Source organism: Amblyomma mixtum, chromosome 10 (genome assembly GCF_055824585.1).
Source record: "Amblyomma mixtum isolate Tamu chromosome 10, ASM5582458v1, whole genome shotgun sequence".
Lineage (NCBI taxonomy): Eukaryota > Metazoa > Arthropoda > Arachnida > Ixodida > Ixodidae > Amblyomma > Amblyomma mixtum.
The window spans coordinates 74,907,381-75,051,559 of NC_143021.1; the positions used below are offsets into that span (position 1 = coordinate 74,907,381).

General features: G+C 47.5%; 2 protein-coding genes and 1 pseudogene across 3 annotated transcripts; 1 reads left to right on the forward strand and 2 right to left on the reverse strand.

Moving 5' to 3' along the window:
- Positions 1-22,207: 22,207 nt before the first annotated feature.
- LOC149326153 (uncharacterized) lies at positions 22,208-23,770 on the forward strand (annotated as a pseudogene).
- Positions 23,771-48,762: 24,992 nt separating this feature from the next.
- LOC149326154 (uncharacterized) lies at positions 48,763-105,828 on the reverse strand. Of its 2 annotated transcripts, XM_089563779.1 has the most exons (4): positions 105,142-105,828; positions 96,230-96,341; positions 78,667-78,821; positions 48,763-48,849 (listed from the first exon to the last, which is right to left on the reverse strand). In XM_089563779.1, exons 2-4 carry the CDS (start codon positions 96,325-96,327, stop codon positions 48,815-48,817), a joined length of 288 nt encoding a protein of 95 aa, XP_089419905.1. In that variant the 5' UTR covers positions 96,328-96,341; positions 105,142-105,828; the 3' UTR covers positions 48,763-48,814. The 2 variants fall into 2 exon arrangements, with proteins under 2 accessions (XP_089419905.1, XP_089419904.1); XM_089563778.1 differs by lacking the exon at positions 105,142-105,828 and having other exon boundaries at positions 96,230-96,726.
- A 789-nt stretch (positions 105,829-106,617) lies between these two features.
- Positions 106,618-110,784, reverse strand: LOC149326155 (uncharacterized). The gene is made up of 4 exons (XM_089563577.1): positions 110,633-110,784; positions 107,775-108,042; positions 107,153-107,325; positions 106,618-106,879 (listed from the first exon to the last, which is right to left on the reverse strand). Exons 1-3 carry the CDS (start codon positions 110,667-110,669, stop codon positions 107,274-107,276), a joined length of 357 nt encoding a protein of 118 aa, XP_089419703.1. The 5' UTR covers positions 110,670-110,784; the 3' UTR covers positions 106,618-106,879; positions 107,153-107,273.
- Positions 110,785-144,179: the final 33,395 nt, after the last annotated feature.

A 144,179-nucleotide genomic window follows, 5' to 3' on the forward strand; every position in this document is an offset into this window, starting at 1 on the left:
GAATGATCTGCATAGTTGACATTGGTACCCCAGCCGTAGTGAAGCATCAGGGGGCAGTTTCGTTTCAGACCAGCTTGATATTTTAGTCCTGTTATGTATTGTTAGCTACAATTGTTATGTGCCCATCTGTAAAACTCATTAGGCTCAGGGTGGCATACAGTGCACCTTCGCTTTAAAAAAAATGCCGACGATTACGTTACTTCCTAATGAGATATTTGAGTGCAGCTCATCAGCTGTTCCAGCTTTTCGATTGAGGCAAAGAATTCGAGCAAGACATGTTTGTACTATCGGGGACAAAAGTTGTATACTCCACGGGGCGGGAGCCGGAGCAAGCTATAAACCACGAAACATTGAAACGAGCCAAGCGACATGCCAGCTGATAATAAAGGTCACGCATTGGCTGTCTCGATCCCAGATGCCGCCTGTAGATGGCGTTGCAACGCAGCTAGGTCAGGGTGTCTTAGAACGCGCAGCTACAAAAAGAAATTTAACGAAGAAGATGACACATGTGCAGTGTGTGGTAGATCTGTGGAAACAATTGAACACCTCATAATCAAATGTGACGGTATCCATCCGGATGTCGATGCAGGCGCAGTCACTCTTCCTGAGGCCCTAGGGTTTAAAGATAACAATGGTGATGTGGTCATTTTAACAATGGTCATTTTAAACTCAGAACTTCAGAGAGTCAATAAATGGTTTTTAACAAATAGACTCACTTTGAACATAGGCAAGACTAAATATGTTATATTTGCATCCCCTTATAAAAATACCAGAATACCTGCTCCGCAATATCGATAGGAGATAAAGAAATTGAAGAAGTTAAAACTATTCAGTACTTGGGTGTAACCTTAGACGCTGCATTAAACTGGAAACCGCATATCGAAAAATTGCGCAGCAATCTATCTTATGCATGTTTCGTTCTGGCCAAAGCACGGCGACATTTCGAAATACACACACTAAAAACAATATACTTTAGCTTTTTCCAATCCCAATTAACTTCCTGTATAGAATCATGGGGGTTCACTTACATCACTTACATTGAACCTGTTTTACGCCTGCAGAAGCGGGCACTGAGAATAATGACTTGCACAACACCGTATACGCCTTCTCGCCCTTTGTTTTTTAGACTCAAATAATGCCGGCATTGCAGCTTCGAGATTTTCGCATTGCACTACTCGTACTAAGAGTCCTCTCCGGCACCTCCCCCTTTCCTTTGAACACATTCCATAGAGCCCCAACTAACAGCCGTTCAGCAGCACAGGGAAGATTTCTGGTTCCTACATCTCGCAATGACTATGGCCAGCGCCGCTTCGAGTATCAAGGGGTAAAAACTTGGAATAAAATCCCCTGTGCAGTCTTTGCAACGTCTAATCCTTATATTTCACTGAAGACCTTTTTTCTGTCGCAAATAATTACCTGATTTACAATGCAAATCGCTTTGTGATTGTTTCTTATTATTCTCTGTAGTGTCTATGTTGGGTTTGCCATTTATATGTCATTGAATAATCACTTCTAAGGCAACTGCGTTTATTTTGTATAAAGAATGCTGTTCCTGCCTTCATATTTTTTTGCACACTCTTCTATTTTTTTTGTAGTGAGCCCTCTTGTATTTCTGTAATTTGAACCCTCTTGCTTGTACGCTTTGCATTTTTCCACCATTCTTATGTGTATTATTTTGGCATGCATGTAGAAAGCATTTGTCCTCACTAATATCTTTGCTTTTATTGCATGGATCCATAACTAGCCTTTGGCTAAGGATCCAGACAGTGATGTTATGTACTGTGCTGAAGAAATGATAATAAAAAGAATTGAATTGAATTGAATTGAAATCTGCAGTGAAAGTCAGCAAAAAGCGATTGGAGGATTGGTGGCTGAAAAGCAGAGATGTGGCATAGGGTTAGAATTGTAGGAAACCGTAGGTAAAGATGGTGGCCATTCTTAATGAGAATTGCCAACACAGTAAACAAAAAAAAGTTGGAGGCTTATCAAAGTTAAGCCCCGTGGATGCGAAGCAGCCTTCGTTTTGCATTCTTATTATTAACGTCCTTAGCGTTTGGAGGCATCTTGACCGCATACACGCCCGGCGCAAAGACGCGGGCGCGGTTGCGGGCACAGAGACTGACGCCGTCGCGCGCCGCTTCATCCCTGGCGTGACGTCACATATCACGTGATGCAGCGATGGTGGCGCCGCCGCCGCGTCGCGTGCGACGGCGCGAACCGAAGCTACAGTGCACTAGAAGGGGGCAGTGGGCTCACTCGCCGGCACATGCTATGTGGAGCGGTGGCTCCGCGAACGTCGACGATATGTGCTTCTCCGAGAGGCCGAGCGGCGGCGCTGGTGTCGGCCTCAATGTAGCAGATGGCAACAGCAGCGGCCCGCGCGCTCATTTCCCTCAGTTACCTCAGCTCCGCGCAGCTGCGTTTGTTTGCGGTGGACGTCGTCGCGTGGGTTTTTTCGTGCAGTGTTTTTGGCGAGCACAGCATGACGTTATAAGTGTGCTTTTGCAGGGACTGGGCTGTGCCGCGACATCGGCAAAAACACTGTTACGCGCCTGGGTGCCAAACGGGCTACGTTTATGTCAAGGGTGAACCGAAATTTTCTTTGTTTGGCGTCTTGAAGGATGAAAACAGGCGGCAAGAGTGGGAGAAGAACCTCCACAGAGCCCCTGGACGACACGAGCGCAGTATGCGAGCTCCATTTCGAGCCGCGTTATAAGGGATTATGTACACGTAATCCAAGGCAAAGAGGTGAGGATAGCACGCGTGGAGCCGATTCTGCGCGCCGATGCCGTGCCATCCAGTCTTCCTAATTTGCCGACATACGTTACTAAGAAGCCGACACTGCCCGTGTGATAATGCTGCGGCTGTGCAGTCTTCTCGCACCGAGGACTCAGTTGATACGCAAGAAAACAGCTTCGATCACCAAGTCCTTTCGCGAACAAGCCGTCAAAAATACCCACCAGCGTGTACGTCTTCCGCTTGCGATGTTTTAAATCAGTTTTATTTCAATTTAGAAATGCCATCAGTATACTGGAGCAAACATAGTTTTCCCGGCCACGCCGATGTCGTGTACTGCACGGCCGTGTTGACCTCCAATGCAGAAGTGCTCTCCGAGAAGGTCGGTTACAGTTCCCATGCTCCTTCCCTCACAGCAAAAATTACTAGTTTTTATGTTGTCACACGTCTGCATTTTTATGTGAAAGGAATTAAGAGCGACAAGGCAGGAGAGCGGCCGAGGGCCAAACAGCTCGAGTTGAGCCGTTGCACAAGATGCTGCGTGACTCATTGGCCGGCTGTTGAACTTCACTTATTTGAAATAAAAGCTTCGTGTAAGCAACAAACAGCCCTGTTATCTTTATTTTATTTACTCTTATATTGCTGTAGACAAGCATGTCACGATTGTAACTGCATGGTTGTTAACAAATGCAGAAGTATACTGTCACACGTGAAACAACGTAAGTTAAACAGTGAAATATTTAAGCTATATATGCAATTTAATTTTGGCAAACCAACCTCATAGCATGCCTGCTTTTCTTTTTGAGCTTGACTAGGAGGTATGACTACCAGACATAATCTTCATACAAAATTATATTGGGTTAGTGCAACACGATATGAAACGGTATATTTCATCTCCCACACTATAATTCAAGATTTCTACTATATATTTTTTAATGGTTGCTTGATAATTTGGAACATTTTAAGGCCCTTTCTGCACAAGCAAAATCCGTCGGCGACGCCTTATTTGGTTAAAATGCCTCGCGGTTAGGATAAGCAGCAAGCCGATCGAGTTGCCCTCGTCCTTTTACGCAAGTTACTAAGGTGGGAAATATCATGTGGCCTAAAAAAATGCTCTGATTGCTAAGGAAATGTAAAGACTCTCAAGTGTTTTAAAATTAAAGTCAACAAGTCTGTCGACGGCTTGAATTGAAATAAACAGAACCGCCAGGAAATGAGAGCTCCAGGCAAAGTTCCCATTGAAGTTGCCTGTGGCGCCACCTCTCGGATGCGACGCTGACTGCGTCAGAGGAGCGGGTGAGTAAGCCCACTGCCCCCTTCTAGTGCACTGTACCGAAGCGTGGAGGCATGGAGGAAGGAAAAAGAGAGGAGAGGCCGTCACGTGACATTTTGTGAAGCCGGAAACCAGCTCTGCGCCATCTTGTCCGGGCTGACGTCATCGCATAAGTCCCGCCCTCGACTACTGCGCGCGCGTTTCAAAGCCAACGAAGGAGCATGCTACCGCAGGGGCACAGATCCCCGCGCTGGTGGCGCTTGGCTGCTTACCGGCCGGTTTAGGGCACCCTATGCCAGTGTTCGTCAGCGGAGAAGTTAATAAAGCGGAAATACCCGTGTGAGACAGGCGGCTACTTTCAGTTACTGCTTCGTACTGCGTCGTCTCCGCGCCGTCTCCAACTGCTCGGCCCTGGTCACAATTAGTAGCAGCCGAGAAAAATACTTATCTCAGCTCTTGCAAGCGCGGGAAGTGACCTTCGCTTTCAATTACTGCGGTGGCCCATCTTGCGGTGGTTATCTGCGGTGGCCCCCCTCTGGCAACGCCCGTCCCTGGGACTCTGAAGTTGAAGGCTGCATTCGATGAAACTAGTATACTTGCTTGTTTAGCTCAGCGCTCGAAATTAGCCTTCACCGGGTGAGGTGAAGGACACGCGAGAAACGTGGGCCCCTCGTCGCGCGAAACCACACGACGGCCACCGATGCCCGGGAAGGGCATTCGTCCGGTATCGAAAATCTCCTCCCTGTTCCTCAACTCTTGTAAGCACGGGAAGTGACCGTCGCTTTCAATTACTGCGGTGGGCGAAGGACAACTAAGCACACGCGAGAAACGCGGGCCCCTAGCCGCGCGAATTCCACACGAGCAGTGGTGTAGCCAGAAATTTTTTTCGAGGGGGGCACATGTTTTATTTATTTATTGGAAACGAAAATAATGGAAACGAAAATAAATGTGGAAACGAAATGTGGAAACGAAAATAAGAGTGCCCATTTATTCTTCACCGTCGCACGGCGTATGGCACTCCTTTTAATTCTAGGCACAGTTCACCCCATTATTAACAGACCTTTTTACGTCAGTTTACTTTTTAATCCTTTGCATTCTCCTCAAATGAAGGTATCGCGAAAATAAAAAGTACTTTTTTTTTAAAGGACCTGCAGCCGAGCGCAGGTTTGCGTAGTTTTGACAAATGTCGTTTGTTTGCAGTTGATGACTTTGTTATAGAGCAGAAGCTTTTGTGTTGTTGTATATGATGTGAAGATATTGTAAATAGCCACGCTTTTTCGTGCGAGTTGTTTGTTTGTGAGAAAATAAATGTTTTTTACAAATGAAGTTCTCGGCATCCTGTGTGCATTCGTATCTTTATGTAGATATTGCAGTGAACAAAACTAACCCTTCGCCTTTATTGAAGAAAAAAAATCTCTAAGGTATTGTTTAAGCGCAGGGTCTCTATCTTTTCATTTTTACCGGCGGCGTATAACAGGGGCGTGCAAGCATGCAAAGCGAGCGCAGCGGCTTCCTTTAAAATATCGCCCTCCACCGATGTCATGGCCCCCGCTGCTCACACAAGCGCAATCGCTAAAAACGAAAATAGTTACACTAACACCAGTGACGATCACTAGAGCGTTGCAAGAGCACGCCTAATAGCAACGAGGTTTCACTGCCGATGGAAACGGGAGCGCGAATGGCACACGCACACTGCACGCACAGGACGCGAAACGTCCGCGCAATACGCCGACGACCTCTCTAGCGCACGGCGTATTGAATCACTGGTAAACGAACAGCGCGAGTGCTCCTCAGTAAGCAGCGGCGGTCTCCCGACGGCTCCGAGCAGTTACGCAGTTGACGAAATGCCCGTGCGATCGTGGTCGAGCACGTTGAAATCAATGCACGCAACAACGAGTTTTGCAGCGAATTCCGCCTGAAATATGAGTGAACGGCGCCAACGTCAGCTTGTGAGCACGATCAAAAACAAACTCGAGCAGTTGAGAAAAGTACGCCGCACCGCAACTGCTACGCCGCGGTCGTCTGCTACCGCCCGGCTTGCAAGCAGCAACTACGACGCCGTTGCTAAGCTGCCCGGACTAGGTGGCCTCCCGATCGCGAAAAAAACCACGTGATTTCCTCCACATTTTTCTCCCATGGTGTTGTGTGGAAAGGGCCTCTCCTCTCTTTTTCCTTCCTCCGTGCGTGGAGGACTCCGCCGGGCGACGTCCGACGGCGCGATATGAGGCCCCATCTGCAGCCGGTGTGACGTCATCACGTGACGTCACATCATGTGATCTCACTTCAGGGTCAGTGGTGGCCCCCGCCGGGCGTCGCGCGAAGGCCCGAAACCTACGTTAATATGCTTCGCATAAAAGAAGAAAAGCTGAGCATGGTGGCAATTGCCACCACCCCGTTTCAAAGGGGGCGCTCCTATCCATCCATCCATCCGTTGCTCCGTCTCCTGCCGCGTGGAGTATACCACTTCTGTCCCCGATAGTACAATTACAGACAACTTGTTATTTTTCACATAATTTCCTTCCCCATGAAACACTCCACTAACAGTTCTTGATTGTCATGAAGGAAGCGTTGTGGTCGGAGAAATGGATATATGCTCGACTTGCTGCACCAATGCCTGGTTCTCAAAGACGAGGTCAATGCATTTATTTCGCGAGGTTGTCACAGCCGTGGGAGGTGTTACGAGCGAGAGGAACGGAATGCTCTCACGCATAAGTGGTAAGAAATTCCTGTTTGTCTTTATATGTACATTAAAGTCCCCACCCACGCTGGCAGTTAATGGTTGATCGCGAGAGTTCCCTCAGCGTTGTCAGCGCTAACGCATGCAGCCCATCTCTCTCATCAACCCCCCCGATTCAGGCGTCCACTAACCCAGGGAGCCATGCAGTTATGCGCACTTCCTTTCCTTAAAATGGCACAACGTTGTCAATTCCAACGTATGCAGCGGACAACTGTCGATCACTATCGCCACGTGGCTTAAAGCACGACTGAGGTGTCCACTGTTGCAAGAGGGCAGTTATGCGCCTTTCCTTTGCTCTCCAAGCTACCGCTCCACTGGTTTCGCAGCGCTTCTAAGGTGTCCACTTCTGGTTACAACTGAAAACGGCACGGCGACGGCGACGCCGCGAAACGCAGAAACGGGCGCCGAAGAGCTGCGCTCAAAAACTGCAATTTTATGTAAGTCAGATGTTTAGGCGAATTCCGCAACCTGGACTTGATTTGTAATAAGGAAGTAATTACTCATTATCATCCACCAAAGCGCAGCCATACACAGCTACAAAGGAAAGTTACACAGAAACTCTGTAGTTGAAGAGAAATTCGGCGTTGTTCAACAACTTCAAGTGGGGAGTATATGTTGTTCCAGTGTTACCGAGGGGAAAGTTACCACAACGCATAAAACAGAAGATGCAAAAGCTCGGGCGGCAGCAACTTTTCTAGTCTACTACCTGATCTGCGTCTTTCAAGAGACGACAAAAGAGCGCTGCAGCAGAATCAAGTCGTCACTGTGTGCTGCCAGCACTTAAACAAACAGAGCACTTGCAACTCTGCAGTAATGGTTGCCCGTGAAGACCTTAGCTTTTCGTTTATCGCGGCTCGCGCTAAGATAGGCACATGGCAGCACTAGTCCCAAGGGTGCGTTTCGCCAATCTTTTAATCTGTGGAAATTTAGGGGACACAAACACCTACTTACGGCAGCGCATCGCACACATGGATCATGCAAGCGGGTGACCGAACGCAGAGGAAGCCGTGCGTCAGCACTTAAAGGGCCACGGACCAGTGGTCTGGACATTTTAGGAAAACAAGCTCACTGCATAGATGAGACACCGAAGATAACCTCGGCAAAATGCTAGAGCCATGCGCGCCCCGAAGAGCTGTAAAAATTCAAATCAAAGCCCGTTCGTTCTTTCCTTCGAGAAGCACACATCCTCATTCTCTAGTCTGGCTACCGAGCCTTCAACCTGACGTCATTTCGAAAGCTTTCGCTAAATGCATTCCATTGGTGCGTCGTTCAGACTGGCGGGCGAAGGGTGAGCGTAGCCAGTTTGTCGCGTCGTCTGCTCGTTGCGCGCATGCTTTCCGCAGCGCCGTCCGTTTTCGCACTCGCATACAAGCCCGCATGGAGGAAAAGAAAACTGAGGTGGGAGCGCCCGGCGGCAGCCTTGAAGCCTAGTCATAAAAAGTAAAAATGTAGTAAAACGGAGAGAGTCCTCGTCCCCCCGCCATGATCACGCCACGTGATAGCGTGCTGTGATATCTAGCCTCGCTGTGTGCGCGCTCCCTCCTTTTTTTTCCTGCATGCAAGCCCCCCAAAACAAGGTTTTTAGTTACTTGTGCCAGAAGGACCGCTAGGGGGCCAGACGAAGAGAACGCCGTTCGCAAGTGCTCCTGCCTCGACGCCTCCTTACAACCGAAAAACATCAACGCAGTAGAAAATGGAGCACTCCATCGCTTTCTACTGATCAAGCGAAATCCGTGGATACCCGCTTTACATCCGTGAGTCCCGATTTCGCCATTTTCTGCCCGTCGGAAAATCCAAGGCAGAGAACGCCGCGCTAGGCCTAGGCGGCGTCGGGCCGTCGGCCCGAAGGAACGCTGCTACATCTCACGACGCACCCGTGAGGGTGGCTGACGCTGATGCGGCGGCGTCGGCCGGAGCCACGACACCGCTCGAAGAGAATCTTCAAAGCGACGCCAACGCTACCGACAACGCTACCGACAACGCTACCGACAACGCTACCGACCACGCTAACGACAACGCCACGGACCTCTCGCAGAAGAGAACAATCGACAATGGGGGATGGTTCACTGCCAAATACCAGAACTCGAGACTGATTGCCGTTCCGGAGGCCGGGACAGACGCGGCGGACAATTCAGCGCTGAGCCAACCCAAACTCAAGTGGAATCCCGTTCGGCGAGAGAAGCTACCTCCTTTGCCAAAAAACGACTTCAAAGTCATACTTAGACCGAAGAATGGACTCAACATCAGCCAACTGAGCACGCATCAGATGGCCCGGGCTATAACTAAAGCATGCGGAAAACCGGACATCTGCAACGAAGGCCGCTTCCTTATACGGCTGCGCAACGGATCCAACATCGCTATACTCAGCACGCCAAGCATGGAGACTGCCAGTGCTGTGCAATGTATTTCGAGTCTGCGCTTTGATGCAAAGAACTATGCAGTGACAGCTTACGTGGCCGCGCCGGACAATTCATGCAAGGGTGTCATTCACGGATTGGACGCCGGGACCACGCCAACTGAACTACTCTCACATCTTCGGGTACGTACCCAAGGAGTCAAAATACTTTATGCAAGAATGCTTGGCAAATCCCAAAGCGCGGTCATTACCTTCGAGGGAAAGATCGTTCCGCGCTACGTCTATTATTACGACGGCGAGATACGTTGCTACCTCTATCGATCATCGCGGCAAGTTTGTTATATATGCTTAAAGGCCGGACATAGGGCGGACGTATGCCCGACACCTGACGTCGTCGTCTGCTCTAAATGCACCGAGCCAGTGATCGAGGACGGACACTCCTGCGAGCCCAGGTGTGTGCTATGCACGGAAGCGCATCCTACAGGGGCAAAGGAGTGCAAGGAGCGCCTCAGGAAACCGAGACCACGGACGAGAAAAAAAGAGGAACCAGGCGGCGGAGACAACGGCGGACGCGGCCGGGCCCGGAAGCGCTGGTTCAGCGAGGACTCCAGTTCGAGATCCACGTCCAAATCGGCATCGAGATCAGGTTCAAAGTCGAGATCGGCGTCCAGGACCCGGGAGGATCCAGAAACCAAAAAGAAGCAGCAGCAGAAGACCACACCAAAAAAAGGAGGAAGCAACCAGGGTGAGCTGGAAAGAGCATCTTTTCCCTACCTCTCCCACTGCTCCAAAAAACACAAACACACAAAAAACAGTGATAGGCAACAACGCTAATGGGGAAGTTAACGCGGAAGTTCAAGAGCTAAGACAAATAATTCAGACGCTCAGGGCAGAAAACGCCGAGCTGAGGCAGAAACTAAACGATCTGATAGACGAACTAAAGGCCCAAAGAACAGGGCAGAACAACACTAACCCGCAAACAGATGAAGATCACGCGACAACTATAGGGCGCCAGGAATTTACAACTGCCATGGTTGCTGTTAACAATGCACTGGCAAATCTTAGCAACCTCATCTCCAACATCCAAGACGAGACGCGCAAGGATAGAGAGCGTCTAGTACAATTCACAGCCATGAAATCCAGAGGAAAACCCTATAACAGGCCATCTCAGTATGGCGAGCAACCGTAAACGCTCGGTCAAGTTGGAAACCCTCGAAATATGGCAGTGGAACTGCCGTGGGATCCGCCGAAAGCAGGGTCTTCTTAAACAACACATCACAAATTGCACCTCTCCGCCAGACATAATCGCCCTACAGGAAACCGGCTGCTCACTCACTCTCGCGGGGTACTCCGTCTACGAGGGGCAGGGGCAAAGCAAGGTCGCCACGCTGGTTGCGAAAGCAGTCACCGCAATCAGACACGACATCGACGGAACGGACATTGGCCACGTCCTTATAGAAATCATTACCCAAAAGAGAAGCCAAGAAAGCACCTTCCTACTTAACGTGTACAGCCCGCCAAGCCAGAGGAAAGCCAATTTCAGCTACCTGCTAGGCAAAGCAGAAGAAGCAGCAGGCAAGAATGGTATCGTTATTCTGGAGGACTTTAATGCCTGGCATAGAAGCTGGGGCTACGTTCGGGAAACCCAGAAAGGCAGGGATCTAGCCAGAGAAGCTGATCGTAGAAGGCTCACCCTCATCACTGACCACACCCAACCCACGCGAGTGGGGAACAGCATCAACCGAGATTCGTGCCCAGACTTATCATTTGTCAGAGGGGTAAGGCACGCAAGATGGGAAAACGACGGCGAAACTCTAGGCAGTGACCACTGCATCCTGCGCATCCATATAGAAACCCTCCCGATCAGGAGACAACATGGCCAGGCTAGACTGACAAACTGGGAAGCCTATAGGAAATCGAGGGCACAGTCTGAAGACGCTGAGATCACCGACATAAAAGGCTGGGTCGCAAGAATCAAGACAGACTGGCAAAAACTAACCCGAAAGGTCGCCCTCACTACCAACACGCCCGAGGTGGACAAACATCTCTTACACCTTTGGGACGCCAGACGGGGCCTACTAAAAAGGTGTAAAAGGCAAAAGCATAATAGGCGGCTCAAGCGTAAGATCGCTGAGGTCACCAGACAAGCCGAAGAATATGCGACGGAGCTCTCGAGGCGCGACTGGAACCAAAAGTGCAACGAACTTCAGGGGACTCTAGGTTGGGCCAAGACATGGGCTTTGCTAAGGGCTCTCATAGACTCAACCACGACAAAATCCGAAACTCGTAAGACGACCCAAAGGATCGCGCACCAGTTCCAAGGCACTGACGAGGAACTACTACAGAACATCAAGCAGCGTTATATCGGCAATGCAACACACGCCGACAGCAGCTTGGCATACACGGGCAAAGCGAATCCCGCTCTGGACGAACCTCTTACCGTACAAGAAGTCAGACACGCTGTGATGTCCGCCACAAAGAACACAACACCAGGGAGGGATGGCATCACTAATGCCATGATAAGAAATTTGGATGACAATTCAATCAAAAGATTCACAGAATTCGTCAATAAACACTGGGAACAGGGGACCCTCCCGGACGACTGGCGACATGCGGAAATAGTAATGATTCCGAAGTCCGGAAAGACTCCAAACCTGGAAAATCTTAGACCAATTTCCTTAACATCATGCTTGGGAAAAGTGTACGAGAGAGTTGTGCATCACAGGTTGCAGACCCACCTTGAGGACAACGAACTCATACTATGTTTGGATTTCGAAAATACCTATCGACACAAGACGTTCTCCTGCAGATCAAGGAGGAGGTGCTTACTACCGTTCCAAAATATGGAGAAAACATCTTGCTCGCTCTCGATCTTAAAGCGGCCTTCGACAACGTCAGTCATAGGGCTGTGCTGGAGGGGCTTAGCAAACTGGGTTGTGGGCAGAAAATATTCAACTATGTGAAAGCCTTTCTGACTAACCGAACCGCTACCATTGGAATAGGAGGCATCAGGACTGACACCTTCAACACCCCCGAAAAAGGAACACCGCAAGGCTCTGTGTTATCACCTATGCTTTTTAATATTGCAATGATCGGTTTAGCAAGGGCGCTTGAAGAAATTGAAGGAATCAGGCATGCCATCTACGCAGATGATGTCACAATCTGGGTGACAAGGGGATCCTTAGGAGAAAAACAAGAGCTTCTTCAGCGAGCAGCAGACACGGTCAACGCATACGCCCGACACTGTGGACTCGCATGCTCCCCTAAAAAATCCGAGGTGCTCAGAGTCTACAGACAAGGGTATGATCTGCAAAACTCCATAGATATCTACATAGGGGAAACGAAGGTTCCGGAAGTATCGAAAGTTAAGATCCTCGGCATGTGGATCCAAAGCAACCGTCGTATTGATCACACGGTCAGACAGCTAGCAAATACCACAGCACAGATCACCAGGATGATTGCAAGAATTTCCAACAGAAGAAGAGGTATGAAGGAGGAAGACACATGTAGGCTAGTACAGGCCCTCGTGGTCAGTAGGATCTTATACGGCGTCCCCTACCAAACACCGCTCGAGCAAGAAAAGGAGCAGTTAAAGGCAATTCTTAGAAAAGCATACAAATGCGCTCTCGGACTGCTGGTCAACACTTCGACGGAGAAATTCCTTAAACTGGGCATAAACACTTGTTGTTGGGCTAGTTGGTAATACATACTTCTGAAGGAACCAGCGCACAAAACACAACGGACAAGAAAAAGGTGGTACACGACGGACAGGAGCGCTGAACTTACAACTTTATTTCGGAAGTAAAGATGCAACGTATATATACAGCCATGTCAGGGAGGCGTGTCACACAGGGAAAGCAAGAACAAGTGAAATCTACAAGGTCATGATGAGACAAGCGGCACAAGCAAACCAAAAACCTTAACTAATATAACATGTGAAGGTGACCAGTTTCAATGGAGGCAAGAAAAACAACAGGGAAAAAACAAGGGAAGAACGCCAGACCTCGTGAAGATGAAAATTGATACTGATAACAAAAACCGATAAAAACAAAAAGGCAAAAGCCAAAAAAAAGCGATAAAAGCAATAAAGTTAACAGGGCAATGGAAATGAAAAAAATATAAGATAAGATGCCAACAAGTAACACGGCAAAAAATACTAACAGCTAAAATTAAGAAAACATCGCGGAAAAAACTAACAGCTAAAAGGTAAAACCCACAGAAACATAAGGTTAAGTCTTGTGTAAACAAATAGCGGAATAAAGTTGGCGGGAAAAAGACGGTTGCATAAGGTGGGAAGTTAAAATGCTAGTGCCTCGAATTTTGTGCCAGATAGGCGAGTTCTTTCTCAGATAGCGACACTGAAGGCTGGCTAATGCACTTTTCTTTTAACGACGCTATCGTGATTGCCTCAACTATTTCACGGGGCCTCGTGTTTCTGATTGTGGCTATTACCCGAGTTTTTTCGAAGTGTGGCAAACATCCTGTTTCTACATCTTTGCAATCCCGACAATGAATACCAATGTGACGGCACTTTTGAACACTTGCGTTGTAATCATGTTCTTTTAGTCTTTCATTTAAACAACGCCCTGTCTGTCCAATATACTGCTTCCCACAGGACAGGGGGATGGAATAGACAACTGAATCGGTACACTGCACAAAATTCTTCTGGTGCCTGATATTGCATGTACTCTCTTTTTTACGAGTTTCATTGACCTTTCTGCAAAGCTGGGAAAGTCGCTTTGGGGCACTAAAGACGACTTCAACTCCAACACGTTTCCCAATTTTCTTAATGTTGTGCGAAATGCGATGCAAGTAGGGCATAACAGAGACTTTCTTTCTATTGGTGTTGTCAGTCGGGGCAGTCGAATCGGGTCGTTTTGATTTTTTAAGCATTGCTTCAGCGACTGAGGCTAAAAGCTTAGTGGGGTAGCCAGCATTTTCTAATCTAATTGTTTGCGCTAAAAAACTACTATCAATTTGGTGTTCACACGATTTTACCAGCGCATTTCTAAAGATTCCTTGAACTACATTCCTTTTAACCAACTTAGAGTGGGCTGAGTCAAAAGGAAGTACCGGCTTCTGGCCCCTTGGCTCATAAGACTAGCATAGGTGATCACACTTGAAATGAAGGCCCAATTCTAAAAATCTCAAGGACCCATTATTTGGAAGTTCATGTGTAAGGGTTAAAGGAGATAAGCATTCTAAGAAAATGGCCAATGTTTTCGAGACATCAACTTGGAAGGTATCCTGATTGCAATCGAGAAAAACGAGAAAGTCGTCTACAAAACGAAAAATCTTTGTTACTTTTGTACCCTCCAACCGACTGCTGACGTTTTTATCAAGTTTAGCTAAATACAGGTCGCTCAATAAAGGGGCAATGACGGAACCAATACAGATTCCTTTCTTCTGAAGAAAAATTTGCTTGCCGATTTGCTTGCCGCCGTCAGGAGTGTTTCTCGGCTTGCGCCAGGAGCGGACGCCCAGCGGTGCATTTCTGAAGGCGTTGACATGCTGGCAAGGTGTGAAGGTAAAGGCACTACGCTTCCTCTGCAAAGAACTATAGCTGTTTTGAAAGAAAAGCGCCTAGTGTTACTGGCTGCTGACAAGGAGGGCGGTTTCTGTGTTCTACCTAGACAGCTCTACCATTGCAAAGCCTCTGAAGCAATCCAAGCCTCTTTCGATCGACATCGTGCAACCACAATTTCTAAAGCAAAGAAAGAAGTGAAGAAACTATGCAAAAGCTTAAATTTGCTAAAGCTTACAAATGCTATTAACGGCAGCAAAAATCTTTCCTTAAATATGTTCTTTACGGCCAAGACGCACAAGCCTGGCTGTCCCTTAAGAGTCATTGTTTCTGATACGGGCATCTGGCAAAAACGTGTTGGCAGCTTTCTGCAGCTTCATCTCAAAAAATTGACTCTTGATGATCCTTTCGTTGTTAAGCACGCAGGAGAAGTGGTTGAATTTTTAAAGACCCAGCACAACAAACCACTTTTAGGGTTTTCTGTTGATGGAAAGGATTTATTTTATTCTATCCCACATGACGACCTGCTGGAATGCGTTAACGACTGTATTGACAAGTTTGGTCCGGTTTCCTTTCAAAATGAATGTGGTATTGCAGTAAGCGGTTTCCTGGAACTTCTAGCAGCCTATCTGAAATCGACATTTGCAGAATGGGATGACAAGATTTTTCTTCAGAAGAAAGGAATCTGTATTGGTTCCGTCATTGCCCCTTTATTGAGCGACCTGTATTTAGCTAAACTTGATAAAAACGTCAGCAGTCGGTTGGAGGGTACAAAAGTAACAAAGATTTTTCGTTTTGTAGACGACTTTCTCGTTTTTCTCGATTGCAATCAGGATACCTTCCAAGTTGATGTCTCGAAAACATTGGCCATTTTCTTAGAATGCTTATCTCCTTTAACCCTTACACATGAACTTCCAAATAATGGGTCCTTGAGATTTTTAGAATTGGGCCTTCATTTCAAGTGTGATCACCTATGCTGGTCTTATGAGCCAAGGGGCCAGAAGCCGGTACTTCCTTTTGACTCAGCCCACTCTAAGTTGGTTAAAAGGAACGTAGTTCAAGGAATCTTTAGAAATGCGCTGGTAAAATCGTGTGAACACCAAATTGAGAGTAGTTTTTTAGCGCAAACAATTAGATTAGAAAATGCTGGCTACCCCACTAAGCTTATCAAAACGACCCGATTCGACTGCCCCGACTGACAACACCAATAGAAAGAAAGTCTCTGTTATGGCCTACTTGCATCGCATTTCGCACAACATTAAGAAAATTGGGAAACGTGTTGGAGTTGAAGTCGTCTTTAGTGCCCCAAAGCGACTTTCCCAGCTTTGCAGAAAGGTCAATGAAACTCGTAAAAAAGAGAGTACATGCAATATCAGGCACCAGAAGAATTTTGTGCAGTGTACCGATTCAGTTGTCTATTCCATCCCCCTGTCCTGTGGGAAGCAGTATATTGGACAGACAGGGCGTTGTTTAAATGAAAGACTAAAAGAACATGATTACAACGCAAATGTTCAAAAGTGCCGTCACATTGGTATTCATTGTCGGGATTGCAAAGATGTAGAAACAGGATGTTTGCCACACTTCGAAAAAACTCGGGTAATAGCCACAATCAGAAACACGAGGCCCCGTGAAATAGTTGAGGCAATCACGATAGCGTCGTTAAAAGAAAAGTGCATTAGCCAGCCTTCAGTGTCGCTATCTGAGAAAGAACTCGCCTATCTGGCACAAAATTCGAGGCACTAGCATTTTAACTTCCCACCTTATGCAACCGTCTTTTTCCCGCCAACTTTATTCCGCTATTTGTTTACACAAGACTTAACCTTATGTTTCTGTGGGTTTTACCTTTTAGCTGTTAGTTTTTTCCGCGATGTTTTCTTAATTTTAGCTGTTAGTATTTTTTGCCGTGTTACTTGTTGGCATCTTATCTTATATTTTTTTCATTTCCATTGCCCTGCTAACTTTATTGCTTTTATCGCTTTTTTTGGCTTTTGCCTTTTTGTTTTTATCAGTTTTTGTTATCAGTATCAATTTTCATCTTCACGAGGTCTGGCGTTCTTCCCTTGTTTTTTCCCTGTTGTTTTTCTTGCCTCCATTGAAACTGGTCACCTTCACATGTTATATTAGTTAAGGTTTTTGGTTTGCTTGTGCCGCTTGTCTCATCATGACCTTGTAGATTTCACTTGTTCTTGCTTTCCCTGTGTGACACGCCTCCCTGACATGGCTGTATATATACGTTGCATCTTTACTTCCGAAATAAAGTTGTAAGTTCAGCGCTCCTGTCCGTCGTGTACCACCTTTTTCTTGTCCGTTGTGTTTTGTGCGCTGGTTCCTTCAGAAGTGGGCATAAACGACACAGTACAAGAACATATCGAGGCCCACCTTCTCGCGCAGAAAACAAGACTGGTACTGTCCGCAACAGGCCGAAACACGCTGCGGTTGCTCGGCATGAGGGACGCTTTGAAAGAAATCAATAGCACAGAGAGCGTTCCAAATGAAATCAGGAGGATCATTGAGATCAGCCCGATTCCTAAAAACATGCATCCCGATATACATAAGGCGAGAAGAAAGGCAAGATCTGAATTCCACGAAAGAAGCTTCGCCGGGGCAAAAAACGTATTATACGTTGACGCAACAACATACAGACACCGATACGGCTCGGTAGCCAGCGTGGTGGATCACCAGCTCAGGGAAATCAACTGCGCTTCGATGAAAACCAACAACATCCTCGAGGCTGAGGAAGCAGCAATTGCACTCGCCATCACCCAGCAGAGTGACGAGCCCCATGCACACATCATTACAGACTCGCAAGAGGCGTGCAGAAGATACAGCAGTGGACGCATATCCACTGCAGCCATTCACATACTCAAGGCGAGGACGATCACTTTTACGAGTTGCTTCATCACGTGGACACCAGGCCATGAGGCTGTCAAAGGGAACCAATGTGCGGACGCCAATGCCCGAGGATACGCCAACCGGGAGGCGCGCACCGAAGGGGAACTGGACGCAGTCACTAGACGGTATGGAGCCATCTTAGAACACCAACGAGCCCTCCGTAGGGCCTACCCTCCTCCCCACAAAGACCTTAGTAGAGAGCAGTCGGTTGCCTGGAGACAACTGCAGACTAATACATACCCCAATCTGAGTTTACTCAGCAAAATTTATCCTTCCACATATGCCAACAAATGCCCGCTATGCGGTGAACACCCAACGCTTTACCACGTTACATGGGCCTGTCAGAAAATGCAGGCAGTGCCGATAAACAACACACCAACACCGGAGCAGTGGGAGGCTGCGCTGTCCAGCTCGAAGCCTGAAGAGCAGCTCAAGCTGATCGACAGGGCTTGCAAGACTGCAAAGGCCGCTGGGGCCCTGGACTGAGGGCTCCACCTACTCTTCGGTAAAGAACACTTGTTGTACAATAAAGTTTTTCATTCATTCATACTTGTGCCAGTTCATGTATGCTTCAGCGTGTTCGGTGCGTATGCCGTGTCGTGTGTCCTAGAGCCTTTCCCTCTCTCGCACACTCGACCGCCCCGCACCCACACTACTTATCACTCGCTCATCTTGTCCACACTGTCCCGGTTTGTCTTGGCTCCCTTGAACGACAGGAGCTTAGGAGCAGAGAAGACACAACGAACAGAACACAAAAACACACACGGAAAATCGCAAGAGGGTGGTGGTGAATAAATTTTTACAGAGAGGTGATTCGGGTAGGCCCTATTGGCCCTTTCCCCTAACAATACTAGGTGGAGCCCCTATTCCGGGGCCCCATTGGCAAGCAACGCCGCCCGCGTCCCATGAACGAAGGCCTTTTGGGTCTTTAGGTCCTGACAGCCGCGCAGGGCCGCCTCCCAGTCCTCTCTGGTGGGGTTGGGTGGGGGGATGGATGAGTTTGATTGACACGCCCAAGAGGGCGTGTCAATCAAAGGGTCTGCGCTACACCGTGAGTTTCGCACAAAATCGACTCCCGCCCGTCCGGTCGTAAAACGGGGGGAGGAAGCTCGAAAAGGAAGCTCGCTAACTGGCGTTGCCACTGACAAAAACAAACAAATATGTGAAAGGATGCGCTCGCTAACACGTTTAGATGGTCGAACCGATCGAGTCTCTCGATTGTTCAGTGTGCGGAGGTCGACGCTGTTTCGACGCTGAGGAGAAGCAGCCTCAGACAGCGCGGAGTGCACAAAAACATCTGTGAGCACAGCGGAGTGAGGCCGCAAAGGCACGCGCGCCAAGCAATGGGCAGTGACGATGGGGAAGCGGGCCACGAACACTGCCGGTAAGAGAGAGGGGTCAAGCAGTTTTGTTGCACACCCAACCAGGAAGGGCAGGGAAGGGAGTGGAGAAGGTGAAAAAAGCTTCAAACCAACAAACAAAAAAAACTTAGGAGAGCAAGGACAAAGAAAAAAACCGCGTCGAAACACCGCGAGGAGACCCAAAGAGCAAAATAGCGAGGGTGTTTGGAGACCGGCCGCTCCCTCCCGCCTCCCCCCACTAAATAGACCGGGTAGCAAAAAGCAAGAAAAGAATTCTTTTCAATTCGGGGCCATGAGGTAGACATGTGACGCACTCCACCAGACACCGCGCCTCCTGCTAACATCAGAGGAGGAAGGGCGATTTTGTTGGGGAAGCTACGCTACGCTAGGTGTGAACGATTTCGCGGAGCCCTGGAGAGGCCCAACTGCGCTTGCGCGAGGAGCGAGTGTGAGACAGTTACTGCTTAATTTCCTTTCCTCAAATACAATTTTCATTTTCTTCATTACTGCCCCTCTTTCTCTTTCTTCTTTCCCTCCGACTTACTCCCTTCCTGTACCCTTTGTAGCCACATAGTGCTATTTCCATTTTGGCTTTAATAATGGCCTGAAAAACATGACAAAAGTAAATCGCTATTGCTGCATTTTCACTGTTCTGTGAAATGCAGAAGTGTTTTAATTACAACTGATTTTACCTGTTCCAATTAACTGGAAACATAATTTCTCATGTCCATTAGCATTAGTGTTTGACAGCAGTGTTCTGCTAAATTGTGAATGTTAAATGCATGCACAATTCAGACACACACACACACACCTTATATATCGAATAGGAAAGCATGTCTTAGCCAAGGAGAAGGCCGTTTACATATTACAGTGACTGTGCAAAATGCTTGGGAAAGGCTGGAAGTCCAATTATTTTTTTTCTCGGTCAGCAATGCAAAAACACTGCAGTATGCTATTTTGAATAACTGACTAAAACATTTTATGTATGTAATCTTAACTACGTAGAAAAATGTGATTATACTGACTGTAATTACGGACGGTTGTTAGCAGCTTATGCTGCAGCCTGGTCCGATCGAGAATTCGCTGTAAGAATCGCGTCGTCGTTATGAAATCGTCGGGGCAGTGTAACTATCAGAGCAGGCAGCATTTTGTTATTTTGGGGCACAAATCACGGGCCGTTGTGAGAACGTATCGTTGAACGGGGACGCGATGTGACGCGTTTTTCAGTCTCGGGTAGAAATGATTCAAAGACGTATTGTTTCCGACGGCATCGCTTCAGATGATCAGACTCGCCTTCGATCTTGCAAAGTTTTGTCGCGAATTGTTTCGCGGCCGTCGGGGTCGTCTGAACCGAGATTCGTGCCGTCCCAGCCCGAATCACAGCCGACCACGAGCATACCTTCGACGAAGATCCCGCAGCAAAAGAAAGTTGACGCAACGGATATTGTCTTGAATACGCCGCAATTAATATGGGTAATTTCTACCGCAAGATATCTGCGTGTTTCGCTACAAACGCATGTCTGTACCGCCGCACGCGATTAGACGGGCGGCACTGACGGGAGCACCAATCGGAACGTTCGAACCATCCGTCTCGTCCGCCAGCAGCAAAGTGATCGTAGAACACCATTCCGCCCCACGCCCGGGCGGAGGATGAAAGCGAGCGGTCCGCTGGCTGGCGGATCCGCCCAAAAAACGATCGTACAACAGCCGCCGCTCGCCACCATGCTACATCAAAAGACACATCGAAATACAAAAGCGAGTGAGCAGATTCCGTAAGTACTTAGGAAATCAAGCGTGAATGCAGCGCGGGAGCACCTAATCACCAGTATTTACAAAGCTTAGGTCGAGCTAGCGGCCGCCAGCACCAGCGCACGCCGCCATATTGGATTTCTGAATTGACTTGGCTCGTGGAGTTTCGAGCAAATCGTGCGGTTTACACCGCTCCCAGGTGCCGCCACCATCGCCATCAGGAAAAAAAAAAAAACGTTTCGCTTGGCTTTGTGAGTGTGCTACTGCCTTGATTGCGGCTCTGAAGGCAGAGCGCTTATCGTAGAAACAAAGAAGGCACACGACCTTCGACATCTGATAGAATACTATTACAACACCATCATCATAAAGCGAAGGATTGTCGAGAACAACTGCTGACTAAGACAACTGGCAGGATGGCAGCTCCCAACTCTGCATATTCTCAAACACTCTGTGTTGCGCAGCTTTGCTGGTAAATTTTGTGCAAGAGCATGGTGCAATTGCGCGACAAAATTCGTGCTAAAGCGAAATTCTCATAAAATGGGTTTTTATGAGCAGACCTTTTAGTAAAGTTGTAAACGCGCGTGCATAAATTTCTCCTTTAAGGAGCCTTCGCGCGCTGGAGGTATTCACTGACGCGTTGAGCGCGGTGCATTGTGGGGCATGTCCAGCCTAGCGGGAGAGCACTGCCCAGCCAGCAACCCTGAGCTCTCAAGGTGCCTTGCGCATTCTCGACTCGTCGGCGTGCGTCATAAACAGCCCTCTTTGTTCAGCACTAGAGCCGAGTGAGCGAAGCTGTCGATCGTTGTCGTGCATTTCACCGCCAAGTATGGTTCATTGCGCTGTCGTCGGTTGCAATAGCCAGTCAGACAAAGCAGCAGGAGCTGAAAAGCAACAATTAGGACCTCGGTTTCTACAAAATACCGAAGACCCAACTTAATGAGTGCTACCGACAAAACTGCATTCGCAGAAGCGGCGCCGCGAATGGCTGGCTCGTATCAACAGAAAAAACATCAGCGCAGCTCCCGACAAGTACCGGATCTGTTCACGGCACTTTTTGTCAGGTAAGCGTAAGAGTTCAATCTGTGCTGTTGAACGAATGCGAGCAGCATAGAAGTTACAGAAGACGCGAAAATTCGTGCGTCAACGCACAAAGGCGAACGTTCAGGCACTGTCACATCGGTGATCGTTTTGTCCTCGCGTGCGAAGCACGCGAAATGTAATCGTTGATTGTTTGCGCGTCCTAGCTTTAGGCTAATCGCCGATTCAGGCAGCCGAACAGTCTGGGCGGTTACTTTCGAGCTCAAAAGTTTCTTTGGTCGTACGACGCAGGCACGCCTTCTACTCTGTTCGATGAATGCAACCCAGATTGGGCTCCCTCGCTGCACTTGGGATATGCAGCCAAGGCTGTTTGCGACGACGCCGGTTCAAGCGTCTCAAGGCACGGCGGGTGAAACGCAAGCCAGCGGTGACTACAGGTGAAATGAATTGTTTTGTTTTAGGTAGCAATATTTCTGGAACTAAGGTGAAACACTCAGCTTCCATTTTTTGGTGGCTTACGAAGGCAGCTGAAGCCGAGGAAATGCCAGCTGAGGAACTTGCGGACGTTCCATCTCTGGCAGATGCTGAGGTCAGCAGTGAGCAGGCAGCCCCGGAAAATGGTAGTTAGCATTTCATAACCAGTGCAAGTAGTGACAGGATTGCATTTGGACCTGATGTTAGGAAGTGGTTCTCTGAGATAGGCAAGAATGAGCTGTATACCACTCCATTACAACATGGCCTTCAGTGACAAATGTATCGACAGTGCACCATTTAATGTGCTGCTAATGACCTGCATTTTCAGAGCTCATGTTGAGGATGTTACTTTTACTTGGCCAGGATTTTTGTACATATGTTACAGCCCTGCTAAAACAGGCCCGCTAAAACCAGAAAGGAATAGTTTGTGTGTAACGAGCGTATCACTGATTTTAAGAGACTAGTTTTAGACTAGTGGCAGTGTGTAGATGACGTAGTTTGGGCACGTTCAAAAAGTGATGAGAAAATGGTATGTTGACACCAGTCTGTGCTGTGTACTTCCCCCTGTGCGAACGCAGTTTGTTGTAATACTTGCAACAGCAAACTCTTGTCTAATTTCCATCAGGATTAAATGTGGCTTCTTTTCCATCCTTCATTGAAGGCACACACTGCCAGACTGACTCAGCAGCTGGAAGAAGAAGTCGCAAATCTCCGTGGGGAGCCTCGGGCAGCCGAAGAGAGCCTGGCGGCAACAAAGTTCACTGAAGGGGCTCTTCGTGGTGATGACGAAAGAGTCGCCTTCTACACAGGACTGGTATCATTTATGGCACTTTTTTTTCTATTTGATCTGTTGAAACACCTCGCATCTCACTCTTAAAGAAACATGCTGACAAAGTTTGAGAAGATGGTAATGTTTCTGATGAGGATGAGGCTTGGAACCCAAATGCAGGATTTAGCATACCGCTGTGGTGTTTCTCAACCCACTGTATCTAGAGTTTGTGATAAGTGGTTGGACGTACGGTGGGCTGAGAGAAGAAATAATGAATACAGTGCCAGCTACCTCTGTAGAAAACTTTGGATTGAATGTCAGAGTCATTGTGGACTGCTTTGAGGTATTTATTCACAGGCCCAGCTCACTGTTGCCACATGCACAAACATGGTCTCAGTACAAACACCACAATACTGTAAAATTTCTGTTCGGGATCTCCCCGCAAGGAATGGTTACATATATTTCCCAAGCATTTAGTGGGCGTGCCAGTGACAAGCTGATCACCAAGGACAGTGGTATACTTAATCTGTTAGACAGAGGAGACGTTGTCCTCGCAGACAGGGGGTTCTTTATTGCTGAAAGTGTTGGCTTGTGTTGTGCAAAGTTGGCAGTTCCTGCATTCAGAAAAGGAAAGAAGCAGCTGTCTAGTCCTGTAGTTGAGCGAACACAAGAAATCGCTAATGTTCGCATTCATGTTGAGCGCTTTATTGGAATGGTGTAGAAAAAATACACAATATTTAAGGGAAGTTTTCCAGTAGAAGTTCTAAAAGGAATACCAGCAATGAATGTGTAATTGACAAGATTGCTAGGGTCTGCTGTGCACTAGCTAACTTATGTAACTCAGTAGTGCCATTCAACTAATTTTCTATTGCATGACTGTGTCAAAAAATTGGTACTGGTTGATAGCGCTTACTAGGTTTAGGTTTATGGGGGTATAACGCCCCAAAGCAACTCAGGCTATGAGGGATGCTGTAGTGAAGGGCTCCGGAAATTTTGACCACCTGGGATTTTTTAACGTGCACTGCACAGTACACGATGTCAGTGCACGTTAGCTCTTACTGCTGTGTGGCAGCGGTAGTTGTGGTGGTAGGAAAGTTGGAGCAACTGCTTCACCATGCCCACTTAAAGCATGCCATGAGCAAAGGGGTGAAAGCGGGTAAAATAAGGCGATTGACACTAAACTTAAACTAGTCTCCGAGGGGCAAACATTAAACCGTGTTAGCGCTCAGAAATTTCTGGGTGTACATTTCCACGAAAACTTGAACTGGACACACCACATAAACTATTTGACTATGGACCTCGCGAAAACTATTGGAATGCTAAATAGATTTAAGTTTATGCTCCCAGCGTGGTTCAAACGCCAGCTTTATTATACCATGATTAATTCAAGATTGCAATACAGCATACCAGTTTGGGGCACCACTACCACTGGTAATTTGGAACGTCTTCATATTCTTCAAAAGGAATGCAGCCGATTCATAGAAAATGCAGCGTTGCGAGAACACACAGCTCCACTGTTCGTAAAAAATGAAATACTTGCAATTACAAGTATATTTTGACAGCACTTGGCACTGAACATATTCACTCATATAAAAAGTAACCTAAATTCATTTCTTGGGAAGTACCGACGCCAAGAATGCGGCTATAACTTTAGGGCAAATTCATTTGCTAAGAAAAAAGTCAGAACTTCCTATGGTACACAATCGTTAGACTACCAGATTCCTGTCCTTTTAAATTTGTTTCCAGAGCTTATTGACATCGCAGTGAATGTACAGTCACCGTATACTTATAAAGCACGGATAAAAAAAATACTCCTGGTAGAAAAAAAATGACCTGTCTCTTTGTTATCTCATTTAGGTTTGTGTTTCGTTTGTATTGCTGTGTTCCTTGTTAGATTATTGAAATATGTCGATACAAATGTTGCTTTTTCATGCTTTTGACACTAATAATTTTCTGGTTAGGAGCTAATCTTTTGTTGAGATAAATATTTATGCAACTGTGGTTCTTACCTTTTGACACAATAATAACTAACAGGTTGTGATGTAAGCTTTTTTTTTTAGGAAAAATTCTCTTGTTTTCTGTAGTACTTACGGTTTTAGTTTCATATAATGCTTGTCCACAATGCTTCTGTTTTCTGCACGTAATGAATGGTGCAATATATTTTTTTTTTCAACGGCTTTTGTAGCATAGAGAGTGCAATGTATCTCGCCAGGAGGCGAGGCCTTGTCAGGCGTAGATGAAACGCCTTTTGCCTCGTCTTCCTTGGTAGAATAATCCCCTTTTAAACTCTCTTGCTCATGATGTATACTTGCTTTCTACCAGAAATAAAGTGAATTTGAATTTGAATAGCTCGAATCACCACAGTGAAGGGCTACATATTATGCCAGCATTCACAGTTCTTATACATTGCATAGCACACTGGCACTTCTGCATTCTACCTTCATAAAAAGGCAACCGTGGTAGCCAGCATTCATTGCTGCAACCTCCAGCTCTGCAGCCAAAGGCTGCACTCACTGGGCTGTCGTGGCAGTGACTGCCATTGTGTAGGTGCAGCTACAGATTTAGGTCGGAGCATACTGCAGCTAGAGTACAACCCTAATGCAGTAAAAGCACGATGAGTAATGAAACAGGTAGAGCATAAAAGGGTTTCTTGATATCACAAATAAATAAAGCTGTAACCTGTTTGATACTTTTCGCAGATGATCACAACTGGTCTGCATCTCTTATATTTCAGCACTGTCTTGTAAAGAACAAGCCTGGCAAAACCACTTCTCACATTTTGGTGCTCTCCTCAGCCCTACGCACCCAAAATGGAACCATTTTATGTCACAGTTTTCGTTGTCACAGGCAATCGTTTTGCCGTTTTCAGGTCCCCTACAGAGACAGTAGCTGTAGTCAGATGCAAAGTCACTGTCTTGTAAAGAACAAGCCTGGCAAAACCACTTCTCACATTTTGGTGCTCTCCTCAGTCCTACGCACCCAAAATGGAACCATTTTATGTCACAGTTTTCGTTGCCACAGGCAATCATTTTGCCGTTTTCAGGTCCCTTACAGAGACAGTAGGTTTAGTCAGATGCAAAGTCACTTTGTCGATTCTGATGTGACAGTGTGTAGACTCAGAGGCTCCTCTACGGGTCATTAGTCCCGAGTCATTATTACGGACTCCAGGGGCGCCTGCCGCAATATTGAGCAAGGGTATATTCCAGACCGTGCTTTCAAAATTCTCCACGCATGCGAATACACAGGGTTTCCGACCCATCGTACCATCGTGTGGGCTCCGGCTCATGCGGGTCTTGAGGGGAACGAGGCAGCAGACGCTGCCGCCCGCGCGCTTACTCACCGGGCGTCGCCTCATCCGCAGCCTGATCCGGAATTCAATTTCAATCCGGCCATCACCTTTAAAGAGATCACCTCTCTTTATCAAAATTTTCATGGTCTCTATCCCCCTCCCTGTAAAGGCCTCACCAGGGTGGAGGAGCGCTGGCTTCTCCGCCTCTATACCAATACTGTACTGTGCCCGGCAGTACTTAAGCACTTCAATTCTTCTTTCTCGGGCGCGTGCCCACACTGTGAGGAGGAGTTTTCGGACACCTACCACATGGTGTGGGCATGCCCTTCCAATCCTGCCTACCCACCCCTCCTCCACCCCACTCGAGAGGACTGGGAAGCTGCCCTGCGCGGCTGCTCCGAACTCCATGCCCAACAGGCATTGGTAGCTAGAGCCCGGGCCGCTGCGGAAGCTACAGGGATCCCGGACTAGGGATCCCTCCTAGTGTTTGTAAGGGGCGGGCCCTTCCGGCTCGCCCCATCGACCTCTCACTGTAAATAGAAATAAAAGTTTTCCTCCTCCTCCTCCTCCTCCTCTACGGGAAGGGCGCTCCTGAGAAGGTTGGGTCGGAACACGTGCGGACTGGTAGACAGATACGCGGAAGTACCGGACGACCTTAGAAAGACCTTTAATGTAGGACCCCTGCCTAAAAACATGGATCCTAACCTACACGAGGACAGACGAAAAGCAAGGGCCGAGCAGATAGAAAGGAGGCTAGGCCGATCAGAGAACACAGTCTATACGGACGCCTCCATGTACGTACATGCAGGGAAGCGCTTAGCCGCTACGGTGGTAGTTAATAGCACAGGAGACATGGCCACATGCGCCTCAGTGCAGGTCGTGGGCATAACGGAGGCCGAGGAAATTGCCGTCGCGCTGGCGGTAGCAGAAGGCTATAGGAAAGGCCGATCCCTAAACATCTTAACAGACTCGAAAGACACGTGTAAAAACTATACGAAGGGCAGAATTAGCGGCATGGCCCTCAGGATAATCAGTGGGGCAGCAGCCTCTGCTGAGAAGACACCCATACAACACATAATCTGGGTCCCAGGCCACGCAGGCGTAGCGGGGAACGAAAGAGCAGACAGCCTAGCTCGAGGGCTTACATACCGAGCAGGCATGTCAGATGTTCTGGAGCTTCAGCTACTAGCATGCGAGGGGGGATACACAGAGACACTACAACTATACAGGGGGACTAGATTCAAGTACCCACCACCACACAAAGCCCTCACGAGGGAGGAAGCAGTCGGCTGGCGTAGGCTACAAACAAACTCCTTCCCCAACTTGTACATCTATAACAAGATGTCACCAACACAATACAGAGCAAACTGCCCCTGGTGCGGCGACACACCCACACTATACCACATCACATGGGAGTGCGAACGAAATAAAGCATTCCACCAACACGAATTCCCGAGTGCGGAGCAATGGGAGAGCCGGCTCACCAGCAGCGAGCTCGCGGCCCAAAGGGCCTTAGTGCGGCACGCTACTGATGCAGCGCGACTCAGTGGAGCCCTGGACTAGGGGCCCAACCTTGCTGAAGAGAAGCCTCCAGTCGCCGGCGCCACGAAAGACGACGGAGGCTTCGAATCCGCGAATCTCTTAAAAGATCTCAATAAAAGTTTTCTACTACTTAACGAAACAGATGTTAAAACAGCTGCAGGTTGAACTTCTGATGCGCTATTGCTGGTGCTACTTGTCGTCTGGACCCCACCAGTGGTTTTGTTCGAAAACAAGTCTGCTACCAACTCTTTTGAAGAACTTCTCTGCCTTGTCAACCTGTGTGACAATAAATCTGTGATCTCTTGAAACCTTCTGAATATTTATGCCATTTTTGTTCCAAAGAACGAAGTCGGCATAGTCTAGCTTACATGCAAAAAACTGCGTTTGCACTTGGTAGTAGTAACGCTGAGTTTTTTTTAACATGAACTCACTGTCACACTCTGAGGTGGCCATCTCTCACTTTCCATGGACACTTTACTTCCACAACACGTGCACTGCAGCAGGTGCAGTTCACCATCAAGTCAGGGGGGGCCGCCAAAAGTAAACATTCTGGGCAGATGAAAATCCCAGCATCTCGAAATTCAGTGCCATCATGATCATGCATCACATTTTGATATTTTGCAAGAATCTGCGGTTCTCTCAGGCGGCTGCACCGAACAGCCGGAACTGACAGTTTCTGTCTCTCTGGGGCACAAATCCGTTTGACGAGTGTTAGGGATGGTGCTTCCAGCTTTGTATGGCATACATCATACAACGTGGATGCTGTCTCGCGGCCGGTTCTGAATGCAAACCATTTGCACTCTGTGCCTGGCTCCTGGTTCTTTTTCTATGCTTTGAATGGCTTCCTTGTTGATGGTCAGGCTGCGGACTATCTCATCGCACTTCTGAAGCATGGCGTCGTAATGTAAGCTTTCAGCACTCCAATCATAGAGCAGCTAAAGATCACCACCGCTCCATGTTTGCACAGCAGGCTTATACAGGTGACTGTACCTTAGATCGTGATCAGCATAACAGGCCGGAGCCCTGACTCGACCATGCCGTCGAAGAAAGTTTTTTGTTCTTCTTTGGTTGGAGGTGGAGCCGGCGTTCTCGGTGGATTGCTCGCTGCACGCCTGGCGGAAGCATTGCCGTCTAATCGCCGCTTCTTCATTGGCGATGAAGCAAAGTCCATTACTGCAATGGGTCGCGCTTCAGGTCACTTTTCCTCTTTCTTCCGGCTGTTGTGTTGTGCTGCAACCTTTTATTTTTCTCCGTGTCAGGTTTTAGAAAACATGTTACTAAAACAGCTGAGATGGTTACTAAAAATCGCAATAAAATTTTCAAAATGATAGAGGAGAAATGTTCCAACCACTGCTGACAAGGGGAATGAAAAAAATGGTTCCCTGCTTCGGATTCTTGCAGTCTACACATTCCAGCGCGGGGGGTCTCAGATCCCTTGTCAATGCTGGTGGGGATCCGAGACCCCCCCTGGAGACCCCCCTGACTTTAAGCGCTGCTTATTAGTGACTGTCTATTATTCCAGTTAACCAGGGGCAACAAAGAAACCAGTGTGCAGTGAAAATGGCAGTGGGAACTTCAGGCATGGGTTTGTAAATGCTAGATTTGGACACTGCTTGAGTCAAGCCTGAATTGAATCCTTTCAGGTGTAGTGCAGTGTTGGTCCATTTGGGGACGCGTTTGAAAGTGTGTTTTATACTTGAGTTTAGACAATGCACGAATTTCTCTGAACATTAGGGTTTTTCATGCTGCGTGTGATGTACGAAAATTTCTTGCTTGAGCTCTTGGAATGCATCTAGTGTAGTTACTCTGAACTGACCTTTCACAGACATGATTCTCAGTCACGTAGAAAGTATGCTGTAAGTGGGGAACACGGTGGTTTCATTCTTGTACTTTGTTAGACTGTACACATAGGTGGAAGATGTAGGGCTGCTACTCATGGGCTGATGGAGTCAGCCTTTATTAAGAAGGTATTGTGGTACATCAATGTGGCCCTTTTTAATTTAGCATGTAGTAAATTTGTTTGGAAACATTCGAGAGCTGTTTCATTTTTTGTTATTCTTCTTTTTTGCTTAGAGACATGGTTAATTACAAATGAGGCATACAGGATGAGCAACTTGGCTTGAAAGCGCAAAGGGTTGCAGTAAACTCTCACTTGAGTCAACTCCATGGGGCATAAAAAGAAAGTTTACTTAACTGCAAGTTCAATGAACTGAATATTCATCATTTTAACCCGCACAGAGCATTGCATGTACAAAATATCAAACTTGTCAAAATTAGTCAGTTGACTGATGTACAGAGATGTGCTAAAAGTGCATAACAAGCTGACTGGCTGATTTACATAGGTGCCTAGCTAAGTGTGTACATACTGTCCAGCCTGTGTAAAGAAAGCCACTAATTTTTTTTTGAAGTATCCCATGGATATTCTGTTTGCTGGTGTGATTGAGCAAAGTTTCTTCTTCTGTTTACCATTTCTGTTCAACTGTTGGTGATAACTTTGACGTGGCAGTGCCACATTGCTGTTAAACATCTGCTTTGCTCTGGCCTTTGGAGTTTAAGCTTTTGCAATATGGACAGGACCTTCGGTCTCCCACTCGCGCCAATTTTCAACAGTGGAGTCGCTGTCATCCCGTGTCACCAGATATAAAATGGCTGCCAGCAAATGTATGAGGAAGGGAAAAAATGCATGAAATTCGCCTTTTATTCCGCCCCTCCTCCTTGGTGCCGGAAACGTTAGCAGTGTTGTGCTGCTGCTGCAGCCGCTCGATATCAGCTTGAAGGACTACAACAGTGCAAAGCTTCGCTAAACCAGTTATAAAATCTTGATTTGGTTCAGATCAGCTGCTCATCCAACTGAAACGAATAATATTTTGTGTTATACGTTAAATTCCAATATTCTTACATGGGACGTGTATTAAAACTGCCAGAGGTTGTTGCAGTGTTGGTTAAACTGAGGAGGTTCACTGAAACGAGAGTTCACTGTAGCCATATGCATGGAGAGAACATCCTACTGAGGATGAGCTAGCTGGATTGAGAAATTGAGTATTGAGAATTTTGTGCCAGAGGAAAGGGGCATTGACTGTGTTGCATGGTAGAAACAACTGCTGCAGGGCATTCTCAGCCACCACATCTTGTAACAAGCAACACAAAAATGCAGGATAGCAGAGAAAAGGGCACACAGTAGAGCCTTCCAACAGCATCGGTTTGGAGCACACACATCCACTGTTTACACCATGGCAGTCATATTGAGTGTAGCTGACATGTGGAGACAGAAATTACCAGCGTGCAAATGTTATGTACTTTAACTCTTTCTCTTGAAACAACATAGATGGTGTGCTCACAAAATAATCATTGGTGCAGGCGGTTTTGTTTGCCTCTGTTGTTGCATTAGGTTGTCTCTGTTTGCTCAGTGTGCATTGCAGCCATTTAACAAAGCTTCTGTGCGTATAGAGGGATGGCTTTCAGTGCACTGAAAGCCATCCCTCATTCCTTCATCCCTCAGTGTGATTGTGCTACTGCAGTCGATCACTGATGTAGCGCTGCATTTGTCCAGTATCGGGGTAGTCATGTAATGTCACCAACTTTACATGAGCACCATGTTTCAATGCAGGAGACAGCGTCACTAGTGTCATCACTTGTTGAGTCAAGGTTACTGCATCTGGCGCAAAACAGGGATACGTAGAGAGAATTGGGGAGAGGTCTTTGCCCAATTAGTGGGTGTAATCCAGCTGACGGTGATGAAGTGCATCATCATCATCATTCATGGCTTGGTCTGACAATGAAGCATCATAAGCCGTACACAGACCGCTCTTTTTACGACCCCAGTCTGGCTGTGGCCGCAGCTTCAAGCCTGAACTCGGCCCAGGCACAAGCTCTAGAAGCCTGGGCCTAACCCCTGCCTGGCAGAACACTGCAGTTTTCTGGCTCGACCCAACCCTCCACCTGGTGTGGCCACCATGGTAGCTCAGTGGTGCTCGGCTGCCGACTCAAAAGATGCGGGTTTGATCCCGGCTGCGGCAGTCGCATTTCGGTGGAGGCTAAATGCTACAGGCCCGTGCGCTGTGCAATTTCAGTGCACGTTAAAGAACCCCAGGTGGTCGAAATTATTTAAAGCCCTCCACTACGGCATCCCTCGTAGCCGAGTCGCCTTGGGATGTTAAGCTCCACAAAACCAAAAAAACCAAACCCTCGAGCTGGCGTGAGCCTATGCAGTGCTTGAATAGTGCTTGACACAGTATGGAACATTTTCTGCACTCTTTACAAATATGCTCCTGAACTAACTGGGCAAACTATGCCAGATGACCTAGCCTGAACCTGCTGAGCAGGAAGTCTGCAGGAACAGATTTGGAAAGTGTGCAGAAATTTTTGTGAACCATGTTCTTCATAATTTTGGTCCATGACAATGTTGTTTCATGATTACATTGTGCCATGAGGACATGAGGGATGCATTTGGGTTCACTGCAGCGCATGCAGTTGTCCACCTTTGCTCAGTGACTGTGTCATTTCGAACAAACATTTGAACCGTCTTAGCACTGGAAGTAATAGAGACCAGAGCATTGCATTGCCTCAGGCAGTGGCCCGAGCCTGCCCACCAGTTTCGGAAGTGGCAGATTGCTGACTGTGCATGCGTGCTACACAAGTAACAATATGGTGAAGATGATCAGATACGCTTCAAGCCAAAAGTTTGTGAGGGGACATCGAGATGGTTTCTTTCATGGAGGGCTGCAGTGTAGAACGTTGATACGAAACAACAGCAAATAAAATCCGGGTTAGTTATCTCTTCCTGCAAAAGCCATAGAAGTTAGACCAAAGGGCAAAATTCCTTCCTGGCATGTAAAGATATACCTGTCCTCTCCTTATCTTCATGAAGTCACTGCAGACCAAAGGTGAAAGGGGTCCGACGCCTTTAACGCTGCATTTTTGTTGGAGGGTGCATCGTAAGGAGAGTAGACGTGCACTATGCTGCTTCGCTTTGCCATAAAGGAGGCATTCAACGGGTCGCATGTGCGTGATCTTTAGCAGTTGTTCCAAGCGAAGACAAATGACTTGGGCGAATCAGGTTTAGTGGCGTGAATTCTCATTGTCAACCGCTAAGCCGCAGGTCCAGGAGGTTTGTTGTGCATTGTCGGCCGTTTCTTCTAGGCAGTGCCATTGAATTGCGACTTTCAATACAAACGAACCTGATGGACAAGGACAGAACAAAAATCATGGATGTGCAAGGGAAATCGGGGAAAAAAGTCGCTTTTGATGACAAAAGCCTCAGCAGTTCTATGAAGCAGTGGTCGACAAAAGCGACATTTTAAAAATAAAAGACCGTTCAGTGAAACTTTGAGGAGCGCGGTTTTATGTTCTGAGCAGAGAAGACCAGTAAATTTTCGCTCAAAGTGTAATATTGTGCCATGGTGCGCCATTTGCCGACGGCTTTTGCTGTACTAAATGAGCGGCTTGATTTCATCCTGTAGGGTTTGTGAGAGCAGTTTTTGGGGGCTGCTCAAGCACCATTACACTTGTTCTCTTTCAGTGTGCCATGAGTCAGGCTCTTACGATTATTTGACCTTTGCACTGTTGCTAATAATCTGTAAAACTAGTCCACAAGTGTCAAGTTGGAACTCTCTTGTTTTTTGCTTTAGGGCTGTGATGAGAATCCTTTCAATTTCTCAGAACATTTTCAATGGCAAGTCAGGAAACCCACTGATTATGTTCGCGTTTTGCCCCTTGTGACAAAAGAAAGCTAGCACAAACTGAACTCTTTCCCTATCGTGGGAAAGGGGTCCATATTTTGTGAGTTTTCATTAACTTCTCTTGGCCCAAGAACTGTGAGGTAATGCACTACATCAAAAATTATGGACGGCACTTGAGACTTCTTACGCACTTTGAAGGCGAAAGCATTAGTTTTTTAATTTATATTTTTTCTTTCCTTTCTAATGACTTACCTACCCATCCGCATACAGTCGCAAGGGAATGCACACACTAGGTTCATGTCAATTCGCCAGGAAACAGCGTGGCTTTGCGGCCTGTGGATTGCGTGCTTGCCTCTCAATCTGAACTTCCTCCCACCCTTCCTGATTCCCCGCACCTGAAGAAATTTTTTTTCTTTGGTGGTGACATCATTGTGGCTTTTCAGAACCACTTTTCCTAGAGAGCAGTGACGACACTGCGTTTCATTGCTAATGGGCCATAAAAGTCTTACGCCTTAAAATGAAGCCATTGACACACTTTTGTTAATGATATGAGCTTGATTAAAATGTTTCATGCCTTGTCAAATTTTATTTACGAAATAAAGGTTTTTAGATAAAATTTGAATGAAACTGGAAAGGATATGCTTGTGTCCAAGAAGAAAAAGAAAATTATATAAATTTTGGCATAACCAAAACGTTCTCCTAACATGCGTCTGTAAAAATTAAAGTTCTATCTTGTACAGTTTTCCGGCTGTAAAACCATCGTGCATGCCCTCAGGCCTTTGGGCTTGGGCAAAACAGTCGGATGGACCCTTCGCAGCGCAGGTGGTATCAAATTTTGCACAAATGATGGGGAGACCCTACAGATGAGGCAAATGACATCGGTAGCATCAATAACCTTTTCAAAATGGTCACTGAGCGAAGCAGAACACGTCCAGATAAGAAACTAACCCAGGAGGCACTGCCACTGATGTCATGTGCTGATTCATTACTCGGGTCTCGATAGCCTCTGAATTAAAGTTGAACGATGAGGTAGCATCCTGAGTGTCATGCTAGATCATCAACAAAGCCAACCAAGGACGCAGTTAAATCGCTGGGTTTGCCACTTTTCGGGGCGCATGCCACGCTGGCAGAGGCGTCCATTCTCAACGTCTGTGCTGTGCTGTTTTTGCAAACAGTTCAAAAATTGCTGCCACTCAGAAGAAAGGACATTCTGAAAAGAAAATTAACACTAATTTTTGCCGCTTCAAGATGCAGCAGTGGCGCAGCATGCTCACTAAGTGCGGAACCGTTTGAAATTGGCATTTGCGTCGATTTATAGGCGAAGAGAGAAAGAAACAAACCTTGGCATTTTGCTGTTGGTAAATTTTTTTTTGGTAGAATGCCCCAAGTGTACTTGATTTGACCCAACAATCGAGCTAGAGCTGGGCTGGGTCCAGTCTGTGCCCGGAAGGCATCGTATTTTTGGGCCCTGCCTCTGCCCATGCAATGCTGTAATAGATGCAAACAAAATATCTTGCACCAGTTGTGCCTGTGTGAGCGCACCTTCGGTGTCTTTGATCAAGAAAGAGTTCTGTTATCACGGATTGGCATGCTGATAATTTCTTTCTCTCCTCATGTCAGCTCCACTGAATGTGATTTCCACGAAGTATATGCGGGATGTGTGCATCCAAACGGGCGTTGTTAAAAGTCAGCACTGTGTGGTGTGGGGCCTTGCCTCTGCTGACGTATTCTTTTGCTCTGCTTGTTTCAAGATGCAACATGAACAGGCCCAGCTGTTTACAGTTGTCAACTTTCCAAATAGTTTCTGAGCTGTGGCCATAACTAGGGCAGTAACAATTGGCTTAGGCCAGTCTGTTGGCATTTTCCAAGTGACTGACCAGAAATTAATTTTTTGAAGAGGGCAGCTAGTAATTGCAACCCATACGAAGCGCCCAACATTTTTTGTTGCCTGTGAACTTGAGCAGTTTGGCTGGTTTAGTTTTAGCGTGGCCTCGGCAGTAGAGTTTGTTTCAGTACTTCAAAACCCAGAGGGCATTGCTGGAGGGGATGCAGTGAGTACAGGGAACGAACAGACATGCAGATTCAGCGGTATGCACACTTAGTATGATTAGAGCAGACAGTTAGTGTGCAGGGACCATGAAAAAAGGAGCTGCGTCAGCTGCTGTGGCAATAGAAGGCAGGTGGTTTTGGTTTCATTTTTTGGAACGCATCAAAAAATTGTTTAGGGGTGCACTTTGGGATGCCCCCATGTTACAGCAGTGGTTTAATTGCTTCCTCAAGAAAGTGGGGAAGTTGTGTGACTGATCATACTCGCTTGTTTCTTTGCGTCTATGCACACGCACTTGTAGTGGTGGAGCAGAGTGTGATCACAAGGTACCTGGCATCATTTGGTGAAGATTTCTTCCAATGCTGGGACAAGGAGCTGGCCAAGATCAACACTTTCTATTCGGGTAAGCAGTGCCCACCTGACATGCTTGATTATGTGGAGAGAACACGAAGACACTTGTTGCAGCATGTAGCTTCAAAATTCGTATTCCGATTCTGCCTCTTTGGATGCATATTGCATGTTGCTGAAACAAGATTGTCTTGCAGTCCTTTTTTTTTCTTGAAAGAGAAACTGCTTCCTGGTGACACATCCGTGTGTTGCTTCATGTCTAAGGGATTTCAAAACGCAGCCTATTTGCTTTTCCATTTGTTTCTCGTCGACCATGTTTGAAATGTAGAATTCATGAGTTTGTGCTGAGGTGTGCAAAGCGGTTCTGTCTAGTATCCAGAACCTGCACTGGCCCCCTTTTAAAGCAGTGCTAAAATGCATTATATTTGTGGTAGTTTGCTGTGCACGTTAATAGTTCTTTGTTGAGCAAATTTTGGAGTACAGTCAACTTCCTTACTGAGGTGTTCATAGTGATCTGGAATTATCTGAAGTGCAGGTAAAGGATGTGTTTTGAATTTTCTGTGCATTGCACACCTCTATGGTTTAAATGCCTCGTAATGCCGACTAGGAGCCATGTTTTTTAATGTCTAATTTTGTCTTGCTTTCTTTTTGTCCTCTGCCACTGGTACGTGTCCATCGTCACGGCTTACATTGTTGGGATGCCACAACCGGTGACAGAAGACCAAAGATAGGAATATGAAATCGAATGTTAAAAATAATGTGGCATGTTAACAGAGCATGGCATGGATCTATATTTCATCTCATAAGTTGTTTGCAGCACCGCGAAAGGCAGAGCTCTGTTATCCATTCAGAGCCAAGGAAGACAACAAATAGTTCAAGTATTTAACCTGTGTTGTGACTATTTTTCAAACATTTATTGCAGCAGTTGAAAAGGTGGTTCAGGATGATGTCTTGAAAGCACAGTGAGCATTTCATTCACTGGTTAGATCAGCAGAGAAAGTCCGCACGAACACAGCACTGCGGAGGCCTCCTGCCAAGGGGTGCGCTGCCATTTGTCAACATGGTGTCCGCCAAGTCTCCTGCATGCAGCAGCTGGACACCGGTGCTCTTTCCTTCCAAGAGATGGAGCTACCAGTCGGGGTGTGAGGGGCAAGGCGGAACACGTTTTGAAGCACAAGCCGTTCTGATTGGCTCAGATCGCTGCAAACGACTTGTGAGATGGAGTATAGGTGGCCTGTTGTAGTAGCTTGTATGGAAGAGTGCCAGGCATCACTGATGAGTTGTAACGATTTACGGGTTTGGCCAGCGATGAGCTGATGTCAGCTTCCACTGTTCCAGTAACTCGCATTGGCAATGTCCTCCCGTGGGCAAAGCAGGTGCACCCAGTTCAACCCGAGTGGAACAAGAGCCGTCTTTCAATGCTGCACACTTGTGGCACAGCCAGTAATGCTATTTAGTTTTATTTAGCTGCTGTTTGAAATGTGAAGTTAAAAAAAAAAAACACGTTCCATTTCTTTCTCATAAGTTACAGTCGACTCTCATTCAAACTTCAAGGGATCGGAGATTTTTTGTTTGAACCATCAGAAGTGCATCTTAACCCATGTATTCCTAGTGTCCTACATGTAAGACACTGCTTTTCTGTGCAGTAACTGTAAAGGTTTTGCGCCTGTTAGCCTAGGTTCAAGAGGGCCTAACCTTTTCTGGTGCAAGGGTTAGGTGTTGTGTGTGCAAGAAAAACTAGATTCTGAAAGACAGACTAATATACTTTGCATATTGTCTTAAGGCAACGACCGCATGTGATGAAAAATGTGATTTTAAAATCGATGTCCAATGTCTGAAGCTTTGCCACACGTAACAGGTAGTGCATTTCCCTAGTATCCAATATTGTAGGACTGCTCAAAAGTCTAAAAAGTAATTTAGAGCTCTTTAACCATGCAATCATAGCCAAATATTTTAGCACAAAATAAAGTATGGGTGAAAGCACTGATGCCTTTACTTAACCAAATTCTAGAGGCCCGTGTACTGTGCGATGTCAGTGCACGTTAAAGAACCCCAGGTGGTCGAAATTTCCGGAGGCCTCCACTACGGCGTCTCTCATAGCCTTAGTCGCTTTGGGACGTTAAACCCCATAAACCAAACCAACCTTTACTTAAACAGCAGTCTCTAACGGGTTGTATGGTTGAAAAACAGATATGAGGAATGTATTGGTTTCCCAATAGATTACAGCCTATTAAGACCTCAAGGGACTGAACAAAAGGTCCAAGTTATCCGAAGTTCATGTTCTAATAGTCGACTGGTTACAAAAAGCCTTCAATAAAACAGTTTTGCAGTGCAGCAAATTTAAGCGATGAAAAGATAAGCAGTGGTCATCTGCTTTTTAGTGAAAACTGTGTGGCAATGACGATTTTTTGCCTCCATCTTGGAGTACTGCATGCCCACTGTCGTGAGTATCAAAGGAGAACTGCTCCAAAATAGTAAGACCTTCCTTGGGGGAGCCACGACACAACAAGCAGCTCATGATGACCGTGCATTTTCAGCACACACGACCTCACGGAGGGAAGCACTGGGGAATGCACATGTATCGGAACAGCGCGATGCATAAAAAGAAAAAAAGACCAGTAACGCGCCAGCCGGCATTCGAACCGGTGCGCAGCTGGTTTTGGCTCCCTGATGTGCACCAGTAGTGAATCTCAGAAAACAAAACTATGCGGCAACAGGGCGACTCCAATCGACACGGCCCCCTTCGGACCTCGACTGAGTTAACCGGTTGGAGGGTCCGGATTTTGAGCTTGCGGCACCACAAACTTGACATATCTGACTTTGGCCATTGCTTTTTCGCGCAATGGCCAATTTAAAATAATCCTTGGTACGAATTAAGTGCCTTTAAAATGCATTAAATATATAGCCACCCAACCAAAATTTTGTAATTTGTTTGATGAACCGAAATTTCGAATTATCAGAGTTTGATTTATCACGAGTCTACTCTATAAGAAGAGATGAACTAACTTTTGTTGATATGATGGAAAGTGGTGCTACGTATATTTGCAAAGGAGTTGTATCTGCCTCGACAGCTGCCCGAGTGTTGTTTTTGACGTGCTGCCGTCATTAATGCGTGTGTGTGCATGCATGCCTGATGACTTTTGGCGTACAACGTGATTGTGACTGATGGCAATTTGTAGTGTCTTTCTTTGTCAAGGAGGTCTTGCACACTCAGCTGTTTTCTTTCATGCCATGGTCATTGCAGCAAATGTGTCAGACAGGTTTCGAAAGCTGAGGATGAATGGAACGCATGCAGTTATTGCAGCATGTTGGTTAGTTGATTCGTAGCTTGATTCGTATCTGCAGTACCAGCATAAAAGAATAGTTACCAGCATGGAAAAGAAGGTTACTGATGGAAGCAAACAAAGATGGTCATGATAATACCAGGCCACACTTCATGTCTGATGAGAGCAATTTGACCAAAAGATATTCTGGAAAAATTCATGTCAAAAGCCCATGTGACATGGATTACACGGAGCTATATGGGCTTTTGCCCATTTATCTTTAGTTCTGTAGAGCCTCAAAATATAGAATTAACAGGTTGATAGTCTCATCGAACCAAACAGAGATCGATCTTCAGTTCTCCATGTGCATTATTTATTATACATATGATGACCTGTTGAAGAGTTAATTGAGCAATCCATTTGAGAAGTTATAAAATCTTGTCTGTTCTGTAGTGGCTCATGTAGCTAACAGCGTGTTGAAAGAAGTTTAACTCAAATGCTAGCTTTGAAAAAAAAAACTTGCTTCGAACACCTTGTGTATAGTAAACCTTGTCTGCAGTTATGAATATTGGTACCTGGCAGACAGAGTCTTGGAGCCGTGCATCAAAAGCATGTGTTGTGAAAGCATCATAGGTGTCTCTGTGAGGCCAGTTTTTCTGCTGCCTTGCCCAGGGGCTAGAAGGAAGGAGCGCAAATTGCTGTGTTCAGAGGAGTTAGAGCGTGTGTTGATTTGCATGTGCGCAATTCTGTGGCATCCCTCTTAGGAGCATTCTGGTGAAGTGTTGCTTGAGGCTCTGATGGTTCCCGCCTGTTGCTGCAGAGAAACTGGCGGAGGCAACGCGCAAGTTCAGCAACCTGAAGTCTGGGCTGAACAACTACATCAGCAAGCGGGAGTCGCACCGGCTGAGTGGCCGTGGGTGGCGGGGGCCGGCTGGGTCTCATGCGGGCCTTCGACCGGCAGGCGCAGGAGGCGACCTGAAACTGGCCTTCAGTGAGTTCTACTTCAGCCTTATCCTGCTGCATTACTACCAGAACCTCAACTTCACCGGCTTCCGAAAGATCCTCAAGAAGCAAGACAAGGTGTGTGGCATGGACTAGCATTTTATGCTTTATTTTTATTTATTTATTGAAATACCTACAGCGCTTGAATGGGCATTGGCACATTTCACTGCTGCACCTGCTGTTGCTGCAGGTGCAGGCGGAAAAGCTGAGGCCTGAAGAAGGTGCATGTGTTTATCCTAAGTTCTGAACTGTGTAGGCATGGCGGCTACGTAGTGGCATAGAGGCATTTTGGAAGCTGCCTGTAGAATTTGCATGAAATTTTGGTGGCAAGGTGTCCCCATACTTGTAGAAGAACTTTGCACTCACATGTGAGGCACCTGTAGACTGCTTTGACACTAGTGACGTGAAATCGGCGATTGCTTACATCGTAGGATGCGCATACAGTGTGCAGGAAGCACTGGTGTGACCCAGATTGCCGAGCAATGCTTTAGACGGCCAGCAGCAGTCACTGGTGTCACTTGTGGATAACAAGTCAGGCTTTTTCAATTAATGCGAATGGTCACCGAACATGTTACTGCATAAGATGATTTAAAATCAAGGATCGGTCTTATTGGAGAAAGCAGGGACAATTCGTGAAAAACGCTGGCCTTGTACACTGTCAACAACTCAACTATCAAGTGTTCAACGGTCTAATTTGCCACGTGAGAAAACAGATAGCAGACGCCTGTGAGCACTGAACATGATGAGGACGATGATTTGTGGTGCAAGAGCAGCTTTGGCCAAAGAGCGCCATGGCACAAAGTGTTTTACAGCTGCACAAGATGGGGTCAGAGAGCCATTTACCAAGCATTTCACCCTAAAGAAGCCGAGCACCAGGCCAGAGGAAAGCTTGCACCCATTGTATCACCAGTGAGTGCCCGGGGGTACTGGGGATGAACTCTCGCACCTCCTGCGTGTGAGGCGAATGCTCAAGCCACTGGGTTACCGGTGCAATCCTAATCAATAATCCGACGACAATAATCCGACAACAAGTCGTACTCTCGGATTATTGCGTGTTTGCTTACTACGCAGTAAGTATATATGCATATATACTTACTGCGTAGTAAGCAAACACGCAATAATCCGAGAGTACGGCTTGTCATTTGATAAACAACGGACGGCCAGTTTTTCCGTCCTATGTGGTGTCGACTGAAACACGTTAGATTGCGATTGCTCATCGCATGCTTTTGAGGATTTCCTGAAGCTTACACAGCACACAGTGCACCGAAGGCACAAGCTCGCGTTGTCGTCGCCGGTGTATACGAGAGCGAGCTTGAGCAACTGCTTGTTCTGCAGTCTGCTGCACGCAGCCCTCAATAACTGCAAGTCGTTGTTTTCGATACCAAGCAGCCTATTCCTACCGTACGGGTGCGTAGCAATGAGACGCAGAACGCTAGAGAGAGAAGCAGAGAAGCTAGAGAGAGCATCTGCCCTCCGTGATCCGCGACTTGCTTGCCGCCGTGATTGTTGGCAGGCTGGTTCCGGTGGCCGCCAGCCCACGTGACCATGATGCGTTTTCCTGTCAGAGACGAACTTGCGGGCCGCCAGCGGGCTGCCCGAGCGCGGTTAATCGAAGAGGCCCAGTGCCGGCTAGGTGAGGTGTGCATGATGCTGAGATCTGGCCGTCTCTGCATCGTGCACCAGGCACACACGTCTCAGATGCAGGGGTGCAGAGAAGCTTTCTTTCGCGTTAATTTCGAAAGTGGCATATAGATAGTTGGCAAGTAGTACCGCTACATGAAGTTGCCAGGGGTGGCCCTGCTGCTGCTGCTGCTGCATTTGCGCCATTTTGATGAATTTTCATTTCCAGTGTGGCCTTTCTGCTCCAAAAGTGGCAGATTGACCAACAATGTGCCTGAGCTGTGCCAGGTCAAGCGAATGCTGTGGAAAGAAAAAATAATTTAGGAGCAAAACCCGAACTCCGAGCGCCAGCAGCTAGTGGTGAAATTTAGCTATCAGTCAGCCCAATTGGAAGCAACCAACGAACCTTAGCTCTTCAAACCACAGCGACTGCGGCCGGGTGTGCATCTGAAGTTTACATTTACCGAAGTTCGTTGCTCAGCTGCTCGTAGAAATACCCAGTGTGGACAGGCGTTAGTAACTTGCTTTCAGCACATGTGGGGTAAAATAAAAGCTTTTTAATTCTGTAAACTGCCGTGCACCTGCAGACACAATTCGATTCATTAGCCTTCATGGTTTGGGGTCTCGTTATCAATATCCTCTTATACTGGTCATGGCATTGTGAAACTGTATGGAAGTACAATTAGGGAATTGATTTGTAATTTAGGTTTTCATGTAGATGGCACATTTTTCTTTTGTTTGTATAATTTGCACATTAAGAGATCTGAGAATACAATACACTGCAAAATTGAGCCTTTGGCACTGGCTGTTTAAATATGAGCAGGCATTACGTGCGCAGCTAGGTGAGCTAACTGTGAACTTTGTTTCATGACCAACTGACTACCGGATAAAGCCACGTCTAAAACATACGCATTTCAACACTGGCGAAGAGGGCTAAAAAAATCATCTCATCTGGCTTGAAGTGCAAAAGTTTAGAGTATGTACTGTGGCAACAGACTCTTTGTTAGCAAATGTGAATTCAAACCTTGTTCATGCTTGGTGGACTTGAGAAAACAACTGCAGGAAGCATTAAGTGCAGCATAAAAAAAAAAATGTTCGTGAACATGTTCGATTCGCAGATTTGCGATGAAGTACACTTTTCTGAACTTGCGGCCAGCGCCTCCATCAACAAAATGTTTGTTTTGAATACGGTCTGAAACCTGGCCGACATTAAACGTTTTTTTGCACCCGAAAACGTGCTGTGTGTGAAACACGCTCAGCCGTGCTGTCAAACTTGCGCCATCGCAGGCACAAGAAGCGGAAACAATCAGTGTCCAAGATAGGGCAGGTTTGTGTATTTTTGTGCCTTGTCTGCCTGAAATAAGCACTCGGTTCTTAAAGGAATATTGGTAGACTGCCATTCAGTATCTGAGAGAGCCTGCCATATGCGCTCCACACCATCCTTATTCTTCTAGTCACTTCCCTCTCATGATCCGGATCAACGGTCACTACCTGCCCTAAGCAGACGTATTTCCTTACCACTTTCAGCACCTCGCTACCAGTTCTGAACTGCTGTTTCCTTGTGAGACTGTTGAACACTACTTCGGTCTTCTGCATATTGGTTTTTACACCCACAATTCTGCTCTGCCTGTCTAACTCGTTCATCATGCTTTGCAGTTAATCTCCTTTGTGACTTAGCATGGCAATGTCATCAGTAAATCACAGATTACTTAGGTATTCTCCATTAACTCTTATCTCCACCTGTTCCCAACCCAGGCCTCGGAACACCGCCTGTAAACAGGCGGGCAATAGCATTGGCGAGATCGTGTCTCCCTGCCTGACACCCTTCCTCATTGGAATTTTATTGCTGACTTTATGGAGAACTATGGCGGCTGTGCAATTGTTATCGATATCTTCCAGTCTTTTCACATAAGACTCTTCCACACCATGATTCTGTAGTGACTGCATGACTGCTGAGGTTTCCACTGAGCCAAATGCTTTCTCGTAACCAATGAAGGCTATATATAAGGGTACGTTGGTTATATTCTGCATATTTTTTATCATTTGACCTATAGTGTGAATATGGTCTATTGTCGAGAATCTTTTATGAAATCCTGCCTGATCATTTGGTTGATTGAAGTCTAAGGTTGTCCTGACGCTATTAGCGATTACCTTAGTAAATACCTCCAGCCCCCCTGGAGTCGGAGCCTATGCATACTTGCACTGTGCTTTCAAGGAGAGTTGATATTCTGGTTAATATAACTGAAAGCATAAAAGGAACAGGATACAGAGGGAGATGTTACCTCATTAAGGGTACACTTTGTTCAATCATGTTGATTTGTAGAAACGTCTTTCTCTCACATCATGGAGGAAGGAAATTTTCTATTCCTCCATGTAACCCATCAGCCTCTCGCCATGTCTTGTGGAACTAATTCGTAGGAAGCATTTCATTGCTTTTGTTTTGTCTTAGTCATTAAATGCAAACTTGCACGCCGTTGCGATGGCTCGGTGGTGCTCGGCTGCTGACCCGAAATACGCGGGTTCGTTCTCGGCCGCGGCGGTCGCATTTTAATTGAGGCGAAATGCTAGAGGCCCGTGCACTGTGCGATGTCAGTGCACGTTAAAGAACCCCAGGTGGCCGGAATTCTCCGGAGCCGTCCGCTACGGCGTCCCTCATAGCCCGAGTCGCTTTGGGACGTCGAACGCCTTGTAGAACCGCAAAGAGCAACAGGTCACTTGTAATTGCATTTAGGCTATGTTTTGTTTTAAGCGCGAAAAAAAAAACCTTGTATCCCAATTATTCATAATCGTTCCAAGCCACGGTGCCGGCCAAACGTGTAAATGCTCTCGTCCCTTACTTTTTTAACGGTCTGGCCGATATTAAATTTCCCGCTAAACGTAATCTCTCTGCATTTAGTAACGTATGGTTGTTCTGCACGAATGTTAAAAAAAAAATGTGGCACAGGGGATTGAAAATGCAGAGATTTATTTACATCGAGTACCTGAAATACGCACGCGATGAAGGTGGTGAAGGGTGAAGGTGCAGGCAGCTATGAAAAGCGCAGGTGCCTTGCTCGACACTGGTGACGCTGCTCATGACACCGTTTGATTTGACTGATTAGTGTTCTGGCGACTTCGACAACCGTCGATCTCTGTGATAAGTGGCCAAGTCTCGGATCTTGCATGGCCCAAATGCCTTTGTAGCCCAGCGGCTGTACAGCGGAACAGCGGTTATTACATACGGCGAGTTGAGTGTGACTCTGGAGCCATTTGCATTTTGCCTTTCGATGCAATGAGTTATGCTTTTGTAGCCGCACGGCGCCGATGACAGTAAAATGACTACACTGCTTTTAGGTGGTTAGAGTTTTAGGCTAGAGATAGAACAGCATAGGGTAGCTTGTCAACCTAACCGCACAAATGTGATGTTACGGTTTTGCATGTTTAGAGCGCACGTTTGTAGTTTTGCTCAGCGTCGCAAAAAACAAACAAAAAAAACTGGCATGCTGCTGTTCGTAAACTTTGCGTCGCTGTTGCAAGTCTTGGCATGTCATGAATTGTGCCTCAAATTCTTGGCACGAACAGCTGAATGATACAATTAGGAAGGAAGTAACATGCGCCGACCGATCAAGCCGTGCATGAAGGTAAGATGCTTCGCAACTGCTGTGGGTGCCTTGTGCATAGGAACCAGCACCGTTTTTGCGGAAAAGGCCATGGCATTGTTCTACTGATAATGAAAGTCTCCGCCGTATTATCGTAATTCTCTATCACAAATCTTCATATCACCTGTGCAAGTAGTCTACACGACGCTGCAGTGTGCAAGTAGCTGTCTTGTTATTCCAGCCAGTTCCAGCGAGCAGTGTGACAAACCTCTGAGCGTTATTCTAGACGCCTGTGCATGTCGCCCATTTGGAGCAGCCAGACAACAGTCCGTGGCTTGTCTTGCAGAGTCCGGCAGTGATGGCTGGGGAAGCAGAGGAGCTTCGTTTGGTTTCAGGGCTATCGGTGCGTCCTTCATATGTGCTTTTGTGAACAAGACGAGCTGTGAGGTGGACGTCATCTGGCTTGGCTATGGTTGGTTGGTTTACGGGGTTTAACGTCCCAAAGCGACTGAGGCTATGAGAGACGCCGTAGTGGAGGGCTCCGGAAATTTCGACCACCTGGGGTTCTTTAACGTGCACTGACATCGCACAGTACACGGGCCTCTAGAATTTCTCCTCCAAAGAAATTCAGCCGCCGCGGCCGGGATGGCTTGGCTATAAGGGTGACCGAATCAAGTGCAAGAACCTGAGTCCCAATCAAGTATGTGCCAAGATTGGTAGATGTGGTGTGTTCATCTGCAGTTTGCTCAGGTGTAGTGCCGGATGCTAGGTAACTTTGACAAGGGAAGTAATAGTGAGATTGGGATCAAGTAAGGACAGTATCTCCATGTCTCGTCTTACTGATGCTTTCATTCATTCAGTAGTGTAGATTTCTAAAAAAAATATTTTTGCTCATTGTAGCTAAGGGCCTTGCAGACGCAGTACAGGAAGAATGTGAAAAGTTGGGCAGTAAGCGTTAATGTATTTTTGCAAGCCATAAATCATCGAATTAGGAGTGCTACCAGTTTTACTGAAAGCCTGCTGAAAGGCATTTCTTGGGTGTCCCAAATGTCATTGCTGTAGTGGGCTTGTGGTCACAGAAACTGCAAACTCTGGGAAAAAAAAAAACTGCTGGTTTTGGCTAATTAGAAGTTTGCAAGACTGAACCGTATCACCCCAATCCTGTGGGCAAAAAATATTTGGGACAAAATTGGGGCTTTGTTATTATTCAGTGCTTTACATAAAAAGGAAACAGCTGTGGTTTCTTAACTTTGTGTAGTGGCATTGTGTAAATACATGAAAAGCAATGTGTGGGGGCTGGGACATTGACTTTTTGTGGGTCTGTGAAGCTTTCCCTGTCTTGAAGAAAGTTAGGGTAATTAACCTTCACCATGGCGTCCTGATGCTTTTGGGGCCATGATTGGTACTCTTGAGGTGTTAATAGCTGTGATCAGTGTTTTGAGTGCATTGAGGCCACTCATTCGGTGTTTTGGTCTGGGGCAGTGTCGGAAGCTTTTAAGTGCCACTCTTTGCAGCTTCTGCACATGTGTTTGCAATGTTCGGATGCAGCTTTTGTCAAAAGTAGATCTCAAGGGCTTGTGTGTGTAGTGGGGCTCTTTTGGCGTCCTTAGAAGTTGTTCTACCTTCTGGAGGGTTCCTTCCACTTTCAATAAGTTTGGGACACTGGCGATGCCTAATGAGCCACACAGCATGACCCAGAAGCAAACCTCTTGGTTCTGTCAAAGGCTCCTTTGACATGGAGCAGGTAATTTTGGAGGCTGCCACCAGCAGCTACCTGTGCCAAGGCTCGTTCTGTGATGCTAGTGAATGGTGGCCAGGTGTTCACTGGAAAACTAAAGAGTTTTTGCTGAAGTCTCAGTCAGTTCCTGTTAGTTTACAGTGTCTGTGCTGGCAGTGGAGAACAGTTAAAGACAAACCACGATCAGTCACTATACAGCTGTACATATAGTTTACTCATGGTGTCATCTTTGGGTGTAGAGGATAGCTTCCAGGAACAGTATACGTTGGAGCAGGTGGCAGTAAACAGATTGGCAGAAAGCCCAGATATTTGCTGCACTCTCAGGTCCCAAACATTGCATGATATTGGTGCAAACTATGTACTGTGTACATAGTTAAATCAATGGTACCACAAGTTGTGCAAGGGACCACAACCGGCGGTCAAATGGGGCCACGCCAGCGATTGAACGTGAATAAAAACGGGATCTTTAGGAATAAAAAAAGTATGTTGAAGGGGCCAAATATAGCACTTGAAGCTGTGATTCAAACAGTGAAAAACCAAAGACTTCATAATGTTTTGTATGAATTGAAATTAGTGTTTGCTTAGACTGTATTTGCTATGCTGAGCCGTTGTGGTGGCTGTGTGGTTATGGTGCTCAGTTGCTGATGTGAAAGACGCAGGTTCGATCTCAGCTGTGGTGGCTGCATTTCGATGGAGGCGAAATGCTAGAGGCCCATGTAGTGCACCATGTAAATACACGTAAAGAACCCCAGCTGGTTGAAATTATCCAGATACTTCCACTACGGCATTCCTCATAGACTGAGTGGCTTTGTGATATTGAACCCCGTAAAACCAAGCATTTTTGCTATGCTATATTGGTGTTCAGTGACCTAAAGAAACATGGAGTTTCAGTCGAGGAGGCCTTCTGTGTAGTGGATGTTTTTCACTGCTATCTAGTTTTAGTTCTGACGCGCGCAGTGCTACGTGTGGCCCAGAGTGCATGGTCAAAAAGGGCACTTCACAGTTCATGGAACATGTATCCCACTCATTGTTGCACACCGCTGCTGTTGGCACTGCTTGTAGTGGTTGGCTGCTCTGGATGGTGTTGTGTGTTGCTGCTCATTCCAGTCTTTCGATGTGGACACTTTTGTGGACCATCTGTGGATCTTCCGTGACTCGGCGACATGTGACCGCCTGGTAGTGCATCTTAAGGAAGTGTTTCGACCGCCTGGGCCTACACGCTTTGGCCCCGATGGACGACCTCAGCACACACGCAAGGTGGTGCCCATCACCCTTCCTGGTACGTACCTCTTGGCCTCCATGCTTTGGAGGGTCTCTGGGACAGGTTTGAGTGGCAGATGTGCCGGTGTGACAGTGCAGGTAATTTGTGAGGTTGACTGTGGCCAACATGATCAAACTGAGCCAGGCAGAGAGTTTCAGTTGCATTTAATGCCACCAGAAACTGCACTAACACCACACTTGATGTCATGTGGAGAGGGGCAAATAACTGACTGAACCCAGACAACACTGAAATATCCTGAGGACATACTGAAGATATTTTTCTGAGGACATTCTTTATCCTCAGGACGTCCTGAAATGATCCTCAAAATGTACTGAAAAGGTCCTCGTGTCCGGCCTCAGGACATCCTCAGAACAGCCTCAGAAGGGTATTATATGATGTTTTGAGTACATTCTAAGGAGGTTATAGCTGGTCAAGCTGCATGAAAAAAAATACGATAAATTCATGAAAATCATTTATTTGCTGAGCTCTTCAGTTGCTTCACTGCTGTTCCGCCATCCCTGTGTGCTGTACCGGTCTTTTTACGTCTCTTCTGAGCTGCTGTCTTCTGTGCTGCCTAAAGAAATATAAATGGAAAGTCAGCATTTGATTATGTGTAATTCAGTTCAAGCATTCAAGCACAGAAGCAAAAAGTTCTTAATGTTACTAGTACAATAATGTGCTGCAAATATGACTTTTTTGAACATACAAGTTACAACTTACAGTGCAGCACTACCCTTCAGCATGAGCAACTGCCATAAAAGTTAATCACTGCAACATGTATCCCTGCTTCTGCACCTAAACGACGGTACTGTTCTCCCGACATTTCGGAAAGGTCACTCGACTTTTTCGGAGTTTAGTGAGCTCGGAGAGAGTTCGGAGCACGGTGTGGTTCGGAGTTTAGAGTCGGAGAGCTTAGCTAAGCCGCTAAGCTCTCGCCGATGAAGGAAGCGCAGAAAAACACCTGTGGCTGCGGAGCACTTTCAAAAGCGACGTGGCACCGGCATGCGACGACCCAGACTCTACTGCCACGTTTGAAGCTTACGTCAAAAAGTCGCTATGCCCTCGTCATCGCGTTCGTGATCCACTTCAGAACCAACCTAGCCATCAACCTCAGAAAAATGGTCTTGACTGCAATCAGCGCTTGCATCTACAAAATCAATACTGCCCCATGTTCAATGCCTTCGCTTCTGAAACAAGGCCTCGACATGTCCTTTCTGGCAAAGAATGCTTGCTTACACACAGAATTCACACTCAAACTGGTTGCACTGTTTTGGCAATTGATCAGGATCAGCTTCGGCACACGCAGGGAGTACAGGCTAGCGTCAACGCTTCGTTTCCTTGTTCGGCAAAATTGCCGCGCATGACTATCGGCACACATCGTGAAAATATACAAAGGCATCACGCACTTTTTCTTTGCGTGTATCCATGCTTTTCGCACCACAATGCGCACGTGCGAGTCACTTGCGTCTTGCGTGAGTCGATGTTGCGGATGCAGACTTAGGCTTGGCTTGAATTCAAACTGGCCGCACACAATAATGATGATGATGACTTTGCGGTCAGTATGCGATTTTACTATGAAAAACAGTTTTTTTATTGCAAAGATGCAAACTATTTATCGAAATTTGTCTACAAGCAACACACAAATGGGCCTCAGGCACACCAGAATTCAAGCCTGTGGCTCGGGCTCTTTCGCCAAAGGAAAAGCTAGCGCCATGGCTAGCGGCACTGTTTACATCATGGAGGGCTGGAAACTAGGCACGAAGTGATAAGCACGACAACATCATCGCATAAAAGAACGGCATTCGTAACTGCGAGACACCAGAACTCATCGATTTTCACAGGGCATCAACCAGCACCGATGCGGGTTGTGGCATAATGTTCAGTACGACGTTGCATTACCCGAGCCCGAAGCGGAGTGGCCCAAACTTTTTTGTCTGTGTCGTTTTACATTAAAAAGCCTACATGAATGCGCAGCGTTCTGAATGCGGTTACTCTCGTTTCCGCGCGCAGAAATTTGCGGACTAGGCTTGCTGTCATTAACCAAAAAAACCTTTTCTACATGAGGTTGTCAAAGGGAGAGAAACTGTTCAGACTCAAGACTAGTGCCGCGCAGTAATGTGTCTGGAAAACTAGGACAGCATAGAGCTATATATGAGAATGCAAATTACATGCATTATTTTGCTGGTGATTTTCATGCATGCGTGTTCTCAGATATATCCTCGAGAGGACATTTTGAGGACCACAACCCACCCTTATGACCTGAGGACATCGTTCTGAGGACGTTTCCAGGACAATCCAACCTAGGACATTATGAGGACATATTGAGGATGTTTTAGAAGCCTTGAGGACATTTGGATCTGCGCTTGTGTTATCTTCTTGTCCTTGTCTTTTTGTGCGCAGTACCCCCCTTGTATTCACCATGATTGACCGACTAGCCCAACAACGTACGCTCTTAAACTTGGTTGGTTTGGTTGGTTTGGTTTGGTTGGTTGGTTTGGTTCGTTTGGTTGGTTTGGTTGGTTTGCTTTGGTTTGGTTGGTTTGGTTGGTTGGTTTGGTTTGGTTGGTTGGTTGGTTTGGTTTCGTTGGTTGGTTGGTTGGTTTGGTTTGGTTGATTTGGTTTGGTTTGGTTGGTTGGTTGGTTTGGTTTGGTTGGTTTGGTTTGGTTTGGTTTGGTTTGGTTTGGTTTTGTTTGGTTGGGTTGGTTTGGTTTGGTTTGGTTGGGTTGGTTTGGTTGGTTGGTTGGTTGGTTTGGTTGGTTTGGTTTATGGGGTTTAACGTCCCAAAGCGACTAAGGCTATGAGAGACGCCGCAGTGGAAGGCTCCGGAAATTTCGACCTCCTGGGGTTTTTTAACGTGCACTGACATCGCACAGTACACGGGCCTCTAGAATTTCCCCTCCATAGAAATTCAACCGCCGCGGCCGGGATCGAACCCGCGTCTTTCGGGTCAGCAGCCGAGCACCATAACCACTGAGCCACCGCGGCGGCTCCTTGCCCTTTGAACGCGACGCTTATTGAGGAAAGGAAATTAAGCAATAATTCTCTGTCATCTCGGTGGACACTCGAACCACTCCGTACAGGAAGGGAGGAACGCCACCACCCGTTCGGCGCGATGCATTGCCCTTTGAACGCAAGGCTTTTTGAGGAATGGAAATGGCGCGGTAATTCTCTGTCATCTCGGTGGACACCCGAACCGCACCATAAAGGAAGGGAGGAACACCACCACCCGTTCGGCGCGATGCCTTGCCCTTTGAACGCAACGCATTTTGAGGAAAGGAAATGGCGCAGTAATTCTCTGTCATCTCTGTGGACACCCGAACCGCACCGTACAGGAAGGGAGGAACGCCACCACCCGTTCGGCGCGATGCCTTGCCCTTTGAACGCAACGCATTTTGAGGAAAGGAAATGGCGCAGTAATTCTCTGTCATCTCGGTGGACACCCGAACCGCACCGTACAGGAAGGGAGGAACGCCACCACCCGTTCGGCGCGGAGCTACCGGCGCTTGTATTCCGGTCCTGTAGGGGGGCTTTGAGAGTTTCGTTAAATCTCGTAAGGTGCCCGGATGCTCTCGTTTCAGTGCCCGGATGAGTGGAATTCAGTGCCCGGATGTTGGCTCTCGGTTTCGGCGTGATGTCACCACACTGCCGACAACGGGAGCTAAAAGCATTTCATGCTTAAAACAGTTCTCAATTTTCTCTCAAACCCAGACCACCCGGGCCATGCCGGGCCGCTGGAGGCTGGCGCGCTTTTCAGAGAACGTCCGTATGCGCTACCTGCGCTTTCGGTTCCTTCTCCTGCGTCAGCCCGCTGCTGTCTCACCTGGCTGTTCTGGCAGATGCGAGCTCGGTGAATTTTCCTTGCAGTTCACGGTTTAGACAGTCCTAGCCGCAGTTTTCTCCCGACTGCGGTGCGCCGTGAATGTATACTTCGTTTTTTTGCATGCACGATGGTGTTTAGTACTTGCCCGCCAACTCTAGATGAAGGGTTCGCCGCTATGTCATTGCCGTGCAGCTTGTTGCAAGAGCTTCTCCAGGGCAACGCCAGTGTGTGATGGTCTCGATTATTAACGGGGCAGCTTCTGAAGTATACTGCATTACGCGACAGCCTCATGTGCAGGCCTGTGAGCAGACCGCGGAGTGCCGTCGACGAGCTCGTTTCTTCGCGCTTGAAACCGGTTTCATGCTCGCCACTGCCCACCGATCGTTAGCCGAACGGCGCTAACGAAAGTTTGCCTCGTTCAAGATTCATGTCCGAGCTTCGCACTGCATGGCCTCTTCATATTTTAGCCGTGGTTGTTATTTATCTGTCTGCAACGTAAACGTGCTCCGCTACGATTGTGGGATTTGAATGTTTTCCTCGCAGTTTCAGCAGATGAAGTGACTTGCGCTATACAGTCGTCGGTCTTCGCGAAAAGTTTGGTTTATGGGGATTTAACGCCCCGAAAGTATTCGGGCTATGGGGGTCGCTGTAGTGAAGGGCTCCAGAAATTTCGACCACCTAGGGTTAAATGCCCTGACATCGCACAGTGCAAGGGCCTCTAGAATTTCGCCTCAATCGAAATTCGGCCGCCGCGGCCGGGATCGACCCCGCCTCTGTCGGGTCAGCAGCCAGGCGCCATAACCACTCGGCCACCGCGGCGGCGTGGGCTTGGCGAAAGGTTGTTGTGGTTGTAGCCTTTGACAGAATAGGCGGCAGTTATCTGTGCGGACCAGTCATATGTTTTCTCTTCTTCTTTCACATGGTCCTGCAATGCACGTTCAGGAAGGAATTGCTAGCCAGAGGGGAGCCACAGTGTAAATACCTGATGTTCTGTAGCCCGCTTTTGTGTTTGCACAGGACATGAACCATTAATTGTGTTTATATTTGCTCAGGCCTGTCACTGCCAACTCAATTTTAAGGCGATGGATGCTGCAAGGAAGTCGTATTTAGGCAACTGTCATGGACACTCAGAGGGTATTTAGACAAGCAAAACAAAGATGAAGCTCGGAGCCAGCAAGTCTGTTGGAGGAAACCTGGCGGTCGCTGGGTGGACCTCACGTGGCGGTCAAGGAACAACGCAGCTGCTGCTGTAACCAGTTTCCAGTGCAGTTCCATGCAAGTAGCACACGGAGCACTTGCTGTTTCAGTGAATCCAATACACTGTTTTTGTTTGTTGCTAATTATTGGTTTGTAAATGTGCGAGATGGTCATGTGTATGTCAACAAGTAGCTGCCAATGTCGTCACTTCGTCTGCTGCAGCAGGATCCCTCATTCTGAGAGTTGCGTTGTTAAATTTTATCTGTACAAACTTGCTCCTTTTGCACCTTTTGTATGTGCACGTGCCGAGGGAGTGAGTTCTTTGTGTGAGCTCCCTTCTCCAGCTCGATTCGGCCTTCACCTCGTTTATGCAGTGAGCTGCGAGTGGTGTGGCGAAATGCAAAGGTTCATCATTTCCACAGGTCCAGAGCATGCTGTCAGTTGAGTTTTAAAAATTCAAATTATTGATAGCTTGCCTGCAGTGCAATTTGTGTTGTGCAGTGCAGTGCAGCGTAATAACCGCAAAATTTGGTGTCTCAACCATTTAATCATGGATAGGGCAATCTCGCTAACTCTACACTAGCTATTCTCCTCAGTGCGAAGTTGCATATCCAGTCGTCTTCACTTGCTTGCCACAACTCTTCGGCTTGATTCTCACAGCCGGTCTCCTCTCCGGCGCGGCGGGGACAGAGCCGGGAACCGCGGCTGCAACGGAACGGATTTGTGTTCTAATCGAAAGAGGCGCCGGACACCGGCAAACCAGTTTGGGCGGGCGCTCGCTGCTCCCACGTGACTCTACGTCAGTGCCCCCTTTTTTTTTCTTCCGCGCGAAAAAGAAAAACGCTGCTCGGCGGTGTCCGAAGGACATGCCGAAGTAGCGGTGAAAGTGGTCTGTCGTCTGCTTGCGGTTTGGTTCGTTTGGGTCTTATCGGAGAAAAAAAACGATGCTATCTCGCAAGCGGTGGATAATGTTTGGAGTTAGTTTATTAACTCTACGCAACTCCCCAGTTTTTTCAGCGAAACACCACGCGTACAGCACCAAGACAAATATATATGAGTATTGAAAGCTACTTTTAAAGCCGCTGCAGTCACAGTATTCAGGCCAATATGGACGAAATTGAACGTAGGTAGAGTGGTAATGAATTCCGTTACCAGTGGCTTGAGACATTGGTCTTTATACAACCATTCAAGAATTAAACTAGCAAAACAATTTAAACGGCTAATAAAAACAATGAGGCCTCATGAGCGAGCAACTGGTGAACAGAATTTTGTTTTTTCTGCTCTTCGTTTTCTCCGCAGTTACCTCACTCGCCCCTTTCTCCTTTCTTCACCTGGATGTTTACCCTTTGCATCAGCCATCCCCTTCACTTCCTCCCCCCCCGCCCCCAAAAAATAATTTGTCGTCTATCCCACGCCTAGTGCAAACACAATGCTCATTCGGAGACCCGTTTTGGCTCGAACACCTCGTATATTGCCGTATGAAAAAATTCAGGGGGGCACTTTGTTGACCTAAAGTGCGGTGAGGCGAAAGCCTTAAGCTTGGTGCTTCTGCTTGTGTCACTGATGTGTGGTTAGATGTTAAGCTTCGCCTCTAAGAGGGGGTTGCAGCCTTCGGGCTACGGCCGCTTATCTGTTTTTTTCAGCCAGCGTCCGCTTCGGCGGAGGTAGGTAGGTAGGTAAAAACTTTATTGATGAACCAAGTAAGGGAAGGAAGTAGGGGAGGTTTGGTTGGCTTGGTTCTTAATCCCGGTTGGCGGCCATCAGTCCATGACTTCTGGCGACCTTCTCCGCCCATTCCACCAGCCTCTTCTGTGAGGCCGGCTCGGAGCTAGAGACCGCGATCTCCCAACCGTCTAGGTCTGTGAGGTTCCAGCGAGATGGTGGTTGGAGTTCTCGGCATATGAATAGTATGTGTTCAAAGTTTGCTCTCGGAGCCCCACAAAGAGAGCATTCGGGCTTGTATTGATTCGGGTGTATTAGTGCCAGATAGGCCGGTGAAGGAAACGTTCTGGACTGGAGTTGCCTCCATATAGTCTGTTGTTCCTTCGTGAGGGTGTGGTGTGGTGGTGGATATGTGAGCCTTTCCTCTCTGTAGTGTAGCGTGATTTCATTGTAGGTGATTAGTCTGTCCCGCGCGCAATCCCTCTCCACTGTTCGGCCTGCTCGGTTGACGTACGCTCGAGCAATAGAGTGCGCCTCCTCGTTTCCGGGGTTGCCTGCGTGGGCTGGCACCCAAACTAATTGAATTGGTCTGGGGTCGTGGGGGTTTGATTGGAGAATTTTGTAGGTGGCAGAATGGATCTGTCCCTTTGCAAAATTCCTGATTGCGCTTTTGGAGTCGCTCATTATGAGTGTGGCAGTAGAAGATGCTATGGCCAGTGCTATGGCCGCCTCTTCCGCTTCAAGAGAGGTGGTTGCCCTTATCGAGGCCGAAGCCTTGTGTTTGAGGTCGTATGACACCACGCTTAAGGCGTACGCTGGGTTGCATGGATATTCTGCCGCGTCTACATAGGCTGCGTCTTCGTTGTCCGCGTGTTTTTTATACAGGGCTTTGGCGCGTGCTTCGCGTCTTTTTCGGTTGTGGGTTGGGTGTACGTTCTTGGGTAGTGGGTGGACGATTAGCTTTTCCTTGATTTGCTTAGGAATGCTGTGGGTGTTGTCCGGAGGGGGACCCGTTGGTTTGATGTTTAATGCGGCTAGAATGTGTCTGCCCGTGTTTGTAGAGGATAGTCTGTCCAATTGTGCTGTGCGGTGGGCTTCAGTCACTTCTTGTAGAGTGTTGTGGACCCCCATGCGGAGGAGTCTGTTGTTAGAGGTCCCTTGTGGGAGATTTAGGGCCGATTTGTAGGCCTGTCTTATTAGCGAGTTTACTTTGTCCGCTTCCATCTTTGTGAGGTGAAGATAGGGGAGTGTGTATACCATTCTGCTAATCACGAATGCTTGCACTAACCGCCTTAGGTCATGTTCTCGCATGCCTCGGTGCTTGTTTGCTATTCTTTTGATTAGCCTGATGGTTTGATGTGTCATGATCGTGAGTTTGGAGAGTGTCTCTGTATTGAGGCCGTTGCTTTGAATGAACATTCCCAGAATGCGGAGTTTCTGTACCTCCGGTACTGGGAGGCCGTCGACCTTCACGTGTATAGAGGGGTTTCCCTTTTTGTGACGGTTGCTGCGACACACGTCTATAGTCTCTCAGTTTTTCTCTTTCTTCTTACCTTTCAACTCTCATCTTTCTGCACGTGGCAGCGGTGGTGGCTCGGCTTGAGCCAGTCGGCAGGCAGGCCCCGTGCACTTTCCTTTTCGTCCTTCTCTCAGTTGCAACCAACCGACCAACCAACCCGCCTCTAAGAGCGGAACGCGACAGCGTCTTGCAACGCTCCTTGCTCGTCGGTAAATTGGTTTTTGAGGAAAGGAAATGTATCTGTCTCTCATATCTCGGTGGACACCTAAACCTCGCCGTAACGGGAAGGGAAGAAGATGAGAGTGAACGAAGACACCGTATTCCCTAGACGCGCCTTTGTTCATTCCGAACCATCGAGCTGGCATGGCGGAGTGGTAGCGTGCTCGTCTCGCACTCCGGAGACCGGGGTTCGATTCCCGAGCGCGGCCAATTTCCTTCTCGGTTTTATTTATTTATCTGGTCTGAGTAGAAAGGTTAATTAGGCTAATTGGTCAAGTAAGCAATTAACTAAGCTCAGTCGCACTTACTTGGAGCATCACTATACGGTCCCTTTAATTGGTTGCATGGTTAGTAGCCAAAGTAGAACTGGCCCCGTTTGACATTCGCGCACTGTGACGTCATGACCGTTTCGACCAATTGAAAAGCGTGACATTTCTGTCGACAACTGCTGCTTACAACGATGAGGCATTAAAGGCTTCCGCCTTATTAAAAGTGTCATCCGCTCTCTGTTCCTCGACAGCGGGCGCTTTTCTGGGCGCAAGACGCGTGCATCTCCCGGCGGAGAGTACAACAAAATTCAGGGGACACTTTGACTGTCTAAAGTGCGTAGAGGCGAAAGCGTTTTCGCACCACTTTGGCTGCCTCTGTGGCACTGGTGGCGTCACATATAATTGAGTACTAATTACTAAGTGATGACAGATCGTTAATTAATGGTTAATTACTGATTGATGCCTGAATACTAATTAACTGCTAATTATAGACGCTTAAGCTTCGCCTTTAAGAGTGGAACGCGACAGCGTGTTGTAGCGCTGCCAGGGAGTCCACGGAACGCCACCACCCGTTCGGCGCGATGCCTTGCCCTTTGAACGCAACGCTTTTTGAAGAAAGGAAATGGCGCAGTAATTCTCTGTTATCTCGGTGAACACCTGAACCGCACCGTGCAGGAAGGCAGGAAGTGGTAGTGAAAGAAGACAAAGAGGGCCCGTAAAGAAGAAAATGAAAATTGTATTTGAGGAAAGGAAATTACGTAGTAACTGTCTCACATATCTTGATGGACAGGGGGGCACTTTTTTGACCTAAAGTGTGGTCACCGAGAAGCGGCGCTTGCAGCCTCGACGAAAAGTGCGGCGGTCGGCTCCCATTGAGCTTGGCGCCGAGTTTGCAATCTGCCGGTGGGGGGGCAGTGAGCAGCCTCTCTCTTCGTCATTTGCCCTCGCCCCTCTTCCGGGCAAGCTCCTTGGCAAGAGATATTCATATATTGAAGCGAAAGCTTCACTATGCTATGTAAAGCCCAGCTCACCGTGTCTAGAAATTTCGACTTCGTTTGACCTGCAGATAAAGCAAAGGAAAGGCAAGGTGCATCACTGGCCCCCTGAGAGAGAGAGAGAGAGAGTAAACCTTAGTTGGATGTTTGAAGTGGAAGGCTCCCTTCTGGCGCAGGTGGGTTGCTGTAGCCTCGTTTACATGAACCCCACAGCGGCGGGTCGAGTCAGGGGATCGAGTTGAGCAAGGTCAGCCCAACTCGACCACTGCGTGTTTACATGAACTCGGTTTTAGCGAGTCGAGACCGGTTCAACTGCAGCGACACCAAGCGTCGAGCAGAGCAGCGCGAAAGGGCAGTGGCAGCCTCAAAGATTGTGGCACGGCACCGCTGTCTGGGAAGCGCGACGGCGCAAGCGAAAAACAGGTTTGCGTTTATCATCTCTCATTCATTAAACCGACTCTTGGCTCGATTCGGTTTACATGCCATCTGCCCGTGGGGTCGAGCGAGTCAACCCACCCCCTGCAACGGAGTTGACTGGACTCGCTCCCTCGACTCCCGGACCCGACTCTGCCGTGTTTATATGAACGGACATCTTCGACGTGTTTTAAGCTACGAAACCGATGAAGAGGGATAGCTTCGAAAGCAAAGGAAAGCCGCATAACTGGCCCCCTGGGATAGTGGACACCTCAGGCGTGTGCTAAGATATTGTCAGTAGTGACAGGTGTGCGCGCATGCGTTGGCATTGACAACTTTGTGGCAGAAACGCGGCACTGAAGCCTTACGCAGTCGGCGTTCATTGTGTTCATTGGCGTTGGCGTTCACAACATTTTAGACTCCGGTTATTTTAGGGAAAGGAAGTGTGCATAAATGGCTCCCTGGGTGATAGGACGCACGACTCACGCTTCGAGGTACGTTGGGTGGTGAGAAAATGGAACTTAAAGGGGCCACGACAGGGTCGTTCTTCATGTTGCAATTGTGTGCTTCAGCAATTAATACAAGAGCCTATGGTTCAATTTCCAAAATTTGGATGCCCAGGGCGCAATGCATAATCGAAAAATGCGATCGAAATTGAGACCAGGAAACTCCTCCCACCTGCAGGAAGCGCCATATTGAATTCTCTCGTGACATCACTAGGGCATAATATACACGGAGCAACGTCGTCTGCTAACGTTGATGCAAGGCGGGCACGAGGTCTCTTGTCCCCTGCACTTTCGCGGGCTATCGTAGTAAAAGCCGTCCCTCATATATGAGTTACTAGTGCCGCAAAAGCGATAACAGTAATGTAGCTTTTCCGGTAGGGTCCGGTCACACTAGGCCAATGCGACGTCGATCGACGGTCGGTGGGCTGGTCGGTATGCAGATGCCGTCGCTGACGCACCCGTATGCCACGCTGGAACCGACAACGACGCCAGCACGACCAACGGCTGCGTATCGTAGTAGTGTAAAGAGCGAGCTTGGGTGAACTTTTGGCAGATTCATGTGTGTTGAAGGTCGGCAGCCGGCAGCAGTCATTGGCGTCAACTGTGGACAACAAATTTGTCTGTTTTCATTAATTCAAGTGGTGTCGAAACGTATTTCCAGGTAAAGCGATTTAAAGTCAAACATTGGTCACATCGGAGGAAACAGGTACAATTAGCAAGAAACACCGTACGTACGCGAAGCGTTTCCCCATGCGTTGGCATTGACAACGTTGTGCCAGAAACGCGACGCTGAAGCCATAGGCCGTCGGCGTTCATTGTGTTTATTCGCGTTGGCGTTGAAAATGTGTAACGCTCCGATAATTTTAAGGAAAGGAAGAACTCATAACTGGCTCCCTGGGTCAGCGGACGAGGTGTATGCAAGTATTGCGCGAGGTTGTCACACCCGTGGGAGGCGTTACAAGCGAGAGGAACGGGATGTTCTCCCGCATAAGTGTAAGAATTTCGTGTTTGTCTTTACATTTCGAACAACGTACGGTCTGCAAACTTTAGAAAACCGTCTTCCACGACTTCTTAATGATCTACTAAAACAGAATATAACACCCCAATGTGTAACATTTCAGAGACTTCTAACTTACTTTCTTTGTAGACATTTCATGTAATTCTTCATGCAACGAAAACAGCCGCCTTGGAACTGTTGGTGTTCCTGGCTCGTATTCATATGTTTTCTATTAAAGCGTCTTTACCATGTAATTGCATTGTGTTAAATATTAGAATTCCTTATTTCTTTTTGCCTTGTGTTTATGGTTTTGTACTGCTTTAAATATATGTGCCAGGTGCACCTGTTTTGTAACATGTTTCTGTACTGTCTTTTAGTGCGGTGAGCTCATCGCACGTATTTTCCCTTTACCTTGTATATTTTGTTTTTGCGCCACTTTGTACGCTGCCAAAAAGGGGGGCCGTTGCTCTGTCAAGCTGTTGAAATACAGCTTTTACTTCGGTCCCCTGCATCATCATGTACAATGTGGTGATCAAATAAACATTATTATTATATTATTATTATTATTATTATTATTATTATTATTATTATTATTATTATTATTATTATATCTACATTAAAGTCCCCACCCACCCTGCCACCTTGGCAGGTGGCAGTTAATGGCTGATCGCAAGAGCTCGCTCACCGTTGTCAGCGCAAACGCATGCAGCCCACATCTTCATCATCATCATTTATTTGACCCTTAAAGGCCCCTGGGGGGGGTATTACATAAGGGGGGGGGAGTAGTACATTCAACATGACTCACATTGGTGGGAAAAAAAAAGAATTAAAGAAAAGAACAAACAAGAAAACACACACACAACAAAAGCATAAAGAGAAATAAAGTCACGAAAGGGAAATGAAACAATTTATACAGCAAGATAACACATTGGATGTTCTTTAAACCTTACTGGATCCCTTTCAATGACAACCGATTCTGGAAGCCGATTCCAGTCTTGAATAGCGGCTGGCAAAAAAGATTTGTTAAAGGCATTAGCTGATCCGTGTAAACGTTGGATGCTCACGGAGTTGAATAAACGGGATGACGTGCGCACAGGAGGGACTAGAAGGGACTCGCGTAGGTTAGGGAAATTGTGATATAATTTGTGCAATAAACATAAGCGAGAAACTTTGCGTCTAAGGGCTAGTGGGCTGATAGCGATGGATGAGTTGATAGCGGTAATGCTGTGGTGAAAATTGTAATCTGAAGTAATGAAGCGTGCCGCACGATTCTGAATGGACTCAATGGTCCTGGTGAGGAGACCAAATTGCTGATGCGTACTCAAGTTTAGTGCGAATGAAAGTCTCGTATGCTAGTTTACGGATTGATTGCGGAGACAGTGAAAATGACCTTCTAAAAAAAACCAGTGTTTTTTATGTATCAGCAACGAGTTGAGTGATGTGTTTTTTCCACGTCAGTTTGCTGCTGATTGTGACACCTAAGTACTTATATGATTCAACCTGCGAAAGGATAGTTGATTGAAGAGAATAAGGATACGTAATATTGGAATGCTTGCGTGAAATGTGCATAAATTTGCATTTAGTGATGTTCAGCTCCATCAACCATTCGGAACACCAATTATCTATTTTTTGTAAGTCATTTTGTAGGATAACCTGGTCTTCGTGAGAGGAAATGCGACGATATAACACACATTCATCCGCGAAAAGACGAATGGACGAAGATATGCCGGATGGGAGATAATTGATAAATATGAGAAAGAGCAGGGGCCGAAGCACAGAACCCTGCGGCACGCCTGAAATCACTTCATGAGTTGCTGAATGATAACCGCCGATGACGGTATATTGAAACCGGTTAGTGAGGAAACAGTTAATCCAGGATAATTTGAGGGGATCAGTATTGAGGCAAGAAAGTTTAGGCATAAGACGTTGGTGCGGGACGCGATCGAACGCTTTTGAAAAGTCTAAAAATATGACATCGGTTTGAAATAATGATTCCAAATGCAAATGGAGGTCAGTAGTGAATTCAAAAAGTTGTGTCTCGCATGAGAGACCGGGGCGGAAGCCATGCTGCTTAGAGAAGAAAAATGAGTTATTGTTGTACCGGCTGCGCGCCTACTGATAACAACGCGCGCTACTGGAACACGCCCCTTTGATAAGGGCTTATATACCGCGGCACCGAGCGCTGTGGCGGGCACTTCTTCCTAGCTTGTGATAGACATCGGCGCAGCTCTGCTGGCGCTCGCCAGTAACTTTGTTAGATGAAATAAAGAAATTCCGTCGACGCACTTTGCTGCAGCTTCGTGGTTCTTGCTTGCACGGACGAACACCACATAATGGCGACGAGGATCAACGCATCTACAGCGGGAACCTGGAGCTAAGTTGGTATTGTTTTCCTCACTTCGGAACTGAGACTACTGTGAATTGGCCTTGCAGCTGGGACAAATGGAGCCGTTTGACGACTCGACCAGTGACTGGACGTCGTACGACGAACGACTTTCCTCGTACCTGAGGGCGAACAAGGTTCCAGCCGACCTTCAAGTCGACGTTTTCGTGAGTCTCATCGGTCCGAAAACCTATCAACTTTTAAAGTCCTTGACTGCTCCCGATACGCCTACTTCGAAGTCGCTAAGCGCGTTAAGAGAAGTTTTGAGCACACATCTGTCTCCAAAGCACACATCTGTCTCCGTAATTGCCGAAAGAGCGAAGTTTTATCGAGCAACGCAGCGTGAAACGCAAACGATAACCCAGTTTGTAGAAGAGATACGCAGGCTGGCTCAAACCTGCGACTTCGGTTCTTTTCTCGACGATGCGCTTCGTGACAAGTTTGTTTGTGGCATGCGGCGAATTGACATTCAAAGACAGCTGTTCGTCGAAGACAAGCATTTAACGTTTCAGAAGGCAGTTGACCGCGCATTGGCCTCGGAAGCCGCAATGAACAATGCAGCGAGAGCTCATGACTTATCAGACAGTGCTGAAAAAGTTCACCGAATGCATGGTGGAAAGGAAAAGAACAGGCACGCTAGCCGTCGCGAAAAGGCCCCTTCATGCTATCGTTGTGGTTCTGTCAAGCATGACGCACAAGCATGTCCGCACTTAAGAGCTACTTGCTTCGAATGTAACCACCGAGGACACAAACGCAAGATGTGCAAAAGAAGGACAGAATCGAAAGGACGGAAGCAGTGCATGCGCGCTCTTGAGTGCAACGCCCAGCCCGACCTAACAGAGCTGAACAGTGTCGGCATGTCTCGGACACCGCCCATAATGGTAGAAGTTAATGTGGAAGGAACTACCTTCCAAATGGAGCTTGACACTGGAGCAGCAGTATCGGTCATGTTGCATCGTCAGGCCAAAGTGTACTTTCCCGGTATACGTAACGAACAAAGATGCAACTGAAGACGTACACAGGGGAAACTGGGAAACCTGTTGGCGTAATAGATGTGCTCGTACGCTACAACAACCAAGAGGCGTTACTGCCGCTGTACATTCTACCGCAAAACGGGACACCACTTTTAGGTCGCAACTGGCTACAGCATATCAGGCTATATTGGGCAGGCTTCCAACGCCTTTGCAAGGTGTCAGCTTCGTCAGGCAGTCCGCCGGCAGCATTAGAAACTCTGCTACGAAAAAACGAAGACCTGTTCAAGGACTCGCTAGGAACCATACAGGGAGAGCAGGCAAGCCTCCGGTTCAAGGATGGCCAAGTGCCCCGTTTTCTGAAGGCACGGAGCGTACCTTTTGCTCTTGTGGAAGGGGTAGAGGCTGAACTACAAAAGCTCGAGAAGTTGAGAATCATTTCTCGCGTCGCCAGTAGCAAGTACGCTACGCCAATTGTTCCCGTAGTGAAGCGCGATGGGTCAATTAGAATTTGTGGCGATTACAAACTCACGCTGAACCCGATTTTAGATGTGCAGACTTACCCGCTTCCAAAGTTGGATGAAATTTTGTCAGCGTTGGCAGGAGGTCAAAAGTTCTCGAAAATAGATCTGAATAGGGCTTATCAGCAAGTAGAGATGGACGAAGAGTCGAAAGCCTACCTGACTTTGAATACGCACAAAGGCTTGTATGTGCTTAATCGTTTGCCTTTCGGCATAGCCTCAGCACCCGCGATCTTTCAGAAGATCATGGACAACGTCCTAAAGGGTCTTGACGGAGTTACTTGCTACATCGATGACATAATGGTCACCGGTAGGACGCAAGAGGAGCATCTGAAGAATTTGGAGGCGGTACTGAAACGGTTGTCGGAGCGAGGCATGAGAATAAAGAAGGAAAAATGCGAATTTTTCAAAAACAAGCTGCAGTACTTGGGCCACGTCATTAGCAGGCACGGAGTAGAACCAGCTACTGACAAGCTAGAAGCTATTGCAAAGGCTCCTCGTCCTACGGATAAGCAACAGTTGCGTTCATTGTTGGGCTTGATAAACTACTATGGCAAGCTTGTTCCCAACCTATCAAGCGTTGTTTTTCCTCTCAACAGATTGCTACGGCTCGATGTCCCCTGGGCCTGGAATGACGAGTGCGAAGCAGCGTTCTCGGACATCAAGAAGCTGCTTTCACAACCACCGGTTCTTACGCATCACGACCCCAGCGCACCGCTGCAGTTGTCGTGTGATGCATCGGCATACGGTATAGGAGCTGTCATCTCTCATGTGCAGCCAAACGGTGAATGCCATCCGGTGGCGTACGCATCGCGTACACTATCTTCAGCAGAGGTAAATGATAGCCAGTTGGAAAAAGAGACACTTGCTCTAGTTTTTGGCGTCAAGCGTTTCCACTACTACCTTTTTGGGCGTTCGTTTGTTCTTGTTACGGACCACAAGCCCTTGCAGACAATTTTCGGTCCTAAGACGGGAATCCCAACCATTGCCGCAGCTAGACTACAACGGTGGGCTGTACTTCTGTCTGCCTACAATTTTAGCTTGAAGTATAAACCGTCGTCTCAAAACGCCGACGCAGATTGCTTATCTCGTTTGCCTTTTCCGAGTGACAGTGAAGAACGCTCGGATGAGCAATTTTATCTCCTACGCATGCAGTCCCTGCCAATTGACTATCGTGAGGTGGCACGTGAAACGAGCCGAGATTCGCTTCAAAGACAAGTCAGGCAGCACGTAATGCACGGCTGGCCTGAGCGCGTCGTGAATGAAGAAATGAAGTCATTCTTTCACAGGCGCTGTGAACTTTCTGTGCAACTAGGATGCCTCATTCTTGGAATGCGTGTTGTTATTCCTCAAAAATACCAGCCTCAAATGCTCGAAGAATTGCACCAGGGACACCCTGGCATTGTTAGAATGAAAGAACTGGTACGCAGCTACGTGTGGTGGCCAGGAATCGATCGGGACACTGCAGCTCATGTGCGTTCGTGCAATCCATGTCTAACGCAGCGCACAATGCCTTGCCCTGCTCCGTTGCACCCGTGGGCATGGCCCACCAGACCATGGGGACGTCTGCATATCGATTTTGCAGGACCTTTCAAGGGTGCCATGTTCTTGGTTGTGGTCGACGCTCACTCCAAGTGGCCTGAGGTGTGCCAGATGCGTGACACGTCCGCAGACAGCACTATAAACCGGCTACACGAAATCTTCTGCAGGTTTGGTTACCCTGAAGTGGTGGTGTCCGACAATGGCCCGCAATTCATTTCGGCTGATTTTTCAACTTACCTTAAAAGCATTGGCACGCGGCATGTGCGCACATCAGCCTACCATCCCAGCAGTAATGGACAAGCTGAACGATTTGTCCAAACCTTGAAAGCGGAATTACGTAAAAGTACCGCCGAAAACTTAAGCACAACGTTGGGGGAGTTTTTGTTGTCTTACAGGAACACTCCACACACGACCACGGGCGAGGCGCCGGCCACTCTTTTGCTACGGCGGCAGCTGCGCACCCGACTGGACGCAGTCAAGCCATCGCTGCAGCGGAATGTTGCGACAAGACAGTTCGCCCAGACAGTGCGTTGCAAGCAGCGTACACGTGCATTTGCTGTGGGTGATAGTGTTCTGGTGCGAAATTTCAGACGCGGTGAAAAGTGGTTGCCTGCGACTGTGGTGGCAAGAACTGGAACTGTATCGTACAGACTGCGAGTGGAAACCACTAAAGGTGTGTTTGTTTGGAACCGTCACCAGAACCACATCATTCAGGCTATGAGCATGGACTCGAGTTCTGCGCCTGAACAGCATGACTCCGAGCAGCCGCATCCAGCGACGACGGCGGTGCAGCAAGATCCATCTCCTCTGCCAGCCACGACAGAGCGCCGTTATCCTGAGAGGCAGCGACGCCCTCCAGACCGCTATGTGCCATGAACTATGTTTTCGTGTTTCATTTCCATGTACCCGAATGAAAAACGTTGGAGGCTTATCAAGGTGGATGCGAAGCAGCCTTCGTTTTGCATTCTTATTATTAACGTCCTTAGCGTTTGGAGACATCTTGACCGCATACACGCCCGGCGCAAAGACGCTGGCGCGGTTGCGGGCACAGAGACTGACGCGACGGCGGGCGCGCGCCGCCTCATCCCTGGCGTGACGTCACATATCACGTGATGCAGCGATGGTGGCGAACCGAAGCGTGGAGGCCTCCGCCTCCGCCGGGCGACGTCCGACGGCGCGATATGAGGCCCCATCTGCAGCCGGTGTGACGTCATCACATGACGTCACATCATGTGATCTCACTTCAAGGTCAATGGTGGCCACCGCCGGGCGTCGCGCGAAGGCCCGAAACCTACGTTAATACAGGGTGTTTCACCTAAGACTTTCTGCAATTTTTAAAAATAAGCTATTTGAATTAGATGCGCGTTTTTTCCGGCATAACATTGTCAATGGTGTAGTACATCATAATTCAACTAAGACGTGCTAACTAGCAGGCTTGTTAACCAGTATTTAATAGTTAACTTTTAAACTATTACCGTTGGGCTCCTTAATTATTGAGAGGCATGCAGCCCACCGTAAGTAATGTCCATATCCGTTTTTAGAATTTCGAGAACGCGATTATCCTCGGCGCTGCGGCCCAACAAATTTCGCCTACATCGCGCCAAAATACATGCGGTTTGAGAAGCTTGCAGGCAAAGTAACCTCTCCAGTGAACCTAACTCGTCGAAATCGCCAAAATTTGTTGGGCCACAGCGCCGAGGATAATCGCGTTCTCGAAATTCTAAAAACGGATATGGACATTACTTACGGTGGGCTACATGCCTCTCAATAATTAAGGAGCCCAACGGTAATAATTTAAAAGTTAACTATTAAATATTGGTTAATAAGCCTGCTGGTTAGCACGTCTCAGTTGAATTATGATGTACTACACCACTGAAAATGCTATGCCAGAAAAAGCGCGCATCTAATTCAAATAGCTTATTTTTAAAAATTGCAGAAAGTCTTTGGTGAAACACCCTGTATACTTCGCATAATAAGAACGGGGGAGTGTAGTGGCTGCGCACCTACCGATAACAAAACACGCCGCTTTGATAAGGGCTTATATACGGCGGCACCGAGCGCTGTGGCGGGCACTTCTTCCTAGCTTGTCATAGACGTCGGCCCAGCTCTGCTGGCGCTCGCCAGTAACTTTGTTAGATGGAATAAAGAAATTCCGTCGACGCACTTTGCTGCAGCTTCATGGTTCTTGCTTGCACGGACGAACACCCCAATTGTGAAGGTGGCTGGCGACTTGAGAGTATATAATGTGTTCCATGAGCTTACATGCAATGCACGTTAATGAAATTGGGCGATAGTTGGACGGATTTGAGCGGTTTGCTGATTTGAATACTGGCACTACCTTGCTTAGTTTCCAGTCTTCCGGAATCGAGCTGTCGGTTAATGACTGGGTGAATATGATTTGCAAGATCAGGCTAGAAATTATTTTAGTGGACTTCAGAATCTTCGCGGGGAGGTTGTCAGGGCCGGGGCTGGTAGAGAACTTAAGGCTGTCAATAAGTTCCTCGATTCCTTCTCCACAAATATGAATGGGCGGCATCTGTTTGAGGTGTGAGCGAGGTAAGACCGGTGTGCTTTGAGCAGGTTCATGATTGAAAATGGATGAGAAGTATGAATTCATTGCATTGGAGCGCTGCTCTACCGGTACCAGAGAACAGTCTTCGTTAAGCAAGCAAATGTTACGGTTTTTACTACGCGGAGGAGTAAGAACGTTCCAAAACTTTGGGGGGTTGGTGCGGAGGATGCTCAGTAGGTCTAGATGATAAAACTTTTTCTTAGAACATTTTAAAAGCTTATTGTAATCCCTCAGAGCAGTAAAATATTTTTCCCATTTAAGAGCAGAATTTGATATTTTGGCAGCGCTGAAAAGGCGTTTTTTCTTTTGCGATAGTTTTTTCAAAGCATTGGAAAACCAGGGTTTGCCTGCGTCACCACGAATGGAAACGAGTGGTACATAGGTATGAATTAGAGATAAAAGTGTGTGTTTCAAAGCCATCCAGTTTTCGTTTACTGATCTTCTGTTAGGAGATACGCGAAAGGAAAGGTAGAACAGTTCCAACTCTTCGTTGATGCGGGTGAAATCAGCACTGTTATAGTCGCGTATGTGTTTAATGGATGGTTGTCGAGCATGTACTTGAATGGATAGGTTGAATAACAGCATTTTATGATCACTCAGACCATCGACACACGACATAGAATCTATTAATTCTGCATCCGTGACAAAAACTAGATCAAATGTGTTGAAATAACGAGTAGGTGCACTCACTGTTTGAATAAAGTTAAACAGAAGTATTAGGTCAAGAAACGCTTTAGACAGACGGGAGGATCCAGTTAAGTTGACCCAGTTAATATCGGAAAAATTGAAATCGCCGCAAAGTATACAATTAGCGCAGGGAAAGCGACAATTCAATTCGAGCAGGACTGAATGCAGTTCGTTAGTAAAGGAAATGTCACAATCAGGCGCGCGATTACAAGCAATCCGTATGTATGTGGTTCCAGAAAATGAAAAGTTAACACACAGAATTTCTTGACGGCAGCTAAGATCAATAGTGAAGGAAGGCGTGCAGGACTTAATGAAGACGAGAACGCCGCCACCCCTTCGACCGAGCCTATCGCGCCTGTGAATGGTGAATGCTGTAATGTTATCAAGTAGTTCGTCGTTCCGAATGTCAGCAGTCAATCAAGTCTCTGTGAATACCGCGATATCGGTGCTGTTATCGTCTAGAATAGCTTCTATGGATTCCTTCTTGGGCATGAAACTACGTACGTTGGCAAGCAAGGTAGGCATGGCTCGATATTCAAAAACTGTCGGATGTGTTACAAGTGGCTGGCATGGCGGCAAGAACGGGCGCCGGTACGTTCGAGATGACTGCTATGCTTTAACTTCTTGCACCGTTTCAGATTCATCATCGTAAATGTACTGTTTGCTGCCAATAATAAGTTTGTCGAAGCGCATCTTGAAGGTTGAGTTGCTCTGCTGGCCGTACGCGAAGAGTTTCCCTCGAGCTAATCTAACACGTGCAGAATAATCTTCGCGAACTTTATACTCCGAATCTTTCAGCTTAGGGCCAGCAGAGAGGATTTCGGACTTCTTTTTAAAGTTGGCCAGTTTTACAATAATGGGTCGGCTTCCAGATTCACGGAACTGTCCCATTCTGTGGGCGCGTTCAATTTCAGCACTTTCGAGAGTTATGGCCAGCTGCTCAGAACAAAATTTGATAATGGATGACTCAGATTCCGCCCAAGTTTCACTCTTAACGCCGGGAATGCCAAAAAAGATCAAGTTAGAGTGCCAGGGACGATTTTCAGAGTCGTCGCATTTCTTCGCGAGCGCCCTAGTGTCTGACGATATCTTCGCAATTGTAGGGCTAGTGACCGGACTTGCTTTGTGCTCCTGGGATTTGTAGGTCTCTACGAATTTTTCAAGTGCGTCAACACGGACAGAAAGACCACTGACCAGGTTGTCTATTTTGGTTTGCGCAGATCGGATTGTTGCAACTTCGGCAAGTATCTGTCTATCTCTCATCACCCCACGTACCTATGAGCGCGATTCAGGCGTCCACTGATGTAGGGAGATGCGGACTTCGTTTCCCTAAAATGAACGGAGTGTAAAAAATTGGCAGTGGCTTATCTGTGGTTAAGCCTGGATATGCAAGCGAAAAGGTTCAGTTACTCTTGGTTTGACGTCATGGCTGTCGCAGTTCGCGCACAATGCACTGGGAGCACCACGATAACGGTGGGGGCGTTCGGCCGTTCACATATACTGCCTGCAACGAGGTGGAGGAGGAGACGTGCGTGTAGTGAATACGGCGCTGTCTTAGAAGGTTGCTTTAGAGACAAGTACTGTGGTAAATCCTGGACTCCCTCGGCATCAGAATACCGGCCAACGACCCAACCCTCCTCGCCATCCCACGACCCCTTCACCGGGAGCTTCTCATTAGGCCGCTCCCGAGGAATATGCACACGTCCCACCATGAGCAGCGCCGCAGAGCCCGTGCGAAGGCACTCCATCGACCGTACGGCCCCGAGCTGGACGCCGTATGGGTGGACGCTGCCTGCACGGGTGATGAAGCGACAGCAGCTGTGGTGGACTGTTCATCCACCCACCTCACACTACCTCTCCCTCCAGACACATCCCCAGAGGCTGCAGAGGAAGCCGCCATTGCACTTGCTATCACTCGCACTGAAGCCCGGTATATTTAAAGTGACTCTAAAGCTGCGATTTTAAATTTTGCTCGAGGCCGAGTTCATGTCCCTGCTTTTGGCATACTGGACTCGCCCGATGCACCCCCGCCCCGCCATGTGGAGCTGATATGGGTGCCTGCGCACTCCGGGCATCCCGGAAGCGAGGCTGCCAACCTTTTAGCCCGAGGTTTTTTAAACCGGGTTCAGGTGGCCTCGGATCGGGGATTCACGAAGGAGCGCATGCACACATTCAGTGAGCTGACCCAGGCATACAGAGCCTCACGCCAGCTCTACCCCCGCCCCACCCCTCCTTAGATAACAAACACGCAACACTCTGGCGCAGACTACAGACACACACTCTCCCCTCACCCCTTAACCTAGCCCACTATCATCCATCCTTTCCCACTCCCGCATGCGCCCTATGCCCAGAACCCTTCGCTTCTTCCCTCCACATCCTTTCCCTCTGCCCGGCGGACCCTCCCCCGTGGGACCTAGAGAACCTCAAGACCTGGGAGGACTGGGAGACCCTGCTGCGCTCGGAGGACCCGGCCGTGCAGACCATCGCCACCGGCCGTGCTGCCAGTGTTATGGACCTCAGGAACATAACACTTGAGTGCAGTGGGGTCGTGCGGGGACCCTGGAGCGTGCCCCGAATTCACGTTGAAATAAAGTTTTCTCTCTCTCTATCTGTCCATTCCTTTCGGGTGTACACCAATATATGAGAGATAGACATTTCCTTTCCTTAAAAGCAATTTTATTTCATTTCATTTTCCTTGCGGTCCTTACGGCGCGGTTCGGGTATCCACCGAGATATGAGAGAGGCAGGCGTTTCCTTCCCTTAAAACCAATTTTATTTTCATTTTCCTTTCCTTATGGTGCGGTTCGGGTGCCCACCGAAATATGCGTCTTTCCTGGCGCACTGTTTGTCTTTTCTTTCTTTTTTTATTTGCGCCGCGTGTGACATCACTCGGTTTCGCGCATGGGCAGCCGTGGCAAATTTTGGCTTTGACGGCTCACGCGAAGCGCGGCTATGGTGCGAGTAGTGAAGCTTTTCGCTAAAAAAAATACAAGCTGGACGTCCACAAATGGTGATGCTTTGCAGCTGGCGCGCAAAGTGAAAAGAAAAAAAATCGGTGCTCCAACATCTGCAGGCAGTTCGCCTCTCTTATGCACCACCCAATCACAACTTGTGCATGCACTGCGCAATGAGTGCATGCTGTGTTCATCCTGGCCCCTCACGCCGCCCCATCACAACCCCTTATTTTTGCAGACAAACCGCCCACACGCCGTATGTCAACAGCTCACTGAGATGTAAAAACACAGCAGTAGCCTTTGCTGACTCTTCACGCAGGTGTTTTGAAGCAGCATCATTGCAAAAACGTGCCTCACCTGTTATTCAACACCCGGAAAGTCGTTTGGTATAATCCAATCCAATCCAATCCAATCTATTCCAATCTAATCTAATCTAATCTAATCGAATCGAATCGAATCGAATCGAATCTAATCGAATCTAATCCAATCTAATATAATCCAATCCAATCTAATCCAATCTAAGGCCGCCGGTGGTGGCACCGCCACTACTCGCAGACGGCCCGAGATGGTCGCCCAGCTCTTCGGCGTGACGTCACACAGAGGTCATGCGAAAGGTCAATGGTGGCACCGCCGCGTCACGGCAAAGGCTTGAAAGTGCAAGTAGTAAAGCTTTCGCTTTAAAACACGCCTTGAAGTGGAGGCAGTTTTTCCGGTGCACAAAGCTAAAGACCTGCACGAAAATTAGCAGATATCTTGCGCTCAACCTAGAGTAGAGAAAACTCACCTGGATCACCAGGCCCCCTTGTTAGTGAGTGGACCCTGCCACCGGTGTAATTACCTAAGATCAGCCATGTGATCAGTGTGATGGTTTAGACGTAACCACAAGCTTTAGGCTTGCGGGCTGTTTTTGAGTGCTAATGCCATGTACTAGTGAACTCCTTCGTAAGCATCAGGACCGAGTTTAGGCAATGATATTGATGCGGGTGGACGACGACGACAAAGAGTGATAGCACGAGTGAGAAGAGTAGAAGAGGACAACGAAGTTCAGACTGTGTTCTCGGTGCCGCTCGCAGCTGTTCTTGTCTATTTGTAAATATCTGTAAATATATTCTTTCCCGCAACATATTTGGTGGAGGTGCGGATTTCCCCTACGTCTACCGACGACGGAGCTCCGCAGCGGCCGCCAGTTGCCTTCACTCCTCATGACCCACGACGCCGCCCAGCAAACCTCAGCCCCGGCCATGACATCACTCGTTCTTTCTCCCTCTCGTGACCCTGGGACATTTTCTGGTACCGACAACACTGACGTCGACGACTGGATCAACATGTACGAGCGAGTGAGTACCTACAACCGCTGGGATCCGACCCTTATGCTCGCAAATGTCATATTCTATCTCAAAGACACCGCCCGGGTCTGGTATGAGACACACGAAGACCATCTCACCAGCTGGGACGTGTGCAAAGAGAAACTCCGCGAATTGTTTGGACGGCCGCTCGGTCGAACGCTTGCCGCTAAGAAGGACCTCGCCTCCCGAGCTCAAGCATCTACGGAGTCCTATGTGTCGTACATTCAAGATGTGCTGGCCCTCTGTCACAAAGTTGACGCCAACATGCCCGAGTCTGACAAAGTCGGCCACGTGTTGAAGGGAATCGCCGACGATGCCTTCAACTTGCTCGTTTACAAGAACTGCACTACAGTCGACGGAATTATTAAGGAATGTCGCCGCTTCGAGGAAGCCAAAAGCAGGCGTATTAGCCAGCCGTACACACGCCTCCCCAACACGGCTGCGACTTCTTCATGTGAAGACCTGCGACACCGGGAAACTCCAGCGCCCCCAGAAAATGTGACCCGCATCATCCGACGCGAGCTCGAAGCTATGTCCCCTGCCCCCCTGCATCTACATGATGGCGAGAACCGCTTGCCTACCATCTCTCTGGTACAGGCTGTCTCGTCCGCCAAGAGCTTGCGAACCTTGGTTTCCAGCCCGTCAGCCCTGTACGGTCTTCACCACCACCCGAAATCACTGCGATTGCTCCTGGACGACCTTCGTACTTCACTCCACGTCGGCGAAACCCTAACGATTGGCGGACAACCGACGACAGGCCCATTTGTTTCCATTGCCACCGCATTGGCCACATCTCCCGCCACTGTCGAAATTATTGGTCCCGTCGCAGCACATACCGTCCTCTCAGCTCCCACCGCGACGACGAACAGCCCAGCCACTACACGCCCCCTCCAGCTCAGCACAGTGCTACAGTCGACGGCCAGATTCCCCGCTCCAGCCGCTCCCCGTCCCCCCTGCGTCGCCAGTCTCGTTCGCCCCAACGCCGTCGCTCCTCTCCTGGCCCCTACGGACGCTCGCAAGCGGAAAACTAGACGCTGCAGTGTCTGGAGGTGATGCTGCAGTACAGCCCCAGTCCCAAAATCCTCGATTAGCCCTTCGCGCACACCATAATTTGCTCGCCATTCATGTCGATGGAGTGCCTGTGAGAGCCCTGATCGATACAGGCGCGCACGTATCCGTCATAAGTTCAGCCCTACGACTCCGCCTCCGAAAAGTACTGACCCCTGCACCCAAAGCCGTTCTCCGCGTTGCCGACGGCGGAACTGCTCATGTTGTTGGACTATGCACAGCCCGTGTGACCATATCCGGCCGCCATACATCCGTTCTGTTCTCTGTTCTGGACCAGTGCCCTCATGAAGTCATTCTTGGCCTCGACTTCCTGTCTGAGCATTCAGCCCTCATTGACTGCGCCACTAATGTTGTTCAGCTTGACCTTCCTCTTTCTGCTGAGTCGCCGTCCCCAGTTATCCACCGTCTATGTGCTGTCGACTTTGTCCGTCTACCGCCTCAAGCCGCAACTTACATTTCTTTCTCATCTGTTCCCCCTGTACCTGATGGTCACTACGTAGTCACTCCGGAACTTGACGTCGCCCTGACGCGCAGCATTGCGCTTCCACACATTGTATTTACAATGTCGGCCAATCGAGCGTGCCTTCCGGTCCTGAACTTCGGTTCATCCATCCAACCGCTCCCGCAAGGCATCTCACTCGCCACGCTGTGCCCTGCTGCCGAATGTGTGATATCAGTGGTGGACAGCTGCTTACCTTCCACTCAGCAATGCCGGTTGCCTGCGGCCCCATCAACAGCGAACCCAACGGACGACTACGCAGACATGATCGCTTCTGACCTACCGCCGATGGAAGCTCGCGATCTTCGGTGCCTCTTATCATCTTTCCGCGACATCTTCGACTTTGATAGCCGTGTTTTGGCTCGGACCTCTGTGGTGACGCATCACATAAACACCGGTGATTCCGCTCCTCTCCACAGACGTCCGTACCGAGTGTCCAGCGCCGAACGCACCGTCATAAATCACGAGGTGGAGAAGATGCTCGCAAAAGACATCATCGAGCCCTCGTCAAGTCCTTGGGCTTCACCAGTCGTCCTGGTGAAAAAGAAGGATGGCAGCTGGCGCTTCTGCGTTGATTATCGGCACCTCAACCGCATCGCAAAAAAAGACGTATATCCACTCCCAAGGATCGATGATGCCTTAGATTGCCTCCACGGCGCCAAATATTTCTCTTCAATTGATCTTCGATCGGGGTACTGGCAAATTGCCGTTGATGACAAAGACCGCGAGAAGACCGCCTTCGTGACGCCTGATGGCTTATACCAGTTTAAAGTCATGCCGTTCGGCCTCTGTAACGCCCCGGCTACCTTCGAACGAATGATGGACTCCCTTCTTCGTGGCTTTAAATGGTCCACCTGCCTCTGTTACCTAGACGATGTTGTGGTTTTCTCGCCTACTTTTGCCACGCACCTCGAGCGCCTCTCCAATATTCTGACAGTGTTTCGTAACGCCGGACTTCAGCTGAACTCATCGAAATGCAAGTTCGGTCGCCGCCAACTCACTATTCTCGGACACCTCGTTGACGGTTCTGGTGTACGCCCAGATCCCATCAAAATTCAAGCTGTGAAGGACTTTCCTCTTCCAAGGTCGTCGAAAGATGTGCGCAGCTTTGTCGGCTTGTGCTCATATTTTCGCCGTTTTATCAAAGATTTCGCCGGCATCGCTCGTCCCCTCACCGATCTTCTGAAGAACGACACGCCCTTTATCTGGGGCCCTGCTCAACAGAACTCATTTTCCTCCCTCGTCCATTTGCTGACCACTCCGCCCATCTTAGCACATTTTGACTCGTCGTCTCCCACTGAGGTTCGCACCGACGCCTCCGGATATGGCATCGGCGCCGTCCTAGCCCAACGTCAACAGGGTCAAGATCGAGTCATCGCTTATGCCAGCCGCCTACTTTCAGCCGCAGAGCAAAATTACACCATTACTGAGCGCGAGTGTCTTGCCCTTGTCTGGGCAGTAGCTAAATTCAGACCCTACCTGTTCGGCCGTTCATTCGCTGTTGTCACTGATCACCACGCTCTCTGTTGGTTGTCTTCACTAAAAGATCCCACCGGTCGCCTTGGTCGCTGGGCATTGCGCCTCCAAGAATACTCATACTCCGTCGTGTACGTCAGGGCGCCATCACCAGGACGCTGACTGCTTATCCCGATACCCTGTGGAACCACCTGACCTAGAGGACGCTGAGACCCTGCCCTGCCTCTTAGCTATCTCCGATCTTGCTGATATTGCCAACGAACAGCGTCACGACTCATCTTTACGACCTATCTTTGATGGCATCCGTTCTGCAAACCGATCTCCGTCTCTGAACCTTTATGTGCTCCAGAACGGCATTTTGTATCGCCGAAACCTACGCTCCGATGGCCCTCCGCTCCTGCTCGTGATACCCCAACGTCTACGCTCTTCTGTCCTTGCAGAACTGCACGATCTACCGACAGCCGGTCACCTTGGCGTGTCCCGCACGTACGCTCGGGTGCGGCATCGCTTCTTTTGGCCTGGTCTCTATCGTTCCGTCAAGCGTTACGTGGCCGCTTGCGACCTGTGTCAACGTCGGAAAAGGCCCTCCACTCTGCCTGCCGGTCTTCTGCAACCCATCGACATACCTCCGGAACCTTTTCACCGTGTTGGCCTCGACCTTCTAGGCCCTTTTCCGACGTCCCTCTCCGGCAACAAGTGGATCGCTGTCGCAACTGATTATACGACTCGGTACGCCATCACACGTGCTTTGCCGTCCAGCTGCGCTACCGATGTTGCCGATTTTCTTCTGCAAGACGTCATCCTTCACCACGGCGCCCCTCGTCAACTGCTCACCGACCGCGGTCGTTATTTTCTATCCAGAGTAGTTCACGACATTCTTCGTTCGTGTGACACGCAGCACCAGCTCGCGACAGCTTACCACCCACAAACCAATGGGCTTACGGAAAGGTTCAACCGCACGCTCACCGACATGTTAGCCATGTACGTATCGCCAGACCACCGAGATTGGGACGCAACCTTGCCTTATGTGACATTTGCCTATAACTCTTCCCTTCATGACAGAACAGACTATTCGCCTTTCTGCCTTTTGTTTGGTAGGCATCCCACCTTGCCTTTGGACACACTCATGCCGCCTTCTTCAGCCCCCACCACTTCTTACGCTCGGGACGCCATCTCCCACGCCACGCTGGCGCGCCAAATAGCACGTAGTAGGCTCCAAGCCTCTCAAGTTTCCCAGAAGTCAGCCTACGACCGCCGTCACCAGGCCGTCGAATATACCCCAGGATCACTCGTCCTTCTCTGGACGCCCTCTCGCAGCGTCGGTCTCTCCGAGAAGCTTCTTTCGCACTACCGTGGCCCTTACCGTGTCGTCCGCGGTGTTACCGACGTGAACTATGAAATTGCTCCCTTTGAAACCTCGCCCTCGTCATCTGGCGCCACCACCGACATCGTCCACGTCTGTCGCCTTAAACCTTACCACGACGCTCATACGTCGCCGCCCTAACGCCGAGACGGCGTTTCCGCAGCCGGGGGTCCTGATGCGGGTGGACGACGACGACAAAGAGTGATAGCACGAGTGAGAAGAGTAGAAGAGGACAACGAAGTTCAGACTGTGTTCTCGGTGCCGCTCGCAGCTGTTCTTGTCTATTTGTAAATATCTGTAAATATATTCTTTCCCGCAACAATATTGAAGGCAGGGTTCACCTTAGGTATACATAAAAAGGCAGGAATGAAAGGAAGCAAGATAATTATGCCAGCCACGTTTTCCAGCGCCGTATAACAGCCCTGGCAAGAATATGGCTGGAGCCTGCCCAGTAATTAAAAAGCACACCACACTATGGAAAGGCAATGATGAAACCACGCATGTGACTGCTGAACTGGGTTGAACTGCTGTGTTTAAAGAAGTATAAACCTTTGTCCCATTCTCCTCAGCAATGGCGTTTGGTTTTCAGTTATTCAAAGCCAGTGTGAGTAACAGCTATGGCACGATTTTGTTGAAACCTTATGTACAGCAACATGGCAGTTCCAACATTTGGCTATGACTTTTGTTTTTCCATTTGTTTGCACGCATGGTAATACAACCCAAATGAACTGCTTTACTACACATGTCACAAAGCTATGTAACTTGCCAAATCAACACTGTGGTAATAAAGCATGCCATACAGGAGAGCCCAAAATTATTTCAGTCACTCGGGGAGTTTATCAACTAAGCAACTCACCGATCAGCACATGCGTGCTAAGCAAACTGATTGAGATGTGAGGGAGTAAAGGACAGGTAATCCAACATCCCGGTACTTATGTCCTTCCCCAAGACGCTCACAAACCTTACAAAGAGGAATGAAAACTCTATTCAGGATTCCGCAGGGCAAAGTATCAACGACAACTCAAAAGAATCACGACTACATATGAAATGTTTTTCTGAGAGCCTCCGCGGCCCTCATCACTCAGGTCTACCAGCATAACTTTTTATTTGGCCATAAGTTGAACAGAGGTTAACTCAACACCAGTTATTCTATAGCAAGTTCCTCATATAGCTATCACTGCAAGAGGCAAGCACTGAATTGGTTTGCAAAAATCCATTTCATGGTCATGTGTGCAGGAAAGAAATTTGTAAATAAAAGGGGAGAAATTTCTTTTTTTTCCAAGTTTCATTCTTGCAATGAGGAGAGAGGTACAACATTTGCTGCTGCTACAGGCAACCGAAATTCAATTTTCTGCAACTGGCTCTCCATTCCCGCTGAAGTTTTTAAGCAAGCAGCAGCCTTTGGCTTACCTATAATTACACTGGACGTCTTCAAGGCTGAAAGGTTCAGCTTGTTTTTCCTCCCAGCCCAAGAGAACTTTGCTGCCAGCTGATCGCTTGTATGCCAGCATGCGCTTAGCAGCGACATTTGAATTTCTCCACCCAAGCTGCACAAGTTCTCGCACCTGCAAAGAAAGCATGCGCGGTTTTTATGGAATGCATCTCCAGCACATGAAGAGGAACAGATCATTTTGCAGAACATTTTACTTTTCGGTAAGTGTATGTGCACAAAAGGAAACAAAGGTACTGAAAAGTGCGTACCACATAAAAAAAACAAAACCAATGCTCAAAACAGCTTTAACAGGGCACAACATAATTGCCGCTAAGCATAAAACATACACTCGGGTTGCATTGCTGCTAAACACTAAGCACATACTCAAACACAAACATATCGTCCTCCAGTTAAGGATTTCTTGCAAGCATTTATCGTATATATAATGTGGCGCTGGAAATCACACAAAAATTACCCCTGGAGACTATTTGCATACTGTATTTTTTTATTATAGCACGCACCTTTTTACTGAAAAAAAAAGTCACCTAAAAATTGCATGCGTGTGACAATCGAACATGACTATGCCAACAATGCTTTTTTTTCTCACCTTTAAAAATAGATGCGCGTTACAATTGAGGGCGCATCAGAATCGAGTAAACACGATATTCTGGTTGGCAAAGGCTAGTTTACATAGCTCCGGGACAAAATTTTGTCACTTCACTTACAAGCACAAAAATTTTACTCTTAGCGAAGCAAGAAACTTTACGTTTCACATGCACACAAATGGTAAAATTGAACGATATCATTACCAAGCTATTCTAGGCTCTAATTTTGCAGAGAAAAGTGGTAAAGATTTGTGCCAATGTTTTTGTTAAAAGAACTGCAATGAGGCGAGTATCCGTACCGCATCCCTTTTAACATATGAATATACCTGCATTAGAACTGAAAACTGCTTCAAGTACAAGACAGTTGACTGAGCGAAGATGTATATGAGCTTAAACGGCTTTTTTTCCTACAAAATTTGCCGCGTCGAACTGCACATGTGTGCATGTAAAAACACAGAGCATCAAGGATGCTTATCAGCGACCGATAAAAACACACTGAATGGTCTGTTTGACAGTTCGGTAGTTTTCAGCACACAACAATGTGGTAGACAGGTTAACCATTTTCCGTTATCCAAGACTTGAAGCAAGTGAGACACATGTGCCAAGCTGTCCTACAAATGGTCAAGCCAAGAAGTGTGTTCATATTAAATTCAGAACACTAAGAGATGAACAGAATATTGCTGAAAAATCCAGCCAGGTTACCTACCCAGAGCGGGTGTATTGTCACTAGAACCCCAGAAAAGAAAATCTTCTACACAGGTCGTTTCCACTTCGCTAAGTAAACTGTGAGGTGGAATGACGAGGGAAAATAGATTGTGTATCTAGATGTCTTCCTACAGAAGCCAGTGTTTCTTGAGGAGCTGCTAATGCAAAGGGATGCAAAGCATCAAAAGATTGATGAACATAAAAGAAATTTCTGATAGGCATGCAGTTCGTGCAGTTCTAGCATTCAGTACGCTCTTGCTCTGCACAATGAAACTTTTGACAATAACCACACCAAAACGTGACTCCTGGGGTGAACCATTCCTGAAGCCTGTAACATTTTGCATTTAACCCTTTCGGCCCTGGCGGTGTGAATTGACACAACAGAAATATTACGCTCACGCCTCAGTAACAGAAGAAAATACTATTATTTTTAATACCTTAGGGATCCTTAGGGATCCCTGCTGCTATCGACATCGCTGTTCACGGACTTCCATCCTTAGTCGCTTTGGGACGTTAAACCCCACAAACCAAACCAAACCATTGAGCTGTGCGGTCTAAGGAAGAAGTAGCAGCATGGGAGGCATAGAGTGAAGAAGCCGAGGTGTAGCAAATTTGTGTATTTTTGTCTCACTAACCATTCGTTCTTCTGCGCTCAGATTTTTATATGTTGCCTGAAACGCCTATCCAAGCTCACATCCGCGTCGTAAATATTACTGAATGCGTAGACGCTGCGTTTGAACACATTTTTGACATGTGCGGTTTTGACAGCATCAGGACTCAATGGTTGCCAGCGGTGGCCATTGAGTGATGATAGGTCATCTTGGTAGAATAGAATCTGCCAGTATTTTAGCACTAACAGCCTTTTTGGACTGCTGACATGAATGTTAATTACAGAAAATGGACAAAATCTTAAAATTTGCTTTCTGATGATGATGAATGACTTGGCAGCAGCGGCAGCTAGCCGGCACTTCGACTTATCGAGCACATTTCTGCACTGCAGGTTGGATAGCGAATAGTGGCCATACCCAGCTAGCATCCACGTGACCCACTTGGCTGCGGCAGCTTTCCACTGGCGCTGACTCTACCGGAAGCTATCGGAAGCATCTTCGTCGACTTCCCGGGGACTAGCTTCATAAAAGGACTGCGCGTGACGGACGGACCACTTGGAAGCAGCGGCAGCTAGCCGGCACTTCGACTTATCGAGCGCATTTCTGCACTGCAGGTTGGATAGCGAATAGTGGCCATACCCAGCTAGCATCCACGTGACCCACTTGGCTGCGGCAGCTTTCCACTGGCGCTGACTCTACCGGAAGCTATCGGAAGCATCTTCGTCGACTTCCCGGGGACTAGCTTCATAAAAGGGCTATTCGAGAGAAACTAAATTTAAATCCTTGCAGAAGTTACTGAATCTGTACGATCAGAAGGCGTACGCGGCGATCAATAAGAACTTTGTACAGGTGAAAAAAAGTGCTGTCAGAGTGAAAACAAAACTTCATAAAAGGACTGCGCGTGACGGACGGACCACTTGGCAGCAGCGGCAGCTAGCCGGCACTTCGACTTATCGAGCGCATTTCTGCACTGCAGGTTGGTGCGAAGCTATCCTGTGGCTGGTTGCTTTGTTTTTTTTTTGTTTTTGCTGTTGCTGTTGCCAAGCTTGTGTTTCTTCTGCAGTGCTATTGAGCTTATTGAGCTTTTTGTTTGTACGGCTTGTGCATCTAACTCATAGCAAGTGGTAATGCCTAACCCATCGCAGTCCTCAGACCGGGACAACCGTTCCGACCTGCGCGAGCTTCGTGTAGAGATTAAAACGCTGAGAGACAGCGTGCAATTCATGAGCGACGAGTTTGAGAGCATGAAGAAGCAACTGGCTGAGGCGCGGACAGAAACGGTTGCTCTAAGGAAGGAAAATGAAAGTTTACAAGCTAAATGCCAGGAAAGTGACAGCGCACTCAAACGACTTGAAAGCAGAATGGTTCAGTGTGAGCAGTACTCTCGTAGGACCAACGTAGAAATCCGAGGCATCCAAGAGAAACAGGATGAGAATGTTCTTGACATGGTGACTTCGATAGGTGAAATTATAGGCGAGCCTGTAAGTCCTGCCGACATCGAAGTGTGTCACCGTGTACCAAGTAGAGAAGAGGGCAATAGCAATGTACTGGTGCAGTTCAAAGGCAAACAAAAAAGAGATGCATTTCTTGAAAGGGCACGTCGAACTGTAATCAAGGATAGCCAGCTCGGAATCCAAAGTGAAACACAAAATGAAATGCGGGTCTTCGTAAATGAACACTTGTGTCCTGCACTGAAACGCCTGTTGCACCTAGCTAGCACAAAAAAGACTGAACGCGGATTGCGTTTTGTGTGGGTGCGGAACGGCAAGGTCTATGCGCGAAAAGAAGAGGGGAGCGATGCCATACGGATTGCTTCTGATAGGGATCTATGTAAGATTGACTGAGCGTTTTTTTTCTCTTTGTTTTTTTCCCTAAGGCTTTACTCACCTGTTCATGTATAAAGAATACGCCTTACCCTGCGACATTTCACTTCACTGCGGTCAAACACAGAATAGCATCTCTGCTATTCATATTAATGCACGGTCTCTGGCTTATAAAGAAGATCAGGTCACTGTGTTCCTAAGTAGCTTCCATTTCAAATTTGACGTCATCATGTTCTCGGAAACCTGGTATCAAAATAGCAGCCCTGTACTGATCTTAGATGACTACACCCATTACAACCTCAACAGAACAGGCATGCGTGGAGGGGGTGTTGCACTACATGTTAAACGATGCGTATCAACAGAGGTGTTCAAGGAATTTACACGTGCCACAACTGATTACGAAAGCTTGTGTGTGATATGCGGCCTTGAAATGTTTCTTGTCATCTACCGCCCTCCATCTGGCAATCGCAACGAGTTCATAAATTTTCTAGAAATACTTGAATATGCCTCGGTTCACCATTATCGGTTGCTACTTGGCGGTGACATGAATATTGACATGCTGACTGATAGTCAACATTCTTGTGAATTAGGAAACAAGTTTCTTGCTTCTGGGTTCCACAACGTCATAACGACGCCAACTCGTGTAACGTCGACAAGTCAGACACTTCTCGATCTTTTCGTTATTAATACAGACACACCTGTTCTAGCGGCTGGTACAATCAGTACTGACATCAGTGACCATTGTCCTATATATATAAGTTATTCCACCAATTTAGTCCGACAAAAACAGTGCTCAAACAGGCTAAAGTACAGATGCTTGTCAAGTGAGAACCTTGAAACATTTCGCAGACGAATAATCCATGCGGACTGGTCATCCATTTTTTACAAGGTCTCCAGCAGTGACGCCAACGCTGACTTTTTGTCAATATTCCGTCAGCTGTATGAGTTGTCGTTTCCATATCAGAATGTTAAACTTAAGAAAAAAATAAGGAAACCTTGGCTAGGACCAGAACACATAAAAATGATAACTGAAAAAAACCTTCTTTTTCAAGCCTTCCTCAGGACAAAAGACCTAGCTAAACTTGAAATATTTAAGAAGTATCGGAACAAACTAAACGCGGAATTGCGAAGAGCAAAGAAATACTACTACAACCACCTTTTCAGTACTGCAAGAAAAGAGCGTCCGGACAAAGTTTGGAAAATATTCAACGAAGCCCTAAATAGACAAACAACACGAGAAAACACTTCTGAATTGACAATAGATGGTAAAAAATTATCCGGAATCCCTCTAGCCGAGTATTTCAATGAACACTTCGTCAATGTGGCAAAGCCAGCAGTCGACAACTCGACTAGCGCTTTGCTTCACTACCAGTGTAAGGAGACACTATTTCTTTACCCAACGGATGAAACAGAAATCTATCGCACATTTATAAATTTGAAAAACACCAATGCCAGCGATATTGACGGCTTTCAAATAAAGGCAGTGAAATACGTTATCGATATTATTGCGCCGCATCTAGTATACATATTCAATCTGGCTCTTACATCTGGATGTTTCCCGGACAGGATGAAAATCGCTAAAGTTTCAGTTCTTTTTAAGGGGGGCGATAAAAACGATGTTAACAACTATAGACCCGTCTCAGTGCTTCCTGTATTTTCTAAGGGTTTAGAGAAGATTATTCTTTTGCGCATGAACAGCTTTTTCGTTAAACATAACATGCTTTCAGATGCTCAACATGGCTTTCGGAAAGGCAGGTCAACGGAAACAGCACTATTAACTCAGAAGGAATTAATAATCTCTAATATTGATGAAGGCAGACTTACACTCGGAATTTTCATTGACTACAGCAAAGCATTTGATCGCCTAAACCACGAAATATTACTAGACAAACTGTTCAGTTATGGTGTGCGAGGAGTTGGTTTCGCTTTACTTAAATCCTTTCTTTTGAATCGTCAGCAGCGCGTCTCTATCGCTGAAAGTGACTCATCACACAGATTACTAACTTCCGGCGTGCCACAAGGAAGTATTTTAGGGCCGTTTCTTTTCAACATCTATGTGAGCGATATCGTGCAAAAGGAAAGCAATGCAATATACGTGCTCTACGCAGATGACACGAGCATCTTTTTCACCGGTAAAAATGTAGACGAACTATTAATAGAAGCCAAAAAAGAGCTTGCAATAATTTGGGATTGGTCAAGTAAGAACTGTTTAAAAATAAATGGCAATAAATCTAAGGCCATATTATTCATGGCTAGAGGGAAGCAAGCACAGATAGAAGAAAGGTTGGTCCTTGGGGGTGCACCCATAGAAATTGTTAAGAAACATAAAATTCTTGGCGTGACCTTTGCTGCTGACATGTCGTGGAATCATCACATTCAATCATTATCAAGGACACTATCTACGTCAGTCGGAGCACTAGCACGGTGCCGTCATTTTCTTCCAGATAGAGCAAAACTTCAAATTTATCATGCACTGTTTTCCTCTCACATAAATTACTGTACACTGGTTTGGGCCACAACCACACAAACAAATATTCAAACACTGCTCCTTCTTCAAAAGAAAGCACTTCGTTGCATTGCAAATGTGTCCTATTTACATTCATCTGCACCATTGTTCACACGGTATAACATAATAAGCGTCGAAAAAATTTACGAGTTCCGTCTACTGTACTCACACTTATTTTACGATGAAAAGTTTAAGAGCCTCATAAAATTCCTTTCGAATTTGCAGAAACAGAAAAGTGATTGTCGCACCCGTGGATCTGAGACATGGCTGATACCACGCAGACGTACAAATTATATGCTACAGTCGCTCACGCACAACTTGCCGTGCTTGCTTAACAAATTACTGTCTGCAAATTTTGACTTAAGCGCATGTAATAGAAAACAGACACGTGAAATTTTTTTCTCATCCCAGTTTTTGTGCAGCTAATCGTATTCAATGTATTTTCATTGCCTTTATGTTTTTCGTACTGTATACTTTCTTGTGCTGTGTTTTGATGTGTTTGGAATGTGTTTCGATGAGTCAATTTATGTGAAAGTGTTCAGATTTTGTGTTGGCTATATGCTGCTGCCTTGTACGGGCATCAGGCACCCTCAAGCTGCCAATGGCAGCTTTTTTGCCTCATGACCCCCAACGAGTCGTTGGAAATAAAGTTTTGAATTGAATTGAATTGGAAAATGGAAATTTTCGCTATCATACGTGGTGAATATTCGGAGTTTTGTATTCACAGGGCTCAAAATGCGCAAACAAGTGGGAAAAAATTTCAAAACACGCTAAATTTTGATCTTTTGAATCGCCCACACCTGAAATGTGTTTGAATCGCCCGCGCTTCTGCACGCCACGCCATCTAGGAAGAGCGAATGAATCTAGCATCAACGGCTGCCTAGTATGTGACTGACACGTGATCGAACCAACGCCCGTGCTCCCCGGCCCTGGTTATATTAACGCTATGCCGGCCACCCTGCCGCCACAATTTCCGACTCGCGCACTATCTCTATGATGTCTGCAGTCCATTCTGTAGACGCCGTCACGGAACGCGTCGTAACATACAGCAGTTTCATTTGAAACGAAGATAAAAATATTCAGGGCGGTTGACAGCGGGCGCAAGGAAAAGTCATTGCCGCGGACTTCGGTGTTGTGCCTAGCAATCTATCAGCCATCTTGAGCGCAAGGCAGAAGATTGCAAACGTCCACTGTGCAGGCGTTGTGAAGAATGACAGCAAGAGTGTAAGGCTTTGTCACCACCAGGATTTTGAAGACGCTTTGTTTGCATGGTTCAAGGACGTTATAGTGCGTAACCTGCCTGTGTCTGGTGCCGTCCTTCAAATGAAGGCGAGAAGTCTGACTTGCGTCTGAGGCCACAATGACTTTCATGCAAGCAGTGGCTGGCTGCAGCGATTTAATGACCGCCATCAGATTGTTTGCCACGTCTTGTCTGGCGAAGAAGCAGCCGTTGGTGCTGACAACTGCGAGGAGTGGGCAGAAAGCTTCAGCATGCAACTGGAAAATCTCGGCGAAACGACATGACGTCAACTGGTGGTTCCGAACGTGTCGTTCGAGGAATTCATCTGTGCAGATGACAACTTTGCTGTGGCGGCCGAACTGACCGACCAAGAAATTTTTGATCAGGTGGTTTCTACAGATGATGCTACAAACAGCGATGCATGTGAAGATTGCGAAGTGCGAGCTCTCAGCAGCGCCGAGGCCGCTGACATGGCCAGGAAGTTGAGGGGGTACCTCTGGAACCTACCTGTGGCCAAATCAGCTGACATCGGGAAAGTGCTGCTCTGTGTTGATTTCGTCGAGAAATTTAACCTGTAAAATAGTGTGAAGTGCCGCCAAACGAAGATTACGTCTTTTTTTCAATAAATTAGTTTTTGCACCTGGCCAGCATCCCGATTTGTGAGTTCGCGCTTGCTTTCCTGTGCGAAACGCAAGGTGAGGTTTGACATGCATATACCACGCGTTAAATTCTAAAATAGTGCATTTTTTCAACCCTCTGCTGGCCATCCTAAAGTGCCCTTTACTTGGGTTTATTAACAGACCTTTTCTGCGGGAATTTGGGTGCATACTTTTATAACGAATATTGGATATAACGAACGAATTTCCGCGCAAAATGCGACTTCGATATAACGAGGTTGGACTATTCAACTTCAAGGGACGAGAAAAAAATGTACGAATTGTAGTATGACCCCAGAAAAGCTGACAGGAGAAGCTTTCGCTGCGATGTATTTTAAAGGGTCAGTCTACTGAATTTTATCGACCATATTTTCTTTGCGGCTACCGATAGCTCTTTACTCAAATTACCGTTTAGCCAGCTGTGGTGCCAAGGAGTGCGGTAGAACATTTTAAAATAGAAATTATTAATGTGGGAACACATCTGTATGAGATGGTAGTCTCATCTGGAAACCATCTGGATTTCCGCCGCGCGGCGACAAACATGGCGGCGCCCGTCGAAGCCGGACCTCTCGCTTCGGACTGAATTCTCGTTGTTGCTGCCTTTTTCAGTGCGTTCACTGGCCATAAATGGGGCGCCTGTCTTTCGCTTCGTCTCATCTCGCCTATAAGAAAACATATAAGAGATAAATTTGCTTTATTTTAATAATTAGAGTGACGATTCTGCCGCTCCTAGGCTTAAGTGGAGAGTCGGTTTGTTTACAGCAATGGTTCCCGTCCTGACGACCAGATGGCGCCACTATAGGCTGAGTTTATTTTTGCGTCTCTGCAAGCATACGCTGAACTAAAAGTGGGAATGAGACCGCGTTTTGCGTACGTGTAACTATAAATAATCATGTGATTTACAGAAAAAGCGAGCGGTACACCTTCTACAGTTTCTTAGAACAAAACGTGCGTTTCTCTGACATTGGGGCATACAAATGGTACGTAGCATATTCACTTATGCTTCTACAAAAAAAGACTACCACTTTCTTGAACAAAATGAACGTTTGGGGTCGCCACCATGCTTTTTTACGCGACTTTTAACGCCGAAATAAAATATAAATTCCTGCCTAAACCGGGCCCAGAACCCTGTTTATTGATGTTATAGGGTGCCAACTACCAGAATATGCCATTATTTATACACTCATCTCGGTGAGTAGACTGACCCTTTAAAGTGGAAGCTATATTACCTTTGTCCAAGCCTTTTAGTAGAAGCAGTTTAGGCAGTACAACAGCAGCTGTGCCACACGTTATGCGAAATTGATTATGGGGACACCACCCACCTCAAAGTGTGATTAAGAGGTCCAGTGACGCAGAGAGCCAGTTATGCACCTTTCCTTTCCTCAAAAACAACGCAAGGTTTAGACTGCGACTAAGACAACACCAGGAACTAGACTATCTGTTTCATGCAAGCAGGCCTTGGAGTCCATGAACTGTGCCGGGAACCTGATCGAACCGAAGACCTCATGCGGAAGAAGGCCAAGTGTGAGATGCCATAACGGGACTGTGAGATGCCCATATGGGCAGCCGCCTGTGAAACGTCAAAATGGACCTGCCAGTTCATACCTCTCCACAGCTAATTCCAGTCAGCTTTCGCTGATTACTGAGCTACGACGGTATGCTTACATCTAATAATTTGTTTGGTCAAAGACCGCACAATATTAATTTTCTTTCGAGACAAGCATAGCGTCCCCGCAGGGAGGCGTCTGCAGCATGCAGACGTTGGTGAGTGGCGACACCACGGGGTTAACTCGAGCATCCGCAGGGACATCCCCGCAGGGGGATGATGGTGAACAATGCGTCACCACGGATCCGAGCATCCGCGCTTAGCCGTGCGTGGCATCGCCGTGTCCGGGGAAAAGGGGATCCTGGTGGTTGAGCCGATGCCGAGCGTTTGGACCCTTAAGGCCCCTCGGCGGAGGCAACACACCACTTTGGCCCCAGCTTCCTGTAGACGGCACCTCCGGCCTGACCCGACCGGGGGAAATCGGCAGTCGCCTTTTCCTGTCCTCCCCTCTATCTTTCACTTTCCTATTTCCTTTCTTACAACTTTCCTGTATCCTCCTCCCTTCTTAGTTTTTTCCTCTTTTTCCTGGCGGCGAGGGTTAACCGTGTGTGACCAACTACCCTGAGTTGAGTCATATTAGGTTATAGTTAAGGTGTACAGCTGGCGTGGGCAGGACTTGCTCGCAAGTTCCTGTCCCGTCCCCTTGTTGGGCTCCATGGTGGGTGGCTGGCACCGTGGCCGAAACACACACATTTTTATGGCTTCCCTTACTTCAAGTAACGATCGCACTCCAAAAAGAGTGCGGACCGAAGACCTCACAGCCCAGTGCTTCCGAAAAACGAAACAAACTTTCCCCAAATACCACGTCATCCACAGCGAAACTGAAAAAACTGCCAGAAAATTGTCGCCATTCATGGTGTCCAAAAGTCTGACCGATGCTTTGAGCACGGGCTACAAGTTGTCAAAAATGCCTAGCGGTGACCTGCTTCTAGAAATAAAAGACAGCAACCAGCATTCCAAACTGTCCAGCATAGTTTCAATAGGAGACATCCCTGTTACAATAACTGCTCACCGATCCTTAAACACCGTCCGTGGAGTGATATCCGAATTTGACTTTCTCGACCTCACCGAAGATGAAATGCTTGAGGGTCTCAAAGACCAAAACGTCACAAATGTCTTTCGTATCAAAATCAGGAAAGACAACAAAGAACTACCAACCAAACATCTCGTCCTCACTTTCAGCTCCAGCACACTCCCCGAGTACATTGAAGTAGGTTACCTGAAGATCAAAGTCCGACACTATATCCCAAACCCGAGAAGATGTTTCAACTGCCAGCGATATGGCCATGGGTCGCTGAGTTGCCGTGGTCGACAAACCTGCGCAAAATGCGCATCACATGAACATGTGTCTGAAAACTGTGAAGCCGCAGCTCTGTGCTGCGCAAACTGTGAAGGAGATCATCCTGCCTACTCAAGGTCCTGCCCAAGATGGAAAACTGAAAAAGAAATAATTACACTCAAAACAAAAGAAAACATTTCATTCAAAGAAGCTCGTAATCGATTGTCACACAACATCAATACATTCTCCTTCACTGCAGGAACAAATTTTGCTGATGTGGTGCGCAGGGGCGGCACACCACACCGGTTTCCGGCCAATGCCCAGGCAAAGCCTGAGGCACGGCCTTCCCCGTCCCCGGCAGGCGCAGCCAAGGCTGCCCTGCCACCTCTCAAAAAGGGTCTGCCGGCCCCTCAGTCGGCTACCCGCAAGGCTTCCCCCAGTCGGGAGAGGCCTGCAAACCACACACCCGTGGGTTCCCCGCGGGCCTCCAGAGCCTCTAGCGAGGCGATGGACACAACGCAAACCTCGCCTCCGCTTCAGCGGCGGAGCAGCTCACTTGAGCGAAAAAGAAAAGACAAGAGCCCAGTAATGGCACCCCCAAATCCTCTATCGTAACTTCTTTACTACACTTCCATAAATCATCCAACATGGCGTTCCTTATACATTGGAACTGCCGTGGAATACTAAATAATTATTCTGACATAAAAGAACTTCTAAATACACTTTCCCCTGTGGCTTTATGCCTACAGGAGACAAACTTAGGTCCAAAACACCAGAATATCCTAAAGAAGTATCAAGTATTTCGGTGCGACCGAGAGCAAGCAAATAGGCTCTCAGGAGGTGTTGCCATTATTGTGCAGAGTGGTGTTGCAACCCATGAAATCAAGATCAAAACCAAATATGAAGCTGTTGCAGTCACCGTCCTCCATTTTAAAACCATCACCATATGCTCTCTATATCTACAGCCACATCTATCAGTAACACTTCATGACTTAGAAACACTTTTACAACAGCTGCCAGAGCCATATCTGGTAGTCGGTGATTTAAATGCTCACTCTAATTTTTGGGGAAGTACACAAACAGATTCTAGGGGTCGTATTTTAGAAGATTTTATTCTAGCAAATAATCTCTGCCTGCTCAATACAGGCAAAAACACATACTGTTCTCCAGGCTCGGGAAAAATGAGCTGTATAGACTTATCTTTTAGTTCACCGTCTGTTTTTATGGATTTTAAATGGGATGTCCTTGACAACCCGTACGGAAGCGATCATCTACCAGTAGTAATCAGCTTGTCGTCATCACCATCAATCATCCCAACCAAACCACGTCGCTGGAAACTTCACATAGCGGATTGGGAGCTGTTTCGGGAAAAAGCCTCTCTAGAAAAAACATTTGCGGATCACCTTAATGTAGACGAACTAAATGAAATGATCACATCCTGTATAATTTCTGCGGCACGCCTGGCTATCCCTCAGTCATCTGGGGTGGTTCGACACAAACACAAGGTGTGGTATGGCAAGGAATGTAGAGAAGCGAAGAAGGTGCAAAATAAAGCCTGGGGAATTTTTAGAAGATACCCCACACACGAGAACTATATAAACTTTAAAAAGGCGAGAGCCAATGCAAGACGCATACGTCGTAATGCCGAGAAAGCTTCTTGGAAAAATTACATATCATCCATAAGCAGTTCAATCACAAGCAAACAAATGTGGGAGCAAGTTCGTAAATTAAATGGCGACTTCTCCCCTTTTACAGTTCCTTTTCTTACAGCACCTGATACACAAACAAGTATAGAAGAACAAGCAGACATCCTGGGTGAATATTTCTCACGTGTTTCCAGTTCCACACACTACACAGAATCATTTTTAAGATACAAAAACACAGCTGAGAAAAATAGACTTCCAACAACTGGTTGCATAACTGAACCTTTCAATAGATTAATCACAATCCAGGAAATAAACAGAGTTTTATCTGCCGGCAAACAGACTGCCCCAGGCCCCGATGAAATACACTACGAAATGCTAGCACATCTTTCACAACCTTCAATAGAAGTACTTTTGAAAATTTTTAACAAAATTTGGACAGTAGGAAAAATTCCGGAAGCTTGGAAAAAAGCAATTATAGTGCCATTCCTGAAACCTGGTAAGCAGCCAACTTCCCCTGGCAGTTATCGGCCAATAGCTCTTACCAGCTGCCTCGCCAAGTCTTTTGAAAGCATATTAAATATCCGGCTAACCTTTGTGCTTGAATCTCGGGAACTCCTTGACATTCATCAGTGCGGATTTAAAAAGGCATGCTCCACAACAGACCACTTAGTTCGCCTCGAAAATACTGTTCGAGAGGCTTTCATACACAAACAACACTGTCTCGCTGTCTTCTTTGACCTCGAAAAGGCATACGACACCACTTGGAGGTTCGGTATCCTTCGCGATTTAGCTGAGCTTGGCATCCGGGGAAGGATGTTGAACTGCATAAAAGACTTCCTATCCAATCGTTCCTTTCACGTCCGCCTAGGCTCAACCATCTCAAAGAAGTTTGTTCAGGAGAATGGAGTACCACAGGGATGTATTTTAAGCACTACACTCTTTGTCGTAAAAATGAATTCGTTAGCCCAAATCATCCCAAAATCAGTTATGTACTCAGTTTATGTTGATGACCTCCAGATCGCTTGCACATCAACCAACACATCAACGTGCGAGAGACAAATACAATTGACAATAAATAAACTAGCAGCATGGGCAGACAGAAACGGATTCCAGTTCTCTCCTCAAAAAACAGTGGCCGTCATGTTCTCTCTCAAACGAGGCCTTCAGAACAATCCCACTCTCCACCTAAAGGAAACAGAATTACCGGTAAATGAACAGCACAAATTCCTAGGTATAATTTTTGATAAAAAGCTAACATTCCTTCCACACATTAACAACCTGAAAAAGAAAGCTTCCCGATCCTTAAATGTTCTGAAGGTGCTTTCACGTAAACGGTGGGGGTCCGACAGGGCATGCCTTTTGCACATTTACCGTGCTCTAGTACGATCCTGTCTAGATTACGGGTGCATCGTGTATGGGTCAGCGAGACCATCATACCTAAAACGACTGGACCCCGTGCATAACCTCGGTTTACGTCTCTCAACTGGCGCTTACAGAACATCCCCCATAAACAGTCTCTATGTCGAAACAAATGAACCCTCCCTTACAAATAGAAGAGCTATACTGACATCTGCATATGTACTAAAAACACGTTCATTGCCAAAGCATCTGTGCTACCCCATAGTTACAAAATGCCAATCCAGACAACTCTTTAACAACAAACCACAAGCAATCAGACCACTACTCCTCCGTTTTGAAGAAATATGTGAAGAATTAGGTGTACTGGACACACTGCCCAATATTGCCCCGAGACCCCGCCCACTGCCACCTTGGTTCATCTTTCCCTCAGTATGTGATCTTACGTTGACCCACATACACAAAAATCGAAGTCCACAAGAATATATATTGCAGGAGTTCTTGGCATTAAAAGAAAAGTACGACAACTTCACAGAATTTTACACAGATGGCTCTAAAACCGCACACTATGTTGGGAGTGCAGTAATACATGAAAAAGAAGAAAAAATAGTTAGGCTACCTGAGTGCGCATCAGTTTTCACAGCAGAAAGTTATGCCATTGCTGTGGCAGTTAAAGAAATAATCACGAAAAATATTCCAAATAGTGTCATCTACACCGACTCACTCAGCGTAATTACAGCACTCAACTCCAGAAATGCAGTTCAGCCTATAATAGGAGACATAATACATAACATAATTAAAGCAGACACACAAAGACTTGTAATAAAGTTCTGCTGGGTCCCTAGTCATGTGGGAATCATGGGGAATGAAAGGGCTGATGCATGTGCCGCACGTGCTAGTAATGTACAAATGAAACAAGTAGATATACCTTATAACGACTGCATGAAACTAGTAAAAAATAAACTTGGAGGAAAATGGCAGGCCTCTTGGGACAACGAACTTAACAACAAGCTACATTTAGTAAAGCCTGTCCTTGGTGAGTGGAAGACCTGCGGGCATCAGGAGCGTTTTATCGAAGTGATTTTATGCCGTCTGCGAATCGGACACACACACATTACACACAGCTTCCTGCTTGCAAAACAAGAAAAACCAGTGTGCGAAAAATGTGGAGACGAACTTACAATTAATCACATTTTATTCTCATGTGTGAAACTTGAAAAAATAAGAAAAAAGTACTTCACTCAATTTTACAATGAACGCATTCCTTTTCACCCTGCACTGATTTTAAGCGACAATGCAATTGTTAACATATCGTGTGTTTTTAGCTTTTTAAGAGAAGCAGGTTTTCTCGACAGACTTTAATTTCTAGTTCAGAGCTTTGCTCCACTTTTTATACACCTCAGTCGTCTTCTCATTCCCGAGAAGAATGCTGAGGTTTTTACTTGAATGGTTGGGAGCCTCGGGATCCTTGCCCAGCCAAGGATTGCCACTGAGGTTACTCGACCTTCTTTTAAAGGTTTAATTCTCACATTTCCAAAATTTTTATTCCAGCAATACAGTGTAGCAGCAAATCAATTTTTAGGCTCTTTACACCATCGATTTTTTTCGCTTTTTAGTAAAATGCTACAGAAATCAATTTTTCATACACCTTGAGCTTGGCGCATGATAGCCTTAGATGCTTATGCGCCACTAAACCCAACACAACACAACACAAGCATAGCGTGAGAGACAACCCCCCATCTCTCCATCTCCCCCTTCTCTCCCCCATCTTTCCCATCTCCAGCAATGCTTCACTGCATGCACACTGGACACAATGAGCAGAAGTGTTATCTTTAAACTTTCTGTACATACACCACTGCTTGCCAACCAGTGCATGGAGACCTGCATTGAACCATAACCAGTCACCCGTTCACCGTGACTTTAGCACTATGTAAAGAAAACAATACGTTACAACATGGTGCTGCCCCTGACAGCCTTATGAAGAATTGTCGATAATCTCAACCAGCAAAGTGTAAGTGTTGAAGGAGAGAGCATTTCTAAAGAGAATGAATATTATGGCGATGAAATGGTTCATTTGAAGATTGCACATACATACTGTACATCATTTACAAAGACTATAACAGACTATGCAGATATGATTGCTGGTTTAGCAGATTCCCATGGCCAACACTGTGTTTGCAACACCGCAAACATTACCTGCTCACTGACACACCTTCTCTGGATGACGAAAACAAACTGCAAGGCATGTTTTTGGTCACTGAAAAAAATTCATAAGTGGGTCACTGCTTGTACAAGCTAGTTTAGCCATTCAACCCTTTGCGAAAGTTTTGCTATTAATCTGTATGACGTCATCACTGAGTTATGCAAAGCACTACAAGTAGCCATGCAGCCAGGTTCCAGTTCTCTGTTACTTGCCATTTTAAACCTATTCTCATCAGTACAAAAAAAAGGAAGCTGTTGCAAGAATAAGGATTTTTAAAAAATATAGTGCTGTCATCGTATAGAATTATCCTGAGGTTACCGTTACATTCTGTGCATTTATCCAGGTTCTCAATGTGAGCTTTTGCATTGCACTGTTCTATTACGTTTCGATTTTTAAACGTCTCTTAAGCTTTTCTTGTCGCTGGCATCACAAGGTCTTATCACTCATGAGTAATCTGTGCACATCCCTGTCAATGCTCCTAGACTGTGTTCAAAGATTCACAGTCATGAGCAGGCAATTCTGTGCCACATGGGACTTTCTATGAAGATGTACGCCCCTTACCGATAATGTTCAGAGTCATTTTAAACTGGGCGCAGTCAACAGGCTTGGTCATTCTCATGCCTAAACCAACTAAGTGTCCATCTTGGTACTGCTGCTACTAGGTCCAGTTTCTTTTAAGGGCACCAGTTTGCGCAAGTAAACAGTTTGCTTTTCAGTGCATCCGCAAGCACCCTTGCGTTAATGTCATCTGTGGTGTATGACAATATCACCTGAAAGTATCACTTGTGCATTGTCTCTGAACTACCTGATGCCTTAATGAAGCCAGTGCACATAGTTTATAAAATTTTCTGGCCTGCTATCCATGAGGCGGATGAGGCGGCGCGCGCCCGCCGTCGCGTCAGTCTCTGTGCCCGCAACCGCGCCAGCGTCTTTGCGCCAGACATGTATGCGGTCAAGATGCCTCCAAACGCTAAGGACATGCTTCGCATCCACTGAGCTTAACCTTGATAAGCCTCCAATTTTTTTTCTGGCCTGCTATCCAGTAGTATCCACAACCAAGTGATCCAAGATATTGTGCTGTTTCCCGAGGTAGTGCCAGCCGCCCAGGGATGTTCTGTACATGTGGGCTTAATCCTGCGCCAGACTGCCTCCTAACTGACAAGAAAGCCAGCTCCAAGACTGAACCTGACTGGTCCAGACTGTTCCAAGGAACAACCAGGAACAAGGAGCAACCTTTCACTTTCAGCAAGCTTGAACAATGGCTGCATTTCCTTCTCATCCTTTCACGACAAACAAAGCCACACTTACCAGACATGGTTGGTGTGGTACAGACAGACACCGTCCGGCCAGTCAGGGACCACCGAGAACTGGTAGTGGTGGTGCTTGTGGCTCCGGTACATAACCATCGAGAGTAGCCATGCTGCATCAGAAGCACAATCTGATGTAGGAGCTGGTGGCATTAGACAATGATGCCCTTTTGCAACAGCCACCATTTTCTGGTTTTTACTGGATACTCCTGACAACGAATACAGACCACAATGCCAGTGCTTCGCACAGGCACGAGCTTCGCACAGGCCACCTGGGTGGCATGCGCAGAGAGCAACGCTTCACTACTATTGTACCATAACAGCACTTGCCGCGCTGCTTTCCAGTTTTGGCAGTTCCTCCCACGCCCATGAAAACAGTGCTGCAGCACATGAAAGGGATGAGCCAGTTGTGACCAGCAAAGAACTGACTTCACGAAGTGCAGCCACAGGAATTTTCAAGGGGCATTGCTACAGCCTTTCACTTTAATGCAACTTCATGGCGAGTGAATCGAGAGAATTCGAAAGTTGAAAACTAGTTTAGAATTCTACCGCACATTTTGCCTTTAATGACTACTATTTTCAAAGTAACATGCAGCTAATTAACACTGCTTAGGTTGGCAAATATTAAGAACAAAGAATGAACACTAGGTTAGAACTTCCTATAATATAGACCTCAGTTTGGCCAGTGTTAACAAACAGTACCATCTCTGCCAAATGTAACCAGGTAGCTGTGACCATAGAAAATGCAGGCTGGCGGCGGATTGTCACCGCTGTGGTCGTCAGCTGCGAGGATAACCTACATGACTGACAGGAACCTCAGCTAGCACTATCCCCCCCCCCTGTATAAGATAAGCGATGAGAGTTCGTAAAGACAGCCTGCTTACTTTTGCCAAAGATGGTGCATTCTGCCACTTCACATTGCCTCTGAGAAGAGTGGTTGTGATCGATGAATAATGGAAAGCTGGGCGAGTTGGTTCTGTTTGTAGAACATAAAACAGTAGAATGAGGATGACACAAAGGAGGACAGAACAGGTGCTAACTTCCCACTGGTTTATTCGAATAGGAAAGCAACATATACAGGTTACCATGATGATGATGTCATTTCTCTCCTGGCTCACAAAATGCTACGCAATGGCCCAATCTCATGCTACTGCAGTGTGACAGATGGCACGGCAACGTACGTGGTGTCAGCATTATGAATGACAGGCTTCCACTAGCTCCCAAAAAGTTTATTTACTGTGCCAAGAACAAAGATGTAAACGGACACCAGTGGACAGCCAAGTTACCTTCCTACACAGTGATCAGTGTTTAAAAGCTAGTGAAAGCCTTTCATAATCATAAGGCCAGTGCCACCTGTGTTAGTCAGCCATCTATCCCACTGCAGGAGCATCAAATCGAGCCACAGGAGAGCATTTTGTGAGCATGGCCAGATATGGCATCATCATTGTTACCTTCAGTTGAAAGCACCACATGTTCCGACTCTCTACGTGCACCCTCTTTTTCTGCCCTATGTTATATGTGCACTGAAGGCTTGGAAAGTATGTGGCCTGGCTAATGTAACAACGGCTCTTTTTTCACATAAAATAACAGGGTGGAAAAAGCTGTTGCACCACCACCTGTGAGCATGATTTATCGTCCATTATATTCCAAGCCAGACATACGGTTTATGTACTCGTATCACCTTGCAGCAATGCCTTCCGATGCTGAAAAACTGTACAAATGAATAGACAGTATTTATACAGCCCTGCCCGAATAGCTACGCACTACATCAATGCAGCCAGTGAATTGTACCTGCTTGTAAGGCAGTCCTGAAAAGATGCTTTGAATAAACATCGCATGGAGCATGTAAGCGGCATCGTCGTCAGAGCTTCTGGTCACTGAACTATTCTAATAGCTACGATAAAACAAGTGCAATAGCTAAATCAGATGATACTACTGCAAAACGTTACCTGGCAAAAGTACTGAAAACAGAGACGCCTGGCCTGGCTTTTCCTGAAGTGATAGCACACCCCATCCTCAAAGTTCTGGAGAACTCTTTCCTACCGGGTCACAAGATTGTTGAGAACGCTATCCCCTATTGCCATAGACACCAGTAGTCTCTCCACATATGACTAGGTGAGCAGCTTCTTGTATATTGACACCTTATCAGTCACACTATGCAGTCCATTCCAAACCCATGTTCATCTGCTGTTTTCCTGCTTTTCCTCTTCCTGTCCTTTCCCGACCAATTGTCTGATGTGAACGCTCTGTTTAAAGCTCTTTTTCATCCTCTGCCCTATCCTGTACAAAAAGTTGGCACATGCTGTACGTATGAATGTTTGTATGTATTCCCCCCTGCAATAATGCCTTCATGGCGCTGCAGAAATGTAAATAAATAAAGAAATAAATAAAAGATGGAGGCGTACAGGTTGACGAAGGAAATGAAACGCCAGGCAGCCTTTGCCGCTCTGGCCACACAACACAGGAAGTTGCACACAGACCTCTTCCTGGTGAAAACAGTGTAGCATCAAAAAGGTGTGGTCCCATGGGCAAAATCATCCACTTTCGGTTCTGAGCTGGTTTTCTGCAGTCCCCGCCGCCTTAGTTCTCCGATTCAAGACGCCTCACAGCCGTTTTTTTCTCAGTGAGAGCCCCATCGGCCGAGAAACACGTGCACTGATGATGCAGGCTCGGACAGGTCCATTACCACCTTTCTGAATGTAGCGAAGTCTTATGTTTACAAAGTGTGGAAAGAGCTGATGTGCTCTGACAGTGACATGGCATCTGTGATGGAAAGGAAAAGCCGTCAGTGGCCAGATTTCACCTGACTGCATGATTTTCTCCAGTGGCTGCAAGTCATCATGACTGACCCAGGAAAGGCAACGAGTGACATTGCAAGGGAGCTCCAAGACTGTCAGGCTCGCCGTGCACGAGGTATTGAGGTATTCCTCCTAAACAGTGAGGTGGGGGCAATTCCCGTTCGATAAAACTCAGGAGGATCCTCTGCTTCGGTACAAGTGCTTGCTAACCAAGCTGAAGAAGCCTGAAGTGCATGGATTTTTTTTGCAGACGAGACGATTTTTGACCAAGACCAAAAAAGCTAATTGCCTTAAGGACAAGTGGCTTTGCTCAAGCACTGATGAGGTTTCTACAGTGATGCACACAAAACTTCTGTCGTCTCTGATGGTGTTAACTGGGTGCGGCCAGTGTGACAAGGACTGCATGGCGTTTCATTTTCTGCATCAATCAATACCCTTCCATTGTGGAACAAACTGCGTGCCTAGATAGATGTGGTTAAAGTATATTGCTGTCTATGGTGATAGAGAATTATGTTCTCAAATACCTTGCATACCAGGCTTGTTCAGCGGACTAAGAAATAGTGCTTCATCAAAGAGTTAACTGCTCTAAGAATGCGAATGAAAAAAGTCAGCCCAATTCAGACTGACCATAAAAACACAATCTCTGCAGAGGAATAAAAGAAACTGCTCTGCATGATCTTCATCAATTCCATGCAAAAACAAGATGTGCAACACAAGAAGGCACATATGAATGCGCTTATGCGTTTTCCTGCATCCCTCATCTGGTTTCTGTGCTGAATTCATTACGTCATGACATGCAGACAGGTCCTCAGAAATAATTTGCAATGAAAAAGAAAGCTACAATGCACCTTATGTGTGTCGGTCGAGATGTTTGTAATGCCATCACAGCGGAAGTCAAAAGGGGGAGCCCCGCTTCATATATTAATGGAAACCAGAAAGCCTCCGAGGCAGGTGTCAATGTGGAAAGGGATGTGGCACTTTGCCCCCAAGAGGGAACGGATGGAATTAGTGAAGCGGAAGTCCAATGACGAGTTAGCGGTAAGAGCGGCAGTAGAGGAATTATGGATATCGCTGCAGTAAAGATGTTCGTCTTTAACTGAGCAAGACTATCTTAATGTTCAAACAATGAATAATAATCTCATAGCTATCCTTACCAAATGTGCAGTAGAAGAAGGTGGTAGGCTGGTTCAACAGGATACCGGAGAGCTATCTCAGGAGACAAATGATCTTATTAAGGAACGTCAAAGCATGAAGGCATCTAACCCCACAGACAGAACAGATGCGCTTTTTTGTTAACTTTGTTAACTCTGCCACAAGGTAGCCAACATAAGGAAGGTAATATGGATAGAATCAAGCATGTTCCGAAGAACGGAGGTAGCCTAAAAGCAGTGAAGAGAAAGCTAGGCATAGGCAAAAATCACATGTATGCATAAAGAGACAACGAGGGCGATGTGATTAGCAACGTGGGTAAGATAGGTAAAGTAGGCGAAGTCCTCTACACAAACCTATGCAGTAGCCAGTGTAATGAGGATGTAAATGGCACAGGCAGTGTCACACAGCAATGGGACATCCCGCCAGTAACGATAGAGGAAGTAAAAGAAGCCTCAGGAGCAATGCAAAGGGGGAAAAGAGCCGGTGAACAACAGGTAACAGCAGATATGTTGAAGGACGAATGGAAGATTGTGCCAGAAAAACTAGCCACCCTGTATACACAATGCCTCGTGACCTCGAGCATAACAGAACCTTGGAAGAATGCTAACCTAATCTTAATCCGTAAGAAAGGAGATGTCAAGGACTTGAAAAATTACAGCCCGATAAGCTTACTGTCAACTGCCTATAACGTGTTCACTAAGATAATCGCTAATAAAGACAGGAACCTTACTTCAATTGACTGAATTATCAGGCAAGCTTCAGTTAAGGACATTCAACAACAGACCATTATCACACTATCAATCACGTGGTTGAGAAATGTGCAGAACATAAACAACCGCTATATAGCCTTCATAGATTAGGAGAAAGCATCTGACTCAGTGAAAACCTCAGCTGTCATGCAGGCGCTGTGGAATCAGGGTGTAGAAATGACTGATGCAAAAATACTGGAAAGTATCTATAACAACTGCACAGTTACTATAGTCCTTCATAAGGTCAGCAATAAAATTAATAAGAAAGGTTGTCAGGCAGGGAGACACGATCTCACCAATGCTATTCAGTGCCCATTTACAGGAGGCATTCTGAGGCATGGATTCGGAACAGTTGCGGATAAGAGATAATAGAGAATACCTGAATAATCCGCGATTTGCTGATGACACTGCCTTGCTTAGTCACTAAGGGGTGAACTGCAAAGCATATGATCAATGAGTTAGACAGGCAGAGCAGAATGGTGGGTCTAAAAATTAACATGAAGAAAACCAAAGTAATGCTCAACAGTCTCGCAAGGAAGAGCAGTTCACAGTTGGTAGCGAGGTGCTGGAAGTGGTAAGGGAACATGTGCAGGTAGTGACCACTGATCCGGATCATGAGAGGGAAATAACTAGAAGAATGGGGTAGAGCCCATATAGAAGCAGGTTGTCTCAGATCAGGAATGGCAGTTTACCAAGATCCCTAAAGAGATAAGTATACAAAAGATGTATTTTACCAGTACTCACCTATGGGGCAGAAACATGAGGGCTAACAAAAAGGGTTCAGCTTAAGTTAAGAAAGAAAAATAATAGGTTTAACATTAGGAGCCCGGAAGAGGGCAGAGCGGGTAAGGGAACAAACGCGGGTTAATGACAAAATAGTCAAAATCAAGAGGAAGAAATGGGCTTGGGCAGGGCATGTAATGTGAAGGCAAGATAACCGCTGGTCCTTAAGGGTAACATAGTGGATTCCAAGAGAAAGGAAGTGTAATGGGGTGGCAAAAAAGTTAGGCAGGTGGATGAGATTAAGAAGTTTGCAGAGATATGGTGGTTGCAGCTGGCAAAGGACAGGCTTAATTAGAGAGACATGGGAGAGGTCTTTGCCCTGCAGTGGGCGTAGTCAGGCTGCTGCTGCTGATAATTGCGGACTGCTTCTCTGCACAGTTGTGGGCAGTGAGGTCAAAATCTGGTAATCGTGGAGCTCGAGGTGCTTTAATCAGATCGCCATTATCTGTGAAATCATGTGGTGCTGGTTTAGCACATTTGGAGCACCTAGTAGTCCACGAGACGAGTGATGGGGCCTCTTGGTGGCATGAAGTATCTCCTACTATGAGTGTTCACACCTCAAGAACTCTGTACTCACTCAGCTGACAGCTGCTGAATGTGGTTTGGAACGCAGGGCCCGGAAAGAATTTTTTTCGCAGCCGCTCATGAAATGCAGCAAATGTTAAGGCACATTGATCAGGCACCTTCCCAGTGTAAAGCATGAAATCACACACACACATCCAGAGGTCCTCTGCACTTTTGCACTGCCTTTCACTGGTGTTCTCCCCTGAATACAAGGAGTGGAACATCTGGCACAGGCATTTGGGATTTTGTCCTCATCGCTGTCCATCTTAATGGGACAAAAAAAGTCGGCAGGCACACTTAAAGACTGCTTACGTGTGACACAGTGTAAGCCTGCCCGCTCATTTTTGTGAACGCAGTTGCCGTGCGCTGCGGTGTGATGGAACCCGATGCCATGCACCTGGTAATTCTACCTCTGCATGGTGCTAGTAGCTGCTGCCGCGATGCTGCTCCACTCCTATTGATCTGCGTGCTAACTTCTTGAAGGCAGTCGCCACCGAACAGTAGCCCATGTACTGTACAGTGCCCCAAGAGTCTGATGGGGTAGCTAATGGGTTGATGCCCATATATACAGAACTGGTCCTCCTCTACTTAACATTCATAGATTCCTGGGAGTCCTCATACCACTGCTGGTGCAGTGGTTAAGCGGTGCACCACTGCCCTGGGATTGCAGGTGGTGCACCAGTGGGACTGGTGCAAACCAGGTTGTCTCGAGCAGCTTCACGTTGCCAGGTTGTATGAGGAGGCCACCTTTTATAGCTAGCATCGAGTGTTAACGCACACACACACACATTCATGCACAGAGAGAGAGACTGTTTTTTGCTGAATGGGGAAGTAAGGCTTAAGAGTAAAAGTACTGAAGTCCTAAATGGGCTTCGAACATTTTCAACCTGCCCACTGTCCGGACAATGAGTTTCGGCAGTAATGAGGCATTAATACTTTGATAAAAATGGGTCCCGAGAAAAACTGTGCATAATTAAAGTCGTCCATATTGACGGGGGCTGCATTAATGGGGCATGGCTGTAATCTGAAAGAAAGCCATGCCAATGCTTGCTAATGGCTCTCTAAGATAACTCCAAGTTTAGTGAAATGAGTCTCTGCACCCCATAAGCCAAAGCAAACCCCTCTCTGCAATTCCTTGAATGGGGTCGATGCAGCCAGATGGGAACAGAGCTGCAGATCCCACAAGATGCCGAAGAGAACAACACTCCTTTCTTTTTGCGGAATGGCACAAAGTAAAATAAACAAGGAAGTGTTCACAACAAAGCAGGCAGCCTTGAAAAAAAGAGGTAGATGTCATGGTTCATTCGGCTTAGCATCACACTTGCTTCTTGTTACAGTTCCTAGGTGAGACTCTAACATTCTCACTTCTTCCCAATGACTCCATCTGCTTCACATGATTTCATAAGTGCGTATTCAACTCACTTTTTCCTCCGCATGTATTTTCCTTTTCATTGGGCATGCAGGCACTACCACCATGCTCTCTGTAAGCATATTGAACACCACAATTTACGCATCGTCTTATGCTCTTAAAAGCTCCCCACCTGGTGCTATGCTCATTTTTTAACATCTAAAACACATCTGCTTCTTTTAACAGAGGTAAACGACACAATGCCTTGCTCTGTATCTGGAATTCACATTCCCTGTAAAGTTACTGCGCTTTTCATTATACATTCAACCACTAGTACATACTGGGTTTCGAAGACCAACTGACTGACTCAAAAGTCCAATTAGTTTCCTCTGTCATATACTGCCACCCTTAGTTGAGCAGTGACAATAATTCCATGGAACAAGCACACCTGACAAAGGTCAACACACGCTCTTTGAAGCAGCAGTTAGGACAGGCAACTTTTAAAAATGTACCAATTTGTACAAAACGTTGATCACTGATTGCCTCTGAGCCGTCAAGGTGCACTAGTGACGCATGTGCCAGTGATTACCTGCTTCTACTACTGTACATGAAAAGCAGGGAAGTCCAACTCCACAAGTGTGGTCTTCACTGATCGGCCTATAATGCAGCAACGTCCTTGTATTGTTGCTCACGTAACCTGGAGACTTTTGTACCAAAAACTACTTCAAGCCTGTCAAAACTGGAACAAGACCTTATGTTCAGAAGACAGTGAAAACAACAAAGAGAGAGGGTAGAAGATGCTGCACTATCTCATCTTTGTGCATGCCATTTTCGATGCCTTGTTAGAATAGGACTACACCAAGGCTGGGATAATTAGATGATCCTGAAACTGATTGTGTTCCATTTGTGCATTTTCTACCATTTTCACTCACATGAAGTGGTGCCGTGCACAAAGCTTGCACTTCGTTATTGTCTCAAGCAAAGTAATGAGAAGGGTGATGGAGGCATGAGGCAGACTCAGCCAACGACAAAGAGTTGGAATAGTACAGCAATGGTTTGGTTTTTTGGGGTTTTACGTCCCAAAGCAGCTCAGGCTATGAGGGACGCCATAGTGAAGGGCTCCGGAAATTTTGACCACCTGGGGTTCTTTAACATGCACTTACATCACACAGCACACGGGCCTCTAGAATTTCGCATTCATCAAAATTCAGCTGCCGCGGCCGGGATCGAACCTGCGTCTTTCGGGCCAGCAGCCGAGCGCCGTAACCACTGAGCCACCACGGCGGGGCAATTTAGAAATGGAATTGCATTGGCATGCTATAGGGAGTATGCATCTACGTTGTGGTGCGTACAGTATGGCAAAAGGCTGCTGCAGACATATCTAATCCGTTTCGCTTACTACCACCTGTTCTGGCTTGCAGTGCTAAAACTGCGTGCTGTGCCACAAAAAAGTGCCCACGAAATCACACGAATACCTCCTCTGCGAGCCAAACTAGCCCCATTCTACGAAGCCACTCACCACGTTGGTGTTGTCGTTGATGGCCGCCTTCATGTTCCGTACATCAGCCTTCCTCGTCTCGGGGTCAACCGGAATATGGATCACCTTGATCTTCAGGTATTAACCCGCCTGCGAGGAGATGCAACGCATGCCCTTCGCACACACCACCCTCTTCGATGGTGCAAGGGATCACAGGATTCCAAGAGGAGGTGTGCTGCTTCCTTCATGCAGGTGTCAGACATGGAAGCTACACAGCCTGCTCTACCTCCATTTTCTCGATGGCCGTTCTATTAAATCTACTTCCAGCTTCATAAACACCATGCTGGTTAAAAAATTCATAAGTGTGCTTAGAACTTGGTTATCACACAGGGTATCTATCTGCCTATCTAATAACAACTTTGTTCACACCTGATGCCCAGTCAGTCACGTGTAGGTCTAACTTCCCAGCACACAACTCTTGGTGTCATTAGACACCAGGTTACACATGACAAGCTCCTCATGTAATCGTTAATTCAAGAAATAGCACCATAGAATTCATTCATACTGCTGTGGAAAGTTAAACTCCACAAGCATGCTGCTTTCATCATTTTTCCACAGCAGGACAGGCCATATGTAAAGCTTGCAACATGCACGAAGGCCCCATTCAAGGCAGTTAATTAGCAAAGTGAACTTTAGTTTGATGTGCTCCTTTAACAGAAGCACTGTCTGGGGCTTTACAAGTTGCGAAGAAACAGTGGTCATATCTGCATGCAATTAGAGGCGGCAACAGGAAGGATGGACACATTGTGGCCGTTGTCACTAGCAAATAGGAAAGCTTCCTGGACAAATGAAGCTTCTCGTTTACACTTCTCTCAAAAAGGCACCACCTAAAAATAAAAAATGAAACATCAAACCATTTTAACCAAGGTCCAATGTATTTCCAGTGTTGGCAGGTGAGCAGCGTGCCACAAAACCGGCTTCACACAAACAAATAGACAAATGCACAATGGCTAAATGCAGGGAATGGCCACTATGAGTCCCAGCGCACCACAACTACAAGTGTGGTTGACAACATGGGCCCCTTCATGATTCAAAGATATTTTTCAGGCATCCTCAGAGAAAATGTTGATAGAAAATCTAGTAGCTTATTTCTTCATGGCTAACAAATAAGGCCTTGAACTGAAAAAAAAAATCTAATAGATGTCTTACAGGCCATTACATAGTCTGGAATTGTGAAGTTACTTTCAGGATCAGCAATGGAGGCAAGTTTTCCATTTGAAGTGCACATAATGTGACCATCTTTCAGAAACACAAAGACATCACAAGGACAACCAGTGCATGAAAAACTCCGCAGTCCGCTCATACAAACTGACAACTTTCACTTATGCTTGCTAGTACAACCTTATAATGGCTTTCCCACAGGTGCCAGTGGCATCAACAAAGTTACTCATGAAGTTACTCAAAGTTAACCATGAAGCTTGTCTTAAAGCGAGTACAAATGGGCAAGTTTACCCAATGTTTTCTGTTAATTCAAGGCGGCTATAAGCACCAAAACCACAAAGCAGCTGCAGAGCTCCTGTGTGGCCAGTGATGCAGCGATGATATCCGGCGAGCGTAGCTCCTCTGGGGGCGCATTCAGCGGGGACGAGGAGCTGACGGGCGGTGGGTGGCAAAAGCCCTGTCCATTTCCGGTGCACAGCACTGCGCCCACCGATGACGCCCAGGCTCACAAGCATGCCAGAGTCGGCAGCAGCAGGCTGGCAAACGCAAGGAAGGTCGCCTGCATCGAAAAGCTAAGTGGATTAGATGGCTGCACCGTAGTGCAGTCACTCAAGCCAGCTCTACCGCTTCGCTCTACCACTGACGTTTCAGCACCTAGCCGTTTGACCGCATTACAAAGGAACCCTACACACACCCCTTCTTTGCAACTAATGAACTTGTCTGCATGCGACACAGTGCACCTTTGAACCTCCTTTCTGGAAGAGGCCGGTACCAGCCTGTTATTCACTGCAGCAAACACTTTCTAAACTTTATGAATGGCGGAGAACACCACCTGCACATTGTGTCACGCTGCGGTCTTTCCTAGACGATGAGAGACGCCGTGCAGATACCCAGATGGACACGACCTTCTTCTGTGTCTCTTCCTGGTGCCCCTGAGGGGAAGGCGTAGCCTATCAGGACAATCTTGATTTTGAGGGGACACCGAAGGCAAACGATGCAATAGACCTGCGTGACAGAGTGCGGTCAGTACATGGCCATAATATGCCGCCAACTGCCAACTGGTAGAAAATCTAGTAGCTTATTTCTTCATGGCTAACAAATAAGGCGTTGAACTGAAAAAAAATAATCTAATAGATAGTCTTACAGGCCATTACATAGTCTGGAATTGTGAAGTTACTTTCAGGATCAGCAATGGAGCCAAGTTTTCCATTTGAAGTGCACATAATGTGACCATCTTTCAGAAACACAAAAACATCACAAGGACAACCAGTGCATGAAAAACTCCGCAGTCAGCTCATACAAGCTGACAATTTTCACTTATGCTTGCTAGTACAACCTTAGAATGGCTTTCCCACAGCTGCCAGTGGCATCAACAAAGTTACTCATGAAGTTACTCAAAGTTAACCATGAAGCTATGCATTTGTCTTAAAGCGAGTACAAATGGGCAAGTTTACCCAATGTTTTCTGTTAATTCAAGGCGGCTATAAGCACCAAAACCACAAAGCAGCTGCAGAGCTCCTGTGTGGCCAGTGATGCAGCGATGATATCCGGCGAGCGTAGCTCCTCTGGGGGCACATTCAGCGGGGACGAGCAGCTGACGGGCGGTGGGTGGCAAAAGCCCTGTCCATTTCCGGTGCACAGCACTGCGCCCACCGATGACGCCCAGGCTCACAAGCATGCCAGAGTCGGCAGCAGCAGGCTGGCAAACGCAAGGAAGGTCGCCTGCATCGAAAAGGTAAGTGGATTAGATGGCTGCACCGTAGTGCAGTCACTCAAGCCAGCTCTACCGCTTCTTTCGTTGTGGCTATGAGGGACGCCATAGTGAAGGGCTCCGGAGAGTTCGACCACCTGGGGTTTCCTAACGTGCACTGACAATGCACTGTACATGGGCCTCTAGGATTTCACCTCCATCGAAATTTGACTGCCGCGGCCGGGATTGAACCCGTGACTCTCGGGTCAGCAGCCGAGCGCCACAACCACTGAGGCAGCACACTCGGGAACAGGGGAAACGAGTTGGCTCACGGTACAGCTCGAGGTTATGTCAGCTGAGCAATGAGCTGGACTGAGTCCCCAAATTTCACGAGAGATGCTTTTATATAACAGTACCTTTTGCTGGGCTAGTTGGTGTGACATTGTGTTCAGAAAAGAAAAAAACAGCGCTAAATTCTACACAAACCACACAGAAAGACGGACAGGACGGGCGCTGGACAGCGCCCGTCCTGTCCGTCTTTCTGTGTGGTTTGTGTAGAATTTAGCGCTGTTTTTTCTTTTCTGAACACAATGCTTTTATATCCTTTCACGACACTAATAATTTTAAACTGGAAAGGAGGATATATCTGTTACCAGACAAGAAGCTCGACAAAAGGCAGGAAGTAATGTGGCGTTGGCACCAGACGCGAGCCTTCTTTAGCCCGTAGAAACTAGCACTCATTCACCCAGTGCAATACAATCCATCTTACACAGAATGCGGCGCGATAGCCGGATATGATCACATTCTATGGAGCTGCAAAAAGGTGCCGCCACCAGCGGACCTCCTACCACCAGTCCCTTCTCTGCAGTGGTGGGAGGCTATACTGGGCAATTCAGACGCGTTGACGGAAGTACAGGCCACTGAAGGGGCTCACAAGGTCGCCGAGAGCCACGGGCACGAAGCCTTCCAGTATAGTGCCCACATAGGGCTGAATGCTGACAAAAAATGTTTTCCAATCCAATGCGAGCAAATGAGGGCCTACTTCATGTTCGTTTTGACCTTGCAACTAGTGTGTGCCTACGTGTGATGGAGCAGCACACGTTTCCCAGCCACAACACCATAGACAGACAGCAAATGCCTACTCGTTGTGACCCTCCCCCAGTGAGGCTTTCAGCCTGTCCAGGTGATAAGGTGACCTATGGTCAACACACTCACATCTCTGGCTACACAATGCCCTTTTCATATAGCCATAGTCTCTGTTAGCTTTGCAGGCCAGAATGAGGATCTCAGTGCCACCGGATGTCATCTGCACGTAAAGATAGCTCATATACAAGCCACGTTTGTTTTGCAAGGGCTTTATAGTAGGCAGGCACTGTTTTAAAGCTTCTGCTCCAGCAAGATTTAAGCCTGGGCGAGTATGTGCACTGTGTGGTAAACTTTAGAGTGCTAAAAAGTATAAGTGCAAGAACAAGTAAGAGTAGCGCTTTACAAGTGTATCATGATTGCCCTTGCCCAGTCTTTTTTGGCATGAAGAAAATCATCACTCTGTTTCAGACTAAGACATGCTGATATCTGGTAAGTTAACTGCCATGGTACTTGGGGAAGGCTGTTTGAATAATTGTAATATCCAACCATTGAGGCAAAAAGTACGACTGACGGCACACATTATAGTGCTAAGGTTCAAGATAGGATACTAAATTAAACAACTACCAAAGAAGCATCTAATTTTTGCTGCCATTGGGCTTCTAGCTTTTGCAGGTCCAAGCCCAGATGGTAAAGGCTTGCACCTTCCAATCATTGCAGCCTTAACTTGCGCTGTGACTCACATGCAACGATGTGCCACTTTCTCGCACCAGTGAAATGCTTTCAGCCATGTGAGCAACTTACAAATTAAAAAAAACACCAACACTCCAAAAAAGCCAGAACTACTATTATTAAGAGAACAAAACGGGTTTTACCAACATTGAACTGTTATGAAATGTCAACGTCCCGATGAAATGGGGGCTCACATCTGCACTAAATGTAAGACACCATGGTGACAATGAAGCTTCCAGCAGAGATAGTTGGCGTGAACGCATGACGGTAGAAATTCACTTTTTTCAGGAAATGGAGAGACAGCTTTTTGTCACCGAGTGTGCAATAGCTTGTAGAAGTAGTCATGAAAGGGCACAAAAGTTAAGGATCACTGCTACCATCAGTTACTCTCTAACTGTTTCTGCAGCCAGTCACGTCCTGAAGGTAAGAAATTTTGATTACTGAGTTTTTCTTACCTGCAGTATTCAGTACACTAGAGGGACTAATTAGGTTTTGAAGAAATAAACCAAAACTACGCAAAATAAAAGTGTTCACATGCATGTGATCATCAGGGAATTTTTTTGACATGAAATGCAAAAAAATTTCCAGAACAGTTTTTGAAAAATGGAACAGATTAAAATGCGGCCACAGTGAGGCTGTGTGTGGTCGATAAAAACTATATGGTATAACAGAACCTCAATGAGTTGCATCCCAAGCAGCACACTACATCAGGGCTAATCTGCAGCTACAAGGTGTGCCCCCTACTTCTTTTTGTGTTTTACAGTACCAAAAAACTTCTATATATTGTTACCAGTGATATATTGTTACCATTTGGTGTGAGGTGCTGGGGTCCCTTCATCGCCATCCTGGTCCCGGAGCTTCGGTGTCCTGCGCCTGCCGTGGACGTCGGCCGTGAGTGCCTGGTCCGCGCCGCCCGGCCATGCCCCAGCCCGCCCGACCTGAACCGACCTCGCCGCTCACCCCAGCCCCGTCCCCTGCCCGGACCACAAGACACGACGACCCAAGACCCGACCGACCCGAGACCCGACCGACCCGAGACCCTACCGACCCAAGACCGAAGACCTACACGTGAAGACACCGCCCCCCTGCCCCTGCCGTCCGGTGCGTCCAAGGACCTCGGCCGTCAGCTCCTGGCACCCTACGGCCCGGATGCTTCGTGGACCGGGACTCATTCTCTCATCGTTCTCATCGTGGCGGCCAGCACTGCACCATCTTGTACATATTGTTCAACCCCCCACTCAAGACCATCGCCATTTCGCCGTCTGTTCGTCACCGATCGGGACGATCGCTCGGAGGCCCCGGCTAGTGTGACGAAGACGAAGCTGGCAGTGGCGCGGGACGGAGCGCTCGCGCTAGGCCAGCGGCCATTAAACCATCTCATAGCCATCGTTCACCACGCTTCATTCTACGGCTGGCCGCCGCGTAACAATATATACAGAACACCTGAAAGGCCATGCAGTCTCTCGTACAGCCCAGTCTGCAACACACACTGACAAAGAGCACTGCAGTATCAAGAACTGTAGAATGGTGCCACAGCAAAGGAAGACGGATTTAGGAGGCCTTCCCAAAGTAAGCACTTTCTTGCCTCCTGCCATCTACAAACTGCATGTCCGCACTATGAAGTCATACTAATACACTGAAGTGAAGATTCTTCCACACATAAAATAAATTGAAGTAATGCATTTGCACAGCCTAGGGTGTACGGGTGCATTTTGAAAGAAAACTGCAAAAACTGATTAGTCAAAAGAGGAGAATCACAGGAGAGTTTATTCTTTCTGCACAGTTTTCTTTCAAGATATAAAATAACAAAGGCCTTAACAGTTCTTGTATAGAAATAAAAAAAAGAATGACTTCTCAATGAGCACTTTGTTCAAACCACGTGAGAAATCCCCTTCATATTTATTACGTTAACTTGTAAAAAAGTTGCTTATGGTCTCCCTACATTAGGCTTATATATTGAAACCACGCACCATAAAAGACCTGCTCGCACTAGCTTCAATGACTTTTACATGCCACATTTGGCAATTAACTGATAATGCGTAACATTCAGCTGGCAATAAATTCTTCCTATACTAAGGAACAAATCAAGCAGATAATATGCCTGTAGCCCACCCTAAAGTTTGCAGCCAGAAGGGAAACCCATTTGGATGTGTAAAGAAAAAAAAACTAACCTGAAAACCCAGATAAAAAGATGTATGCCACCAGCTGAGATACCAGAACACTCTTATAGCAATTACCAATATTATATCCAGAAACACGTACGCTGGAAGAATGAAGAAAGCTATAATGTATAGCATACTGGACAAACAAAGCTAAAGTAAAATGTTCAGAGTGAAGGAAATCGGCCTTCACCTGCATCAACTCTCCTTAAAGGCATTGCCTTAGGTTACAATCTGACAATATATGACATCTCCACCAAGGTGGAATGAAACAGGGCCACGCAAGTGTCTTAGCGGAACTGTCAGAATCCTCTGTGACGCTTAAAAAGATTAATTCCGGATTTCTCCAGCTGCACTCAGCCCCCCATGCAGACTCCACTCACGATATACAGCTGTCAGGACCTCCGTGAAAGGGATTGCAGCGCCAACGAATCACCCTTGTCTCCATCTTGCGTGCAGCCACAAAAACGCCCGCTTGCACCATTTCACTGGACAGTGTCCGCGTTGCGGTCTCGCTCTTCAAGGATGGCCTCCTGCAGAAGGCAAAAGCTCCGCTGTGCCCTATGTCAGTGCACATTAAAGACCCCCAGGTGGCCGAAATTATTCCGGAGCCCTCCTCATCATCATCCTACTAAACAAAATGATAATGCAGAGTGAAAATATGTATAGAAAAAAATGTCTCAAAAGGCGTGTACATGAATCCATTACCCTACATGAAAATGGGGGGTAGGGGCACGTCTTCGATTTTGACAGAATAAATCTTGCCACGACACCGCACGTGGCACCATGCTCAACCCGCTACTGACATTTCAGGTCCTGCTGCTCTGGCTGCCTGCTGCTTTTCGCCCCTTTCCTCAAGTTCCGTCATCCGCTCGTGGCGTGAATTGCGCGGTCGGTGACCGTGTGCTCTGCGCCGTAGTGGACGACACTGCAAATTTAGCCCGGATACCGCTACTCCCCCGGCAACCCAGCCCCTCATCGACGTCATGGATCACCGGACCCGCCTGCACAGTATATATAACGCCATCGGCCGCGCACCACCTGGGCCACGACACCGCACGTGGCACCATGATCAACCCGCTACTGACATTTCAGGTCCTGCTGCTCTGGCTGCCTGCTGCTTTTCGCCCCTTTCCTCAAGTTCCGTCATCCGCTCGTGGCCTGAATTGCGCGGTCGGTGACCGTGTGCTCTGCGCCGTAGTGGACGACACTCCAAATTTAGCCCGGATACCGCTACTCCCCCGGCAACCCAGCCCCTCATCGACGTCATGGATCAACAGACCCGCCTGCACAGTATATATACCGCCATCTGCCGCGCACCACCTGGGGCACGACACCGCACGTGGCACCATGCTCAACCCGCTAATGACATTTCAGGTTGGTTATGTGAACAACTGCAGTGAATGTAAGACTAGCAACCGCTGCCTTGTAGCGGTGTCTTGCCCCTATGTGATCAAGTGGCGTAGCGCTTTGCGAATGTGTTGCGACTGTATAGCATCCCACCTGTTATCCCAGCTAATGTTATATCTATCAGGTGATGTTGAGCTGAACCCAGGCCCTCCAACGGCACTCGACAACTCGTCTGTTTTAGACACCCTCAAACGCCTCGAGAACGCGCATATTGCCATGTCTACTGAACTAAAAGAACTTAAGGCTACTCAAGACAACCATGGAAAGCTTTTATCCGAGCTAAACAACCGTATTTCTCTGTTGGAATTCGCTCACAAAAAAGACTCAGACGTGGTGAAGATCGAAGAAACTAACGAAATAAAACGGGAGCTTGCAGCCCTTCATGCTGCCAATATTGATGCAAACAATCGTATGAGAAGAAACAACTTACTTTTCTTTGGCCTTAAAGACGTCGAAAAGGAACCTTGGGAAGAATCTCAAAAAAAAGTTCGAGACCTGTGCTCTACTGAGCTGGGTCTCGAACTAGAAGCAGATTCTATAGAACGTGCGCATCGACTAGGAGCATTCTGCACCGATAAACAACGGCCAATAATCATTAAGCTAGCTCATTTTAAGACAAAGGAAAGCATTCTGGCGTGTGGTCCCAAACTGAAAGACACGGTATACGCAATCAGAGAAGATTTCGCTCCGGAAACCCGTCTTGCTCGTTCTAAACTTCTGAAGTTTATCCGGTCTCAAAAATGTGCATTCAAACTACGACTTGATAAAATGTACGTTGGGAAAAAATGCTATGCTTACAACTCTGCCACTGACACGGTGATTGAATGTACCGCTCGTGTTCCCAACACCGATGGTAGCGAATGACGCGCAGCGAATCATGCTCCCAACAAGCGTCCTTCATCATACCTCGACATCCAAATCGCCTTCACCAACATAAGAAGCCTTATTCCAAAGCGTGACCAACTTCTTAGCTTCATTGATGACATTGACGCCCACATTATCATTCTAACTGAAACTTGGTTGACTGCAGAAATCCTCGATAATGAACTGCTTCCCACTAATCTGAAATTCACCATCTATCGCCGAGATCGCGGCGGCCGTAGAGGGGGTGGCATTCTAATAGCTGTAAGAAACACATTGTCATCATCCTTAGTGTGCCACGACGACGTACTCGAACTATCATGGATTTGCGTCCACACCTCAAATGGGAAAGCTGTATTTGGTATTTGTTATAGACCACCCGATTATGGTCCATCCTTCAGCAACTTAATCTGTCATAGTCTAACATATATTAGGGACAACTTCCCCAACTCACCTATTTTTCTATTTGGAGATTTCGACTTCCCCAATATTAACTGGCCTCTACTTAGCACACCTGGTAATTCACAATCCAGTGAGCCCAAACAATTCCTTGATCTAACTCTTGATTTCAATCTGCATCAATCCATGTCACTTCCGACGAGAGGTAATAACACTCTTGATCTATTGCTCACGAGCAGTCCTGATGACATTAAAAGCGTAACGATTCACCCCGGAATCAACTACCACGCTCTTCTTCACATTTCCATATCACTACTGCTAAAAGTTAGGTCCGCAACTGAGAAGATAATCTCAGACTACAAAAGAGACAACTTTGATGCAATCAACGTTGAACTTGCACGGTTTCACGAGTGCTTTCGTGAGTCATATGCGTCACGAACGATCAACCATAACTGGGAACTATACAAAACAACAATGATAAACCTAAGAAACAAATACATACCAAAAATAAATATTACATCCGATCATAGCAATGAGTGGTTTACTGTGACTTTGAAACGCCTCCTGAACAGAAAGAAACGCCTCTACCGGTCAGCAAATCGTCTAACTGCCCTGCAAGGTGGAACCAATACTATCAGTGCGCAAAAACCTATATCGAAAGCCTGTGTGCGGCAAAACACAAATTCTTTTCAGTTGACCTTCTCAAAATCCTACAGCCCAATCCCAACAAATTCTGGCGTATTCTCTCTCCTAGGTCTCGGCCGAATCAAATAGAACTCATGGGAACTGATGGTGACCCAGTGGACCTAGATCAGTGCGCTACCGTACTGAACCAATATTTCACATCGGTTTTCACTCCCACACACAACTCTACCACCTCACTTCCACCAGAAACTTCACCGGTTACGATGCGTAAGATACTGATTAATCCCGACGGTATCAGCAACCTCATTGATTCTCTTAAACTGCCTTCCTCGGCTGGGTGTGACCACATCAACAGTGAGTTATTAAAAAACACATCATCAACCTCGTCCCAGATATTAGAATTAATCTTCACCCAGTCTTTTCAATCGGAGGAAGTCCCGGATGATTGGAAAGTTGCCCAAATCATTCCAGTCTTTAAAGCAGGTGACCGCAAATCAGCCTCTAACTACCGTCCTATATATATCATTAACCAATATCCTGTGGAAACTTCTCGAGCACATTATATCCACGAACCTAATGGCACATTTAGAATCTAACGACTTCTTTTATCCTCACCAGCACGGTTTTAGGAAACACCTTTCATGCGAAACACAGCTTGCCGAGTTCATACATGACTTACTCGAATCCATGGACAATAACCTTCAAGTAGATGCCATATACCTCGATTACTCTAAAGCATTCGAACGCGTCCCCCATAACCACTTACTTCAAAAGCTTTCATTGCTGGGAATTCCCGCCAACCTAATCCACTGGATCGAAAATTTTCTTTCAGGACGCAAGCAGTTCACTTCCGCAAACGATAGCTATTCACCCTTCACCAGCGTAACATCAGGGGTCCCTCAAGGCGCCGGACTGTCACCGCTTCTATTCCTCATTTACATTAATGATCTCCCTTGTAACATAAACTTTAATTTAAGGCTTTTTGCAGATGATTGCGTCATATACAGAGTTATTGAGGCGACCAATGATTCATCTTTACTTGAAACCGATCTTAACACACTCGCCTCATGGTGTAATACAGTCCCTCCTTTCCTTAAACATTAGCAAGTGCAAATCTATGTCTTGCACGAGAAAACGCACTATGAATCCGCATCAATACAGCATTGGCTCACTTCTTGTCGACCCCACATTATCATACAAATATCTCGGCCTCCACCTAACACCATCACTATCATGGGTAACCCACATTCAAAACATTTGCGCAGAAGCCTCACGCACACTCGGCTACTTACGACGTAACTTGAAGGACGCATCCCCTGAAATAAAGAAACTAGCATACATGACATTCATTCGCCCGAAATTAGAATATGCGTCATCCATTTGGCATCCATCGCAATATTATCTCGCCGCCGACCTCGAAGCCGTACAGAACCGCGCCATCCGCTTTATAACATCTTCCTATTCAAGAAAAACCAGCATCACTGCACTGAAACAGACCGTCTCCATTCCATCGCTCGTGTCACGCCGCATCATATCTCGCCTCTGTCTTCTGCATCATTTCTATTATCATCCGCGCTCACGCCACGCAAAACTAGAACCCCCCATAGGACATCTAGCCGCTTGAACCATAATCATAGCATCGCTCGCATCAACTGTAGCACGTTAGCACTCAGTTCTTCTTTTTTCCCGCACGCAATAGCTCTATGGAATGCCCTGCCAAACACCATTGTATCATGCACTAATCGCAAATCATTCCGTGAAATACTAAAGGACCATTTTTGGTGAGTGCAATCTTTTCAATTATATGTTGTGCTTGATACAGACAAGTGTCCTTGCTTTTTTTCATTCCTTAGCCTTTGTTTACTCATGTGTTAATTTTTTTTTTACTTGTTACATATTCTATAACCTTTTAGACGCCCCTTACGTGTTGTACATTTCTATTCCTTTTCAATGTTATTTTTTTTTCTTTGTAGTGTTCTTGTCTTGTTGGTACAAATCTTGAGTTTGCTCCCCCCTTATGTAATGCCCTCGGGCCTTTAAGGGAAAAATAAATGAAATGAAATTGTAAACACAGGATGCTCTGCTACTAATGCAAGAGACAGAAACGAAGCCCATGTATACAGAGAAAGGGGACGAATTGGCGCTGTGATAAAATATGTGGAAGTTTTCAGACATGAGCAAAGCAATAAAGTGCACGTGCCTGGTTATATTCACCTTAATTGCTCGAAATGCAGCACAAGACTGTTAAAGAAAGCCAAGTGCTTTTTCACTGGCTGTGGTGATGCAGAGGCTACAGCATTCAGCTGCTCATGCAGCAAGAGTTGCAAGCGTAATCTCAGCGTAGTATTCATATTTCATTGGCGAGAAAAACCAAAAATGTCCATGCACTGAGAGACAGTGTTAAAGACCCCAGATGGGCGACATCAATTGGTGACAGGTGTTCAGTGTGGCATTTCTGATAGCTACAACACAGCCTCAGGACATGAACTCCATAAAAAGGACTTTACAGAACTGCGCATAGATCAAATGTGTTTCTTGAAAATACAAAGTGAACAAGGTTGTTACCAGCATTTAGACAAGAGGGCTTGTCTTCGCTCACACGAATACAAGTGCTCCTGTCGAAACATTGGCATTCCCAAGAACCCTAAGGCTCTTTCCTCCATTGTTCACTTTGTGATGATCACAGTCATGCCATGCTAGCTGAGAATCTATGAGTGTTCTTCAAGCATTCTCCAGCACAACACACAAAGCACACATGCAAACATATGAAGAAAGCGATATATTTGTAATGTAATAGAAACATGTGCAAATTACATAAGATACCCATCTTCAGGTTTCAATGAAGAACCTGAATAATTTGAAGACAGACAGATGAATTTATTTGAAAAAAGTTAGCATGTAGTCAGCCTGGAGATTTATGCAAACTACAAGTGTACAATTCTTTAAATGAGTAAGCTTCACGAAAATTTTTGATAAGCAATTGCTATCCACTTTTTACTATCCCCTTCAGGCGCGAAAAAATCTGTGAAACAAATAAAATATGTGAGCACAATTTTGTGTTCTCCAAGCTGCAAATGACGAGTCTTTAAAAGACTGAAACAAAAACTTTATTCTTTCTTAGAATTTCAGAGTGTCCACATTTGTGGACACAGCGCCTCAGTACAGAAAAAATATGGCACACAACTAAAAGAAAGTGCGACACTGTTCTCAGCATGACGTGGGGCACAAAACATGGGTAAAGGGTTATTGCTTGATTTGTGAATAAAATCAAGCACTTCAGAATCTATTTGTTGTGAAAAAGGTAAAAGCAGTCCTTCTGAGCTGAGAGGCACAAGAAAATGTGGCACTTTCGGCAGCGAATCCTGCACTTCGCTGTGCATCCCTCACGGCGGCAGGGCTGCGCGTTTGGCGTGCTGACATGCTCCGGCCAGTGATTGTAGCCATCGTACCTGATGGTTGCGGTGGGTAGCAAATGCGGGCTAGCCTTCTTCGCAACAGGCTCTGGGCACTCACTGCTTGGCCGACCGCGCTTTTTCGGGGTTGTTCTGCTGCATACGATGAGGCTGTTAGCAATGTCTCTCTGGAATGCCATCATATCCAAGGTACCTTTCTGAGGAAGCTTCTCGGCACTCGCGTCTCGTAGATATTCTATCCAGCTGTTGCACAACGCAAAAGACATAAAGTGAGAAATAACCCTCACTGGCCACTTTCTGGTTCTTGCCGTAAGCGGGTACAGCGACATCACAAAGTCAAGTTTATCGACACCTCCCATGTATGCGTTGTACTGCACAATAACTTCTGGGCAGTCAATTTCAATATGTTGCTTTGTTGCCTCGCTCCATCGCTTTACTTTTCCCACATTCCCAATTCCAATTTGTGTGGATGCCATATTGACGACTCCATTATCCTGCCATCTCACAATGGCAATGTCTCCATTCGCGGAAACCTTCTGATCCATGCTTCCCCGTCCATCTTTCTTCATTTCTTTGTCACTTTTAAGGGACACTTGAGCAGTCGGTTGGCTCGGATCGTCCCGCTGGCGAGAAGGCCAATTTGCTTCAGCTCCAGGAATAATGGCACTGAGGTGAAGTAGTTGTCCATGAAGCACTTCAGGTTCTTTTCCTTAGGCATTGCTTCCACAAGACGCATGACAACCGATCCGCCAAGTCCGAGGTGTGAATGCTGTGCACTGACCCCTGTTCCCTTCCCTTGGTATAGCTCGAGGTCATGTGCTAAGCCATCGGCGCTGCAGCGGACAAACACTTTCACCCCTTCTGGGTTTGGCTTTCCTTTAAGAAACTGTTTGGCGGGGACACGGCCAGTGAATGGAACCATCTGCTCATCTATAATGTTGTGCTCCAAGGGTTCTAGCTGCAAGCACCGTGACCTCACTGCCTCTATGATAGGGCGCACTTTCCAGAACTTGTCCTGGCTGTTTGGGTCCCGTGGAGCGTTCGAGTCCGTGATGTGAAGCGCGGCTCTAATCCTAAAAAATCGCTTTGCTGTCATGGATTCAGCTATAGCAGGAATTCTTGTAGAGGCTTGCCAGTACATTCGAATTCTTGGGAATTTTAGAACTCCCATGAGCATTAGGATTCAAAAAAAAAAATTTTGATTTCTTCCTCAGAAGTCCCAAGCACATTCCCGTCTTTCTGCAGGACGTGCATGTTAGTGAATGTGGCTAGATCGCGAAAAAGCATGGGTGAGAAATACCGGCTGAAGTATGCCAATGGGTCCTCAGGGATTGATCCACCTTGAAGCTGGTAGGTGCAGTTAGTGTTCCCAGGTTGAAGAGGTTGTGCAACCCAGTTCAAGGTCTTCATCTTCTTCGATGGCACATCTGGCACTTGCTTGTCCTGCGTGCTTGATGTTCCAGGCAATAACAACGCACTCTGGGCAGTGCCATTTGTAGTAGGAGTCTGAGCAAAAAACACAACATACGCCACATTATTTTCTAACTAAACATATAAAACAGACAAAATTACCGTAGTTTGTGTGTCCTGCTCAGTGTACTCGTCATCAGAAAGATCTGCGTCAGAAATATCACCGTCTTGAATTCTTCTAAATATATTTTCGGCTGTGTCATCATCCAGGCACCTTCTTTCAGTAGCATGCTTGGATATACCTGAAAAAATGAGAGGTTTCCTTCATTTCAGCGCGTGAGCGACGCCGTGAACTCTGGAAAAAGCGTGTGTTAGGAAAGGCGGATTTGAGGCGCCGTGTCCACAAATGTGGACGCTAACTTCTGGAACTGCATGCAGGGCTGAATTTCTTCACAAGAAGGATGAATGCAGCTGTTTCACATTCACAGGACCTTACATTGATACGTAAATGCCAATATTTCGGTGAGTTTGTATTTGGAATAGTGAAAAACGGAAGAAAACAAGAAGTACTTACTCTTCGCTCCGTAGAAGGTAGACGCGTCCATACTTTCCCGCGCTTTTTCGAGAGCATTTTGTTGACATCCCGGGGGATGGCGCCACTTGTCCGTTAAAGTGGCTCAAGGGGCGTGTCTTAGTACATTAAAAAAAGCGCTTTTGGTTGTATTTTTACACACCAGCGCGCGCGAAGTTCGCTTCCACAATCGTGGACACGGCGCCCGATGGGGCTATGGTGCATGCACTCCTCGAGCTGCCTCTATCAACCATTGCTCAATTAATATTGCCACGTATCATTGTAGTGTTTGTTCGTTCACGCTCAAGGCTGCAGGAAAGGGTTGTTATCACTTTTGTTCGTGGCGCGAGAAGCGACCAGACTAATCTCGATTGATCGCAGCCATGAAGGGCTGCATCTAGGTTTTTTTAGATTACTGTAGATGATCTTGTCCTGTTATCTGGAAGTTTCCTTGCCGCCTTTAAATTGAGCGATGCCGCGAGCGGCGGACATTCGTAGTTCGACGACCGCCGAGCACGCCTGTTGCTTACGCCGCCGCCGAGTGATTCAGTTCTTTTGAGGGCGCAAGTCAGCCCAAATAAAGAGCTTCGTTTGCAAGTATTTCTGGTGTCTTCCTGACCGCTGGACTGCCGTCACTACAACGTGACAATATGTAGCGCTAGCAAAGCAGGACATCATACGAGGTATGATGCACGTATTTGCATCGCGGTGTTCCGTACTGCACTCTCAGCACGCAAATTCCTTACTAATAGCTTTGTTAATTCTACGCCTAATGACGCACTCGGTAGATGCATGCTGCACTTCAGTTCGATATCACGCAATTGTCTCTCACCAACAGCGTAAGTATTGCACCACTCGTAAGTCGGACTAGATGCGACGACGCCAAGGGTGCACGGTGTCAGCCCACTTCCTTAGACGGAACTTACTTTTCAGCAAAGTGCGCAAGTGAACGCCGCCGCAGCACGTTTCGCTTGGCGTAAGCAGATGATTCGATTAAATGCTCACTTCAGAACTGAACCGTCGTGCACGCGACTTGCAGCGTGAAACACCACACCTCACTTATGACACTTCACTGCCAAGCCACGGCCGTCTCAAAAACACTATGACGACGCAGCGGACGCAACTACGCACAACACATTCAGAAGTTTCTCTTCCGAGCGACGCGGCGCCGACCCCCGCCCCGCGAAGCTCGGCGGACATGTTGGCGGAGAAGGAAGATAGTGAGGAGAGAGAAAAACGGAGGAAGAGAGACGAGCCAATTGCGAGGCGGCTTCACAAAAAGTGACGTCAGGGCCTCTCCTTAGTTCTTTCCTTCGTCCATGATTTCACCGACTCGCGCCGCGTGCCCTTTACCCTACACCCTGTCCTTTCTGATTAAATACTTTCACCACCACCGGGTGCGAACGGGCGAAAAACATTGCTAGCGAACAAAAAGAAGGTGTTTTAAAACATGTGAAAAGGCTCTAAAGGTGGCATTTGTGCACGCATGTATTAAAAGATCTGTGCACACGATCTCTTTCAATAAGGCTTTTACTTACGCGCACTAATATATTTGCGCAAATAATTCTGTTCTTCCACAAAACTGTCAACAAAGCAGTGCCGCATTGCATGTTTGAGAATGTGGCAGCTTTGCAAAGCTGATTCTGTAGCAAAGTGATTCTTGTAGCAGTCAATGACTTGGTAGATAAAGGCTTATTATCCTGTTGCGCGACGTGCAGTGGGTTTCGGCCGTGAAGGTTTTAGGGGTGTATTTCCTCGCGTCCGGTGAGCCAGCTCGCGAGACGTGGACCCGGCTGAGAGAGACCGCCGAGAAACGGTTGTCAGTGGCGGCGCGATTCCGTCTCTCCCTCACGGAGCGCGCATTTATCATCCGCGCGTCGGTGTGCGCCCCACTGTACTACGTCGCACGCGTCGCCCACCCACCCCGCACCTTCACGCGCCGTCTGACCACTTTATGCGGCTCGTTCTTTTGGGCAGGCAAGTCGGAGTCTGTAGCGCGCGCGCTCCTCCGGCTTCCTTCTAATATGGGGGGATTCAGCATTCCCCACCTGCCCACATTCTGCAACGTGCTCGCTTTGCGGGCAACCAGCGACCTGGCTAACCAGGCCGGCTACCCGGGCAGAGCGCTGCTGTCATACCTGCTCGGTATGTCGCGCACGCTTTTCTTTCCCGAGCAGAATGTCGGCCCGACAGCCTTCCAGCAGCCTCGGTTTTTTCAGCGAGTCTGCCAGACGCTCAGGTCCCTCACCGCAGCGCTGCCAGAGGTGGAGCTTTTCTCAACCCCCGCCTCTCGGGTATGCGAGCTCCTGGCCTTACAAGAAGCCCCACGGGAGAAATTGGCGCTTAGCAGAGAGGTGCGATGGCGGGACCTGACGTCGTCATCCCTTCCCGCAGACGTGCGTGACTTTGGCTGGCTGCGGGGCTGGCGGGCCCTGCCTACGGCAGATCGCCTGGCGGCTTGGGGCGTGGCCCCCTCCGACCGATGTCCGCAGTGTGGCCTTGTCGAAACCCTGCCGCATGCACTCTTTGAGTGTTCCGTTGCCAGGACATTTTGGGTCCTCATGTCGAGAATGTTTGGAGCGACCCTGGGCCCCAACTCGAGGTTTCGCGACCCATTCACACGCATACTTCTTTGCGTCGGGGCATTCGTGCTGTGGCGCCAGAGAGGTGTGGCGGCTCTGCAGGGACGACCACAGAGGGCCATGTACCCCATGTTACAGCGGGTACGTGCACGCATGTTGGCCCAAGCCTGCGTGGACCTCGTGTCGCTGGAGGAGCACCAGTTCCTTCGGCGCTGGTCCACCCGTTTCATCGACGCGAGCAAGGGCCGTGTGTCGGTACGGCTCCTGCCGTATTAAGTGTGGCGTGCCCGTGTGGTGCGCGTTCTGTTCGCGCGTTCTGTACGCGCATTGTGTTCGCGCATTGTGTTCGCGCATTGTGTTTGCGCGTTGTGTTTGCGCGTTGTGTTTGCGCGTTGTGTTTGCGCGTTGTGTTTGCGCGTTGTGTTTGCGCGTTGTGTTTGCGCGTTGTGTTTGCGCGTTGTGTTTGCGCGTTGTGTTTGCGCGTTGTGTTTGCGCGTTGTGTTTGCGCGTTGTGTTTGCGCGTTGTGTTTGCGCGTTGTGTTTGCGCGTTGTGTTTGCGCGTTGTGTTTGCGCGTTGTGTTTGCGCGTTGTGTTTGCGCGTTGTGTTTGCGCGTTGTGTTTGCGCGTTGTGTTTGCGCGTTGTGTTCGCGCGTTGTGTTCGCGCGTTGTGTTCGTGCGCGAGGTTTGTGCACGTGATTTGTGCGCGTGATTTGTGCGCGACGTTTTGTGCGCGATATTTGTGCGCATAGTTTGTGCGCGTTGTTCGCGCTTTAGTTTGTGCGCGTCACTTGTGCGCGATGATTGTGCGCGGGCTTTTGTGCGCGGTTTTTAAATCCGGCGTGCTTCCCCCGCGCGTTTGGACTCTTGAACTTTCTGAGACACGTTGTGTTCTTGGACACTTAAGTTCACCGCGTGTGTATGTTTGCACCGGGCGACGTCAGTCGTTGCAATGTACCTTTGTTTTGTAGAGGGACGGACGTCCCTTTTTGTCTAAGGGTCCAATAAACTTCTCTTCAAAGGCTTATTATACATGTACATCATACATGTATTATCATGTATTATACATGTATTATCAGTGTTTTACATGTACATCATACATGTATTATCATGTATTATACATATATTATCAGTGTTTTGAAGCAGGCAACGGTGGTCGCATTCGCTCGTTCCTCGGGTTGCGATATCGTCTGCCTGAAAGAAACCAATTTTTTTCGTCTCAGTGACGTGTTGAAATTCAAGCGTAGGTTTGGCGTCGATGCCTTCTTTTCGTACGCCAGCACGCGTTCTAGCGGCGTTGGCGTTCTTGTTTTGAACCGCTCACTGTTGCGCGATCATCATGTTACCTACGATGCGCTTGGACGCGTGTTGGCGTTCGACTGCACGTTTAACGCACTTCACCTGAGAATTCTTTGTATTTATGCGCCTGCGCATTCCAATTTGGTAAACGCATTCTTTAAAGATTTAGATGTGTATTTTCTTGGAGGGCGTAATGTTGTGATGTTGGGCGATTTCAACTGCGTGCTCGATACGGTCGCCGATGTGCAAGGCCCTGGTAGGGGTAGGCCAGGCTGGAATGCGCGTGAGTTGCGCCGCTTAGTGAATCATTTCATGCTCACGGACGCGTATGAGCTCCTCTATGGCAACGTCTTTGTGTGGACTTGGCGTCGCGGGTTATCGTCGAGTAGGCTAGACAGGGCGTACGTTCCGGCGAGCCTTTCGCGGTCAGTTTGTGTAGCTAATGTACTGACGCTGCCATCCTCGCCGGTGCACATATCAGACCACCGCCCTTTTCTTCTATCACTCACGGTTCCGGCGCCTGCAGTATCACCCCATACACCATGGCGGTTGGATGTACGCATACTTCACGACGCCAGCACTAAAGAGGGGCTCACACGGGTCTTGCGTTTTTCGGTTGTTGGGGCGGTGCCTGGTGACTGGGACCGTCTGAAGGAGCAGTGGCGTCACCATTGCGCCGCATCTGGTCGAGCCCTTCGGGCTCGCGTGTCAGATGAGGTGCGTGTGGTGACGGCGAAGCTACGTATTGCTCAACGCACCCCGTCGCCTTCGTCGCTTATGTGCGCATGGAAAGAGGAGCTTTCGGAGCGCCTACAGCGTCTTTTACGTGCCTCCTCTTTGACAGCGGCTGCATGGCGTTGTCGACGCAGTCCAACTGCTCATCCTGAGGTGCTTCGGTTGGCCCGCCAAGAGCTGTTGTACACTCAAGGTGCCCCTGCGTTTACATCTTCCGCCGGGGCTACGTCCCAACCAGGTGGCAGGAATTTCAGTGCGTTTTTTAGCCATTTCAGGGGTATTGCTCAGTCGGTCATTCTAGTTGATCGCAATGTCGTTTCCGCAGCCCCATTTTTAGCAGGCTTGCCGCAGGTTTCAACTGAACTCCATGACGGCCTTATGGCTCTGCCAACAACAGATGAAATCAAGGAGGCGTTGGACTCCATGAAACGAGGCTCAGCGCCTGGTCCAGACAGACGGCCTTCCTGTGGAGTTCTATTTAGAATTTTGGGATATTGTGGGCCCTATTTTCTCGGAAGTATTAAAAATATGCTTTACTGAGCACGTATTTCCTGAATCATTCAAAAGAGGCCGCATTGTCCTTATTCCTAAAAAGTCTCCTATGTCGACATGCCCGGCAGATTGGCGCCCTATCACCCTGCTAAATTCAGATTACAAAGTATTAGCAAAATTACTCGTTGGTCGTCTACGAGCTCTCCTCCCGTCACTTATTTCCTGCCACCAGGTTTGCTCCATCCCAGGCCGTGAAATACACAGTTTATCTTCTGTAGCGCGAGACATCCTAGCGTATACTTTACGACGGCGCGCACAGGGTCTCCTTGTTTCCCTTGATCAGGAAAAGGCGTTCGACTTCTTAGAGCACGAGTACATTTACGGGATGCTGGATGCTTTCGGCTTCCCACCTTCATTCGTGCTTCTCATTAAAGAGATGTACAGAGATATTTCAAGCACTCTGTTCCTCGATGGCCGGGAAAGTACCGCATTTGATGTTCGCCGCGGCGTCCGTCAAGGTTGTCCGCTCTCCCCCCTTTTGTTTGTCTTAGCATTAGAGCCTTTCCTCTTGGCAGTCAATCGCCACTCCTTTATTAGAGGTCTGGCTTTGCCAGGCAGCGAAGCGGTACGCGTCACTGCTTATGCAGACGACATCACTCTGTACTTAGCTGATGAACGCAGCCTGCTTGAAACTTTAAATGTTTTCCGTGAGTACGCCTCCTTGTCTGGGGCTGCTCTTAATTACTCGAAGAGTTGTTACTTTTTTGTGGGGTCTTCCCAGACTCGTATTACATCTTCAATACCTTTGCAGTGGTGCGCGCAGATGCGCATTTTAGGTGTGACCTACGACTGTGCTGGAATATGGAATGGTGTGTGGTCTTCGGTCGTCGAAGACATTACAGCTCGTGTGCGAAGGGCGCAGACATTCGAGTTGCCTCTGCTTGAGAGGCGCTACCTGGTTCAGTCCGTCATACTTGGTGCCTTCTGGTACCTCTGCTACACTGTTAAACCACCCCTCCGTGTCATAAGGCGAGTGCAGACTACAGTTTTTTCGTTCTTTTGGTCAGGCGGAACCGAGTTTGTAGCCCGTGCTGTTCTTGGACAACCACGGGAGAGAGGAGGGTTTGCCTTTCCAAATTTGTCCGTCACGTCCTCGCTGTTAGCGTTGAAGAGTATTTTGCGTATCCTGCTAGGAAACGCGTCTCCGGCGCGAATCCTGGCTCGGTACTTTTTGGGCCCTTCTTTACGCTTTTTGGATCCGGCGGCCCCTGTTAATCATGGACCCCAGTCAGAGCAACCTACCGCTTTCTACGCTTCATCAGTGGCCTTTTACAGGCATGTAAGAGCAGTAGCACCTGCTGTCAACATCGTTGCAGACCGTGTGGTGGACATTATGGGCACACTATTGTTACCTGTTGTGCCTGCGTCTCGCCGCTCACCTATGCGCCGCGTTCAGTGGGCGCGTTTAGCGTCGACACCTCTCCCAGATCATCTACGTGACTTTGTCTGGAAACTTGGCTGGGCAGTGCTCCCTACTTGTGACCGGTTAGAGCGGTGGGGTGTGTTACGCTCCAGTACCTGTCCGAATTGCCCGCTCCCGGAATCTAATCGCCACGCTACAGTCACCTGTGTTGTAGCGCGTGTCTTTTGGCGCGCGGTTCATGCGGGATTTCGTGGGCAGGGCATTTCGTGCTTCGTCTCCCGCGGCCGCTTCCCCAGCGGCCGTTTTGCTCGCCTGTTAATAGTTGCAGGTCTTTTTAGTTTATGGCGTAGTCGAGGCGCCGCGGTCGCTAGTGGCTTTCGACGCCGCGCTGTGTGGCCAATTCTCGGCCGTCTCCGACGGGAGCTGATTAGTTTTTTGTCCGAGGAACTCTTTTTCTTGGGTGCGGAAGAGTTTCCCCGACAGTGGTCATGCCCATTTATTTCTGTAAATAACGGTCGTCTTGTCTTGGTTTTAGGCCAAACTGGTGCTAAAGTATCCTTTTCAATGTTTCAATGTCCAGTTATTGCCTTTGCGCTCTTCTGACAATCGGTATATGTGCATTCCTATTTTACATTGCCCATTCCTGTTAGTTCCTTAGAAATGTTTACGGTACCTGTTTAATTGGCTCACCTTACATGCTTAATGTCATGTGTTCTTGTAAATGTGAATGTATCTAGTAACCTTGGCATGTGTACATATGTAAATAAATTTTTTTCTAAACATCAAGGCTTATTATGGTTGTTCTTGTACCTTACCTCTTACTTTGAGAAGGTGCACATAGAGAAACTGTGGTTTCAGGAAGTTTGTAACGACTGCGGAAGCATCGAGTATTCGCATCGAACGCCAGAAAATGCGAAAATAAATATTCTTAAATTAAAGCACGCAAACTTCTTGTTCAGAAATAATTCTGCGTCAACGCCAGTGTCTTAACGTATATATGGAGAGGCAATTTATTGCAAATGTTCGGAATTTTTTTTTTTCGACCGTCGTCTGCACTGTCATTTGCACCTGATTGTGGGTGTTGCTGTGCTGCAAGAGCGACTTTTCTCGAGTTGGACAGCAGGTGAGACAGAAATCGTCCTTGAAAACACTGACATAAATAGTCAGCACAAGCAACTGTTGCGTTTTTATATCGCAGTGAGCTGTTAACATACGGCGTAAGACGCGCGGGGGCCGTGTGGGTGGTTTGTTTACAAAAGTAAGGGAGTGGTATGAGGGAGGCATGTGGGCGCAGAGCACGAATTAATACAGCATAGATTCATTACTCGGTGCAGTTTTAGGCCTAATTGCTGCACAGTCTTGAAACCTTGGGCCTTATTACTGTGACTATCTAGGCACCATACTGTGACAAATGCCAATATATTGCTTTGCTCGAGGTGAAGCGCATTGCACGCCGTATTCCCGTATCGAGTATTCCCGTATCGAGGCCCGGCGTGCCGCGTATTCCAAATCCTGAAAGGGCTCGTATTTGTACGTTTCGGGTATATGTTAACTGCAATTGCATTCAACTCCTATTTAGACTCAAAATGTACTGCGTGTATTTGTGTGGCGCGATTTGCTGTTACATTGAAAACAATTTTTAGCGTAGTTATGACTTGCTATATTGTTTTGATGATTCAGAATAACACAAGCATACATTAACATCCTTCAGACCACGCTGCCGTGCCGTCCGGCGGCCCTTCCTAAGGCAGCTACTGCTCTGTGTCGTGGTGCCAGAACAACGGCAGAACGCACAAGAAGCCAGGAACTAGTTTCTTCCGTATACCACGGGACAGCAGGTGCGTTGAGTTTTCTTAAGTTTTGAATTTCTTTACGCTTACTATTTGCGCAATAAGGGTGAAAACAAAAATCATTTATTCACACTTATAGTGCTAGCTTCTTAATGGGAAGGCTTGGTCAAAATGGCTTCTTCATTTTATTTCAAAGTATTGTAAATTATTACCACTACGGGTTAGTAAATATTGTAGCTATTATTTCGGAATGCTTGCAGTGGCGGAGCAACTACACATTTTTTTATTTTAGATAAGCCGTACAAAATGCGGCAAAAAAGGATATGTAAGCAGGGCTGTGAACAATATTGGCTTTGTCTGATACGTATTATTTCAATCGGTGTAGGTGTTACTTCAAGACCCCCTCAAAAATGCTCAGTTATGCTTTTTGGTCAGCGCCTGCCATAAGCTTGCTGCGGACCCCGCAATTTTTTATTCCTTAAAGTTTGGCTATATTAACTGCCTCCGGTACAAACATCTTGTGGTACCAAGTGTAAGAATATTATTCAAGCAATTACGCTTATGCTAGGTACATCATCGCCATTGCAGGATGACAGCACTGGTGCAGTACACTGGAACTGGCGACCTTCTGAGAAAGCCGGCCAGCCTACTGTATGTCCCATACACGGTTTGCAGTGACCATTTCATTGCAAAATATTTCATGGATCCTGGCCACACGAAGCTCACAAAGCTGCAAGTGTCTAGTGTCTACCGTGACTACTTGTGTTTTGTCTTCTCTGCTAGTACTTTCAGATTTGCCTATATTAAGGAGCGGGATTGTATTTCTATCTAACCTTTCTGTACCGTGCTGGCCTCGGTTTGTGTGCAGCCTGGAATAAACAGTTTCCTCAACACTCCATCTGTTTTTAAATACTGCATGATGAATTACCACTTGCTCCGAACAGGAGACAAATCCGCCAGAGAGAAAGAGCCCTTGTTAATTTACGAATCCAAAGCTGCCCAATTTATAGTTCTTTTGTCTGTACAACTTACACTTAAAACATTTCGGTACGGCGCATTTCGTACAAGGGATTAAGCGAGACATTCTGTCCGCCTCCGGCCAAAGCCAAACGTGGGTAAAACAAGAAGTTTGTGCCAGTTCCTTTCACCAACCACTCGGTGCGCAAGGATCGATTGGGTGGAGCGTCAATAATTTGAAATTCGCTGGAGTGAAACCGAAACAAGAAGTGTGGACCAGCTGCTTTATCTGGCGGCTTTGGCTTCACGAGTGGCTAGGTGCCTTGAAATCGTTTTAAGCGGCACGCAAGCAATTCGAAATTCGCGGCAGTGAAACCGAAACAGGAAGTCTCGGGCCTGTTGCTCTCACCAACCGCTAGGTGCGCTACAATCAATTGGGTCGCTGACATGGAGTCCTTCCTCCATCTGCAATCTTATAATGGAAAGGGGAGTTTTCCCAGCCAAAATGAAACTTGCTCGTGTGACGGCTATACATAAGGGAGGCTCTTTCGATGACGTGAACAATTACAGGTCGATCTCTGTGCTTTCTGTGTTTTCCAAAATAGCTGAGCATATTATAAACAAAAGGCTTGTTGCATTTCTAACCTCGCAAAATATTATCGTAAGGCAACATTTCGGCTTCCAGAAAAACAAATCGCCAGAAACAGCACTACTTGGAATAAAAGATGAAATTCTGCACAATATCGAAAACAAGGCACTAACTCTGGGCATATTCCTCGATTTTAGAAAAGCGTTCGACAGTGTACAACATGATATACTAATAAAAAACCTTCAGCATTACGGTGTCAGGGGTATAGCTGGTACTCTCCACATGAGTTAGGTATTTAACTTCACGTGAGCAGTATACTGTCATCAATGGTGTATGTTCAGAGACAAACACTCTGTTGTATGGTGTACCACAAGGGTCCATCCTAGGGCCAGTCTTATTTCTCATCTATATTAATGATATTGTAAATATACCGGGTGCCTCGAATGTGGTTTTATATGCGGACGACACCAATGTGTTCTTTTCGGGTAGGGATTTAGATGCGCTGTTCAGGGAGGCAAACAGTTGGATTTTGGGCTTAACCTCATGGCTGGGAAGTAACCGGCTCGCATTAAACGTAAACAAAACAAAGTATGTACTCTTTCGCTCCAAAGGTATGAAATGTATACAATTCCATGTTTAAAATTTAATGGCCTGGACATACAACAAACTTCTACTACCAAGTGTGACATTCCACGAAAATCTCCTATGGAATGCTCACATCCACACCCTTAGAACTGATCTCTCTCGTACCTTAGGCATCTTAAACAGACTTAGGTGTTACCTACCAGCTTCTATCAAACGACTGGTGTACTACTCCCTTATACATTGACGTTTTAGCTATTGCTCTCTTGTGTGGCAAACCACGACGAAACAAATTTAGATTCCCTACTATCAATACAAAAAAGAGCAATACGCGCTATCAGTAACTTAGAGCTGTCCTCTAGTTGTACGCCCTACTATAGATCGCATGGAATACTCCAAATGCCTCAGTTCTACAAATACAGACTAAGCCTGGAAGTTTACCGCCAATACCGGTTGGATAAATCTACCTTTGAAACAAAATACCAGGAAAAAAGAAGTGTGTACGATTTAAGAAAGAGCATCATAGTCAAGCCCCGAGCTCGAACAAACTACGGACATCAAAGATTAAGCTGTCAGATAGCAGATTTATTAAACAACTATCCCGTCATTCATGACCTATTAACCGAAAATCTTTCATTAAGCAGGTTTAAGAAAACACTGAAGGGATTATTCTTAAAGGAAGACTAGTGTGTTATGTTTTCATGTTTTTCTTCATGTTTTCAATTTTATGTTTCATGTGCTTCAAGTTCGATAGTTTACATGTATTTTATGTTTGGAAGTGTTTTGTTAACATGCATTGCTAGTAGAAGTTGCTGCACTTATTCTTGTACTCCGTTCCTGTACATATTCTTGCACTGTAAAAAAAATATTATAAGGGGGTTGGGGGATACAGTTTCATCTAGGACATTTCTCTGCATGTAAACTCTGTTGAAACTATGCATGAGTGTCAAACCGCTGCTTGCCACAGGGTGGCGTGACCTCGTCAGGCACTTTTCCGCCTTTTGTCACGTCCCCCAAGACAATAGTTTTGTATTATTGTCTTGAATAAAAAATGATTGATTGATTGATTGATTGATTGATTGGTCACTGGCGTCTATAGGAGAGTCCTCTCTTATTCATTTTTTCTCTATGAGGTGCGTAAGAAAAGAAAAATAGATTCAGGAGGCATTGAGAAAGCGTTCTGCGCACCACTGTGACTCCCTCTGTGGCACTGGATGATGCCACACTTTATTGGTTTATTGGGGTTTAACGTCCCAAAGCAACTCAGGCTATGAGGGACGCCGTAGTGAAGGGCTCCGGAAATTTCGACCACCTGGGGTTCTTTAACGTGCACTGACATCGCACAGTAGACGGGCCTCTAGAATTTCGCCTCCATCGGAATTCGGCCGCCGCGGCCGGGATCGAACCCGCGTCTTTCGGGCTAGTAGCCGAGCGCCATAACCACTGAGCCACCACAGCGGGGCCACACTTTATTGATGACTAATTACGAAGTAATGATAAATTAGTGATTAATGAAATAGTTGAAATCAAGAGGAAGAAATGGGCAGGGAATGTAATGCGAAGGCAAGATAACCGCTGGTCTTTAAAGGTAGCAGAGTGGATTCCAAGAGAAGGCAAGCGTAGCAGGAGGCGGCAGAAAGTTAGATAGGCCGATGAGATTAAGAAATTGGCGGGAATACGGTGGCCGCAACTGACAAAGGACAGGGTTAATTGGAGAGACATGGGAGAGGACTTTGCCCTGCAGTGGGCGTAATCAAGCTGATGCTTATTAACGACGCTGACGCTTAAGCTTCTAATTTAGGAGTGGAACGCGTCACCGTGTTGTAGCGCTGCGAGAGAGTCCACGGAACCCCCCACCCCCCATCCGCCCTCGTTAGCGCAATGTCTTGCCGTTTGAACGCAACGCTTTTTGAGGAAAGGAAATGGCGCAATAATTCTCTGTCATCTCGGTGGACACCTGAACCGTACAGGAAGGGAGAGAGAGAAAACTTTATTGCCGAAAAGAAGGGTTCCGGGATTCTTAGCAGAAGGGCCAGATGGCCGTTACCTGATATTTGGGGGCGACCTCTTCGGCGCGCTCGACGGCTCCAGCCTGGACGGCGGGGTCCGAGCTGCGCAGCACTTATTCCCAGGCGTCTGGTGAGGGAGCTTCTATATAAAAGCTTCCGGAGGAGTATTCTCCACGCCACCTCTTGGTGCTTGGAGCATGACTTGTGCTGGGGAGGATGGATTCATCTAGAGAGTTTGTAGAATTGGGTAATGCCGTGGTAGGAAATCACTGCCTCCTTTTCGGGTCAACCTGGACGAGAGCCCACCGCTCGGCCGACAAAACCTCGAGCGTGTTGGTGGGCTACTTCGTTCCCTGGGTTCCCTGAATGGGCAGGAGTCCATAGCAGTTCTATCTCTCGTTCTAGTGTAATATTTGTGAGAATGTTTCTAGCAATTAGGGATATTCTACCGCGCGAGAAGTTGCGTATGGCAGTCTTAGAATCACTGATAATAATGTCAGTGTCAGTATTTGCGATGGCCAAGGCTATGGCTGCTTCTTCTGCTTGTTCCGCGTACTTGACCGCGACCGAGGCCGCAGAGATGCACTCGCTTCTTCCTGCTATGAATTTGGATGCGCAGATGGCGAAGGCCCCTTGGTTGGAATTATAATCGGCTGCATCGGTGTATACGGCTCCAGGATAATTGAGGTACTTTGTATGCAGAGCCCGCGCTCTGGCTCGTCTTCTGCCATCGTGGAAGCCCGGTAGCATATTGCCGCGTATCATTGTATTGCCCGTTCGTTGGCGCAAGGCAGCAGGAAAGGGGTGTTATCATTTTTGTTCGTGACGCGAGAAGCGACCGGACTTATCTCGATTGATCACAGCCATGAAGAGCTGCATCTACGTGTTTCCAGATTAGTCTAGATGATCTCGACCTGTTATCTCGAAGTTTCCTTGCCGGCTTTAAATTGAACGATGCCGCGAGCAGCGGGCATTCGTAGTTCGACGACCGACGAGCACGTTTGTTGCTTACGCCGCCGCCGAGTGATTCAGTTCTTTTGCGGGCGCAAGTCAGCCCAAATAAAGAGCTTCGCCTCCAAGACTGGTCGGTGTCTTCCTGACCGCTGGACTGCCGTCACTACAACGTGACATCTGGTGGAGGTGCTGGGTAGCCTTTCATGCTCCGGACACCTCCTACAAGTCGTGACGCCAGCCCTCTGAGTCATCTACCGCAGGACCTGAGTCCAGTCCACCGCGCAAGCCGACGCCTGCAAGGGGACGCACCACAGTTCGGGATTCTGCCGGACCCTACCCGGAAGCGGAAGCCAGCGCAGCGACGTCCACCATGAGCTTGCCCCAGACGACCACTCCAGTCATTCTTCAGCAGCCCCGGGTGCCACCAATCTTCGACGCTTCGCCTGGCGCCGACCCCGAAGAATGGCTGGAACAGTTCGACCGTGTGGCTGTCTTTAACAGCTGGGACGATGCCATGAAAATTAGGTACGGCTTCTTCGCCTTGGAGGGACCAGCAAGAATCTGGTTTGAGAATGAGGAAGCTAGCCTTACGGATTGGGAAACCTTCAAGGAGCAGCTTCTCAACACCTTCACAAACGTCGTGAGAAAAGAGAGAGCCCAGCAGCTGCTACAGTCTCGCATACAACACCCAAACGAGACCGTTGCAGTGTACACTGAGGAGATGAAGCGTGTCTTCCGGCGTGCCGACTCGAGCATGAAGGAAGAAGAAAAGGTCAAGCTGCTTATGCGAGGAGTTAAAGAGCAACTATTTGCGGGCCTCGTACGGAACCCACCGAAAACCGTCGTGGAATTCCAAGAAGAGGAATCCACTATATGGAAAAAACTCTTGATGTCCGAGCCCGCCAGTATGACCGCCAGCAGCGCATTTTCTCAGCAAACTGCCTGGACACCGTTGACAACGATTACCTGCGGGAGGTTATCCGTCAAGTTGTGCGAGAGGAGCTCCGCCGATTGCTGCCAACGGGAACGCAGCCGCAACTTTCATCGCTCACAGACGCCATCCGGGATGAAGTTCAACAGGCCTTGGGTGTGACGCCGACCACCAAGGAGCCTGTGGAGCCCCCAGCCATGACTTACGCCGCAGCTGTGCGCCGTCCTGCACCTCGACGACGGGACTCAAGCCCCTATCGCCCTCAGCCAGCTGCGTTGGACCGCCGCCCTCTCACCCCAACCCGCCTGTCCTACGAGCGTCGCACACAACCGAGGAAATGCGACGAGTGGAGAACTCCCGACCAGCGCCGCCCACTATGCTTCCACTGCGGCGAAGCCGGTCACGTCCTCCGGCACTGCCCATACAGAAGACTGGGCATCCGAGGGTTCTCTTACGACGCTCCACGACCCCGGCCCGGCCAGCGACCAGCCTAAATCGAGGAGTTTTTGCGTCGGGAAGAATACTCATCGCCGAGGCGCCTATCACGTTCCCCGTCGCCATCGTCCCCGCGCTTTGTATCTCCTTGCCGAGGTTACGCCGTGCGTGGACGCTCCCCCAGGCCCCGAAGGTTAAACTAAATAAAGCAGCCTCTGGAGGTGAGGTTGCTTCTAAGCGCCATGACAAAGGTCCTCCATCGACGAGTTCTCAAGACCATGCCTCAACTACGACGACAACACCGACAACGACAACACCGACGACGACAACACCGACGACGACGACACCGACGACGACGACACCGACGACACCGACGACGACGACGCGGCCAGACTTGAAGCTTTTACCGCTGCCCAGAAAGTAACGTTGGAGTACGCCCACCGCAGCCTCACTACTCGACGAAGCCGAGATCGGACACCGAAGACAACGTACAATACGAGAACGCGAACAAGTGATCTTGAACTTACGGTCGATGCTCACGCTGTTACTGCCTTGGTCGACACGGGAGCTGACTACTCAGTCATGAGCGGGCCACTCGCTGTCCGACTCAGGAAAGTAACAACAACTTGGGATGGCCCGCTGATCCGCACCGCAGGTGGTAACCTTATTACACCGTCAGGACGCTGCACCGCGAGAGTTACAGTAAATGGGCGAACCTATGCTACAACCTTCCTGGTCCTACAGAAATGCTCGCGAGACGTGATTTTGGGAATGGACTTCCTGAATGAACATCGGGCGATCATCGACCTTAGATCCAAGTCGATGAAGCTTTCCGCGGACAAAGCCATATCTGCCGCAACGACAGCGACTCATCACATTGCCTTAAACGTCCTCGACGAAGCATTAAGCGTGCCGCCCCGATCAAGTGTCGTCGCCTGCATAGGTACTGGAGACATCGAAACTGCCGATGCCGTGGTCGAGGGGAACACCCAGTTATTCCTTGATCGAGGACTGGGCGTCGCAAGGGGAGTCGCCCAAATCCGAAATCGCCAAGCCCAGGTGCTGCTAACCAACTTCACCGAAGAACACCGCCATTTAAACAGAGGTACGACGATCGCTTTCCTCAACGAGCTGGCAGACATCGGAGACATATTTGCCCTACCTGACCAACCCGTAGAACCCGTAAAACACAAAGTGAAGGGAGGCTGTAGCTACAGGGTTCTTGTCAGCATTTAGACAAGAGGGCTTGCTTCGCTCACACGAATACAAGTGCTCCTGTCGAAACATTGGCATTCCCAAGAAACCTAAGGCTCTTTCCTCCCTTGTTCACTTTGTGATGATCAGAGTCATGCCATGCTGGCTAAAAAGAATGTACGAGTGTTCTTCAAGCATTCTACAGGACAACACGCAAAGCACACATGCAAACATATGAAGAAAGCAATAGCAACATATGCAAATTACATATCTTCAGGTTTCAATCAAGAACCTGAATAATTTGAAGACAGACAGATAAATTTATTTCAAAAAAACTTACTATGTAGTCAGCCTGGAGATTTATGCAAAATATAAGTATACAATACTTTAACCGAGTAAGCTTCACGAAAATTTTCGATAAGCAATTGCTATTCACTTTTTACTATGTTGAATACACTCCTCCAGCTGCCCCTATCAACCATTGCTCAATTAATATCTAGCCCTAGCAAAGCAGGACATTATACGAGGTATGATGCACGTATTTGCATCGCGGTGTTCCGTACTGCACTCTCAGCACGCAAATTCCTTACTAATAGCTTTCTTAATTCTACGCTTAATGACACACTCGGTAGATGCATGCTGCACTTCAGTTCGATATCACGCAATTGTCTCTCACCAAGAGCGTAAGTATTGCACCACACGTAAGTCGGACTAGATGCGACGACGCCAAGGGTGCACGGTGTCAGCCCACTTCCTTCGACGGAGCTTACTTTTCAACAAAGTGCGCAAGTGAACGCTGCGCAGCACGTTTCGCTTGGCGTAAGCAGTCGATTCGATTAAATGCTCACTTCAGAAACTGAAACGTCGTGCACGCGACTTGGAGCGTGAAACTCAACACCTGACTTATGACACTCCACTGCCAAGCCACGGCCTTCTCAAAAACACTAGGACGCAGCGGACGCAACTGTGCACAACACATCCAGAAGTTTCTCTTCCGAGCGACGCGGCGCTACCGGAGCTATGGTGGCTAGACATACCGGAGCTGCGGCGACACCCGCCCCGCGAAACGGAGGAGGAGAGACGAGCCAACTCACTGGGTACGAGGCGGCTTCACAAAAAGTTACGTCAGGGCAGTGAAGCACTTTTTAGTACTTTGTCCCAATGTTCCTTGTTCTGGGCGTAGGCGTCACTTGATGCACAAACACAAAGCATGTGGGTCAAGTCTACACGTTCACTGCACTGTCGCACACATGTTGTCCGTCGTAGTCTGGGTCGATGTGCTTCATGCGCCAGGGGTTGGGGTATGAGTTCGTTTGGAGGAAGCGTAACGTGACCGACTGGCTGCGGGTTAATTTCTTATCCGGGAGGGGAAACGCTCGTCTGCCTAGATAAAAGTGCTTAGTGAGCTCGTGGTACGTGAATAATTGATCCCTGTACTCGATATGTGGAGTAGCGGGGGAAACCGGAGGGACGCGGCCGATGAGCCCCCTCGCGCCGCCTCGTGTGCGATCTCGTTGAGATTCCGCAGGCCACCCCCAAGCTGCCCATGTGTGCCGGGAACCATACGATGGAGTGATCGGTGATGTTACTTCAGCCTAAGATTCGTAGCGTCGTCTTGTCTATTCCGCCTTTGGCGAAAGCTCGAGTGGCTGCTCTAGAGTCGCTGTACACAGTTGTGAAGCTCGAGTCTTTGAGAGCTAGTGCTATCGCTGCTTGTTCAGATACCTCTGGTTTCTTCGTGAAAAGTGTGAGTGAGTTACGCGTTCGCCCGTGTCCGTCGACTATTGCTACCGAGTAGGCATGCTTTCCCGGTATGTACGCTGCATCCACGAAAGCTGTCTGGTCTGGAAACCTTGCCGCGTCCGCAGCGAGGGCTTTGGCGCGGGCGAGTCTTCTTCCTTGATTGTGGATCGGGTGTACATTTCTTGGGAAGGGGAACACTTTAATTGCTTCTCGCACGACTTTAGGTAACTGCAGGACGTTGTCCCTTTCTGCTATGGTGTTCAGGCCGAGCTTGACGAGAATCTCTCTACCCGCTTTAGTGCTTGATAGGCGTGCGATCTGTGCCGTGTGCTGTGCCTCGATGATTTCGGCAAGGGTATTGTGCACTCCTAGCTGTAAGAGAAGATCAGTGGAGGCATTATCGGGAAGCCCCAACGCTGTTTTGAAAGCTCGACGTATGTGTACTTCGAGCCTTTTCCGATGTTCTTTTTTCCAGTTGAGCATCGCAGCCACGTATGTGATGTGACAGAGTACAAAACACGCGAACACGCGAAAGACATAGAAAACAAGTCACGCCGAAATAACATGGTCATTCATTTCGCTTATTGCGACAAATGTGAGGCGTTTTTAGACCAAACCACTATCATCGCTAAGTATAGAGACCACACCTCACGCCTGATATCGGAGGCCTTTCACATTCACACATTAGGCAACTCATGTGTAAGCCAACCATCGGTGGCTGTATTCCCACAGGAGATCGCTTTTCTTAATCATTGATGATATCCCGAATGTATGCCTTGTCATGTTTACACCGCAGTTTTCCCTTCTATGTTTTATATTGCACCCCTCTTTCGCAATAAACCATTTGGTTGTTAGTTCAGCGCATGTGTTTGTCTCTTCTTCCGTCCCGTCCGTCAGCGCTGTTTTGCCGTACCATTCAACATGAACCAACCAGCACGACTCAGCCCTCACCTAGAGTACAAAAGCGTGGACCATTCTAATGGCGTTGTCCTCGCTCAATCCCCTGTGCCTATTCATGATGCGCCGAAACAACCGGATCGCGTTTGAAATCTTGATCGTGATGCTGTCCAACATTGCCGAGTTGGACCCGCTGCTTTCGATGATTAGTCCTAGAATTCGTATTTTGTCAACCGCAGGTATGCGATTTCCATCCCTGTCGTGTAACTCTATGCATGGAGTGGGGTGTCTGCGCCAGTCGTTGGACGGGCGCCCTGGTCTTGGGGGGTGGTATATCAGCAGCTCCGATTTTCTTGAAGAGCAGCGAAGTCCCATTGGGGCGAGATGAGCCGCGGTAACCCTTCTTGCATGCGAGCTTCCAATTCCGCATCGCTGCCACCGGTGCTCCAGATGGTGACGTCGTCTGCGTATATGGTGTGCTCCACACCAGCAATTTCACCCAGTGCGCGAGAAAGCTTTGTCATCGACAAGTTAAATAAGAATGGTGAAAGTACTGAGCCTTGTGGTGTTCCCTTATCGCCCAGTTCAAAGCTCTCCGAGACGTGCTCGCCTATCCGGAGAGTGGCCGTTCGATCCTCCAGAAATGCCTTGACGTAGCGGTAGATGCGTGTTCCGAGATTGTGGTCAGATATGGCTTTGAGAATGGCTTGATGTTGGATGTTGTCAAAAGCTTGTTCCACGTCGAGTCCCAACAGCGCCTTGGTGTCTCGTGTGGGGCGATCCAACAGACTTTTCTTGATTCGTAGCATAGCGTCTTGCGTTGAGAGACCCTGCCTGTAGCCTATCATATTGGAGGGGAAGTACTCCTTTTCTTCTACGTATTCCGATAGTCTATTAAGTATGACGTGTTCGGCTAGCTTTCCTAGGCAGTACGTTAGTGAGATTGGCCTTACGTTTTGCAGGGCCCAGCGGCTTGCCTGGTTTTGGGATGAGGACCGTGTTTGCATGTTTCCATTCGGCAGGAAGATGGCCAGTTTTCCAGGCTTCGTTGATTTGTTGCGTTAGGAAAGCGACCGAGCGGTTTTCTAAATTTCGGAGAGCCCGATTTGTGATACCATCAGGGCCTGCTGGAGAGTTACTGTTGAGTTCGTGAATCGCAAAGTGCACTTCGCTTTCTGTGAAGTCCGTATCTAGCTGCGAGTTTGGGGCACCGTCATAGTTCTTCCTTTCTAAGGTACTGGGTAGCCCCGATTTAAGCGGTAAGTACCGTTTGGCAAGGTAATCCACAAGGACTTCGGCAATAGTAGTTTGCTTCGCGCAGTGTACTAATTTAGTGAGCCTGGTCCGTTGCATACTTTTGGACTTTGTTCCGTGTTCGTCGAGGAGGTGTTTTGTGAGCTCCCACCCACTCCCTCTGCGTATTTGGCCGTTGAGGGAGTTACAGACTTTGTCCCATTGTTGTCGGGAGAGATCCACGCAGTATTCTTCAATGGTCTTGTTGAGTTCGGCAAGTTTCCTTCGTAGTCTTCTGTTGAAACGTTGCCCCTTCCACCTGGCTAGAATGGAATGTTTGGCTTCGAGAAGATTCGCTAATCGACTGTCCATTCTCTCTACCTTAACGTCCGTGGTAATCGTTCGTTCTGAGGCTACGATGTCGGCTTTGAGCTGCTTGGTCCAGCTCGTTATCGTTTGCTTTGTGGTTTCTCCGGATGAGTTGGATCGCTGCGTCCGTACTGCACGAAATTTGTCCCAATCGATTAGTTTGTACTCCCTTTGCCTCTTTCCTGGTATCTCTGCATCAATTCGGAGAATATAGTGGTCACCGCCAAGGTCGATGCCCGAGTTGTGCCAAGCGCATTTCTCTAGGCCCCGGACGAAAGTGAGGTCCGGTGTGGTGTCTCGACATGTGGAAGTGCCACATCTCGTTGGGGTTTCCGGGTCTGTGATCAGTGTGAAGTCGAGATCGGAGGCTGTCGTGAGATCTCCCTTGCTAGAGGGATACGCGTAGCCCCAAGCCTGGTGCGGGGCGTTGAAATCTCCACCTAAAATCAGAGGACTATCTTTGGCGATGTGCGCAATCTTGCCCAGAATGCCTCTGAACCCTTGCCTCGTATCCTTAGGGCTGCTGTACAGATTTGTGAGGAAGATGCTTTGCTTGTTCCCTACGTGGTCGCTCGGTATGATCTCGATCGTAAGGTGCTCTAGATAGCAGGCTGTGTGGCGGATGTCATGCCGAATGTATGGGATCTTCTTTCCAGTCAGTAAAGCGACGCCTCTGCCTTGCTCGTTTCTGTGGGCTTCGACCTTATAGCCCGTAAGGGACAATTCGGTTCTGAGTGTTTCTTGTAGCAGGATGACGTGTGGCTTCTCGGTTTCTGATTTGACCATCTGCAGGAGGACCGCCCTTTTTGAGGCGATCCCCCTGCAGTTCCACTGCCAGACGCGGAGATTGCGTGTCTTATTTGGCACTGCCATGTTGACCGTTGTAGCCCCCTTCGCTTCCAGTCAGACCGTCGCGAGGTAGGCTTTGCGTTCCGATGTGTTGTGAACTCATCCTCTCCGTCGCCGGTACTACCGTATTGTTCAGATACATTTCCATTTTCTGTACTCGCGCGTGCTAAATATGTCCATTTTCTCGTTCATTCGCACCATGCTCTCGTGCATTAGCCTCATATTTTCGCTCATGGCGTCCATGGCGTCCTTAACATTTGATCGCACGGCTATTCGCGGTTGCGTTACAGCGCGCTTCTTAGGAGGCGGGCATTCTTCGCGTTGTTCTTCCGTCACCCAGGCTTGAACACTCTCTCCTCAGTAGGAGAAGAGTAAGCTAGGAGAGGAAATAACTGCATGGATGGTTGGAGGAAGCACAGATGGACCCTCCGGAGTCTGACCAGTTCTGAGGCCGCGAGGCCGTTGACGTTCTGGACCTCCACTGGCCGGGACTATCACACATACTTCCGGTGTCCGAAAAACCGCGAAAAACCTTCGACGGCTAATAGCCGGCAGGTGGGAAAGGCCTTCTAGTGTGCGAGAGGAGCCCCAGGTAGCTACTGACCCCGTGTTAGGTTTTCCTGTCTCCGACGGTCGGAGCCCGTTGCGTATGGTGGGTGGTCGGGCATCCCGTGAGTGGGGCCGCACCATTGGGCAATCTCGATGCTCTCCCTGTCCTGGCCAGGCGGGCCAGTAATGGAGTCGAGATAATTGAAGGATCAGAGCAAAAAACTCGCTGTCCCCATTCCCTTCCCACGTCCCATTTCCCTTTCCGCTACTTCCCAGGGGATGTCAGGGGAGCCTCCCCGGGCCCGCTCTCTCGGCTGTGGGTCCCTAATGTAGCATTTTCCCTATTATTTTATTTTTCCACCCACGGGTGGTCAAATTACAACTTGCCTACGGGCCGCCTCTTTTATTTTACAATTGGGTTAAGCCTGTTGTGTGTAAACGGTGCAGGCAGGGGCCTATTATTTTTATTTCCTTTTCGGTTGCCCCAACCTATTCAATGTCTTATGACGGTTTAGCCCGTTGTGTCGTAAGACGGTGCGGGCAGGGCACTTTTTTCTTATTTATTTTTAAGCCCACACTAATATCTGTCTTATGACGGTAGCCCGTTGTGTCGTAAGACGGTGCGGGCAGGGCACTTTTTTCTTATTTATTTTTAAGCCCACACTAATATCTGTCTTATGACGGTGCGGGCAGTGCACTTCATCTAATTCAGTTGAACCGGCCATACAATTTACTGTTGAGCATGAACAGCAGGGCAGCCTGCCTTTTCTGGATGTCCTACTTACAAGGCACGACAAAGGCCTGCAGTCCTCGGTGCACAGGAAGCCAACCCACACAGGACGGTACCTACATTTCGATTCGAACCATCCCATCCCGCACAAAGCATCTGTCGTGACGTCATTACTGAAGAGAGCCGACTCCATATGTTCCTCAAGTGAAGAAAAAAGGAAGGAGAAGAACCGAGTCATTTCTGACCTCCAAAAGAACGGCTACCCAAGCTCATTCATCCGGCGCATTATCAGGAAACAAGAAAGGCAAAACAAAATCCGGTCTATTATTTCCTCAGACGCATGCCAGAAGCGGAAACGTGTTTGCGTCCCCTACGTGAGAGGCGTGAGCGAGACGCTCGGTCGCATTCTCGGAAAAGAAGGGGTGCTGACAACGCACAAACCGACCAGCACTATCGGTCGCCTTCTCCCCCGCCCAAAAAACCGGCAGCCCAGAGAAAAGGCCCAGGGCGTCGTGTACAAAATTCCGTGTTCCGTCTGCCCGGCGTCGTACATAGGGGAAACGAAGAACTTCGCGGAAAGGATGAACCAACACAAAGCGGACGTCCGTCACATGAATCGTCAACGCAGCGCCGTGGCCGAACACTGTGAAGGGTGTGACCACCCAATTGACTTCGACAGCACCATTGTATTGGAAACGGAAGCTAACCCACGCAGGAGGCTTCTACTCGAGTCGTGGCACATACAGCAAACACGAGAGAATGTTAATCGTTCCCTGGGGACTCTCCCCTCATCCTACGTCCATGGGCTGCGGCCATTGACCCGCAGGTCCTCCACACAGGGGCTTAAAAAGCCAAGCTGCGCTCGCCCGTAGTCACACCGTGAAGAAGGGGCCGAGCCGGTCCCGAAACGTCGTGTTTTTCCTGTATTTTACTTGGTTGGCGTCACTTACCTTCTCCTAACTTTTTTCTTATTTCTTTTTTAAGCCCAAACTAATATCTGTCTCTCATCCTCAACGAGTTGGGGAGTTTGCATATCGGTGGATGGCTCGGGAGTCCGCGTTGGTTGACTGCTGTTCGCTTTACCTATCTCAGTTAATTCGAGTTTTAGCTTATTATAAGCGGCTTTTAGCTCTCTTAGTTCCTGTTC

Bases quoted from the DNA above. Each gene is read 5' to 3' on its own strand.
- LOC149326154 (XM_089563778.1), bottom strand. From the start codon at position 96,414: ATGGTGGCTGTTGCAAAAGGGCATCATTGTCTAATGCCACCAGCTCCT. The intron at 78,822-96,229 runs GTAAGTGTGGCT...CTTTCTTTGCAG, and splicing joins TACCACACCAACCATGTCTG to GTGCGAGAACTTGTGCAGCT. The intron at 48,850-78,666 runs GTAAGCCAAAGG...ATATTTCTTTAG, and splicing joins GACGTCCAGTGTAATTATAG to GCAGCACAGAAGACAGCAGC.
- LOC149326155 (XM_089563577.1), bottom strand. From the start codon at position 110,669: ATGGCGATGAAGGGACCCCAGCACCTCACACCAAATG. The intron at 108,043-110,632 runs GTAACAATATAT...TTTTCGATGCAG, and splicing joins CCAGCACCTCACACCAAATG to GCGACCTTCCTTGCGTTTGC. The intron at 107,326-107,774 runs GTAAACTTGCCC...TCTGTCACGCAG, and splicing joins GAATTAACAGAAAACATTGG to GTCTATTGCATCGTTTGCCT.